The sequence below is a fragment of the Lolium perenne genome, chromosome 3 (genome assembly GCF_019359855.2).
Source record: "Lolium perenne isolate Kyuss_39 chromosome 3, Kyuss_2.0, whole genome shotgun sequence".
Lineage (NCBI taxonomy): Eukaryota > Viridiplantae > Streptophyta > Magnoliopsida > Poales > Poaceae > Lolium > Lolium perenne.
The window spans coordinates 62,122,807-62,266,985 of NC_067246.2; the positions used below are offsets into that span (position 1 = coordinate 62,122,807).

The following is a 144,179-nucleotide window of genomic DNA, read 5'->3' on the forward strand; positions in this document are numbered from 1 at the left end:
CCAAAGATTTCATTCTCTCCCATGCTTGAGCAACATGTTCATTATCTAATTGATTAAAATTCATAATGCTACTTCTCAAAGATATAATCTTAGCAGGAGGATAATATTTACCAATAAAAGCATCTTTACATTTAGTCCATGAATCAATACTATTTTTAGGCAAAGACAGCAACCAATCTTTAGCTCTTCCTCTTAAGGAGAAAGGAAACAATTTCAGTTTTATAATATCACCATCTATATCCTAATAATTTTGCATTTCACAAAGTTCAACAAAATTATTAAGATGGGCAGCAGCATCATCAGTACTAACACCAGAAAATTGCTCTCTCATAACAAGATTCAGTAAAGCAGGGTTAATTTCATAAAATTCTGCTGTAGTAGCAGGTGGAGCAATAGGAGTACATATAAAATCATTATTATTTGTGCTAGTGAAATCACACAACTTAGTATTTTCAGGAGTATTCATTTTAGTAGTAATAAAAGTAAACTAGCAAACAGAATAAAATAAAGTAAAAACAAGTAACTAATTTTTTGTGTTTTTGATATAAAGAAAGCAAACAAAACAGAAAATAAAATAAAGTAAAGCAAGACAATTAACAAAGTAAAGAGATTGGATGTGAGAGACTCCCCTTGCAGCGTGTCTTGATCTCCCCAACAACGGTGCCAGAAAAAGAGTTGCTGTGCGTGTAGGCAACAACTTCCTTGTGATGGTAAAGCACACGTCCGTTGGGAACCCCAAGAGGAAGGTATGATGAGCACAGCAGCAAGTTTTCCCTCAGAAAGAAACCAAGGTTGATCGAACCAGTAGGAGATGAAGGCCATGTGAAGGTTGTTAGTGGAGGAGTGTAGTGCGGCGCAACACCAGTGATTCCGGCGCCAACGTGGAACCTGCACAACACAATCAAAATACTTTGCCCCAACTTAACAGCGAGGTTGTCAATCTCACCGGCTTGCTGAAAACAAAGGATTAAACGTATGGTGTGGAGAATGATGTTTGTTTGCGAAGAACAACAGAGAACAGTGATTGCAGTAGATTGTATTTCAGATGTAAAAGAATGGACCGGGGTCCACAGTTCACTAGTGGTGTCTCTCCAATAAGATAAATATCATGCTGGGTGAACAAATTACAGGTGGGCAATTGACAGAATAGAGATTCATACACATATCATGATGACTACTATGAGATTTAATCAGGGCATTACGACAAAGAACATAGACCGCCATCCAGCATGCATCTATGCCTAAAAAGTCCACCTTCAGGTTAGCATCCGCACCCCCTCCAGTATTAAGTTGCAAACAACAGACAATTGCATTAAGTATGGTGCGTAATGTAATCAACACAAATATCCTTAGACAAAGCATTGATGTTTTATCCCTAGTGGCAATAGCACATCCACAACCTTAGAACTTTCTGTCACTGTCCCAGATTCAATGAAGGCATGAACCCACTATCGAGCATAAATACTCCCTCTTGGAGTCACAAGTATCAACTTGGCCAGAGCCTCTACTAGCAACGGAGAGCATGCAAGAACATAAATAGCACATATATCATAGATGAATAATCAACTTGACATAGTATTCAATATTCATCGGATCCCACCAAACACAACATGTAGTATTACAAATAGATGATCTTGATCATGATAGGCAGCTCACAAGAACTAAACATGATAGCACAAGAGGAGAAGTGTAACATCCCAAAAATTTCAAAAGAAAGAAAAGGAATTTCCATATTTCCAAATTTTGGAACCAACAAAAACTTTTCCTAAATTAAGTTTGATACATAGTGATCTTGCTTAATTATTGTTTTAGTGCCATGATTGCTTGTTATTAGTATTTGAAATGATCTTAAACCCTAAACCTCACCCCTCTCTTCACCACTAAAGTTAAAATAAAATAAAAGGAAATTTAATAAGAAAAAGGCATTTGTGCCTATGACTATTTTTGTAAATCTTTACCCTAAGCTCTTATACTTTGTTTAGAGGTTTGGAAAACCTTCTTACACCTTACCTAGTACTTCTCAAACCAAATCCAAAATGAAACCAAAGAAAATAAATAGAAACTAAAAATGCCATATAGGCATATGAGACTAAAATAGCAAATTTGTGAATTTAAGAATCTTGACCCTAAGACATGTTGTCAATGGTTGGATCACTCCCCTATACCATTTCAACACTCAACAACACCAATTGGGTCAAGCCAAGTCAAATTAAAAATCAAATGCAACCTATGCATAGAGGCATATGTGACACTTAGCCATAATACCCAATTCTTGTTCTATGCCTTTAAACCTTACCCAAATGATGTGAAACCCTCTCTAAACCTAATATAACACTAAATTGACCCTAACCCATGCCCAAGTAAAGCAAGGGGAACAATTTACAAGAATAATGAAATTTGACATATCACCTCTTATGTGTTATGGCCATTTTTGCAAATCTTTGAACTAGACCATTTGGAATGGTTTCAATGGTTTGGATATGTTCCTAAACTAATAAGAATCACTTTGGAGTCAAGAAAAATCAAATCAAAAGAAGAGAAATCAAATAGGGAGAAAATCCCATTTACCCTCACATACACATAAGGCCAATTTTGCAAATCATCACCAAAGGCCACCATTGCTTGATCTTTGGTTTCTAAAATACTTATATATCTTAAACAAACCCAAATGCACCAAAGAAACCAGAATCAAATCCAAATAAATCTCAAAATCATCTCACATATGATCATGGTCATATGTACACTTTTTAACATGTTCCTCACTTTACCCCTCTGGTTTAATTCTTTCCTAATCTAAACTTGGTCAACCATTGACACCTCATCCAAGACCATGTCAAAGTCTACAACTTTCATGTTGACCACAATGGTTAAAGTTGACCAGGTTGACCAGTAGAGTTTTGACAAGTGAGGACTTTGAATCAATATGAAGATGACCTCAAATTTGAAATGTTGTAAATCAGTTCCAAAATGAACACCACCACCACCTTTCTAACATAATAAATATATGTTTGGGATTCACCAAAAAGAAATCCAAAATTCGACCAAAATGTTCATGCGGCCATTTTATCGAACACTTGGCAGGCAAGAATTCTGAAATGCAACCCAACCCTTTGTCCATCGGTCCTTAGCCTAAACCCCTTTCTAATCTTGATCATTGTTGCTCTCTGAGCCTCCCTGCATCAAACCATGTACTTGCCTCATCGTTTAAAGTGGAGAAGAACCCTAAACTATGCCATGTCATGCACACCCGGCCACCTTTGGCATCCCTCTCTCTAGCCACCATCTCAACCTTTCTCCTTGTCCTGGAGCATCTCTGCAGCTCAAGGATCACGCCAGTACCGTGCACTCGATCGCCAACGAACGCCATTGGCCAGAACGCGCACGCCCAAAACCTGCCAGTACATGCCAGCCGGCGTGGTGATCACGCTCTGGAACGCGCCAGGACGCCGTGCGCTCGAGCGCCCTACTCCTCCCCCTGCATCCCTATGCCTGGAACGAGCACCGCCTCCACGCCCTCTAGCCACTAGACATGCTCGAGCGACTGCGGCTGCCTCGTCACCGTCGTCCTCGTCGGAATCTTGCCGCAAGTACTGCCGCACTCGAATCGACCTCCTGAGCGATCCCGTCGTCCTCTCGCTGCGCCCGCTGCACCTAGAGCATCGCCAGGACAACGCCTACACGATGCCGTCCTTCACTTGCCCCTTCGATCGCCAGAAGCGTCGCGCCATGGCCGCTCCTCCACAGCACCCCGCGGCACCCCTCGACCCTATAAATAGAGCCACTCCCAGCACGCTCTCTTCACACCACTCAACTCCCCTCTCACCACTGATCCTCCTCACCACCTTAGCTCGTCCAATTACTGCCGGAGGCGCCTCAATTGCAAGATCGGAGCCGCCGGAGCCAGGACATCGGCGCCGTTGATCCACGCCGCCCCAAGCCTCGCCACTGCTACCAGACGCTCCAGCACCGTCGACAACATCGCCTCGCCACCAGCAGAACCCCGCGGGAACGCCGGTAAGGCCGTCGACCCCCTAGGCTCGCCGCCAGTGAGCTCGTCGCTCGTCGGAGACGACGACGATCACTGACCGTCGGATAGTGTTCTAATCCAACGCCTCTCAGCGCGCGTACCGCTTCGGCGTTTAAATAGTCGCTGACGGGTGGCCCCCACCTCGTCAGGGCGGCCCAAGCGCACCAGTTGCTTGTTGGGCTGCGCTGTACGAATTAAAACCGTTTCGGCCCGTTACCATTTCCCGCCTAGCCCAATAATTCAAATCTAGTTTTATTCATAATGAAATTTGTCCTGCAGATGCTTTAGTAATTTTTGAATAGTTTGAAATCTATCAAACCAAATCTAGCAAGTTTTATACCGTTGGAAAGCTAATGAATTTATCTATCCAATGCCACTGGTCCCATCTCCAAATTCGTGGTAGAATTAAAATACTAAAAATAACAAGTCAGGGACTTTTGCAACTTGAAACTTAATTTAAAATTCAACCCAATTTGATTTAGAGTTGATTCCAATTCTCATAACTCACAATTGATGTTCTTTAATTGTTTATGCCATAATATAGCCAAGTTGTTTGCATGATCATGTACTGGATCAAAATAATGGTTAAATAGCCATTTCTAGTACATTTCAAATTATGGAATTCAAATATTATAAATAGTATGAGAGCTACTCTCTCATTTAAATCTTGATCCTAAGTAATCCAACCAGAGGAAATGACCCTAGGCTAATGAACCTCTGATTGGTGTTACTTAGAGATTTTAATACATTCAAATGGTGGTATTAAATGGTGTGAAGTATAACACTTCATTTAAATTATACTCCCATATAATAGATGTGGAATGTTGACCTTGGTCAACTTATATTTCATACCTTATTATTATTTGTGGAGATTAAATCTTGATAGGATTTAATGTGAGGAAATTATTTTCTCCAAAGACTTAAATAGCAAATCAAATAAATACTTAATGGGAGGAAATTATTTTCTCTTAAATAAAAACAAACCAAGTAATTCACCATGCCATGATGGATGTGATGTTAGAATTAAGTGTGTGAACCCTCTTGTGTGTTTTAGTCTAGCATGCAAGTTTTGTGTGGTGATTGTATCCTCGTATTCGTTTATAGACGCTAGTACCGAAGGCTACGAAGGGGACGACGAGAACATCTACGGAGAAGAAGGAGGAACATTTTGATCCATACACCAACCAAGGCAAGCTAATATTCTTGCAAGATACCCTAAGGCAAAGCTCTACAAGAGCAAGGCCTCATCCCCATTTAATTTATGCTTAACGATCCTATCCCAAGTTTTTACCTTACAAGTTTTTGACTTTGGGTTTATCAAAGCTTACTTTTTGATTCATGATTCACTTGGTTTAGATATAGGGTAGGACAAGAGCATCTAAGTCAGCCTAGAGCAAGACAAGCTAGTTAGCACCCCTCATGACTAGTTGCTAGTGCTAAACAAATAAAATTGACTACTCTAGATGGGAACATATGAAATGAAATAACTTTGAAAACCTTGGAATGATGATTCATTCTATTGAAAGATTTTGAAGGTGAATATGACTTGTGAATGACTTGGTGAATTTTACAAAAAAAAAACTGATGGTTGGGTTCGGATGCAATACCATTCCAATTTACAAGTACCCCCACAATACCTGATTATGGGTAGGGCTCAACTGGAAGTTTATGTGTCTTAGTATGGGTTCCCTCTAAACAAGCGTCATCGGGGTTATGCCAAAAGCTGCCTCCACAACACAAAAGAAACGACGTTAAAGATGAGGTGAATGTCCGGCCCAAGCCCTGTGCAGTTCCCAGGCTGACCGTCTGTCTTCACTGGGAGGCCAAGCTCATGGGGAGAGGTGCCTATACTAGGATATATAAGTGAAAGGTTATGGTTGATGATCCGCGTACTGAGTTACGATTATTCAGGGTTACCCCTGACGGATGTAATCAAAAGTTGTGGCACAAGCGTACAACCTCTGCAGAGTGTAAACCTATTCGAATAGCCGCGTCCACGGTTAAGGACGGTTGGAAAGGCCATACTGTTCCGTCATCAGACCATTTTCAAAAATGTGACATATGACTTGTGATTTTGCAATTGAAAGGTGAATGATGAATTTGGCTTGAATCACAACAGAGTTGTGGGAATGACACTAATGTTCCCACTTGAATCAGTTAGCAAATGAGGAGGCTTTTACTAGATGTTTGTGAATTAAAATTGGCTTTATGCAAATAAACTTAGAGCTTAGCACCCCTTACTAAAATTGATAAGTACTTACCTTAGTATTAGTTTGCGAGTACTTTAAAAGTACTCATGGCTTTGTCCCTGGCTATTCAAATGGCCAGACTTTGAAGGAGAACCGCCGTACAAGGAAGATGGACCGCAGCACGTCTACGACAACTAGGACTACTCCTGACGTCAAGCGTTGGCCTGTGGATTAGTTAGCCACTACTACTTCACTTCCGCTATTTGTGATGTTCGTTGATCAATAGATCAACTACTATTGTAATATTGGATCATGTGATCTACCTTTGTAAGACGATTATGTGTTGTAATAAATGATGACTCTATGATATTCAACTATTATGTCTCGAACAACAATATTCCTGTGATTGCGATGTATGGCATAATAGGCATCTGGACTTAAAAATCCGGGTGTTGACAAGAAGACAACCATCTAGCTACTGCTATGGACCCATAGTCCAAGGATGAACTACTCACGCATCAGTCCGGAGGCGGGCATGGTGATGTAGAGCCCTCCGGTGATGATTCCCCTCTCCGGCAGGGTGCCGGAGGCGATCTCCTGAATCCCCCGAGATGGGATTGACGGCGGCGGCGTCTCTGGAACTTTTTCCGTATCATGGCTCTCGGTACTAGGGTTTTCGCGACGGAGGGATTAAGTAGGCGAAGGGGCAGCGCAGGGGGGTGCCCGAGGGGCCCACACCATATGGCGGCGCGGCCAGGGGTGGGGCCGCGCCGCCCTATGGGGTGGCCGCCTCGTCGCCCCTCTTCGTCTCCTCTTCGGACTTCTGGAAGGCTCCATGGAAAATAAGTCCGTGTGCTTTTGTTTCGTCCAATTCCGAGAATATTTCCTGTGTATGATTTCTGAAACCAAAAACAGCAGAAAACAGGAACTGACGCTTGGGCATCTTGTTAATAGGTTAGTGCCGCAAAATGCATCAAAACATCATCAAGTGTGAACAAAACATGTAGGTATTGTCATAAAACTAGCATGGAACATAAGAAATTATAGATACATTGGAGACGTATCAAACCCCAAGAGGAAGGTATGATGAGTACAGCAGTGACTTCTCCCTCAGTAAGAAACCAAGGTTTATCGAACCAGTAGGAGATGAAGGCCACATGAAGGTTGTTGGTGAAGGAGTGTAGTGCAGCGCAACACCAGTGATTCCGGCGCCAACGTGGAACCTGCACAACACAATCAAACTACTTTTCCCCAACTTAACAGTGAGGTTATCAATCTCACCGGCTTGCTGAACACAAAGGATTAAACGTATGGTGTGGAGAATGATGTTTGCTTGCAGAAAACAAAAGAGAACAATGATTGCAGTAGACTGTATTTCAGATGTAAAAGAATGGACCGGGGTCCACAGTTCACTAGTGGTGTCTCTCCAATAAGATAAATAGCATGTTGGCCGGGTGAACAAATTACAGTTGGGCAATTGACAAATAGAGATGCATATACATATCATGATGACTACTATGAGATTTACTTAGGGCATTACGACAAAGAACATAGACCGTCATCCAGCATGCATCTATGCCTAAAAAGTCCACCTTCAGGTTAGCATCCGCACCCCTTCCAGTATTAAGTTGCAAACAACAGACAATTGCATTAAGTACTGTGCGTAATGTAAACAATACAAATATCCTTAGACAAAGCATTGATGTTTTATCCCTAGTGGCAACAACACATCCACAACCTTAGGGGTTGCTGTCACTCCCCCAGATTCAATGGAGACATGAACCCACTATCTAGCATAAATACTCCCTCTTGGAGTTACAAGTATCAACTTGGCCAGAGCCTCTACTAGCAACGGAGAGCATGCAAGAACATAAATAACATATATGATAGATCAATAATCAACTTGACATAGTATTCCATATTCATCAGATCCCAACAAACACAACATGTAGCATTACAAATAGATGATCCTGATCATGATAGGCAGCTCACAAGATCTAAACATGATAGCACAAGAGGAGAAGACAACCATCTAGCTACTGCTATGGACCCGTAGTCCAAGGATGAACTACTCACGCATCAGTCCGGAGGCGGGCATGGTGATCTAGAGCCCTCCGGTGATGATTCCCCTCTCCGGCAGGGTGCCGGAGGCGATCTTCTGAACCCCCCGAGATGGGGTTGACGGCGGTGGCGTCTCTGGAACTTTTCTCGTATCGTGGCTCTCGGTCCTAGGGTTTTCGCGACGGAAGGAATAATTAGGCGAAGGGGCAGCGTCGAGGGGCGCCCGAGGGGCCCACCCCATAGGGCGGCGTGCCAGGAGGTGGAGCCGCGCCCCCCTATGGTGTGGCCGCCTCGCGTCCCCTCTTCGTCTCCTCTTCGGTGTTCTGGAAGGCTCCGTGGAAAATAGGACCGTGGGCTTTTGTTTCGTCCAATTCCGAGAATATTCGTAAACTAACTTTTCTGAAATAAAAAACAGCAGAAAACAGGAACTGGCACTGCGGCATCTTGTTAATAGGTTAGTCCCGGAAAATGCAGAAAAACATTATAAAGTATGACTAAAACATGTTGGTATTGTCATAAAACTAGCATGGAACATAAGAAATTATAGATACGTTGGAGACGTATCAAGCATCCCCAAGCTTAGTTCCTACTCGCCCTCGAGTAGGTAAACGATAAAAACAATAATTTCTGAAGTGACATGCTACCAACACAATCTTGATCAATACTATTGTAAAGCATATGAGATGAATGAAGTGATTCAAAGCAATGGTATATAGTTTTGCTAACAAAAAGATAATGACTAAACAACTGAATCATATAGCAAAAACTTTTCATGAATAGTACTTTCAAGACAAGCATCAAAAAGTCTTGCATAAGAGTTAACTCATAAAGCAATAGATTCTTAATAAGAGGTTTTGAAGCAACACAAAGGAAGATTTAAGTTTCAGCAATTGCTTTCAACTTTCAACATGTATATCTCATGGATAATTGTCAACACAAAGCAATATAATAAGTGCAATAAGTAAGCATGTAAGAATCAACGCACACAGTTGACACAAGTGTTTGCTTCTAAGATAGAAAGAAGTAGGTAAACCGACTCGACATAAAGTAAAAGAAAGGCCCTTCGCAGAGGGAAGCAGGGATTACTCATGTGCTAGAGCTTTTTATTTTGAAAACATGGAAACAATTGTGTCAACGGTAGTAATAATTCATATGGGTTATGCATAAAACTTCCTATAAGTTGCAAGCCTCATGCATCGAATACTAATAGTGCCCGCACCTTGTCCTAATTAGCTCGGATTTCCATGGATTATCATCACATTACATATGTTTCAACCAAGTGTCACAAAGGGGTACCTCTATGCCACCTGTACAAAGGTCCAAGGAGATAAATCGCATTTGATTTCTCGATTTTGATAGATCTCAACTTGAGGACATCCATACCGGGACAACATAGAAAACAGATAATGGACTCCTCTTTTTAATGCTTTAAGCATTCAACAACAAATAATATTCTCATAAGAGATTCTGAGGATTAATGTCCAAGCTGAAACTTCAACCATGATACATGACTTTGGTTGGCGGCCCAATGTTCTTCTCTAACAATATGCATACTCAAACCATTTAACTCATGTAAAATCTTCCTTACTTCAGACAAGACGAACATGCATAGCAACTCACATGATATTCAACAAAGGTGTGACAAGTTGATGGCGTCCCCAGAAACATGGTTACCGCTCAAAAAGCAACTTATAAGAACTAAGATACATAAACAACATATTCATTACTACAATAGTTTTTTAGGCTACTTTCCCATGAGCTATGTATTGCAAAGACAAGGAATGAATTTTTAAAGGTAGCACGCAAGCAATTTACTTTGGAATGGCAGAAAAATACCACATATAGGTAGTTATGGTGGACACAAATGACATAGGTTTTGGCTCAAGGTTTTTGGATGCACGAGAAGCATTTCCTCTCAGTACAAGGCTTTGGCTAGCAAGGTTGTTTGAAGCAAAAACAAGTATGAACCGGTACAACAAAAACTTACACAAGAACATATTGCAAGCATTATAAGAATCTACACTGTCTTCCTTGTTGTTCAAACACTTTTACCAGAAAATATCTAGACCTTAGAGAGACCAATCATGCAAACCAAATTTCAACAAGGCTCTACGGTAGTTCTCCACTAATAGATTTAAACTACATGATGCAAGAGCTTAAACATGATCTACTTGAGAGCTCAAAACAATTGCCAAGTATCAAATTATTCAAGACAATATGAGGCATTTTCTGTTTCCAACCAAATAACAATAAGTATAAGTGCTGCGGCTTTCAGCTTTCGCCATGAATATGAAAGATAAAATGAAGAACACAAGTGTTCAAATGAAAAAGCGGAGCGTGTCTCTCTCCAACACAAGGATTGCTAGGATCCGAATTTATTCAAACATAAACAAAAATAAAAGCAAACAGACGCTCCAAGTAAAGCACATAAGATGTGACGGAATTAAAATATAGTTTCACTAGAGGTGACCTGATAAGTTTTGATGAAGAAGGGATGCCTTGGGCATCCCCAAGCTTGGACGCTTGAGTCTTCTTGAAATATGTAGGGATGAACCACGGGGGCATCCCCAAGCTTAGACTTTTCACTCTTCTTGATCATATCATATCATCCTCCTCTCTTGATCCTTGAAAACTTCCTCCACACCAAACTCAAAACAATCTCATTAGAGGGTTAGTGCATAATCAAAAATTCACATGTTCAGCAAGGACACAATCATTACCAACACTTCTGGACATTACCCAAGGCTACTGAAATTTAATGGAGCAAAGAAATCCACTCAAACACAGTAAAAGAGGCAATGTGAAATAAAAGAAGAATCTATCAAAATAGAACAGTCCGTAAAGACGAATTTTTTTGAGGCACTTATCTTGCTCATATCAGAAAACTCAAAACTAATGAAAGTTGCGTACATATCTGAGGATCACGCATGAATTTTTTCAGAATTTTTAGATTCTTCTACAGAGAGAAAAGCGCGAATTCGTGACAGCTAAAAATCTGTTTCTGCGCAGAAATCCAAATCTAGTATCAACTTCTATTAGAGACTTTACTTGGCACAAAAATGCAAGAAAATAAAGATACAAAGGTATTGCTACAGTAGTAACAAGCACCTTGACTCAAATATAAAACAAAAATTGCAGAAATAAATAATGGGTTGTCTCCCATAAGCGCTTTTCTTTGATGCCTTTCAGCTAGGCGCAGAAAGTGCAAATCAAGTAATATCAAGAGAAGAAGCATCAACATCATAATTTTTTTAAGAACACAACTTGTCACAAAAGGTATCTTAGATGCTCCATTATCTAAATTTCCCATAGTGGTACTAAGGGTTTTATCAATTTTAAGCTCATAATGATTCTTTGGCTTTGGCATCTTAGCGACATACATGAATTTTTGCTCCTTACCCACATAAGCTTTCTCCTTAAACTTAAGAGAAGAAAAAGTTGAACCCAAGGTTCCCATAGCTTCTTCAAGTTCACCAATCCTATGGGTTTGATTATCATGGATAGCACAAGTTTCTAAGACAGCAATTCTTTCATTAATTCCTTCTAGGGATTTATCAAGTTTATCAGTATTATCAAGTAATATTCCCAATTTAGTCTCAACACTTGGAAGATTTTTCTCTATGGCTTCCAACTTTTTCATGACATCCTCAAGAGAGATTTCAATTTTAGCTTCATTAACAGGTGGTATTCCAACAAGACTCTCAATGATGCAACTAGCTTCTAAAGCAGGAGTACCTAGAAAATTACCCCCCGTAAGAGTATCAAGAACATACCTATTCCAGCTAGAGATACCAACATAAAAGTTCCTAAGGAGGATAATAGTGGAGTGTTTCTTAGTGCACCTATGATGAGCATCACTAATTCTAAACCAAGCATTTTTAAAACTTTCTCCCCCTTGTTGCTTAAACGAACGAACTTCAACTTCAGGATTACTCATTTTAGCAATAATAAAAATAAACAAAGCAAAACCGAATTAAATAAAGTAAAACAAGTAACTTTTTTTTTTGTGTTTTTGATATAAAGAAAGCAAACAAGACAGAAAATAAAATAAATCAAGACAATAAACAAAGTAAAGAGATTGGGTGTGAGAGACTCCCCTTGCAGCGTGTCTTGATCTCCCCGGCAACGGCGCCAAAAAAGGTTGCTGCTGGCGTGGGAGGCAGCTTTTTGTGACGGTAAAGCACACGTCCGTTGGGAACCCCAACAGGAAGGTATGATGAGTACAGCAGTAAGTTTTCCCTCAGTAAGAAACCAAGGTTTATCGAACCAGTAGGAGATGAAGACCACGTGAAGGTTGTTGGTGAAGGAGTGTAGTGCGGCGCAACACCAGTGATTCCGGCCCCAACGTGGAACCTGCACAACACAATCAAACTACTTTGCCCCGACTTAACAGCGAGGTTGTCAATCTCACCGGCTTGCTGAAAACAAAGGATTAAACGTATGGTGTGGAGAATGATGTTTGCTTGCAGAAAACAAAAGAGAACAATGATTGCAGTAGATTGTATTTCAGTTGTAAAAGAATGGACCGGGGTCCACAGTTCACTAGTGGTGTCTCTCCAATAAGATAAATAGCATGTCGGGTGAACAAATTACAGTTGGGCAATTGACAAATAGAGATGCATATACATATCATGATGACTACTATGAGATCTACTTAGGGCATTACTTAGAACATAGACCGCCATCCAGCATGCATCTATGCCTAAAAAGTCCACCTTCAGGTTAGCATCCGCACCCGTTCCAGTATTAAGTTGCAAACAACAGACAATTGCATTAAGTATTGTGCGTAATGTAAACAATATAAATATCCTTAGACAAAGCATTGATGTTTTATCCCTAGTGGCAACAGCACATCCACAACCTTAGGGGTTGCTGTCACTCCCCCAGATTCAATGGAGACATGAACCCACTATCTAGCATAAATACTCCCTCTTGGAGTTACAAGTATCAAATTGGCCAGAGCCTCTACTAGCAACGGAGAGCATGCAAGAACATAAATAACATATATGATAGATCAATAATCAACTTGACATAGTATTCCATATTCATCGGATCCCAACAAACACAACATGTAGCATTACAAATAGATGATCCTGATCATGATAGGCAGCTCACAAGATCTAAACATGATAGCACAAGAGGAGAAGACAACCATCTAGCTACTGCTATGGACCCGTAGTCCAAAGATGAACTACTCACGCATCAGTCCGGAGGCGGGCATGGTGATGTAGAGCCCTCCGGTGATGATTCCCCTCTCCGGCAGGGTGCTGGAGGCGATCTTCTGAACCCCCCGAGATGGGGTTGACGGTGGCGACGTCTCTGGAACTTTTCTCGTATCGTGGCTCTCGGTCCTAGGGTTTTCGCGACGGAAGGAATAAATAGGCGAAGGGGCAGCGTCGGGGGGCGCCCGAGGGGCCCACCCCATAGGGCGGCGCGCCAGGAGGTGGGGCCGCGCCCCCCTATGGTGTGGCCGCCTCGCGTCCCCTCTTCGTCTCCTCTTTGGTGTTCTGAAGGCTCCGTGGAAAATAGGACCGTGGGCTTTTGTTTCGTCCAATTCCGAGAATATTCGTAAACTAACTTTTCTGAAATCAAAAACAGCAGAAAACAGGAACTGGCACTGCGGCATCTTGTTAATAGGTTAGTCCTTGAAAATGCATAAAAACATTATAAAGTATGACTAAAACATGTTGGTATTGTCATAAAACTAGCATGGAACATAAGAAATTATAGGTACGTTGGAGACGTATCAATGACGTCCTTTGGATTTGGCGCAGCGGACGAAGAGGCCTTTAGCGGAACCTCCACTTCCGGTGTAATGGGCATCGTGGCCGGAGACGGCTTGGCCTTCTTCTTGGGATTCATGGGGGGCTTGCTTCCGGAACTTTTGCTGCGCGAACAAGGAAAGGCATAACACTTAGCATATGATGGCTTATAGTAGCAAAAAAGCTTTAGACGGAAAGCAAGCACTTACGAGGATGACAGGAAAAACTGATCAATGTTGGGCTAGCACTGCTTGCTGGTGTCAATTTGTTTGAGGCGTTTCTTCTCCGCCTCAGCTTTCCGGGTAGCCGCAGCGCTTGGCGCTTCGCGGGGCACGCTTGGAAGCTGGGCCGGAGGAAGCACCCTTCTTCCTCTTGGTGGGAGCTGGAGCCTCAGGGGCCTCCGCGTCGGACGTGGCCTCCGGGTCGGTGTTGCCCGCGTGAGGGACCCGGGTTAGAGTTCCGAGATCCTTTCCCTCGAGGGCCTCAAGCTAGTCACATGGCAAATACTTAGACAAATATTGCAAGAACAAGAAGGAACTGATGGTTAAGACAAGAAACATACCGCGATCCCGAAGCCGTTGGTGTGAATGTCAATATTGCACACGTGGATCCGAATATCACGCGGAATCTTGATCAGCACCCGGATCCGCTTGTCCAAGGCGTCGGCGGAGAGGTTATCCTTGGAGGCGCGCATGAGGCCGTCGCGCCCCGTGTACTGGAACATTAGGCGGTCCCGGTGCTGCAGAGAATGGATCCGCTTCGTGAACCAGGACATTGTAAGGTCCTTCCCTGACAAGCCATCCTCCATCAGCTTACAGATCCACCTTACCGCTCGAGTCAATTGAGTAGACTCGGATAGATGAGGGCATTGGGTCCAGGCTGGAGTCTCGCTGGCGGGGCCATCCTTGAAATCCGGCAGCACCTTTGGGCTGGCCGGATCGAAGACGTCCTTCAGGTAGAAGAAGCCTCCGGACCAGTACCGCACAGATTCATGGCGGTCTGTGTGCGGGTAGATGCAGCCGGGGCGGAGCTTCAACGTGATACTTCCGCATGTGGCCAATGAAGAACTTTGCGAGACTTTCTCTCCTTCTTGACGGACAAGTAGTATTGGAAGAGAGAGAGTTCTGGGGTTACCTGGAGGTGGCCTTCGCACAACGTGACATGGTTGCTGATGGCCAAGATGCTGTTGGGTGATATGTTGTGAGGTTGTAGCTCGTACGCCTTCAGGATTTCCGTGAAGAAGTCACTGGGCGGAAACGAGAAGCCTCGATCGATGAGCGCCTTGGTCACCACCCATTCTCCGGCTTCGGGAGCAGGAGTCAGGGAACCCGAAACCGTTCGCCCGAGGTTGCGGAGTTCAGTCTCGGTGGTGAGGCAGGGCCACCATTTTCCTTTGGCTTCGCTGTCGCGCGAACTAGCCTTGGACTTCTTGGCGGCAACTTCTTCCACCTTCTTTTCCATTTGATCGGCTCCGGCAGTTTCTTCCGGATTCGCCGATGTCCCCTCGATATTTTTGCCGGAGTCCTTTGAAGGCTCCAGCTGAACTGGGACGAAGGGAGGAGGGGTGGAGGATATTGGGGTTGCCATGATCGGCTCGGACGTTGATGGAGGCGGAGTTGAAGAAGACATCTATGAAAAAATGCGAGTTAACTAATTTTAGCCGGATCCGTTATTTACACCCTAGTCATCCCTACCAAGAATGGCGAGAAGATGAAGCTCGAAGGACTTACCGGAATGGTTTCCGCGGTGGTCGGAGTTTCCGGCGGTGAGGTTTTCGCTGCGGTGGTTCGCCGGACTTAAGAACAGGATGAACTTGATGAACATCTCACGGCGGCGTTCGGACTCCGGCGATCTTCCGGCGCGCTCCGGTACGACGGAGGAAGAGCTCGGAGGCGGCGCTGGGATGAGAGGTGAAAAGGGGGGTGAATGAGAGATTAGGGTGAACGGTGAGATATTTATAGGCTACGGGAGGAGATTCATGCTCCGCATCCTGTGGTCGGAACGCAAGCGTCGCGCCGTTGGATGGCTGACACGTGTCGAAAACCCTAAGCGGTAAGAATGGCTAAGGATAAGTTACCGCTCAAATTGCCCGAAAATGGCGCCAAGATTGGCGGAACCGTTTGAACTTTTCGAGGTTCCGGGTGACGGTTTGAAAACCACCTACCGTTATCTCAGCAGGGGAGTAACCCGGAGATGCATTGTGAAAATGATATCGATGGATGAAGTCCCGCAGGGTAAAGGTTTTGTCCGGCTTGAAAGCTGGAAAGGAAGAAAAAGTGAAGTTGGAGTTCTTCAAGTTTCCCCATGTAACCGAGAGGATTGTCGGAAGCCACGATGCTTCAGCAAGGCGGAAACAAGAGGTGAATCTCGAAGAACTCTGGGGGCTACTGTTGTGGGTATACTTCATGGGTGTACCATCGACAGTGCCTAGATCCGGCAAGCCCGGGTGGCCCATAGACGGTGATGGTGGCATGAGGCCCATCGGGCGGCCTAGTTGCTGTAGATCAAGATGGATGAAGTCCAGCCCAGGAACAAGGAGCCGGATCCACCGGACCGACGTAAGGAGTCGGATCCGGCCTGGCCCATCAGGGGAAGCCGGATCCGGTACGACATGCAAGGGAAGGCGGATCCTTGATGTGCACGGCAAGATATTGTACCGTAGTTAGGCAACTTGTATTCCGGCTAGGACTCTCCGTGTAAACCCTAGATCCGTGCGCCTTTATAAGCCGGATGCTGGGAGCCCTAGAGGCAGAACCAAAACTCATTGTAACAACGCGAAAGCGCCCTGATAATACCAGACAAGCAGCAGTAGGCCCTGTCTCCAACCAGGTGTTCCGAAGCTGGGTAAATCGCGTACCACCGTCCCGAGGACTCTCCGCCCTATGGCCCCTACTTCTTTTCCCCCTCGTGAGGATCCCTCCTCCGAGGCACCGTCGAATAGGCAACGACATACAGGATGCTTTGTCAAGGAAGGATAAGATCGGAAGCGGCAGATTGGATTTGGAAGAGCCATGCGACTTCGAAGTGCAAAATCTTCATTTGGCTAGCTTTGCGGTACAGGCTTTGGACTTCGGACAGTAGGGCGAGACATGGGCTTCAGGAACAGGCCTTTGTATGCTACATTTGCCTCCAGGAAGAAGACAATGTTGATCACATCATGGTACAGTGCGTTTTTGCCAGTCTGGTTCGGCTGTCTTGCAGAGAGGAATTTCCATGCCCAAAACCCCGATCAACACAGTAGGCTGGAGGCTTGGTGGAGAAGGGCACGGGAGGAGGTTCCGGGCGCTGACAGACGTTTGTTCGACACTATGGTGATCCTGACCTCGTGGATGTTATGGAAGCAAAGGAATGCTCGAGTTTTTGGCAACCAAAGGGATATGCGATCCAACACAGCTGACGGAGAGGATTAAGGAGGAGCTCTGTCTGTGGGAGTTGGCTCATGCCGGAGGGAGTACGCCTGCCTCGAGAGAGTAGGCTTCAGGGTTTAGGAGGAGGGTGAGTGTGTGTGTGTCGGTGTTGTGCCGCCAGGGTTGTTTGCAGCCATGGTTGGCCTCTTGTAAATGTTTTTGCTCTCTTTTATGAAAGTATGGTATGCCCTTGGCATGCTCTCAAAAAGGTAAGCTAAAGCATATTTAGAGCACTACTTATCCAATATTGTAGGCAAGAATTCTGATCTACTTTCAAATGGTGAAGACAGAAGCACTGGTCGAGCAGCACTGTCAGAAACAGCAAGGTGCCACTGCTTGACCGTAGCTTTACATGGTACAATCTTCAAGACCCGCCAATACTTACAAGAATTGACATGGCCTTTGTTAATGCTGCTTGGCCAGTTACCTGCCAAACATTACCTTGCACTCTATCCCGAGAGTCACATCTGACCATGTTTCACTGAAGATTGAGGCGTCAAGTGTCATACTGAAAACAAAAAAAATCAGGCATGAAAATAACTGGACATTCCGGAACGGTTTTACTGAAATTATCACGCATACTTGGAGCCATCTGAAATCAAATCTTTATACAGTGCCATACTTCATTCTGATTTACCAGTTGATAATAATAAGAAAATTTGGAAGATGAAGATACCACTAAAAATAAAAATATTTGGATGGTATCTTCGTCGAGGTGTCATCCTCACCAAAGACAATCTTGTTAAGCGGAATTGGCACGGAAGTACTCGATGTGTTTTTTGTCATCACGATAAAACTATTAAACACATTTTCTTCCAGTGCCAATTCGTGAGATCTATTTGGTCTTTCATCCAAGTAGCGTCTACCCTGTATCCTCCGACTAGTGTGGCCAATGTCTTTGGCAATTGGCTTCATGGTATAGATCCAAGGTTTAAGTTGCTTCTTAGGGTGGGGGCGCTAGCAGTTATCTGGGCGTTTTGGCTGAGTAGAAATGACAAGATTTTTAATGACAAAAATTGCTCCTTATTGCAGGTCATCTACAGATGTACAGGTATTCTCCGTTTGTGGTTGCCTCTTCGGCGCATGGAGAACCGATACCTACTTACGGAGGTCTGTACACGGTTGGAGGCTACGGCGAGGGATACTTTTTCCCTACATGGGTGGCAGCATAGTCTACGGATTGAAGCCCCACCCACACCTTAGGCGTTATATGATTCATCGTTCCGATATGTATTCCGCCTTGTTATTTTTTAGTTTGACATCTTTTTGGACTTAAGACTCATAAACGGCTGTGTGCATCCTGGTTATGCAGAGGCTGGATGTAATTGCTTCTAAAAAATCTGAAATCAAATGAAGAAGCAACTTCTAAAATTTGCCGCAGCCTCAAGGTGTTGCGTAAGAGAATTGGGAGATGGAGGAAAACCCTGAAACCGACGTTTACGCACAAACAAATTTACTCTGGCTTTCTTGGACTGGCTTGAAGAAGGTAGACCATTAACAGAACTGGAGGGGTTCTTCAGCAAAACGGTGAAACAAAAAATAGAGAGGCTGATCCATTCAATTGTTGGTGCAGCAAGACAACGAGGGAAAGACAATAGGTGCATCCTGGGAGACGAAGATACAAAGTTATATCATGCCAGCGCCTCAGCGAGACTAAGAGTGAATCAAATCAAGGCTATTCAGAAAGATGGCATGCCGCACTCACCCAGGAAGCCAAAGAAAAGATCTTGGCATAATACTATAAGGGCATTATGGGGGCTGATGCTAATTCCACTACTATGATTGACCTAGGGCAGCTGTACCCTTTCATGGTTAATTTGGATCAGTTAACTCAACCCTTCACTGAGAAAAAATTTGGCATGCTATCTATATCTCTTATAAAGCAAAACCCTACTAGATGGTTATTTAAGTTGTCTATCTCAACATACAAGCTATCCACATCATTATGTATTAGCCATCCGATTGTCCATGTCATCCTCCACTAACATTCATTAATACTCTACATGCAAGCCACATCATCTATTTTTTAAGCCATCCAATTATCCACATCATCCACTTTTAGCCGCCAACTACATAATCATTTCAAGTTAGTTTTTTTAAGTTAGCCTCTTGACTATTTACGCCAATTGAATCCTACATATTCCTACAAATAGCATCCTATTCCAATCAACTTATATCCTTTTATTTTTTACAAAATAGAGTCATCGGAAAAATTTCTGCTGCACGCACGGGGTATTCTTCTAGTTAAGGATATTCCTAAAGACAAAAGCCCCAGGACGGACGATTTTCGATCAGGTTGTTACCAGCATTTTTGGCAGCTAATTATAGGAGATATGGCCAAATTCTTTAAACAATTCTTTCAAGGAAAGCTTAACCTGGAAGCAATCAACAGATCCTATATGATACTATCACGGAAAAAGGAGAATGACAGCTCCCCAGGTAGCTACATTCCAATATCATTCATAAATTGCACGGTTAAATGGATCAACAAAGTTCTAGCTGCACGCCTTCAACCTGCCATTGAACTTCTAGTCGATGAGGACCAATCTAGTTGTTTTAAGACTACTAGGTGCATCGTTATGTATGCAATGGACCTAGTGCAAACTTGCAGGAAAAGAAAAATGAAAACGATGATTTTGAAATTAGATTTAAGTAAAGTCTTTGACAGGGTTTCTTGGGACGCCCTTTTCTCAATCATGCATGGGTTTTGATGATAAATGGATCATGTGGATGAAGGAGCTGCTCTCCACAGCTAAAACGGCTATCACTTCTAAATGAAATCCCAGGATATTAAGCGAGGGTTGAGACAAGCTGACCCTCTCTCCTCTTTATTGTTCAGTGTGGTCGTTGATGCATGTGCTGCAACAAGGTATAAAACATGCAGCGGCTGATGGCTCGCTTAAACATCATGTTGGAGACTGTCCTAGGAGAGCCCAGAATATTCCAGGGAGTAATAGTATATTAGTGCTGTCCTAAGAGTGCCTGGAGCATTTCAGTGAATGTTGTAGTCTAGGCTAGTGTCCTACCAGATTCTAGAGTATTCCACTGTACTAGTTAACATGTACCTAGTTCAGCTATATATATATGAGGGTGTGGAGGACCTGAAGGGGTCTGCCCAACCAGAAACTATTTTCTCCCAAAAACTACATGGTATCAGAGCTGGAGGCAACGCTGGGTGGCTGTTGGTGGTGAATCGGCGCTCAGCGGCACAAGTGTATGAGCTGGAGCTAGCGCGTGTGCTGGCTGGAAGCAGGAGGAGGAAGGAGAAGCCCAGATGCAGAAGTTCTGCAGGTGAAGTATCAGTTGGTGGATCCCCCGGTAAAGAGAATCGTTAGGAGGAACAACAGCCGAGCACTGTCCTGGAGCGGAGTGGAAGAGGAGAGAAGAGCTGATTGGAGCTAGTGTGTGCGGCTGTGGCTAGGAGAGGAAGCAGAGGGGCATTATCTGGAAGAGGAACCTGAGTGGTAGCTGCAGGTGGTTGCAGGGAATAGGTGTGCACCTGATTTGCATTTCTCTGAGGCGTTGTGATTGTTCAGATCATGGGGGAAAATCAAGGATTGGAGAAGACACTTGAGAAACTGGCCGAGCTTCTCACAGCCAAGGTAGGTGGTGTATTATCATCACATAGTACAGTTTCAGAGCAGACCCAGAAGATTGAACTGCCATCCAATGAGATCAAATTGGAAGGCGTAAAAAACTATTTGAGCTGGTCAAGAAGGGCTTTGCTCATCTTAAGGACTAAAGACTTGGAGAGCTATGTTGAGGGTGAAGCAGCCGAGCCAGGGGACAAGACATCTCCAAAATGGAAGGTGTTGAGTACTACTAATTCGCTGATTGTTGCGTGGCTGTTAAATTCCTTATCCCCAACAATTGCAGCATCTGTGGAGATCCTCTCTAGTGCAGCTGAAGTATGGAAGACCTTAAAGAAATTGTATTCAGGTGAAGGGAATGTAATGTTGATGGCTGAAACAGAGGAGAGACTGAGTGAACTGAGACAAGAGGACAAGTCTGTGATGGAGTATGTCACTGAGCTGCAGCATTTGTGGGCTGATTTAGATCACTATGATCCTCTGGAGCTCCATCATGCAGATTGCATTGCTGCTGCTAGAAAGTGGATTGAACGCAGGCGAGTGATGAAATTTCTGAAAGGCCTAAACTCTGAGTTCGAGGGAAGACGTGCTGCATTGTACCATCAGCCTTCACTTCCCACTCTAGAGGATGCCATAGCAGCGATCGCACAGGAAGAGGTCAGATTGAAGTTGACAAAGAGCAACACAACAACTCCATCTCGTCCAGGCTTCGTTGTAACCCAAAGCTTGGAGACTAGGGACTGCTTCAACTGTGGTGAGAATGGTCATTTGAGCCGAAATTGCACAGCCCCATGCAGGGGAATTCGGGGTAGAGGAAGAGGATATAATAGAGACGGATTAAGCAGAGGCAGAGGCCGAGGCCGAGGATACTCAAGTGGCCCTAGAGCAAATGTGGCATTCTCCGAAGAAGAATCCTCGGGCAAATCCTCGGGCACATCTCATGAAGAGCTAAAGAAGGAAGCAAATGTGACTAATGATGGCGGTTATGGGGACTTCAGCTTCGACAAGTTCGCTCACCTTGCCTACACCGATGAAGGTAATTATGCCCATGCATCTATGATGCGTGCAGTTGACACACGTCCGTTGGGAACCCCAAGAGGAAGGTGTGATGCAGACAGTAGCAAGTTTTCCCTCAGAAAGAAACCAAGGTTTATCGAACCAGGAGGAGCCAAGAAGCACGTTGAAGGTTGATGGCGGCGAAGTATAGTGCGGCGCAACACCAGGGATTCCGGCGCCAACGTGGAACCTGCACAACACAACCAATGTACTTTGCCCCAACGTAACAGTGAGGTTGTCAATCTCACCGGCTTGCTGTGAACAAAGGATTAACCGTATTGTGTGGAAGATGATTGTTTGCGAAGAACAGTAAAGAACAAGTATTGCAGTAGATTGTATTTCAGATGTAAAGAATAGACCAGGGTCCACAGTTCACTAGCGGTGTCTCTCCCATAAGATAAATAGCATGTTGGGTGAACAAATTACAGTTGGGCAATTGACAAATAAAGAAGGCATAACAATGCACATACATATATCATGATGAGTACTATGAGATTTAATCAGGGCATTACGACAAAGTACATAGACCGCCATCCAGCATGCATCTATGCCTAAAAAGTCCACTTTCAGGTTATCATCCGAACCCCTTCCGGTATTAAGTTGCAAGCAACAGACAATTGCATTAAGTATGGAGCCTAATGTAATCAACACAAATATCCTTAGACAAAGCATCGATGTTTTATCCCTAGTGGCAACAGCACATCCACAACCTTAGAACTTTCCTCATCCTTGTCCTGCATTTAATGGAGGCATGAACCCACTATCGAGCATAAATACTCCCTCTTGGAGTCACAAGTATCAACTTGGCCAGAGCCTCTACTAGCAACGGAGAGCATGCAAGAACATAAACAACATATATGATAGTTTGATAATCAACTTGACATAGTATTCAATATCCATCGGATCCCAACAAACACAACATGTAGGATTACAAAGAAACGATCTTGATCATGATAGGCAGCTCACAAGATCGAGCATGATAGCACAATTAGGAGAAGACGACCATCTAGCTACTGCTATGGACCCATGGTCCAGGGGTGAACTACTCACACATCAATCCGGAGGCGATCATGGCGATGAAGAGTCCTCCGGGAGATGATTCCCCTCTCCGGCAGGGTGCCGGAGGCGATCTCCTGAATCCCCCGAGATGGGATTGGCGGCGGCTGCGTCTCTGGAAGGTTTTCTGTATCGTGACTCTCGGTACTGGGGGTTTCGCGACGGAGGCTTTAAGTAGGCGGAAGGGTAGGTCATGGGGCGTCACGAGGGACCCACACAATAGGGCCGCGCGGCCAAGGCCCAGGCCGCGCCGCCCTGGCGTGTCGTCGCCTCGTGGCCCCACTTCGTTTCCTCTTCGGACTTCTGGAAGCTTCGTGGAAAAATAGGCCCCTGGGCGTTGATTTCGTCCAATTCCGAGAATATTTCCTTACTAGGATTTCTGAAACCAAAAATAGCAGAAAATAGCAACTGGCTCTTCGGCATCTCGTCAATAGGTTAGTGCCGGAAAATGCATAAATATGACATATAATGTGTATAAAACTTGTGAGTATCATCATAAAAGTAGCATGGAACATAAGAAATTATAGATACGTTTGAGACGTATCAAGCATCCCCAAGCTTAGTTCCTACTCGCCCTCGAGTAGGTAAACGATAACAAAGATAATTTCTGAAGTGACATGCTATCATAATCTTGATCAATACTATTGTAAAGCACATGAGATGAATGCAGTGATGCGAAGCAATGGTGAAGATAATGAGTAAACAAATGAAACATATAGCAAAGACTTTTCATGAATAGTACTTTCAAGACAAGCATCAATAAGTCTTGCATAAGAGTTAACTCATAAGCAATAAGTTCTTAGTAAAGGCTTTGAAACAACACAAAGGAAGATATAAGTTTCAGCGGTTGCTTTCAACTTTAACATGTATATCTCATGGATAATTGTCAACACAAAGTAATATAACAAGTGCAATAGGTAAACATGTAAGAATCAATGCACACAGTTTACACAAGTGTTTGCTTCTAAGATAGAAAGAATAGGTAAACTGACTCAACAATAAAGTAGAAGATAGGCCGTTCGCAGAGGGAAGCATGGATTACTATTTTTGTCCTAGAGCTTTTTATTTTGAAAACAAGAAACAATTTTGTCAACGGTAGTAATAAATCATATGTGTTATGTATAAGACATCTTATAAGTTGCAAGCCTCATGCATAGTATACTAATAGTGCCCGCACCTTGTCCTAATTAGCTCGGATTAACACGGATTATCATTGCATAACATATGTTTCAACCAAGTGTCACAAAGGGGTACCTCTATGCCGCCTGTACAAGGGTCTAAGGAGAAGGTTCGCATTGGATTTCTCGCTTTTGATCATTCTCAACTTAGACACCCATACCGGGACAACATAGACAACAGATAATGGACTCCTCTTTTTAATGCTTAAGCATTCAACAACAGTTAATATTTCTCATAAGAGATTGAGGTTTTATGTCCAAACTGAAACTTCCACCATGATTCATGGCTTTAGTTAGCGGCCCAATGTTCTTCTCTAACAATATGCATACTCAAACCATTTGATTGTGAAAACCGCCCTTACTTCAGACAAGACGAACATGCATAGCAACTCACATGATATTCAACAAAGGTAAAAGAGTTGATGGCGTCCCCAGAAAACATGGTTACCGCTCAACAAGCAACTTACTAAGAAATAAGACACATAAGTACATATTCTTCACCACAATAGTTTTTAAGCTATTTTGTCCCATGAGCTATATATTGCAAAGGTAAAGAATGGAAATTTTAAAGGTAGCACTCAAGTAATGTACTTTGGAATGGCGGAGAAATACCATGTGGTAGGTAGGTATGGTGGACACAAATGGCATGGATTTTGGCTCAAGGATTTGGATGCACGAGAAGAATCCCTCTCAATACAAGGCTAGGCTAGCAAGGTTGTTTGAAGCAAACTCAAGTATAAAATGGTGCAGCAAGACTCACATATAAACATATTGTAAGCATTATAAGACTTTACATCGTCTCCTTGTTGTTCAAACACCTCAACCAGAAAATATCTAGACTTAAAGAGAACAATCATGCAAACAAAATTTTAACAAGCTCTATGTAGTTATTCATTAATAGGTGCAAGGTACATGATGCAAGAGCTTAAACATGATCTATATGAGCACAACAATTGCCAAGTATCACGTTATTCAAGACATTATACCATTTACCACATGCGGCATTTTCCATTTCCAACCATATAACAATGAATGAGGTAGTTCAACTTTCGCAATGAACATTAAAGATAAAGCTAAGAACACATGTGTTCATACGAAACAGCGGAGCGTAATATCTCCAATATAAAGTATTGTGGGATCCGACTTTATTCAAACAAAACAAAAACTAAAACAAACAGACGCTCCAAGCAAAGCACATAAGATGTGACTGAATAAAAATATAGTTTCATTAGAGGAACCTGATAATGTTGTCGATGAAGAAGGGGATGCCTTGGGCATCCCCAAGCTTAGATGCTTGAGTCTTCTTAAAATATGCAGGGATGAACCACGGGGGCATCCCCAAGCTTAGACTTTTCACTCTTCTTGATCATATTGTATCATCCTCCTCTCTTGACCCTTGAAAACTTCCTCCACACCAAACTCGAAACAAACTCATTAGAGGGTTAGTGCATATTTGAAAATTCACATATTCAGAGGTGACATAATCATTCTTAACACTTCTGGACATTGCACAAAGCTACTGAAAGTTAATGGAACAAAGAAATCCATCGAACATAGCAAAACTGGCAATGCGAAATAAAAGGCAGAATCTGTCAAAACAAAACAGTCCGTAAAGACAAATTTTACAGGGGCACTTAACTTGCTCAGATGAAAATGCTCAAATTGAATGAAAGTTGTGTACATATCTGAGGATCACGCACGTAAATTTGCAGATTTTTCTGAGTTACCTACAGAGAATTCTACCCAGGTTCGTGACAGCAAGAAATCTGTTTCTGCGCAGTAATCCAAATCTAGTATTGACTTTACTATCAAAGACTTTACTTGGCACAACAATGCAATAAAGTAAAGATAAGGAGAGGTTGCTACAGTAGTAACTACTTCCAAGACTCAAATATAAAACAAAGTGCTGTAGTAAAAACATGGGTTGTCTCCCATAAGCGCTTTTCTTTAACGCCTTTCAGCTAGGCGCAGAAAGTGTGAATCAAGTATTATCAAAAGATGAAGCATCAACATCATCATTTTTCTTACAAACACAACTTGTTGCAGAAGGTACCTTAGATGCTCCATTATCCAAATTTCCCATGGTGGTGCTAGGGGTTTTATCAATTTTAGGCCTATAATAATTCTTCGGTTTAGGCACCTTAGAGACATACATGAATTTTTGCTCTTTACCCACATAAGCTTTCTCCTTAAACTTAAGAGAAGAAAAAGTTGAACCTAAGGTTCCCATAGCTTTTTCAAGTTCACTAATCCTATTGGTTTGATTATCATGGACAACACAAGTTTCTAGGACACCAATTCTTTCATCAATTCTTCCCAGGGATTTATCAAGTTTATCAGTATTATCAAGAAGCACTCCCAATTTAGTTTCAATACTTGGAAAAAATTTCTCTATGGCCTCCAACTTTTTCATGACATCCTCAAGAGAGATTTCAATTTTAACTTCATTAACAGGTGGTATTCCAACTAGGCTCTCAATGATGCAACTAGCTTCTAAAGCAGGAGTACCTAGGAAATTACCCCCCGAAAGAGTATCAAGAACATACCTATTCCAGCTAGATATACCAACATAAAAGTTCCTAAGTAGGATAATAGTTGAGTGTTTCTTAGTGCACCTATGATGAGCATCACTAATTCTATACCAAGCATCTTTAAAACTTTCTCCACCTTGTTGCTTAAACGAACGGACTTCAACTTCAGGATTACTCATTTTAGCAGTAGTAAATAAAGCAAACTAGATAAAGTAAATGCAAGTAACTAATTTTTTGTGTTTTTAATATGGAGAGCAAGACAGTAAATAAAGTAAAGCTAGCAACTAATTTTTTTGTGTTTTGTTTAAGTGCAGCAAACAAAGTAGTAAATAAAATAAAGCAAGACAAAAACAAAGTAAAGAGATTGGAAGTGGAGACTCCCCTTGCAGCGTGTCTTGATCTCCCCGGCAACGGCGCCAGAAAAAGAGCTTGATGCGTGCAGTTGACACACGTCCGTTGGGAACCCCAAGAGGAAGGTGTGATGCAGACAGTAGCAAGTTTTCCCTCAGAAAGAAAACAAGGTTTATCGAACCAGGAGGAGCCAAGAAGCACGTTGAAGGTTGATGGCGGCAAAGTATAGTGCGGCGCAACACCAGGGATTCCGGCGCCAACGTGGAACCTGCACAACACAACCAAAGTACTTTGCCCCAACGTAACAGTGAGGTTGTCAATCTCACCGGCTTGCTGTGAATAAAGGATTAACCGTATTGTGTGGAAGATGATTGTTTGCGAAGAACAGTAAAGAACAAGTATTGCAGTAGATTGTATTTCAGATGTAAAGAATAGACCGGGGTCCACAGTTCACTAGCGGTGTCTCTCCCATAAGATAAATAGCATGTTGGGTGAACAAATTACAGTTGGGCAATTGACAAATAAAGAAGGCATAACAATGCACATACATATATCATGATGAGTACTATGAGATTTAATCAGGGCATTACGACAAAGTACATAGACCGCCATCCAGCATGCATCTATGCCTAAAAAGTCCACTTTCAGGTTATCATCCGAACCCCTTCCGGTATTAAGTTGCAAGCAACAGACAATTGCATTAAGTATGGTGCGTAATGTAATCAACACAAATATCCTTAGACAAAGCATCGATGTTTTATCCCTAGTGGCAACAGCACATCCACAACCTTAGAACTTTCTCGTCATCGTCCTGCATTTAATGGAGGCATGAACCCACTATCGAGCATAAATACTCTCTCTTGGAGTCACAAGTATCAACTTGGCCAGAGCCTCTACTAGCAACGGAGAGCATGCAAGAACATAAACAACATATATGATAGATTGATAATCAACTTGACATAGTATTCAATATCCATCGGATCCCAACAAACACAACATGTAGGATTACAAAGAAACGATCTTGATCATGATAGGCAGCTCACAAGATCGAGCATGATAGCACAATTAGGAGAAGACGACCATCTAGCTACTGCTATGGACCCATGGTCCAGGGGTGAACTACTCACACATCAATCCGGAGGCGATCATGGCGATGAAGAGTCCTCCGGGAGATGATTCCCCTCTCCGGCAGGGTGCCGGAGGCGATCTCCTGAATCCCCCGAGATGGGATTGGCGGCGGCTGCGTCTCTGGAAGGTTTTCCGTATCGTGGCTCTCGGTACTGGGGGTTTCGCGACGGAGGCTTTAAGTAGGCGGAAGGGTAGGTCAGGGAGCGTCACGAGGGACCCACACAATAGGGCCGCGCGGCCAAGGCCCAGGCCGCGCCGCCCTGGCGTGTCGTCGCCTCGTGGCCCCACTTCGTTTCCTCTTCGGACTTCTGGAAGCTTCGTGGAAAAATAGGCCCCTGGGCATTGATTTCGTCCAATTCCGAGAATATTTCCTTACTAGGATTTCTGAAACCAAAAACAGCAGAAAACAGCAACTAGCTCTTCGGCATCTCGTCAATAGGTTAGTGCCGGAAAATGCATAAATATGACATATAATGTGTATAAAACATGTGAGTATCATCATAAAAGTAGCATGGAACATAAGAAATTATAGATACGTTTGGGACATATCAATCTACATCTTTGCATAAGTCTTGTTCAAATTGGATATTAGATTCTGGTGCATTGATACGTCTCCAACGTATCTATAATTTCTGATGTTCCATGCTTGTTTTATGACAATACCGACATGTTTTGTTCACACTTTATGTCATTATTATGCGTTTTCCGGAACTAACCTATTGACGAGATGCCGAAAGGCCAGTTGCTGTTTTCTGCTTTTTTTGGTTCCAGAAAGGCTGTTCGGGCAATATTCTCGGAATTGGACGAAATCAACGCCAAACCTCCTATTTTTCCCGGAAGGCTCCAGAACACCGAAGGAGAGTCGGAGGAGAGCCAGGGGGGCCCCACACCATAGGGCCGCGCGGGCCAGGGTCTGGCCGCGCCGGCCTAGGGTGAGGCCACCCTGTCAGCCCTCCTGCGCCGCCTCTTCGCCTATAAAACCCCTTTCGACCTAAAAACGCAGTACCAATTGACGAAACTCCAGAAAGACTCCAGGGGCGCCGCCGCCATCGCGAAACTCCAATTCGGGGGACAGAACTCTGTTCCGGCACCCTGCCGGGACGGGGAATTGCCCCCGGAGCCATCTCCACCGCCATCGCTGCCTCCATGATGAGGAGGGAGTAATCCACCCCCGAGGCTGAGGGCTCCGCTGTAGCTATGTGGTTCATCTCTCTCCCATGTACTTCAATACAATAATCTCATGAGCTGCTTTACATGATTGAGATTCATATGTGTTTTGTATCACTACTATTCTATGTGCTACTCTAGTGATGTTATTAAAGTAGTTTTATTCCTCCTGCACGGTGTAATGGTGACATTGTGTGCATCCGTGTTAGTACTTGGCGTATGCTATGATCATGATCTCTTGTAGATTATGAAGTTAACTATTGCTATGATAGTATTGATGTGATCTATACCTCCTTCATAGTATGATGGTGACAGTGTGCATGCTATGTTAGTTCTTGGTGTAATTGTGTTGATCTATCTTACACTCTAAGGTTATTTAAATATGAACATTGAATATTGTGGAGCTTGTTAACTCCGGCATTGAGGGTTCATGTAATCCTACACAGTTAGCGGTGTTCATCATCCAACAAAAGAGTGTAGAGTAGTCCTATTATGTGATCATTGTTGAGAGTGTCCACTAGTGAAAGCAGGATCCCTAGGCCTTGCTTCCAAGCATCGAATCTCCGTTTGTTTACTGTTTTACTGCGTTACTACTGCTTGTTTACTGTCCTGGGCAAAGCACTTTTCTGGTGCCGTTGCTACTGCTTATTCATACCACCTGTATTTCACTATCTCTTCGCCGAACTAGTGCACCTATTAGGTGTGTTGGGGACACAAGAGACTTCTTACTTTGTGGTTGCAGGGTTTCTTGAGAGGGATATCTTTGACCTCTTCCTCCCTGAGATCGATAAACCTTGGGTGATCCACTTAAGGGAAACTTGCTGCTGTTCTACAAACCTCTGCTCTTGGAGGCCCAACACTGTCTACAAGAATAGAAGCACCCGTAGACATCAAGCACTTTTCTGGCGCCGTTGCCGGGGAGGAAAGGTAAAAGGCACTCATACTTCGGTTCCAGTGTAAGTGCTTTTCTCGGCGCCATTGTGTTTGTGCTCGAAGCTATTTCCTTTAGATCCTGCAATTGCAACTTTTTGTTTCTTGTTTACACTAGTTAGGCATAATGGAATATAACTATGAGCTTCTTAATTTATTTCCTAAGCTAAGACATGAATTGTGTGATGCGAAAATTAAAGAACCTATGGAACCTCATTTGCATGCTAGTAGCAATATTATTGGTATGAACGCAATCACTGCTAATGCTATGAATAAGTCTAAGCTTGGGGAAGCTAGTTTCTGTGATCTTTTTGGCTTCCCATCTTTAGGGGAGAAAACTTGTTCTGATAATGCTTTATCTCCCATATGCGATAACTCTAATAATGCTTGTGATACTTTAAATCACCCAACTGCAAGTACTTCTTTCAAGATACCCATGAAAATTATTGAACGTGTTATGGATAACCGCTATGAAGGGGATGGAACTGTCCATCCTAAAGATCATTTACTGTTTTTGCATGAATTATGCGGGTTATTCAAGTGTGCAGGTATCTCTATGGATGAAGTGAAGAGGAAGCTATTCTCCATTTCGCTGTCTGGTAAAGCGGCGCATTGGTATAAATTGTTGGAGAATAGTCATTCTCTTGGTTGGGAGGAAATTGCATCTCTCTTTTATTCTAAATTTTATCCTCCTCATGAAGTGCATATTGATAGGAATTATATTTATAACTTTTATCCTCGTGATGGAGAGAGTATTTCTCAAGCGTGGGGGAGATTAAAGTCACTAATGCTCAAATGTCCCATTCATGAGCTTCCCCGTAATGTTATTGTTAACAATTTTTATGCGAGGCTTTCAGGACAACACAAGGACTATCTGGATGCCTGTTCGGAGGGATCTTTCACAAGCAAGGAGGTTGAAGCTAGGTGGGATCTTCTTAATCGGATTGAGGACAACGCTGAAGGATGGGAGAACGACAAAGGTAAAGAGTCAGGTATAAATTATGATTATGAATGCATTGAAGCTTTTATGGATACCGATAAATTTCGAAATATGAGTGCTACTTATGGTCTTGACTCTCAAGTTGCTGCAAATCTTTATAAAGCCTTTGCTTCTCATTTTGAATTGCCTAAAAATAATTTTGATAAGTATCATGAACCTTTTAAAGAGGCTTGCATGAAGAATGAATTTGTTGTTAATTATTGCAATAAGCATGCTCAAACTCCTAAGAATGCTATTTCCTATAAGCATGTTAATTTTTGTGGAATACATAGACCTTGTGGAATTAATCAAATCAAAGATGAATATTGTATCCATCATGCCAATGAAAAAACTAGAAAGTGGCTTAGGGCTCTAGATGATCTTGGTAAAAAAGTTTGTGCCCTCTATCCTTTTATTTGTGAAGTTTGCCATGAAGTGGGTCATTTTAATTTTCAATGCTCCTCCAATGATAATTTGAACCCAATGAGTGCTGCAAATTTGTATTGTGATGATGAAATTACTCCTAATCAGCATGATGAACTTACTTTATTTTTGGGGTGTAAAGAACTGTCGAGAAAAATCTCTTTGTTACATATGAGTGATCTTGATATTGATGATGTCCTGCATGGGTGTTTTTCTTATTGCATTGATAATAGCCATACAAATACTTACATACAAAATATTTTAGAAGATGACACCTTGCCAAAATATGATAGGACCGCTATGTGTTTTGAACTAATTAATGGAAAGGAGGAATCCTCCCAAGTTTCTTCTATTGTTTCTAAAAGTAAATCAGGTTATGCGGACAAGCCACCCTTCAAGCCTCTTCCTCCTAAAGAAGGGAACGAGGAGAAGGAAGAGAAGAAGAAGAAGAAGAAGAAGAAGAAGAAGAAGAAGAAGAAGAAGAAGAAGGGAACGAAGAAGAAGAAGAAGGAGAATAAAAAGAAAGAGGTAACGGTGTATCCTCGCGTGAATGAGATAACGCTAGGTAACCGTAAGTATGTTGCTCCTAATAATTATTGTGATAATAAATCTGAATACGATGATCTTCCTATGCCCTTTACATACATTAGCGATCATGATTTGAATGGGCACATTACTTTTGATATTGCAAATCTCTGGGAAACTAATTCTGAAAATGATGATGATAATAATTGCCATAGTGTTAGTGCTATCCATGATTCTTCCCATAATGATATAGAAAGCTCTAAGCTTGGGGAAGAGGTGTTTGAAAATCCTTTTGCTACTGGTCATTATGTTCTTGATACATCTCCTTCTAATAACAATGATGGTATGGTCATAGATAAACCGACTGTGAAAGATAACTATTCTATTTCTTATGATGACACTGTGCCTCCGATCTTTGATGATTATTATAAAGAATGCTATGATATAGGTTATCATTATCCTTATGAAACTTGTCATAGCCACGATTGGATCACCAAAAACAATTCCCTTAATATGCAACTTGTTTACCATGTTCAAATTCTTGATAATAATCTTGCTCCAATTACTATTAATGAGAAGAACTCTTCTTATGCCAAAATTAATGATACTTCTATGCATATGAACCATGATAAGAATGTTTTAAGTGATGGGTATATTATGGATTTCATCAATGATGCTACTGAAAGTTATTATGAGAGAGGGAAATATGGTTATATGCATCTTAATAATATTAAGTTTCCCCTCTTTATGTTGAGAATCTTGAAGTTACTCGTGTTTTATCCTCTTATGCTTGTCACTTTGTTCTTCATGAATTCATTTGTGTACAAGATTCCTCTTCATAGAAAGCATGTTAGACTTAAATGAGTTTTGAATTTGCCTCTTGATGCTCTCTTTTGCTCCAAATACTATTTCTTGCGAGTGGATCATTAAAACTGCTGAGCCCATCTTAATGGCTATAAAGAAAGAACTTCTTGGGAGATAACCCATGTGTTATTTTGCTACAGTACTTTGTGTCAACACCCGGATTTTTAAGTCCGGATGCCTATTATGTCATACATCGCAATCCCAGGAAATTGTTGTTGCGAGGCATAATAGTTAAGTATCACAGTCATCCTTCATTACAAACCATAATGTCTTACAACTTGGAATCACATGATCCATATTACACAAATAGTTGACCTAATGATCAACGAACAAACACAAGTTCATAGCGGAAGCGTAAGATACAAGGACTCTCTAGTCCACAGGCCAACGCTTGACGTTAGAAGCTCCTAGTTGTGGTAGACGTCCTGCTGATCGTCCTCCTCGTACTGCTGCTCGGCTTCATATTCTGGCCATTTGAATAGCCAGGGACAAAGCCGTGAGTACTTTAGGTACTCGCAATCTAATACTAATGTAAGTACTAGTATTGACATAAAGGTGTTCTAAGTTCTAAGTTTATTTGCATAAAGCCAAATTTTATTTCATAAACACTTTTGTAAACAACTCCTCATGTGCTAACGAACTCAAGGGGGAACATTAGTGTCATTCCCACAACTCAGTTGTGATTCAAAGTCAAAGTCACCGTTCAAGTTCAAGTTCAAAAACATCAGTCACAAAGATATAAATTCTGATGACGGAAAACAGAATGGCCTTTCCAATTGTCCATATCCGCGGACGCGGCTATTCGAATAGTTCTACACTCTGCAGAGGTCGCACACTTGTGCCACAACATTTGATTACATCCGTCAGGGATAAAACCCTGAATAATCGTAACTCAGTACGCGGATCATCAACCGTTAACCTTTCACTTACACACCCTAGTATAGGCACCTCTCCCCATGAGCTTGCCCCCCCCCCGGTGAAAACCAACTGTTAACCCGGGAACTGCACAGGGCTTGGCCGTACAATTCACCTTCAATTCACATCATTTCTCAACAACGGAGGCAGCCTCAAGCATAACCCCTATGATGTGTGTTCAGAGGGAACCCATACTAGGACACATAAATTTCCAGCTAAGCCCTACCCATAATCAGGTATTGTGGGGGTACTTACTATTGGTAAGGTATCGCATCCACACAATCATCAGTTTTTAGCCAAAGTCACCAAGTCAACTTCAGTGTCATATTCACCTTCAAAATCTTTCAATGGAAATGACTAATCATTCCAAGGTTTTCACCATCATCTTTTCATCAACACAAGTTCCCATCTAGAGTAGTCATTTTAAATTTAGCACTAGCCACTATGTGTGAGGGGTGCTAAGTATTTGCTTTGCTTCTAGGCTAAGTTTGATACTCTTGTACCAACTCCATACTAATCTAGTACATCATAAATCAACAAGTACTTTGATAAAACAAAAGTAAATAAAGCTTGTAAAGTAAAAACTGGGAAATAGGATCATAAGCATAAAGTAACTGGGTTAATGCCTTGCTCATGGTGAGCTTTGCACTTTGCAAGAGTATTATCTTGCCTTGGTTGGGAAACTGGTCAAAGTGGTCTTCTTCTTCTTGGAAGTAGACCTCCTCCTCCTCCTGGTACTCCTCGGTACTAGCGTCTAAAATACGAATACGGGGTACACAATCATCACACCAAACTAATCTACTAAACTATGTACAAACATGGTTCACACACTTAAACTAGCATCACATTTGACTATTAAGTTGGTGGATGTGTTTTTCTTATTATTTAAGAAAAATAATTTCCTCTCATTATCTTATTAAGATTTAATTTCTCTTATGCATAATATGTGACCTAGGTTGAATCAAGTCAACCTCTTCACACTTATCATTTGGAGAAAAAGATTTAAATGAGGTGAGCACCTCATACCATTTAATTCTAGCATAACAAAGATTTAATATCACCAACCATTCCTATGGGACCTAAATAACCAGAGTCTCCACTTCATTTGGAATTGGTGGTGACAAGATTTAAATGAGGGAAACTCCCACATAAGATTTATTAATAGTTTTGGACAATATCTTTGACTAGAAAATAGCCATAAAGGCATTTAAAACAACTAAACCATGATCATCCAAAGTAAGCATGGCATATTTTTGTAGAAACAATTAGTATAAGTGAAATGTGAACTATTGGAGGTGGGAGTAACTGAAAAGCATTTATGGTTGATTTTTAAGAATTATTATAAGGCAGAAAAGTCCCTGCCTTGTTTATTTTGTCACTTTAATTCTACAAAAGATCTAGGGTTCTATCCAGTGGCATTGTGTAGATAATTTCATAAGGTTTCCAAAAATATAAAGTTTGGAAAATTTGGCCCAGTAGAATTGTCACTATTGAATTTCAAAGTTTGCATCAGATTGTATATTTCATCTAAATTCCAAAATTGAATTCAAACGGTGGGCTTCGCGCGGGAAAAGAACTTGGGCTGCGGAGCGAAAAAGAGTTGGGCCGGCCCACTTCGCGTCCAGCGCGAGCAGGCCGTCTGACGGCGGGTCCCACGCGTCAGCGGGAGTTACTCACCGAACCGGTACGGGGAAGGAGAGGCGTTGGATCAGGCGATGATCTAACGGCCAGGGGTTGTCGTCGTCGACGGCGAGAAGCAGAGGCGAGCGCAGCGGCAGCAGGGGGTCGGAGAGGTCGTCGGAGCTCCGGCGGTCGTCGGAGTGGTGCGCCGCGACGTTGTCGATGACGGTGAAGCGCCTGGAAGCAGCGGCGCGTCCTGGGGCGGCCTCCTTCTCCGGCGAGCTTCGGCTACGGGCGGCGGCAGCGAGCTAGCAATTGCGGCGGTGCGGTGGCTAAAAGATGAAATTGAGGCGGCGAGGAGAACTGTGGTGAGGTGGGGAAGAGATTGGCGTGCTCAGTTTGGGGCGCGGAGTGCTCCTTTTATAGCGGCGAGAGGTGGCAGTGGGGCGGAGCTGGGTTCGCCATGGTCGCCGTCGGTCCAGGGCTGCGAAGAGCCAAGGCGTGGGCGCGTACGGTAGCTGGTGCTCTGGCGAGGATGACGCGCGTGACGGTGATGAAAAAGAGGCACTACAGCGGCGGCGAGCGTGATGGGAGCTTGCAGGTCATGGCGGAAGGGCGTGGATGCTCACGTCGTCTGCGGCGTTCCCGCGGGCCAGGGGCCATGTCCAGGCGTTGCAGACGGTCGTCGTGCGTCGACTGGTGGTGAGTGTGAGGGCGGAGGTGATGCGAGGACGCGGGGCGTCGTCACGCTCTGGGCGTCCAGGGTGAGCGCCATGCGCGCTCTGGCGCGGCATGGGCGAGTCCTGGGCGCGTCTGGGCGCTCATGTTCTGACGCGTGTGAGCTCGGTCTCGGTCAAGGGAGGGCACGAGCTCGTCCAGGGTGGTGAGAGGGAGTCAGTGGGCATGGTGGTGCAGGCTAGAGGTGAAGGGTGAGGGAGATGGCACGGTGAGGCCATGCCATGCCACGGCATGGCATGTTTGAGTTGATTTAATCAAACCCTGGCCAATGCAAGTGGTGGTGATGGTGGGGTGAGGTGAAAGGGAGACTCCAGGGTGCAGAGAGGGCAAGGTTGGACCAAGTCCAAGTAGAAAATGAGGTATGGGCTCAAAATTTTACCCTGCCTGCAATGTGTTCGACAGAATGCCCGCAAGAAAAATATTTTTGAAATTTGAAAATTCTTTTTGGTGGGTTGAAAACATATATTGAATGGAGCATTTTGGTGGTGGTGGTGGTCAAAATGGAAAGGATATGCAAAATCATATTTTGCATATGATCTTGTATATGTGAGAAAGTTCCAACTTTGCTTGCTTCCCATTTGAAATTGGTGATGAGTTTGGGGTGGTGGTTTTGGGCAAAGTTGTAGTGCTTGATGTTGTCTTGGATGAGGTGAAGAGAGTTGACAAAGTTTAGAAGTGGAAAGAAGAAAACCAGGGGCTCAAAGTGGCCATCAGGGTAAAAATGGCACCTGTGACCATATTGCATGTGACTTGGAATTTGAATTTGATTTTGGTTTGAATTGAGTTGGCTTGATTCCAAAGGTGTTAATAAGTGTTTAGTAACCCTTTACAAGTAATGGTGCAAACCAATTTGGCCTAGATTAAGTATTTGCAAAAATGGCATAGGCCTTATGTGAGAGGAAAAATGGATTTTTGGGATTTCTTTTATCTTTCAATTTTAATTGGCTAAGGGTGATCAAGTGATCATTGCTAGGGTTTTAGAGTGAGAGAGAACACATAAGCAAACATCATGGCACTTGCACACTCAAAATAATTAATATGGTGATCTATATGCATAAACCTATATGATGAGAAAAAGTTTTTGTTAACCCTGATTTTTGGGGTTCTTGAATTTCTCCCTTGTTCATTTTATTGAAATTTGGGATGTTACAAACCCTTCCCCCTTACAAAAGATCTCGTCCCGAGATCTAGAGAAAACTAGGTACTAAAGAGATGTGGGTATTCCTTCTTCATATCTTCCTCGCGTTCCCAAGTTGCTTCTTCTTCGGTGTGGTTACTCCATTGTATCTTCAGGAACTTGATACTTCTGGTGCGGGTGGTCCTGAATGCTTCTTCAAGGATGCGAATAGGCACTTCGCGGTAGGTTAGGTCCTTGTTGATATCAATGGCTCTGTGGTCGATGTTCTTAAATACTTCGGTCTTCTCAGGCACTTCTAGACACTTCCGAAGCAGTGAGATGTGAAACACATCGTGTACGGCGGACATCTCTTCCGGTAGTTCCAACTGATATGAGACTTCTCCTCAGCGATCCAGAATCTTGAATGGTCCGACATATCTGGGGGCGAGCTTTCCTTTGAGTTGGAATCTCTGCATTCCTTTGAGGGGTGAGACTTTGAGATACACAAAATCTCCGATCTCGAATGTCATCTCTCGGCGTCTCTTGTCGGCGTAGCTCTTTTGTCTTGATTGGGCGGTCTTGAGGTATTCGCGGATCTTGTGCACCTTCTCTTCGGCTTCGCGGAGAACGTCGGGGCCGAAGACTTGACTATCTCCGATTTCCGACCAGTTCAGAGGGGTACGGCATTTCCTTCCGTACAGGGCTTCAAAGGGGGCCATCTGTAAGCTGGCTTGATAGCTATTGTTGTAGGAGAATTCTGCGTATGGTAGGCAGTCTTCCCATTTGGATCCGTACTCTAGCACACAGGCTCTCAACATATCTTCTAGTATCTGGTTGACTCTCTCAGTCTGTCCGTCAGTCTGTGGGTGGTATGCTGTGCTGAAATTCAGACGGGTTCCTAGTCCTTCATGCACTTTCTGCCAGAATCTTGAGGTGAATTGTGATCCTCTATCTGACACAATTGACTTCGGGGTTCCGTGCAGGCTGACTATTCTGGATATGTATAACTCAGCTAGCTTTGGGCCTTGGTATGTGGTCTTGACGGGGATGAAATGTGCAACCTTGGTTAACCTATCGATGACTACCCAAATGGAGTCATTTCCTCGGCTAGATTTGGGCAATCCTGTGATAAAGTCCATACCGACAGAATCCCATTTCCACTCCGGAATCTGTAAGGGTTGCAACAGTCTCGCGGGTCGTTGATGTTCTGCTTTGACTCGCTGACAGATATCACACTTGGCGATGTAGCTTCCTATCTCTCGCTTCATTCCGTGCCACCAGAATTGTTCCTTCAGGTCTTGGTACATCTTGGTTCCTCCGGGGTGGATTGAATAAAGGGTGTCATGGGCTTCTTGTAGAATGACTTGCTTCAAGTCAGAATCCGATGGTACGCAGAGACGTTCTTTGTACCAAAGAATTCCGGCTTCGTCTACGGTGAATCCTGGTGCCTTTCCTGCAGCTATTTGACTCTTTATTCCGTCAATGCTGGCATTTCCCTTCTGGGCTTCCTTTATCTGGCTCATCAAAGTGGGTTGGAGTTCAATGCTGGCGAGGAATCCTTCGCTCACTAGCTCTAGTCTGAATTGTTCAAACTCTTGGTACAGGCTGGGTTGCTCTATTGCGATCATGGAGTTCAACTGACACGGCAGTCTACTCAAGGCATCCGCTACCACATTGGCCTTGCCGGGGTGGTAGTGAATTTCCATGTCGTAATCCTTGATTAATTCTATCCATCTGCGCTGTCTCATGTTCAGCTCCTTCTGGGTGAAAATGTACTTCAGGCTCTTGTGATCTGAATATATCTCGCATCGATTACCCATGAGGTAATGACGCCAAACCTTCAGGGCTAACACTACCGCTGCTAACTCCAAGTCATGAGTTGGATAGTTCTGTTCATGTTGCTTCAGTTGCCTTGATAGGTAGGATATCACCTTGCCTTCTTGCATCAACACACATCCGAGACCAGTCTTGGATGCATCACAATAGACATCAAATGGCTTGGTGACATCGGGCATGATCAAAATTGGGGCTGTGGTTAATCTGAGCTTGAGTAGCTGAAAGCTTTCTTCACATTTGTCATTCCAGTCAAATTTCCGGTCCTTTTTCAGCAGTTGAGTCATTGGTCTTGCGATGCTTGAGAATCCTTCAACGAATCGGCGGTAATATCCCGCCAATCCGAGAAATGCTCGGACTTCAGTCTGGGTGGTTGGGGCTTTCCATTCCTCAACAGTTTTGATTTTTGCGGGATCTACAGCAATTCCTCCTGCAGACAAGATGTGTCCCAGGAATCCTACTTCTTTCAGCCAAAACTCACATTTGCTAAACTTGGCGTACAACTGATGCTGTCTAAGGGTTTCTAGAACCACTTCCAAATGTTGCTCATGTTCTTCTTCTGATTTGGAGTAGATAAGGATGTCGTCGATGAAGACCACGACAAACTTATCCAGGAATTCCATAAAGATCTTATTCATGAGGTTCATGAAATAAGCGGGGGCATTGGTCAGTCCAAAGGACATGACATTGTACTCATACGAATCCATATCTGAGTGGTAAAGGCGAGTCTTTGGAATATCTCGTTGCTCGGATCTTGATTGATGGTAACTCGTCCTCGATCAATCTTTGAGTAAACTTGGGCACCGGTCAGCTGGTCAAACAGGTCTTCTATCTTTGGCAAGGGATATTTGTTCTTGATGGTGACATCGTTAAGCTTACGATAATCCGTAACCAAACGAGTGGCACCATCCTTTTTATCCACAAACAAAACTGGTGATCTCCAAGGCGACGCACTTGGTCGAATCAGACCTTTGTACAGCATATCATCCAGTTGCTTTTTCAGTTCCATCAACTCTGCGGGGTTCATGCTATAGGCTCTCTGGGCTATAGGTCCTGTTCCAGGGATTAACTCGATGATGAACTCGATATCCCGATCCGGGGGCATACCAGGTAGATCATCCGGAAACACATCAGAGTATCGACAGACGACCCTGATTTGATCCAGAGTTGGCTTGGCTACACTTTGGTTGCGAGGTAAATTTTCTGGGTAGTTTTTCAGATAAGTGTTCTATTATTATTCCGGTGCTACTTGTCATGGTGATGGCCTTCTTGGCGCAGTCTATCAATCCATGATGTTTCGCCATCCAGTCCATACCCAGAACTACTTCCAATCCTTTTGTTCCCAGAACAATCAAGTTTGCATAAAAGTCTATTTCATGGATTCTGATGGGTACATCTTTGCAAAATTTTCTTGCTTTAGTTGTTGATCCAGGTATTTGAACTACCATGACATGTTTCAAGCTGATTGGTTGAATCTTACTAGTGCACACAAAATCTTCTCAGAACGAATCTAATGCGATGCTCTAATCAAACAACACTCTTGCTGGTATTGAGTTAACAGAGAACATACCCAGCACCACGTCAGGTGCTTCCTGGGCTTCCTCAGCATTCATGTGGTAGAGGCGACCTCCGCGGTTGTTCGGGTTGTTGGGGGCGAACTTCTTGCCGGTGGAGACACGGCGTTGCTGCTGAGCTGGTGGTGCGGGGTTGCCTGCGAGCTTGGCGAGCCTCTTGGGACACTCATTGGAGTAATGCCCCACTACACCACACTCATAACAAGTGATGGTGGTCTTGTCCTGCTTGTTCGCGACGGGGATTGCATTGCTCCCGGTCCTTGGTGCGGTGTTGGAGTTGTTGTTGCTGTTGTTGTTGTTGGGGGCTCTTGGCGGAGCACGGTTGAAGTTGTTGTTGGTGTTGTAGTTGCTGTTGTTGTGGTGGCCTCCTGGCCTGGGGTTTCCTCCACTCCGGTTCTGATAAACCGGACGTGACATCTGTGCATTGGGCTTGTTGGTCCTGAAACCTCCTCCTGAGTTGGGGCGATACCTTGGGGCATTGCTAGGCCCACTCTGATTCATCATGCGGCGCTTGCGGTTCTCGCTGGCTTGGTGCAGTTTGCCCTCCATCTGGATGGCAGAGTCAACAAGGGCTTCGAGGTCAGCAAAGGGGATGTTGATCAACACAGTCTGCATCTCATCATGCAGTCCGTTCAGGAACCTTTCCTTCCTCTTCTCAGTAGTGTCGGTCTCATCCGGGGCGTACCTTGACAGTGTGAGAAACTTGTCGCGGTATTCCACCACGGACATCCGGCCTTGCTTCAGTTCACGGAACTCATCTCTCATCTTCTTTATCAGACCCGGGGGCACATGGTACTTGCTGAACTTGAGCTTGAATTCAGTCCAAGTCATGAACTGTCCCGCGTTCATGGCACGGGTGCTGGTCCACCAAGCTCTTGCTGGTCCTGCTAAGTAGTGCGTGGCAAACAGCACTTTCTCATTCTCTTCCACTCCAGCTACTTCTAGATTGTTCTCCATAGTTTGGAGCCAATCATCTGCATCAAGTGGTTCCTCAGTCTTGCTGAAAACTGGTGGGTTGGTGTTCGGAAGTTCTTGAGCTTAGATCCCGGATGATCATGGTGGCCTTGATTGTTGTTGACAAGCTGTTGAAGTGCTGCAATGTTGGCTTGTCTTTCAGCTCTTTCTGCTTCTCTATCTTCCAGCATAACTTGCAACATCTGCATCATAGCATCTTGATTCGTGTTGCGAGTTGGAGGGGCCATCTGAGTATTGAGATTGATCATGAGATAAGAGGGAAATTTTCTATGGCTTGTTTTATGTTTGAGTTCAAAAGCTTAAAACTTGAAGTCTTTTCATGATGACACAAACATACATTCATTCATAACAAACAACACATATTACAAGCTAACACACTAAGGGTTTTAAGAACCCTTCTTCTCCAAGCTACGATACATGGGGCGGGATACAACTCACACCTACGATAGTGCATAAGTGAACTACTCCTCATCTTCATCAACATCGATGGGGGTGTGGTCATCATCTTCATCGTCCAGGAAGTCGTAGTCTTCCCCCTCGGTGTTCTCATCCTCCTCGAAGTCGTTGTCGTCACTCAGGTAGTTGCTTCCTCCCTGAATGTCTTCTCCATCTTCCTCCATCTTCTTCATCTGCTCCTCCTGGGCCTTGACAGTGGCCTCGAGTGCGGCTATCTTTGCGCGGAGGCGGGTGATAGTGGCATCCTTCTTCGCGCGCTGCTGGCGGAGAGTCCTGCGGTCCTTGGCGAGCATCTTGATGCAGTCGCCTTGCTCGATGATGCGGGCGTGGGTCTGGTTGGCGTACTCACGGGAGTGGTCGAGATCCTGCTGAGTGTGGTACAGCATGAAGTCGAGATGCTCCACATGGTGCTTCAGCTCCGGGTGGGATGACATGTCCATGGGCTCTCCAGCAGAGTTACGCCTCGCGAGGTGAGAAAAGCGAGGGTGCTTGAGTGCCTCCCCGCTCATCCCGCACAGGCGTGCGAGTCCCTCCTGAAGTCCGCGAGCAAGTCCGTCCAGCCAGTTGCTCTCCATGAAGGAGAAGAGGATCCTCTCAGAAGTGGGAGGCTCCATCTTGCCCCTCAAGTCAGCGGTGATGATCCACTGCAGCTCGCCTCCTGGCTGGTTCGCGATCTGCGATCCATGGAACTCTGGGTGCGGGCGACCAAGGTGGTCGGACAGGGCGTTGAGGTCGTGCTCGAAGATCAAGCTTCCCCCATTCCCAAGCTGGTAAAACTTCGTGTTCACGGGCTCCATCTGAAAGTAAAGGATTAAGTTAGAGAAGTGAACAAGTGTGGCAAAATTTTAGTTATATTTCTAAGGAAGAGCATGACTTTTTGTTTTTCCAAAGAGCTCAAGGAGAAGACAAAGATTAAAATTTTCAGAAATACTTCATTCCTTTTTGAAACTCAATTTTTCAGAACGTCCATTTCTAACTAGGGTCTCCTAAGGTCAAACAATGGCTCTGATACCAACTTGTCAACACCCGGATTTTTAAGTCCGGATGCCTATTATGTCATACATCGCAATCCCAGGAAATTGTTGTTGCGAGGCATAATAGTTAAGTATCACAGTCATCCTTCATTACAAACCATAATGTCTTACAACTTGGAATCACATGATCCATATTACACAAATAGTTGACCTAATGATCAACGAACAAACACAAGTTCATAGCGGAAGCGTAAGATACAAGGACTCTCTAGTCCACAGGCCAACGCTTGACGTTAGAAGCTCCTAGTTGTGGTAGACGTCCTGCTGATCGTCCTCCTCGTACTGCTGCTCGGCTTCATATTCTGGCCATTTGAATAGCCAGGGACAAAGCCGTGAGTACTTTAGGTACTCGCAATCTAATACTAATGTAAGTACTAGTATTGACATAAAGGTGTTCTAAGTTCTAAGTTTATTTGCATAAAGCCAAATTTTATTTCATAAACACTTTTGTAAACAACTCCTCATGTGCTAACGAACTCAAGGGGGAACATTAGTGTCATTCCCACAACTCAGTTGTGATTCAAAGTCAAAGTCACCGTTCAAGTTCAAGTTCAAAAACATCAGTCACAAAGATATAAATTCTGATGACGGAAAACAGAATGGCCTTTCCAATTGTCCATATCCACGGACGCGGCTATTCGAATAGTTCTACACTCTGCAGAGGTCGCACACTTGTGCCACAACATTTGATTACATCCGTCAGGGATAAAACCCTGAATAATCGTAACTCAGTACGCGGATCATCAACCGTTAACCTTTCACTTACACACCCTAGTATAGGCACCTCTCCCCATGAGCTTGCCCCGGTGAAAACCAATCGTTAACCCGGAATCGCACAGGGCTTGGCCGTACAATTCACCTTCAATTCACATCATTTCTCAACAACGGAGGCAGCCTCAAGCATAACCCCTATGATGTGTGTTCAGAGGGAACCCATACTAGGACACATAAATTTCCAGCTAAGCCCTACCCATAATCAGGTATTGTGGGGGTACTTACTATTGGTAAGGTATCGCATCCACACAATCATCAGTTTTTAGCCAAAGTCACCAAGTCAACTTCAGTGTCATATTCACCTTCAAAATCTTTCAATGGAAATGACTAATCATTCCAAGGTTTTCACCATCATCTTTTCATCAACACAAGTTCCCATCTAGAGTAGTCATTTTAAATTTAGCACTAGCCACTATGTGTGAGGGGTGCTAAGTATTTGCTTTGCTTCTAGGCTAAGTTTGATACTCTTGTACTAACTCCATACTAATCTAGTACATCATAAATCAACAAGTACTTTGATAAAACAAAAGTAAATAAAGCTTGTAAAGTAAAAACTGGGAAATAGGATCATAAGCATAAAGTAATCAAGTTAATGCCTTGCTCATGGTGAGCTTTGCACTTTGCAAGAGTATTATCTTGCCTTGGTTGGGAAACTGGTCAAAGTGGTCTTCTTCTTCTTGGAAGTAGACCTCCTCCTCCTCCTGGTACTCCTCGGTACTAGCGTCTAAAATACGAATACGGGGTACACAATCATCACACCAAACTAATCTACTAAACTATGTACAAACATGGTTCACACACTTAAACTAGCATCACATTTGACTATTAAGTTGGTGGATGTGTTTTTCTTATTATTTAAGAAAAATAATTTCCTCTCATTATCTTATTAAGATTTAATTTCTCTTATGCATAATATGTGACCTAGGTTGAATCAAGTCAACCTCTTCACACTTATCATTTGGAGAAAAAGATTTAAATGAGGTGAGCACCTCATACCATTTAATTCTAGCATAACAAAGATTTAATATCACCAACCATTCCTATGGGACCTAAATAACCAGAGTCTCCACTTCATTTGGAATTGGTGGTGACAAGATTTAAATGAGGGAAACTCCCACATAAGATTTATTAATAGTTTTGGACAATATCTTTGACTAGAAAATAGCCATAAAGGCATTTAAAACAACTAAACCATGATCATCCAAAGTAAGCATGGCATATTTTTGTAGAAACAATTAGTATAAGTGAAATGTGAACTATTGGAGGTGGGAGTAACTGAAAAGCATTTATGGTTGATTTTTAAGAATTATTATAAGGCAGAAAAGTCCCTGCCTTGTTTATTTTGTCACTTTAATTCTACAAAAGATCTAGGGTTCTATCCAGTGGCATTGTGTAGATAATTTCATAAGGTTTCCAAAAATATAAAGTTTGGAAAATTTGGCCCAGTAGAATTGTCACTATTGAATTTCAAAGTTTGCATCAGATTGTATATTTCATCTAAATTCCAAAATTGAATTCAAACGGTGGGCTTCGCGCGGGAAAAGAACTTGGGCTGCGGAGCGAAAAAGAGTTGGGCCGGCCCACTTCGCGTCCAGCGCGAGCAGGCCGTCTGACGGCGGGTCCCACGCGTCAGCGGGAGTTACTCACCAAACCGGTACGGGGAAGGAGAGGCGTTGGATCAGGCGATGATCTAACGGCCAGGGGTTGTCGTCGTCGACGGCGAGAAGCAGAGGCGAGCGCGGCGGCAGCAGGGGGTCGGAGAGGTCGTCGGAGCTCCGGCGGTCGTCGGAGTGGTGCGCCGCGACGTTGTCGACGACGGTGAAGCGCCTGGAAGCAGCGGCGCGTCCTGGGGCGGCCTCCTTCTCCGGCGAGCTTCGGCTACGGGCGGCGGCAGCGAGCTAGCAATTGCGGCGGTGCGGTGGCTAAAAGATGAAATTGAGGCGGCGAGGAGAACTGTGGTGAGGTGGGGAAGAGATTGGCGTGCTCAGTTTGGGGCGCGGAGTGCTCCTTTTATAGCGGCGAGAGGTGGCAGTGGGGCGGAGCTGGGTTCGCCATGGTCGCCGTCGGTCCAGGGCTGCGAAGAGCCAAGGCGTGGGCACGTACGGTAGCTGGTGCTCTGGCGAGGATGACGCGCGTGACGGTGATGAAAAAGAGGCACTACAGCGGCGGCGAGCGTGATGGGAGCTTGCAGGTCATGGCGGAAGGGCGTGGATGCTCACGTCGTCTGCGGCGTTCCCGCGGGCCAGGGGCCATGTCCAGGCGTTGCAGACGGTCGTCGTGCGTCGACTGGTGGTGAGTGTGAGGGCGGAGGTGATGCGAGGACGCGGGGCGTCGTCACGCTCTGGGCGTCCAGGGTGAGCGCCATGCGCGCTCTGGCGCGGCATGGGCGAGTCCTGGGCGCGTCTGGGCGCTCATGTTCTGACGCGTGTGAGCTCGGTCTCGGTCAAGGGAGGGCACGAGCTCGTCCAGGGTGGTGAGAGGGAGTCAGTGGGCATGGTGGTGCAGGCTAGAGGTGAAGGGTGAGGGAGATGGCACGGTGAGGCCATGCCATGCCACGGCATGGCATGTTTGAGTTGATTTAATCAAACCCTGGCCAATGCAAGTGGTGGTGATGGTGGGGTGAGGTGAAAGGGAGACTCCAGGGTGCAGAGAGGGCAAGGTTGGACCAAGTCCAAGTAGAAAATGAGGTATGGGCTCAAAATTTTACCCTGCCTGCAATGTGTTCGACAGAATGCCCGCAAGAAAAATATTTTTGAAATTTGAAAATTCTTTTTGGTGGGTTGAAAACATATATTGAATGGAGCATTTTGGTGGTGGTGGTGGTCAAAATGGAAAGGATATGCAAAATCATATTTTGCATATGATCTTGTATATGTGAGAAAGTTCCAACTTTGCTTGCTTCCCATTTGAAATTGGTGATGAGTTTGGGGTGGTGGTTTTGGGCAAAGTTGTAGTGCTTGATGTTGTCTTGGATGAGGTGAAGAGAGTTGACAAAGTTTAGAAGTGGAAAGAAGAAAACCAGGGGCTCAAAGTGGCCATCAGGGTAAAAATGGCACCTGTGACCATATTGCATGTGACTTGGAATTTGAATTTGATTTTGGTTTGAATTGAGTTGGCTTGATTCCAAAGGTGTTAATAAGTGTTTAGTAACCCTTTACAAGTAATGGTGCAAACCAATTTGGCCTAGATTAAGTATTTGCAAAAATGGCATAGGCCTTATGTGAGAGGAAAAATGGATTTTTGGGATTTCTTTTATCTTTCAATTTTAATTGGCTAAGGGTGATCAAGTGATCATTGCTAGGGTTTTAGAGTGAGAGAGAACACATAAGCAAACATCATGGCACTTGCACACTCAAAATAATTAATATGGTGATCTATATGCATAAACCTATATGATGAGAAAAAGTTTTTGTTAACCCTGATTTTTGGGGTTCTTGAATTTCTCCCTTGTTCATTTTATTGAAATTTGGGATGTTACACTTTGTTTTATATTTGTGTCTTGGAAGTTGTTTACTACTGTAGCAACCTCTCCTTATCTTAGTTTTGTGTTTTGTTGTACCAAGTAAAGTCGTTGATAGTAAGGTTCATACTAGATTTGGATTACTGCGCAGAAACAGATTTCTTTGCTGTCACGAATCTGGGCAAAATTCTCTGTAGGTAACTCAGAAAATTATGCCAATTTACGTGAGTGATCCTCAGATATGTACGCAACTTTCATTCAATTTGAGCATTTTCATTTGAGCAAGTCTGGTGCCTCAATAAAATTCGTCTTTACGGACTGTTCTGTTTTGACAGATTCTGCCTTTTATTTCGCATTGCTTCTTTTGCTATGTGAGATGGATTTCTTTGTTCCATTAACTTCCAGTAGCTTTGAGCAGTGTCCAGAAGTGTTAAGAATGATTGTGTCACCTCTGAACATGTGAATTTTTATTATGCACTAACCCTCTAATGAGTTTGTTTCGAGTTTGGTGTGGAGGAAGTTTTCAAGGGTCAAGAGAGGAGGATGATACAATATGATCAAGAAGAGTGAAAGCTCTAAGCTTGGGGATGCCCCGGTGGTTCATCCCTGCATATTTCAAGAGGACTCAAGCATCTAAGCTTGGGGATGCCCAAGGCATCCCCTCCTTCATCGACAAATTATCAGGTTCCTTCTCTTGAAACTATATTTTTATTCGGTCACATCTTATGTACTTTACTTGGAGCGTCTGTATGTTTCTTGTTTTTGTTTTTGTTTGAATAAATACTTGTGTGGTAGAGAGACACGCTCCTCTGGTTCGTATGAACACATGTGTTCTTAGCTTTTAATGTTCATGGCGAAGGTTGAAACTGCTTCGTTAATTGTTATATGGTTGGAAACGGAAAATGCTACATGTAGTAATTGGTATGATGTCTTGAATAATGTGATACTTGGCAATTGTTGTGCTCTTGTTTAAGCTCTTGTATCATATACTTTGCACCTATTAGTGAATAAATACATAGAGCTTGTTAAAATTTGGATTGCATGAGTGGTTTCTCTAGAGTCTAGATATTTTCTAGTGAGGTGTTTGAACAACAAGGAAGACGATGTATAGTCTTATAATACTTGTAATATGTCTTTTATGTGAGTTTTGCTGTACTAGTTCGTGCTTGTGTTTGCTTCAAACAACCTTGCTAGCCTAAACCTTGTATCGAGAGGGAATACTTCTCATGCATCCAAATCCTTGAGCCAAACAACACTATGCCATTTGTGTCCACCATACCTACCTACTACATGGTATTTCCTGCCATTCCAAAGTAAATTGCTTGAGTGCTACCTTTAAACAATTCAAAATTTATCACCTCTGATTTGTGTCAATGTTTTATAGCTCATGAGGAAATATGTGGTGTTTATCTTTCAATCTTGTTGGGCAACTTTCACCAATGGACTAGTGGCTTCATCCGCTTATCCAATAATTTTGCAAAAAGAGCTGGCAATGGGATTCCCAGACCCAAATTAATTAACAAAAATAGACACTCCTCCATGGTATATGATTGTTGGACGGCACCCGAAGGATTCGGTTAGCCATGGCTTGTGTAAGCAAAGGTTGGGAGGAGTGTCATCATAATAAAACTAAAATAAAAAGGCACTCCTTCATGGTATGAGATTGTTGGCAGGCACCCGAGGATTCGGTTAGCCATGGTTTGTGAAAGAAAGGTTGGAAGGAGTGCCACACAAAAATAAAATAAAATGGGAGCCACTCTTTGAAGGTTTGTCTGGCAAGGGGGTTAGAGTACCCGCTACCATTCGTTGACAACAACATACACCTCTCAAAACTTTATTTTTATGATCTCTTCATGTTTTCAAAATAAAAGCTCTAGCACAAATATAGCGATCAATGCTTCCCTCTGCGAAGGGCCATTCTTTTACTTTTATGTTGAGTCAGTTCACCTATCTCTCTCCACCTCAAGAAGCAAACACTTGTGTGAACTGTGCATTGATTCCTACATATTTGCTTATTGCACTTGTTATATTGCTTTGCATTGACAACTATCCATGAGATATACATGTTACAAGTTGAAAGCAACCGCTGAAACTTAATCTTCCATTGTGTTGCTTCAATACCTTTACTAAGAATTTATTGCTTTATGAGTAACTCTTATGCAAGACTTATTGATGCTTGTCTTGAAAGTACTATTCATGAAAAGTCTTTGCTATATGATTCAATTGTTTACTCATTGCATTTACATTGTTTCGAATCACTGCATTCATCTCATATGCTTTACAATAGTATGATTAAGATTATGTTGGTAGCATGTCACCTCAGAAATTATCTTTTATCGTTTACCTACTCGGGACGAGCAGGAACTAAGCTTGGGGATGCTGATACGTCTCCAACGTATCTATAATTTCTGATGTTCCATGCTTGTTTTATGACAATACCGACATGTTTTGTTCACACTTTATGTCATTATTATGCGTTTTCCGGAACTAACCTATTGACGAGATGCCGAAAGGCCAGTTGCTGTTTTCTGCTGTTTTTGGTTCCAGAAAGGCTGTTCGGGCAATATTCTCAGAATTGGACGAAATCAACGCCAAACCTCCTATTTTTCCCGGAAGGCTCCAGAACACCGAAGGAGAGTCGGAGGAGAGCCAGGGGGCCCCACACCATAGGGCCGCGCGGGCCAGGGTCTGGCCGCGCCGGCCTAGGGTGAGGCCACCCTGTCAGCCCTCCTGCGCCGCCTCTTCGCCTATAAAACCCCTTTCGGCCTAAAAACGCAGTACCAATTGACGAAACTCCAGAAAGACTCCAGGGGCGCCGCCGCCATCGCGAAACTCCAATTCGGGGGACAGAACTCTGTTCCGGCACCCTGCCGGGACGGGGAATTGCCCCCGGAGCCATCTCCACCGCCATCGCTGCCTCCATGATGAGGAGGGAGTAATCCACCCCCGAGGCTGAGGGCTCCGCTGTAGCTATGTGGTTCATCTCTCTCCCATGTACTTCAATACAATAATCTCATGAGCTGCTTTACATGATTGAGATTCATATGTGTTTTGTATCACTACTATTCTATGTGCTACTCTAGTGATGTTATTAAAGTAGTTTTATTCCTCCTGCACGGTGTAATGGTGACAGTGTGTGCATCCGTGTTAGTACTTGGCGTATGCTATGATCATGATCTCTTGTAGATTATGAAGTTAACTATTGCTATGATAGTATTGATGTGATCTATACCTCCTTCATAGTATGATGGTGACAGTGTGCATGCTATGTTAGTTCTTGGTGTAATTGTGTTGATCTATCTTACACTCTAAGGTTATTTAAATATGAACATTGAATATTGTGGAGCTTGTTAACTCCGGCATTGAGGGTTCGTGTAATCCTACACAGTTAGCGGTGTTCATCATCCAACAAAAGAGTGTAGAGTAGTCCTATTATGTGATCATTGTTGAGAGTGTCCACTAGTGAAAGCAGGATCCCTGGGCCTTGCTTCCAAGCATCGAATCTCCGTTTGTTTACTGTTTTACTGCGTTACTACTGCTTGTTTACTGTCCTGGGCAAAGCACTTTTCTGGTGCCGTTGCTACTGCTTATTCATACCACCTGTATTTCACTATCTCTTCGCCGAACTAGTGCACCTATTAGGTGTGTTGGGGACACAAGAGACTTCTTGCTTTGTGGTTGCAGGGTTGCTTGAGAGGGATATCTTTGACCTCTTCCTCCCTGAGATCGATAAACCTTGGGTGATCCACTTAAGGGAAACTTGCTGCTGTTCTACAAACCTCTGCTCTTGGAGGCCCAACACTGTCTACAAGAATAGAAGCACCCGTAGACATCATGCATCAAAGCATGTTACGGGCACATTCAAAGAGTTCGATTCTTACACCCAATATCCACCCTCACATAAAGAAACTATTCAAACTGCCGATGGAACCTCTCAGCCCATCATAGGAGTTGGAACAGTTCAGTGCACTCCCACAATTAAGTTATCTTCTGTCCTTCACGTTCCTGCCTTCCCCGTAAGCCTTATTTCATTGAGTGCCTTGGTTGATGATATAGATTGTCGTGTAATGCTTGACCGCCAGATGTGTTTAATTCAGGAAAGGCTGACTGGAGAGAGGCTTGGGACCGGAACCAGGCATAAGGGACTGTGGTATATGGACCGGGAGGTGACAAACGATGCAGTATGTACTGTACTAGCAGCAACTGCGGGAGAGAAGGAAGCCATGGTGATGCTTCAACATTGTAGAATGGGACATTTGTCTTTTGATAAAATGTATAAGGTTGTGCCTGATGTGATGTGTGGGGTGGATAAAAACAAATTAGTGTGTGATGCTTGTGAGTTTGGGAAACACACTAGAACATCCTATGTGAGTAGGGGACTCCGGAGTATCTCGCCTTTTGTGCTTATTCATTCAGATGTCTGGACATGCCCTGTTATCTCTATCAGTGGAATGAAGTACTTCGTGACATTCATTGACTGTTATTCTCGCATGACATGGGTGTATCTTATGAAGCATAAAAATGAGGTATTTAGATGTTTCCAGGACTTTTATGCTTATGTGAAAAATCAGTTCCATACACAGGTGCAGGTAATTAGGACAGATAATGGGACTGAGTATGTGAATAAAGAGTTTGGTGCATTCTTGTCAGCAGAAGGTATATTGCACCAAACCTCCTGTCCAGATACGCCCCCTCAAAATGGAGTAGCAGAAAGGAAAAACCGTCATATTTTGGAGGTTGCTCGGTCGCTGATGTACACAATGAATGTGCCAAAATTCTTATGGAGTGAGGCGGTGATGACAGCCACATATCTCATCAACCGAATGCCATCAAGGGTGATTGGGATGAAGTCACCATGTGAAATGTTGCTAGGTGAGAACAAGTTTTTAGTTGCTCCTAAAGTATTTGGGTGCACGTGCTTTGTTAGAGATCATAGACCCTTGGTGGGGAAGTTGGACCCACGAGCGGTTAAGTGTATATTTATAGGATACCCATCTGGACAAAAGGGCTACAAGTGTTGGAGTCCTATCGAGCGAAGGACATTTGTGAGCATGGATGTGACATTTAGGGAGTCTGAGCCGTTCTATGGAGAGAAGACCGATCTCAGCTCATTATTTGACATTGACTTTGACTCTCCTAACACAGGTGAGGCTAGTCGAGAGGGGGAGAGTGAGGTGTTAAGGACAAATGAAGATGAACCTTTGAGAGTTATGGTTGATTCAGTCCCATATCCTATGGGTGAGGAGAAATGGAGAAAGCCAAACGAGGAAGAGAACTTGAAAGTGTATACACGGAGAAAATCGCAGCATGAGCAGCAGCAACAACAGGCTCCCACGACAAGTGACACACAGGTGCAGGGGGAGCAACATGCTCCAACAGGTGTTGAAACTGATGAATTGTCTGATGACGCAGGTCCATCTATTACGAGGGATTCAATGGACTTGCCCATTGCCTTAAGAAAAGGAACCCGAGCTGCAGCTAGAAAACCTCTAAATTGGTACCAGGAGGAGCATGACATTGCTAATTATGTATCATATACATCTCTATCTACGAACTACAGGGCCTTCATCGCATCATTGCAATCTATGGTGATCCCAAGAGACTGGAAAGTAGCAAAGCAAGACCCCAAGTGGCGTGAGGCCATGATAGAGGAGTTAAATGCTCTTGAAAGGAATAAAACTTGGGAACTTGTACATCTTCCAGCAGGAAAGAGAGCTGTTGGGTGTAAATGGATCTACACCGTGAAACAAAATCCAGAAGGGAAAATTGAAAGGTACAAGGCAAGACTAGTTGCGAGAGGATATAGTCAGACATATGGGATTGACTATGATGAGACTTTTGCGCCGGTGGCAAAGATGAACACGGTGAGGATCCTAATCTCATGTGCAACTAACTTCGGGTGGCCTTTGCATCAGTTGGATGTCAAGAATGCATTCTTGCATGGAGATTTAAAGGAGGAAGTATACATGGATATCCCACCTGGTTTCTCCACTCCTAGAACATCTGGAAAGGTATGCAGGTTGAGAAAATCTCTATACGGCCTTAAGCAATCTCCACGGGCATGGTTTGATATATTTAGACGAGTTATATGTGCTATGAGATATAAGCAGTGTAATGGGGATCATACGGTATTCTATCGGCACTCAAATAGCAAGATTACAATCCTTGCCGTATATGTTGATGATATCATAATCACCGGAGATGATGAGGTGGAGATATCACGATTGAAAGACAGCCTACGCAAGGAATTTGAGGTAAAGGATCTTGGCCAACTCAAGTACTTTCTTGGCATAGAAATTGCTAGATCCCCCAAAGGGATTGTTCTCTCCCAGCGAAAGTATGTATTGGACTTGCTTAGTGACATAGGCATGCTTGGGTGTCGGGTTGCATCAACACCTATTGATCAAAACCACAAATTATGCGCCGAATCTGGGGAACCAGTGAACAAAGAGAAGTACCAGAAGCTTGTTGGAAGGCTCATCTATCTATGTCACACGAGACCTGATATTTCATATGCTGTGAGTGTAGTGAGCAGATACATGCATGATCCTAGAAGCGGACACTTAGATGCGGTCAACCAAATCCTCCGGTACTTGAAAGGTAGTCCAGGAAAGGGACTATGGTTCAAAAGGAATGGTCATCTAAATGTGGATGGGTATTGTGATGCTGACTGGGCAAGTTGCTTGGATGATAGGAGATCAACATCTGGTTATTGTGTGTTTGTCGGGGGAAATTTAGTGTCATGGCGAAGTAAGAAGCAGCCAGTGGTTTCAAAGTCAACAGCTGAAGCTGAATACAGAGCTATGTCGCAAGGTTTGAGTGAGATGTTATGGGTGAGGAATCTTTTTTCAGAACCTGAAACTGTTGAGGAAAGGCCCTTTAAATTTGTGGTGTGACAACAAGTCGGCAATCAACATCGCAAACAATCCTGTTCAACATGATAGAACCAAGCATGTGGAGATTGATCGCTTCTTCATAAAGGAGAAGTTGGATGACGGTATAATTAAGATAAGTCATGTAACCTCTAGCGAACAAATTGCAGACTATTTAACTAAAGGATTAGGAAATAAAGAGTGTAGTTCAGCTTGTAACAAGATGGGAATGATAGATATCTATCATCCATCTTGAGGGGGAGTGTTGGAGACTATCCTAGGAGAGCCCAGAATATTTCAGGGAGTAATATTATATTAGTGTTATCCTAGGAGTGCCTGGAACATTCCAGTGAATGTTGTAGTCTAGGCTAGTGTCCTACCAGATTCTAGAGTATTCCACTGTACTAGTTAACATGTACCTAGTTCAGCTATATATATATGAGGGTGTGGAGGACCTGAAGGGGTCTGCCCAACCAGAAACTATTTTCTCCCAAAAACTACACATCATGTGCTCGAAGACCAACGGCGTGCCCGGTGTTGCAATAATGTATTTTGAAAGGCCACACTATTTTATTTGCTATTTTCTGTTGGTATTATACCACGGAGTAGTCAAATATAAACATTCACTATCAAAGCAAATATTATATTTTGGAACGGATATAGCAGTAAGTATCACTCTGTTTCTAAAATAGTAAAAAATATTTTTGAGAGGATCACTTTTAAGTACTCCCTTCAATTCATTCTAATTGACTTAACTTTATCTAGATACAAATCGTATGTAGTGAGCAAACGCATCTAGATACATCTGGACGTAGACAAAGTTCTATCAATTGATTTGAAATCTGAGGAAGCAGTAGAATGTTGGAGCCAGGTTTTCACAATACTTTAAGAGCATCTCCACCGGCAGCTCTCAAATAGGCGCGCCGACACGAGTGTATGGGGGACGCCGGCACGCCTTCCTCCGTTTGGGGAAAGGGTTCCCCATACCGGCGGCCCCAATACGGCGGCCCAATAAAAGTTTTTGAACCAAAAAAATAAAACTCACAAACATGAATAAAAATTTGAATTTAAGGTTTTCGAATACAAGTCTAGGTCAACAGCTGGCCACCAAATCTCCGTCATTCATAGTCTGGCTGCCAAAAAACAGGTTGGGATTCAAGACCAAATGATCATAGGTACGGCGTCAACGGCGGCTGCACCTCGACGACGTCCTCCTCGTCGGCGATCACCTGCGGCACCTCGTTCACCGGGATGCGCTCAGTGGACGCATGCTGAGGCATGGAACTGGCGCAACCATGTTCATCGATGTCGTTGTCGGCATGTACGACGGTGCATGCATGTGGGTCGATGGTGTCGATGCTACCATGGACGCCGCCGTAGCTTGCGCCACCATCACCTCCTTGCCGATGCGCTCGCGGTACATCGTGTGCCACGCCCTCGCCAATGGATCTATGCTCACCATGTACGCCATCAAGATCTTGGATTCTTGAGTCATCTTGGCCAATGATAGTTGCGTCGTTTCATTCATGGATTTCATGACGCCGGCTTGAGCTTCCATCTTGGCCGCCTCCACCTTCTCCCTCTCCAGCCCAATCTTCACATCTTGCTTCTCCAACATTGCCTTCCACATGGCGGCGGCCCTATCCGCAGCCTCCTTTGTTCTCGATGGAGAAGGCGGACACCATCTTCTCGATGGCGGCTAATACCGGCGCCACATTCCTCTCGGCCTTGGCTTTCTTGTTGCCAATGTTGCGCCCGGCGGAGGCAGCTACAACCGGTCCATCTTCACCGATGCAGTCCTTGCCATTGAGAGTGTGGCGGATGGCGTCCCACTTCTCGCAACCCTCAAGCTTCTTGAATCAATGCATGAAGAGGAAGTCCTTGTCACCATTTCGACTCTTGTACATGGCGAGGGCGTCCATCATCTAGCAAATGCATGAATACAATGCCAAGACATGAACACGCTATCCAATGCTACATGATCATATGGACATGGAAGAGACATACCGAATCCACCATCATTTACCGCTCTCGGCGCGGTTCTTCACCTTCTCATAGTAGCCATGAAACTTGTTTTAATGGTGAGACATTGTTGACTCATTCTGGATCATGTGGATGGTGGCGTACTCACCAAAATTATTCCTCTCATTGAATTGATCATAGATGTGTTTGTAAGATTGGCGCCGGTGATGGGGCAGAAGCTCACCTGCTTCCACGCGTTGACAAGGCACTTATCCTCTAGGGACTTACTCTTTGTGATCATGCCGTTGTCGGTGTCGATTAGCTCCGCCTCGCTTGCTCGTCGCATCCTCCTCGACTGCCTCGCCGTCCTCCTTGCCTCCTTCCTCATAGTTGTCGCCCTCTTCTTTGTAGTCATCGTCCTCGATGACGGGTTCATACCCGCGGCCACAACGGATCATACCACTCAAGATGTAGGTGCCATTTCACCTATGCAAAACAACCAAATGCCTCATCTTTTGCTCTAGGAGCTCTATTATATCTATTATATGTGCACATGCCATGATTCAAGGGAAAACTCACGTCGTCGTCCTCCATGGTGGCGCCAGACGTGATGCCGAATACATGGTGGGCGCTCTCGCTGTCGAACAGGTTGCGGGGGAGACCGGTGACATCGGTCACGTGGCTGGCGCTGCTTCCAGGGGCGCGGCGCAGATCCGCCGCCTCCTCGGCTTTTTTCGCATCACTGGCGAGGCGGCGCCGTCTGCGATCTAACGTCAAGATGGAGCAGCGCCGCTTCTCATCGTCCCACTCCTCCTGCGACATGGTCGGTGGCTTCTCCTTCGGTGCCACCGTGTGCGGTTTCACATGCGCCTTCGCTAGCTATGCCAGAGCATTTATCTTCGATGGAATGGCGGCGACGAGGGTTTTGCGTCGCGGGAGATGGAGCGGTGGGCGGGAAGGGGGAGATTTAGGGAAACTTGAAGGGTTTGGGGTCGTGCGGATGAAATGTGGAGCCCACGCGCGAAATTCAACGTGGCGCGAGGCGCTTGATCTGCGCCTTCTCTGTAGGGACCGGCATGGGGTTGTCGTTATTTTTATTGGGCTCTAAATCTGGCGGCGCTTTTTGAGACGCGATGTGAGTCTAAATCGAGCCGCTGATCCAGAGACTATTGGGGGTGGCTGTTGAACACACTTTGTATGACACGTTGTATTACCGTTAGTCCTATCTAGTCTAGCAGTAGTGCTCCTTGATGACCCACAAGTATAGGGGATCGCAACAGTCTTCGAGGGAAGTAAAACCCAATTTATTGATTCGACACAAGGGGAGACAAAGAACACTTGGAAGCCTTAACAGCGGAGTTGTCAATTCAGCTGCACCTGGAAACAGACTTGCTCGCAAGAGTTTATCAGTAGTAACAGTTTTATGGCAGTAGCAGTAGTGAAATAACAGTAGCAGAGTAACAGAGACAACAGTAGTGATTTTAGTAAACAGTAGGATTAAAATACTGTAGGCACGGGGACGGATGAACGGGCGTTGCATGGATGAGAGAAACTCATGTAACAATCATAGCAGGGCATTTGCAAATAATAATAAAACGGTGTCCAAGTACAAAGCAATCAATAGGCATGTGTTCCATATATAGTCGTGCGTGCTCGCAATGAGAAACTTGCACAACATCTTTTGTCCTACCAGCCGGTGGCAGCCGGGCCTCAAGGGAAACTACTGGATATTAAGGTACTCCTTTTAATAGAGTACCGGAGCAAAGCATTAACACTCCGTGAACACATGTGATCCTCACATCACTACCATCCCCTCCGGTTGTCCCAATTCTTGTCACTTCGGGGCCATTGGTTCCGGACAGCGACATGTGTATACAACTTATAGGTAAGACCATAAACAATGAATATCTTGATGAAACAATAACATGTTCAGATCTGAGATCATGGCACTCGGGCCCTAGTGACAAGCATTAAGCATAACAAGTTGCAACAATATCATCAAAGTACCAATTACGGACACTAGGCACTATGCCCTAACAATCTTATGCTATTACATGACCAATCTCATCCAATCCCTACCATCCCCTTCGGCCTACAGCGGGGGAATTACTCACACATGGATGGGGGAAACACGGATGGTTGATGTAGAGGCGTTGGCGGTGATGGCGGCGATGATCTCCTCCAATTCCCCGTCCCGGCGGAGTGCCAGAACGGAGACTTCTGGCTCCCGCGACGGAGTTTCGCGATGTGGCGGCGTTCTGGAGGGTTTCTGGCGACTTCAACTTCTCCCCGTGCGTTTTTAGGTCGAGGCCGATAAATAGTCCGAAGGAGGGCGTCGGAGGCCGGCCGAGGGGGCCACACCACATGGCCGTGCGGGCCCCCCCTGGGCCGCGCCGCCCTATGGTGTGGGGCCCTCGGGCCTCCACCTGACTTGTCCTTCTGGCTCCGTCAGTTTCTCGGGAAAATAGGGCCTTCTGCATAAATTCCGAGGATTTTCCCGAAAGTTGGATTTCTGCACAAAAACGAGACACCAGAATAGTTCTGCTGAAAACAGCGTTAGTCCGTGTTAGTTGTATCCAAAATACACAAATTAGAGGCAAAACAATAGCAAAAGTGTTCGGGAAAGTAGATACGTTTTGGACGTATCAACTCCCCCCAAGCTTAGCTTATTGCTTGTCCTCAAGCAATTCAGTTAACAACTGAGCGATAAAAGAACTTTCACGAACACATTTGCTCATATGATGTATATATTCTCATGCTATGGCTAATACTTAAGCAGTTCATAATGAGATACATGCAAATAAGATCATCTAACAGCTATGTCAATCATGGAGAGGTACCAACAATTAATAATAAGCATCATGAATCATGTATATAAGCAAGATTGCAATGCTCATAAGAGAGTATGATAAAGTGGTATCTCGCTTGCCTGTATTTGATTGGCAAAACATAAATGCCCGGGCACCTCTGGAGTTCATAGAAAGACTAGAAGTAGTGATTGTCAAAGATAAAAGCATCAAAGTTATACCACAATCAATCATATTTTGAGACAAGCATATTATACTAAGAATGACAGTTGTGCTCTCAAGATAGTGCTCAAAGAAATAATGGAGACACAACATAGAAGTAAAAGATTGACCCTTCGCAGAGGGAAGCAGGGATTAACATGCGCTAGAGCTTTTCATTTTTATAAAGACAGGAGTAAAATTATTTTGAGAGGTGTTTGTTGTTGTCAACGAATGGTAATGGGTACACTAACTACCTCGCCAACCGGACTTCCAAGAGCGGCTCCCATGAATTATTTGCATATTTATGTGGCACTCCTTCCAACCTTTCTTACACAAACCATGGCTAACCGAATCCTCGGGTGCCTACCAACAATCTCATACCATGAAGGAGTGCCTTTTTATTTTAGTTTTATTATGATGATGACACTCCCCCAACCTTTGCTTACACAAGCCATGGCTAACTGAATCCTTCGGGTGCCGTCCAACAATCACAAACCATGGAGGAGTGTCTATTTAGGTTAATTAATTTGGGACTGGGAATCCCGTTGCCAGCTCTTTTTGCAAAATTATTGGATAAGCGGATGTGCCACTAGTCCATATGAGAGTCCGTCAAAAGTAAATGACAAGGTTGAAAGCTAAACACCACATACTTCCTCATGAGCTATGAAACATAAACACAAATTGAGAAGCATTTTGAAGGTTTTAAAGGTAGCGCATGAGAATTTACTTGGAATGGTTTGAAATGCCATGCATAGGTATTTATGGTGGACACTCTGGAATAACTTGGTTTTCATGTGTTTGGAAGCACGAGCAGCGTTCCCGCTCAGTACAAGTGAGGGCTAGCAATAGACTAGGGAGCGACAAATCAAGAGAGCAGTAACTGTCATAATCATGCTTGCGGCAAAATAAATTAACGGAGGCATAAAAGTGATACAAGAACTCTGAAGCAATATAGATCATCGAGGCTTAATTGACTTTTTGTTCAGTCATATGCATGCGTGAGCATGTGCCAAGTCGATATAAATGAATTATTCATAGGAGGATACCACAATGCCATACCTACTTATGAATAAAACAATGCAAGCAAACATCCATGACATGCTACTCATATTAATAAATTGGAGCTAAACATGAGAGATCATAAACTACTAGACTTTCCCAAATAACATATACCTCACATGAACCAACTAAGCATGCTCACATGGATGAGTATATGTACAAAATGAAAACAAATAGAGTTCATACCAGCCTCTCACCACAATCCAATTGTCGTAGATCGTCATTATTGCCTTTTACTTGTGTAGCTTGGATAATATAAAAATGAAAACCACGCTCCAGCCACCGAGGACCATTGAACTCAAGATGAACTTTACAAACCAAAGAAGAACAGCAAATATTTTTGGTGTTTTCGAATTTGAGAACAAGAACAAAAGGAAACAAACAAACAAACAAAGCAAAATCTTTTTGGGTTTTCTTATAGCAAACTGGCAATAGCAAATAAAGCGAAACAAATGCAAGAAACCAAAGAAAACAAATGATGAAGAGAAACAACAGAAATATTTTTGGTCTTTTTGTGTTTTAAGAAAGAAACAAAGCAAGAACAAGAAAATAAAAACTAGAAGAAACACAGAAAAGCGAGATGGCAGAAATCTGCCAAAACCTGACAGCAGTACAGAAATCGATTTTTACAAAAATCTTATGTTGCTCAGATCGAAAAGTGTTCAACTAATGAAAGTTAGATAACAACCTGGGGAACCTGCACAAAAATTGGCAGCTCAAAATAACGTTCTTTATGTGCGCACGAATTTTTCTAGTAACAGTCCAGAATCTATTTTCAGGCAGCACTTCCCCAAATATCATCTCCCTCTCATTAGAAAACCACTCAAAGAGACTAAACAAGTATGTATAAGTATCCAGCAACCATAATATGCAAAGAATGAGTGATGCCGGTATACCTCCCCCAAGCTTAGGCTTTTGGCCTAAGTGGAGTTCAATCCCATCGAGACCATGAGGTAGTATCTCCGTAGTACGACGAAGATGGATCATATTTCGGGCATGTGCTAGAAGAAGCACCCGGATACGTGATGGTGTAGTCGTGGGAGGCCTCGGCGTCCTCGGAGTCATGCTGCTGGTGGAAGTCTTGTATCTTCATATGTTGATCCACCTCCTCCTTAGTGCAAGACCATGATTGCCTGTCAATACTGAACAAACCTGGTTGGGGGAGAGGGATTTCCTTCTCATCCCCGTCAGCAAACAACATTCTATAGACCATATTATCTAAAGTAGAATCAGCGGTAACAAAATGATGACTCTTCATAGCAGCAATATCGAGTCTCCTAGGGATCAATGGCACATCATTAGGATCAAGAGGAAGTCTTAAATATGTTAAAACGCGCAGTGCAATAGTTCCTCCAAAAATAGGCCCCCTATTAGACAGGCGGCGAGCAATAAGAGAACCAAGGTGATAAGATGTCCGACCAGTAAGTGCAATATTCAAGAAAGCAAGATGGTAACTAGAAATATTGCTAGTGTTCTCCCTACCAAGAATGCTAGTAGCAATATAATATGCAAAATACATAATGGCGGGGAGTTGAATGTTCCTTATCTTGCCACGCTGAATGGTGCGACAATCATCATCGGTGATCCCTCGGTAGAGCTCCAACAAGTCCCGGGGGTTGTCATCAATCCTACTTGCTGTACCTACAGGGGCAATATCCAATGCACGACAAAAATCTTCCAATTCCATAGTAACAGGATTACCATAGATCTTGAATGCAACTGTCGGCTCGTATTGCATGTTGTTGAACCTGAAGCTCTCGACGAAAATTTTGGTGAGCATATAGTATTGCTCCCTTTCGTCTTCCACGTAGGTGGTTAAGCCCGCCCTATTGACAAGGGTGAAGAAATCATCCAATATCCCTGCATTTCTCAGAAAATCATAGCATGGAAAATATGAAGCATTAGGAGCCCCGTTGTCCTCTTCGGGCGCGAAGCTAGGCGCGATGATATCCTCATTGTACGATCGCCTAAGCCGGGTGGCAGCCCTAGAAGGCCTCCCGGTGCTGGTTGTTCCTTTCTTGAACAACTCTCCAAAGTTGAACTTCTTCATCTCTTCTCTGAAATTTTCAACAAGTGATATAAAATTTGATTTGGTGCCATATAATCAAGGGGAACTACTATAGGAACATGCTAGAGTACTAATCATGCATCAAAACTAGTTTATACAACTTAGAACAAGCATGCAAGCTCACTAAACATGTTACCTACAGCAGCAAAATATTCAAGATATACTCAACCAAACAAAATTCTATTTGGATAATCGGAGGAGTCACATACCGAAGAGCAAATGTGCCAAATCTCAGACAGAAATCTGGGCTGAGCAAAGAGATCGAGAAATCTGGAGTTCTTGAGCAAAAACGCGAGTGAGAGAAAGCTAGTTCGAGTTTTTTCGGGAGAGAGAAGATGCTGGGAGAAAGAGATGAAGTAGTGGGGCAAGGAGGGGCCCACACCACAGGGTGGCGCGCCCCCCTCCTTGGCCGCGCTGGCCTGTGGTGTGGCACCCTGGGGTGCCCCACAGGTCATCCTCTGGTGCTCCCAGGTGCCTCTTCGAAAAATAGGACCAACGGTATAATTTTTGTGAATTTTTGAAAACTTTGAAAAATGCACATTTCTGGGTATTTATTTTATTATTACTGGCCAGGAATTTTTTTGAAATCTCTAATTAACTAAGGAACTTTGCAAATTAAAAGTGCTACAGCAACTAGAGCAAGTGGAAGAAGAAAGAGATGTTGTTTACCTCCTCTATGCATATAAAAAATATTTGTTAACAAGGTTGATCAAGTCTTTCCACCAAATAAATTTTACATAGCATAAGAAGAAATAAACCTCAAATCAATCATGTTACCTTGAATTGTATTGATATGGATCCAATCACGAGAGTTTGATATTCTTCTTTAGGCTCATATATAGGACAATCAATAGTTCCAACTTTGATAGTTCTCACATTAGAAATAGTATTGACTCCACATACTTTATCAATCTTCTTGGGGAAATATACGGTATGCTCCTTATCATCAACATTAAAAGTAACCTTCCCTTTATTGCAATCAATAACAGCCCCTGCGGTGTTAAGAAAAGGTCTCCCAAGAATAATAGACATATTATCATCTTCAGGCATTTCCAACACAACAAAATCAGTTAATATCAAGCAGTTATTAGTAACTTGAACAGGAACATCCTCACATATACCAACAGGAATAGCAGTAGATTTATCAGCCATTTGCAAAGATATATCAGTAGGTATCAACTTATCTAAGTAAAGTCTCTTATAAAGAGAAAAAGGCATAACACTAACACCGGCTCCCAAGTCACATAGAGCAGTTTTAACATAATTATTCTTGATAGAACAAGGAATAGTAGGTATACCTGGGTCGCCCAACTTCTTTGGAACTTTGCCATTGAAAGAGTAATTAGCAAGCATAGTGGAAATTTCCTCATTGGGGATTTTCCTTTTGTTAGTAACAATATCCTTCATATACTTTGAATAAGGAGGCAATTTAATAGCATCAGTCAAAGGGATTTGCAAAAATAAAGGTTTCATCCAATCACAAAATTTATTATAGTGTTCTTCTTCCTTTGATTTTAGTTTCTTAGCAGGAAAGGGCATTTGCTTTTGCACCCAAGGTTCTCTTTCATTACCATGTTTCTCAGCAATAAAATCTTCTTTAGTGTACTTTTTATTTTTAGCATGCTTTTCAGGTTCTTCTTCAACCTCTTCTTTATCAGGAGTATCATTCTTATCATTATCTTTATCATGTTCATTACCACTTTCAGTTTCAGCATCAGAAATAGAAATACTATTAGGATCATCAGCAGGTTCAGAGGATTCTACAACATTTTTATGTTTCTTCTTCTTTTTCTTCTTAGAAGGGGCACTAGGTTCAATGCGTTGAGAATCTTGTTCAATTCTTTTGGGATGCCCTTCAGGATATAGAGGATCCTGGGTAGAGACACCACCTCTAGTTGTTACTTCATAAGCATGTTTCTCTTTAGAATTATTCCCCAACAAGTCATTTTGCACTTTAGTGAGTTGATCAATTTGAGTTTGAACCATATGAAAATGTTTAACAAGCATCTTAACATCATTGGAGGTTCTCTCTACAATACCATGCAATTCACTAATAGCTCGAGAATTTTCCATTAAATGATTCTCTACTCTCATATTAAAATTTTCTTGCTTAACAATATAATTATCAAACTCATCTAAGCATTGTGCAGGAGGTTTCGAATACGGAATATCTTCCCTAGTAAAGCGTTGAAGGGAGTTTACCTCAATCATGGATGAAGGGGGAATTATCTCACATATATCTTCTATGGGAGGGAGATTCTTCACATCTTCAGATTTAATACCTTTCTCCTTGAGAGACTTCTTGGCTTCCCTCATATCTTCATCATTTAATTTAATCATACCCCTCTTCTTCAATATTGGCGTTGAAGTTGGTTCAGGCGTAGTCCAGTCATCATGATTCCGGCCTATTTTAGCCAATAATTCTTCAAATATTGCCCTGGAGTTCTTTTCCTGAAAACACAACCAGCACAACTATCCAGGTATGCCCTAGACTCAATGGTTAGTCCGCTATAAAATATATCAAGTAAATCATGCTTTTCCAAATCATGGTCAGGCCGAGCTCTAATAAGAGAGCAAAATCTCGCCCAAGCCTCAGGCAATTTCTCTCCATCTTCCTGGTTAAAATTATAGATTCTCTGCAAAGCAATATGTTGAGCACTAGCAGGAAAGTATTTACGGAAGAAAACATCAAGCAATTCTTTTGGACTTTTAATAGAATTAGGTGGCAAACTATTATACCAAGTTTTAGCGTCATCCTTTAATGAGAACGGAAAGATTTTAGCAACAAAGTAAGTACGCATCTTGACATCATCAGAAAACAAGCTACTTAGAGTAGATAACTCAATCATGTGTTCAACAGCACTTTCTTTTTCAGTACCACAAAAGGGTGTTTTCTCAACAATAGCTATATGAGATAGATCAAGAGAAAAATTATAATCTTTATCCTTAATGTTTATAGGAGATGTGGCAAATTTAGGATCAGGAGACAGTTTATATCTAACAGCATGTTCTGCAAGCAACTTTTTAATTTTTCTTGCATCAGTAGTAGCATTGCATTTTTCAATAAAATCATCATTAAGCTCCACATAATCTTCATCAGGATCATCACTAGAATAATCAAGTTCAGGTGAATTAACAGGTGTAGTAGCATTAGGAGTTTCAGTATTTTCAATTTGTCTAGACCTAGCAATCGTAGCATCTAGAAAGGATCCCAAAGAACCACTATCATCAAGCACAGTAGAAATATTATCAATATTATGAGAGTTTTCAGATTCAGCAGAAGTACCCGCATGTGAAGCATGTGGCGGTGAAACAAGTTTATCAATCACAGATGGTGAATCAAGTGTAGCAGAGGTACTCAGAATTGTACCTTTTCTTGTAGTGGATGGCAATATGGCGATTTTAGAATCGCGAGGTTTACCCATGATGGAGAATTTGCAGCAAACAATATCAATCCAAGTGAACTTCCAAATAAAGCTATGCTCCCCGGCAACGGCGTCAGAAAATAGTCTTGATGACCCATAAGTATAGGGGATCGCAACAGTCTTCGAGGGAAGTAAAACCCAATTTATTGATTCGACACAAGGGGAGACAAAGAACACTTGGAAGCCTTAACAGCGGAGTTGTCAATTCAGCTGCACCTGGAAACAGACTTGCTCGCAAGAGTTTATCAGTAGTAACAGTTTTATGGCAGTAGCAGTAGTGAAATAACAGTAGCAGAGTAACAGAGACAGCAGTAGTGATTTTAGTAAACAGCATGATTAAAATACTGTAGGCACGGGGACGGATGAACGGGCGTTGCATGGATGAGAGAAACTCATGTAACAATCATAGCAGGGCATTTGCAAATAATAATAAAACGGTGTCCAAGTACAAAGCAATCAATAGGCATGTGTTCCATATATAGTCGTGCGTGCTCGCAATGAGAAACTTGCACAACATCTTTTGTCCTACCAGCCGGTGGCAGCCGGGCCTCAAGGGAAACTACTGGATATTAAGGTACTCCTTTTAATAGAGTACCGGAGCAAAGCATTAACACTCCGTGAACACATGTGATCCTCACATCACTACCATCCCCTCTGGTTGTCCCAATTCTTGTCACTTCGGGGCCATTGGTTCCGGACAGCGACATGTGTATACAACTTATAGGTAAGACCATAAACAATGAATATCTTGATGAAACAATAACATGTTCAGATCTGAGATCATGGCACTCGGGCCCTAGTGACAAGCATTAAGCATAACAAGTTGCAACAATATCATCAAAGTACCAATTACGGACACTAGGCACTATGCCCTAGCAATCTTATGCTATTACATGACCAATCTCATCCAATCCCTACCATCCCCTTCGGCCTACAGCGGGGGAATTACTCACACATGGATGGGGTAAACATGGCTGGTTGATGTAGAGGCGTTGGTGGTGATGGCGGCGATGATCTCCTCCAATTCCCCGTCCCGGCGGAGTGCCAGAACGGAGACTTCTGGCTCCCGCGACGGAGTTTCGCGATGTGGCGGCGTTCTGGAGGGTTTCTGGCGACTTCGACTTCTCCCCGTGCGTTTTTAGGTCGAGGCCGATAAATAGTCCGAAGGAGGGCGTCGGAGGCCGGCCGAGGGGGCCACACCACATGGCCGCGCGGCCCCCCCTGGGCCGCGCCGCCCTATGGTGTGGGGCCCTCGGGCCTCCACCTGACTTGTCCTTCTGGCTCCGTCAGTTTTCTGGGAAAATAGGGCCTTCTGCATAAATTCCGAGGATTTTCCCGAAAGTTGGATTTCTGCACAAAAACGAGACACCAGAACAGTTCTGCTGAAAACAGCGTTAGTCCGTGTTAGTTGTATCCAAAATACACAAATTAGAGGCAAAACAATAGCAAAAGTGTTCGGGAAAGTAGATACGTTTTGGACGTATCACTCCTCCTTTGTAGGATCACACGATCGCACTCTCCCCCCATATATGTAATCTTCCCACTCATGCAATACAATTCAGTTAGACTTTCTCATTACAGTTTGGTATCAGAGCCTTGCACTCCCTCTCTCCTCCCCTCCACCTCCATGGCCGATTCTTCTCCCTCAGCCTCGGCAACGGTGGCGGCCACCACCAGCACCTCAATCCCCAACCTCGATACAGATCCTCGCACCCCTCTCCCACAACGACACCCCATGCCTCGGGCGCCTCCTACCCCACACATCTCAGATCGTCTCCACTTCGACGGGGTCTCCGACTCCCTTCCCATGATCCCAAGCTCTGATCCGCTGCCCACCCTTACGTTCCCCTCCCAGATCCCACACACCCCTTACTCCCACCCCGTTCTCGGCGTCAATATCCACACCTATGTCAAGTTTCAGGTCACCGCCGGCGGCGTCAACTTCTCCAAGTGGAGGCAGCTCCTCAAGCTCCTCCTCACCATGTACGGCGTGATGGACCACGTCACCGAGGGTGCCACGCCTCGCAATCCCGACGATGCCTGGCTCGCCGTCGACATCCACCCCCGCCTCTGGTTCGTGGCCACTTTGACAGACGCTCTCTATCGTCTTGTCCAAGGCGACGTCACGGCTTGCTCGATCTGGACTCGACTACATCGCTTCTTCCTCGCCGATCAAACCTCGCGGTACCTCTTCCTCAGCAAAGCTTTCCGCAGCACTCCACGAGGTGATATGCCCATCTCCACCTATGCAAGCAAACTGCAGTCCATTGCAGAAGATCTGGACGCCATCGGGCGCCCTGTTGATGATCGGGATCTCGCCTCCCAATTCATCGACGGGCTCGGCATCCGCAAATTTACTCGTGATAACTATGTCTCCATTGAATTTGATCCGTTTGGTTTTTCCGTGAAGGACCTAGCCAACAAGACACTCCTCCATCGCTCCAATAGTGCCGGTGACCTCTACCCATTCTTCGGTTCCACAGCTCCCTCCCAAGCGGCGTTCATCACCTCATCTGGCGATCTTTGGCACCAAAGACTCGGACATCCAAGCAAAGCATCCTTAGCTCATTTACCTTTAGATTTTCTCCAATGTAACAAAATCTCACCTAGTAGCTCCCCTCTATGTGAGGCATGCCAACTAGGGCATCAACCTCGCCTTCCCTTTCCCAACTCTACCTCTCGAACATCAGTTGCCTTTCAACTTATTCATTGTGATTTGTGGACATCACATGTTCTTAGTTTTTCTGGATATAAATATTATTTGGTTGTGCTTGATGATCACACTCACTACTCATGGACTTTCCCACTACGAAACAAATCTGACACATGTGCCACCCTACAACGCTTCTTTACGTTTGTCCAAACTCAATTTCATATAACCATTCAATGCATGCAATGTGACAACGGTGGCGAATTTATCACTACGTCCCTCCTCGATTTTTTCTCCACCCATGGCATCTCTTTCCGTCTCTCTTGTCCACATACATCCCCACAGAATGGCAAGGCTGAGCGTCTTCTTCGCACAACAAATGACATCATACGTACCCTTCTCCTCCATGCCAAACTCCCCCCACCCTTTTGGGTGGAAGCCCTCCACACCGCCACCCACCTACTAAATCTCCGCCCATCTCGAACCATCAACAACCTCACGCCACACTACCTCCTTTTAGGAACTCACCCTAACTACGACCACCTTCGCGTTTTTGGATGCTTGTGCTATCCCAATTTATTCGCCACAGCCGACCACAAACTCTCGCCACGTTCCACACGCTGTGTCTTCCTTGGTTAGCCCCGAGAGCACAAGGGCTATCGCTGCCTTGATTTGTCATCGCGCCGAATTATCATATCTCGTCATGTTATTTTCGATGAATCCACTTTTCCGTATTTTTCTGTTGACCGCAGCTCCACAGCCACAGAAGATCCCGCCCCACCTGCCACTGATCCTCCTCGTACCGTTATCCCCATCGGGATCGGGGCGCGATCCACCTCGGCCGCGCCAACGCCACCCGCACCCACTCCTATCGCGCCACCTCGCCTCGCTGGCCCACCGCGCACTCCGGCTCCCGCCTCGCCGCGGCCCACTAGCCCCACAGCATCTCCACCTGGCCCCCACCCGCACCAATCCCCATCCACGCGCCCACCCTCGTCTGCTGCGCCGTCAGCGACAAGATCTCCCTCGTCTGCAGCGCCGCCAGAGACATCCCCTGCTCCTCCCGATCTGTCGGCTACCTCCCGCTCCACAACAACCACCAACGCCCCACACTGTCCTTCTCCCGCCAAAATCAAAAGCGGTACATCCACCCGAGAATCCACACCCCATGGTCACCCGCAGCAAGTCCGGTTATTTCATGCCCAAACAGCACTTTGGTCTCGCCTCTTCCGCCACTAAAATTTCTCCCATTCCTGCCACATACGGCTCCGCTCTAAAAGACCCAAATTGGTACAATGCTATGCTTGATGAGTTTAATGCCCTAATGCGGAATGACACATGGTCTCTAGTTTCTCGTCCTGCAGGTGTTAATGTGGCGACTGGCAAATGGATTTTTCGCCATAAATTTAATCCTGATGGCTCTCTCTCTCTCTCTCTCTCTCTCTCTCTCTCTCTCTCTCTCTCTCGGTATAAGGCAAGATGGGTGGTTCGCGGATTTACACAGCAGCATGGTGTTGACTACACTGAAACCTTCAGTCCAGTTGTGAAGCCAGCCACCATTCGCGTTGTGCTTAGTATTGCCACCACTCAATCCTGGCCAATACATCAAATGGATGTCAAGAATGCTTTTCTCCATGGTAAACTTCAAGAGGCAGTCTATTGTGAGCAGCCCTCTGGATTTCTTGACTCTACTCATCCATCACATGTGTGTCACCTCCGCAAGTCCCTTTATGGACTCAAACAAGCGCCAAGGACATGGTTTCATCGCTTGACCACCTTCATCACCTCCATTGGTTTTTGCGCTTCCAAGAGTGACTCCTCTCTGTTCATTCTTCAGAATGGCCCCTCCACTGCATATTTGCTCTTGTATGTAGATGATATCATCCTCACCGCCAACACCACCACTCTCCTCAACACCATCATCACATCTCTTAGCCATGAGTTCTCTATGAGTGACCTCGGTGATATACATCACTTCCTTGGCATTAATGTGCATCGCACCCATGATGGCCTCTTTCTCTCACAGCAGCAATATGCACTTGAGATCTTGGAGCGCGCCAATATGCTAAATTGCAATCCCATTGCCACCCCCATAGACACCAACGCAAAAGTTTTAGCTCATGATGGCCCGGCAATCAGCGATCCCACACTTTACAGGAGTCTACCAGGGGCGCTCCAATACCTTACCTTGACTCGCCCGGAGATATCATATGCAGTTCAGCAGGTATGCCTTTTTATGCATGACCCGCGGGAGACTCACCTGAATTTGGTCAAGCGCATCCTGAGGTACATCAAAGGGACCACACACTTGGGTTTGCAGCTGCATCGGTCTTCCTCCAATGAGCTTATTGCATACTCCGATGCCGATTGGGCAGGGTGCCCGGACACCCGCAAGTCTACCTCTGGATTTTGTGTCTTCTATGGCACCAACCTCGTGTCTTGGTCCTCTCGCCGCCAACACACTGTCTCCAGATCCAAATACAAGCCGAGTGCACAGTGGCCATGCGAACTGCATTGCCGAGTCATGGTGGTTGCGTCAGTTGCTTCATGAACTTCATCATCCTCCCACTCGAGCCACAATTGTCTATTGTGACAATATCAGCGCCATGTACATGTCTTCAAACCCAATACATCATCAGAGGACGAAACACATCGAGATAGACCTGCATTTCATCCGTGACAAGGTGGCTCTCGGCGAAGCACGGGTTCTTCATGTACCAACAAGCTCGCAATTTGCTGACATATTCACCAAGGGGCTGCCAACAAGTGTGTTCCAGGAATTTCGTTTCAGTCTTAACGTCGCCGACAGCGTCGTTCCGACTGCGGGGGGCTGTTGAACACACTTTGTATGACACGTTGTATTACCGTTAGTCCTATCTAGTCTAGCAGTAGTGCTCCTCCTTTGTAGGATCACACGATCGCACTCTCCCCCCATATATGTAATCTTCCCACTCAAGCAATACAATTCAGTTACTACCTCCGTTTTGGTTTAACAGGCGCTCACGCAGTTTAAGACAAACTTTGACCATTGATTTGGTCAATAAAATATAACTTTTATATCTACAAAATATATATCGTTAGATTCATATGTAAAAAAGCTTTGCAATGGTATAATTTTTGTGCCATATATTTCATATTTTACTGACTAAAATAATGGTCAAAACAATTTCTTAAATTACGTGCGCGCCTGTTAATCTGAGACGGAGGGAGTAGACTTTGTCATTACAATTGTGGCTGTTGGGGCCGTTGGTGGAGATGGTGTAAAATTCAGTTTTTGATAGGTGTTGAAGCGGAACATGGGTGGTTGCCGTTGGACTTGGACCGGTGGGCTCGCGGGCGGGCCACACCTTCTCGCACACACCACCTTCGCCATTAAAGCCAGCTCCAGAGTTCGCCAGGCCGGAACGGTCACCACGGACTTGAGCAGCGGACGCGAGATCCGGGAAGAAAGCTGCGACGCGCCCTCAGAGGTGACAGGCGCCATCAAAGAGCGAGCATTGACTCCGGCAACCTGCCCAGTGCCCACCCGACGCGAGCTCAGGCGCTCAGCTCGCCGCTCCCAAATCCAACCAAAACCTAGCAACAACCAGTCCCCAGATCCATCAGCGAGGCAGCCGATGGACAGTGACGGCGGTCCGCCGCTCAAGCCTCCTGACGCTGCAGCGCCACCCAGCGGCAGCGAACAACAACAGCAGCAGGGCCAGGAGGACGGCAAGCATCCGCCACCCTCGCTGCCGGACGACGCCCTCGCCAACATCTTCGGCCGCCTCGCGCCGCGCTGCGTCGCCGCGTCCCGCTGCGTCTGCAGGCCCTGGCGCGCCGCCATCGACGCCCGCCGCCTCCTGCGCGCGGACCTGCTCCCGCTCACCCTCCGCGGCATCTTCCTCCACTTCCACACGCACAAGTTCCCGGCCTTCTTCGCCCGCCCCGGCGGCGCCCCCGCGCTCACCGGCAGGCTCAGCTTCCTGCCCTACGCCAGCCCCGCCGCCTGCGCGTGGCGCGTCGGCGAGACCTACCGCACCCGGGAGAAATACGCCATCAAGGACCACTGCAACGGCCTCCTGCTCATCGACACCTACGTCGTCAACCCCGCCACGCGCCGCTGGGATGCGCTGCCCCCAGGCCCGCCCGGCCGCGTCCAGTTCTTCGTCAGCACCGACCAAGACCTTCTTGAAGATGCCACTCCAGTCCCGGAAGCCATCAACACCTACCTGCTCTTCGATCCCACCGTGTCACCGCACTACCAGGTGCTCCGGATCTGCTCCTTGAGCAGAATGGGTTCCATGGATGTTCTAGGCTACGACGATGCTCAGTGCCCGGCATCCTCCTGCACCCTGAATGTCCTCTCGTCAAGCACAGGTTGCTGGGAGGAGAGGCGTTTCGTCAGAGAAGGCGGCACGGCAGGGACCGTCGCCGAGGTGCAGGCTCGGCCGCGGTCCGGCGCCGCGTCTACTCACGAGGAGCCCTCTACGTGCATTGCGAGTCCCATTTCGTTCTCAGGTGCCTACCTACTTCTTCCCATCGATTCAGTCAATCCCAATGCGTAAATATATCTTGCAATGCTCAAATAAAAAAGCACTAGTACCTAGTAGTAGTTCTGTAAAACGAGAAACTAGTAACACCTTCTGGCTGGTTCCCCAATTCGCAGGATATCCTTGTCTAGCAATACATATCGCGTAATCAGACCACCGCCGGGCTACGCCGATAACAGATACCCACATCCTTATCTGCAAAGATCGCAAAACGGGGTCTACTTTCTGTCGCTTGATAACTATCTGCTCCGGGTTTGGATCCTTACGGAATCATCATCATGTGGTCAAATGGAGTGGGTGCTGAAGCACGACATTGACCTCGAGCCCGTGTTCGCACCTTGGTGTCCTCCACAACCTCGTGCGCCCTGGATGCTAAAAGGGATCAACCACAACCCGTTCTGCATCCATTTTCCTGAAGCCAACAAAGATGATATGGTTCAAGACAAGTATGAGTGGAGCTCTGACAGTGATGATGTTCTTGAAAATGGTGATGATGTTGTTGTCAATGAAGGCGCGATCGAAGAGTGCAGCTCAAAGGACAACAAGAAAGCAATTCTTCAAGAGAAATGTGAATCCAACTCCAGTGATGACTTGTCTGAAGAGCGTTGCTGGAATGAAGAAGTATGCGAGCTTGACATGCTCGGGCTTCACCCATTCAAAGAGGTTCTCTTCCTCTCCGACTTAGCCTCCAAAGGACTAGCTTATCATTTGAACACCTCCAAGATTGAATGGTTAGGTGCCATATACCCAGAAAAATATCACCGTTCTGGTGGTTACAGGGATGAAGTGGACAGGGTCAAGTATGCTTTTGCATACACACCATGTTGGATGGAAGACTTCCCTTCAAACAATTAGTCTATCAGTTGACCACCAACATTAGCATATATTCGTATCATACCATTGGTGCAGCAGATGAAATGGGTGCCATGTGATGTTCAAGTCCTCTTTGCTATCTGTACTGAGAATTGCTTCCTACTGGAAAATATTATTATTATGTCTGTTATGTTTATTTCTTCTGGAATGTTTTATTCTTTGGTGGCCACTACTTACTATTTAATTGTCTTCTTGGTTATTTCCTTCATCTGGATCATGTGAGTCGTAGGTATATGCACTTCTCTGTTTGAGCCAAGCTACCAGAAATGAATTGCTTGTATACAGTAGGTTACAAACATTCCCAACCTAGCTTGAATATAAATTAAGGTACACCACTTTTTCTGATATTTATTTCTCGCTCTATGATTGATCCAAGGTACTCATAAAAGTTTATTAGATTCCTGCTCTAATATGTATTGTTCATGTGGTTGATAGTTAACTAGACATTTCAGAATAAATCGCACTGATTATTTATTTGTCAGGCTGCTGATCATAGATATTTTAATTTATCATCATCATTCAGTAAGATAAAGTAAAGGTATAACTATAGCTTTTGCTTCCTAGTCATCGCTATGTGCATGGAAATACATTCTTATGCCACTTGCCTCTTCGGCTCTTCGTGGGCTGATACTGCCAGTATTTTCAAGATGTTGCATCTGTCTATGCAAAGATGATCTAACATTCATACTTGAGGAATCTTTGAGTTTAAATAGAGTTAAACAGGATGTCATAATTCTTTTAGGAAATACAAACGAGCTCAAATGATTCAAATTTATTTCTCTGTTGTTGACTGGTGAATGTACCATGATTGAGCTGAAAGCAAGTACTGAGCTGGTCTGGCGATGGTAAAATTATTAGGAAGAAAGATCAAAGTACAATGCCAGGCTGCCCCACAATTTGGTCCTGCTATTTGTGACAAGAAAATGCAGCCATATTCATAGAATTGGTGAACCAATGTCACTCTCTTCCTTACAAAATAGATCATCTTTCTCCACAAGTCCACATGCCAAGGCTGCTGAAATTGTGGTTGTATGGCATGGTACCCGTAATGAGTTCACATCGATCATTTTCGGTTTACTCTGGCTTCTGATTAATTAAGAGTTCATGAATTTTTACCTCATAATGCACATGATGTTATTTTTATTATATTCGGAGCACAATTTCTTCTGAGCTGTGTATTCCTTTTACATATGCAGTATCCAGTTTATCTGAGTAAACTCATGGACCAAACAAAATCACCTTCAGGTGCAGAATTACTCTGTTGCATCCCAGCATACCAACAGTAGACATTCCGATTCTTCTTTTCCTTTGATGTCTTTTCTTCTGATACGTGATATGCGTGGTTAGTATTGCTAAAAACGGGACGATGTTTTTGAGCGGTGAAAAAGGAGAAGTTGTGGCGCCTTGATTGTGCAGACTGCTGAAGCCAATTCTTGAACAATCCTGGATACAGATCGAGATGTTACAGAAGATGGCGGAACTCATAAAACTCATGTCTTGAGGGACTGGAGACATGGCAATGTCCAAAATGCTCAGTCACTTGCTCTTCGCGATGGAATTCAGTTAGCGAAGCGGGATGCTGTGCTTAAAATCGACTCCCAGGTGCTCATAAACTTTGCAGATGAGTTAGCGAGGCAGGCTAGATCCTCTCCAGGTCTCTGGCTGGACGAACCTCCAGAATTTCTTAGGCCTCGGCTTCTAAAGGACCTTACTATTGTTGATTATTAAAGGCTATTGTGGCTGTAAAAAAGAAGAAGCTTATGGAGAGCCATACATCCAGAGGGACCTGGATTAATGGGATAAAATGGAGAGGCTCAACAGCGATTGGAGGACCAAACATTTTATCCCTCGATCAGGAAGATAATTTTAGTGCATACACTTTTTTGAAATATTATTCAAAATGACTGTATTCGGTGTTAACAACGAGAATTCTAAAAATCAGAATTCTTTTCTTGCACTGCCTTTTTCTTTGGTTTCTGTCATAGGATTTAAATTCTAATGGTTCTCCTTATATTGGGGCATAGCCTAGTGGTTGGGGTCGCAGTGGCGCACCCCAACGACCAGACTTCAAATCCTGTCAGGAATGAATTTCTGGAATTCTCACGCCGAGGTCCCGCTTCTACTATATCATTTAGTGTCTAGTTCCTCCTAGCACTAATTAATCTTTTTTAAACCGTCAATAAAGTTAGAGGAAGGATTTCCTAGGAATCAAGTTAGATCCTAAAGAAAAATGGATTCACCCCAACATTCTAACCCTAACGAATGGTTTGTCTTTGGTGTTTATGATCTACAGGTTCTGCATATACTGATGACTAGGAAAAATACTTGAAAATGGTGGCCATAAGGTGTGCAAATCAACATATGTTTTCTTGTAGTGGTGGTGCTGGCGGTGTCTAGGTAGTACTTTAGATTCTCGGCTTTGGTTTAGTCTAGGACTTGGTATTTTGTAACTAGGGTTTCCATCTATCATGTAAAAAAAAAGGGTTTCCATCTATAGTTTTATTTTATTTTGATTTCCCATATAAATGACTTTGTAAAGACTGTATTATGATTGGAAATAAAATTCTATTCCATAAAAATTGGTTTCATAATTTTATGAATTTAATTCTATTAGTTATGGTTATTTGAAATTGGAATTCACGTTTGAATTATTCAACTACCAGTTTTGAACTCAAATCAATTATTGTGTTAGATGTATATGTGTGTTAATTATCTTGTTAATGACTTAGCCCCTTAGAAACTACAGAGTTCATATTCAATTCCTTGGGTTTACTTAGTCAATCCAACTCTAGAATTCAAATTTGAACCACTTTGCACTTCAATTTGAAAAGTTCAAAATTACACACATTTTATGAATGCATGAGATGCAATGCACAAATAACACATCTACCCATTTGCCGTTGTCCTATTCTTGGGTGTTACACCTTGATAACGATAGTGCCATGAGGGGGTTCTCGCGGCTAGGGTTTATGGTGGAGATATACGACGGGATGCTCGAGACGGTGAACTCGGAGATTTACCCAGGTTACTTCCCCTCGATGGAGGACCGCTAGTTCTTGCTAGAAATTCCCTGTACCATGACAAACTACATATTACAAAGAGGTATTGTATCGCTCCCTAAAGGCGTTCACTATGCCGGCTTAGAATGGCGCCAAGACAAAGGGTAATGATGGAGGTAAAAATCTAACCGACTACGAAGTCCTAGACTATGTCGGCAAGTAGCCGTATGTTGAGTTACAAGTCTTTCTTCTTCCCGAGCCTTCTGGAAACCGGCCTGGGTCTTCTTTACTCGGATGGGCCTCCATCTTCTAGCAACACGAGCTTTCCAGGTTAAAGCCCCTTCCATGGTATACCATATTCGCATAACCCCGACAGGGCAGGTCTTCGCTCCCTCATCGCACAGTGCCGGGCGCAACTGAAAGGCCGGGCCTGGGCACCAAATAGGCCAGAATGGTAGCGCCTCCTTCAGCGCGAAATGGAGGCGGAGATCGCCTGCTTTGTTGGCCCCTACGGGCGCCAACTGATGAGAAGTTAGCCAAATGCTCGCCCAACATGGTTACGGCCGTCTCCTGCGTAGCGTCTTGTTTTACATATACCGGCTTTCCCTGCACTGACGAGGTCAACATCGCACTCGAGCTTGTTGGGATCTTCGCCGCGCCAATGCTTATTAGTGTTGTACCTGTCGCCACGACACACCGATGCAATCTTCATGTCAACCCTGTCGCGCGGTTCTTCAGTGCTGGTACTCCTTCGCCCGATGAAGGAGAAGGCAGCGAAGGAGGGCTCATCCTTCGCTGCCGCGCGAGCGCATTTACCCTCGGTGCCCTAAGGAGAAGCTCGTCCTCCCCCCGTCGCCGATGAAGATGGAGAATGCCTAGTGGGAGCTCGAGCTGGTGCTCCATGGACGTATCGCGTGCATGACGACCCTGAAGACGCATTGGGCTAGCGGTGCTACTGGGCCGCTACTTCAACGACGTCCCGCTGGCGAGAGATTGATTCGATGAATGGTAGTGGTCGATGGAAACAGGGCCGGCTCTAGGATTTCAAAGGCCCCGGGGCGAACTCGATTAATGGGCCCAATGAAAAAAAAATCGATTGCATATATGTATGGATAATTTTTGTGAATTAATTAACACCGATATTTTTTCGATAGCTACAAAATCTGATAAATTTTCTCATCTTCGTCCGAGACCATGTATCATAGAAGCTACAACGAATAAAAATGAGAAATGGCGTGCAAATAGACCTCCAAGCCTAAGTAATCATGAGAAACGAGAATTTGGTGCATTTTTTGACGCAACAAGTCTGTCTCCTCCACAAAAACGTAAAAACTAAACTGAGGCAGCTGCAGCCTGCCATTATTGTAAAAAGAAACTAAGAACAAACGTTCACAGATTTATAATGTGTATGAGCACGAAAAGCTAGAGTAGGCCAGCATGGCCTTGGTGAGTTTACCTTCGAGATTTTACCATTTGATCTTGATCGCTCCCCAATTCCGTACTCTGGTGCCTCCAGCTCAGACTAATTGTGACTATGTGATTAGCGAAATAGAGATTTTAAGGGATGAGGCGAGGGAGGCGAGGTGGCAGACGAGGACCTCTGTGTGTGATTGGATCGAGGGAAAGGAAACGTCAATAACTGCGATCAAGGGGAAGCTATTTTCACCTGGGCCTAGCTGTGCGCATCAAGAAAATGGGCCTTTTTCTTTCCTTCTAGTATTCCCTATACATAGTACGTAGCAGATATGGGCCCCTGTAATGCCTGGGCCCCGGGCCGTCGCACCTCTTGCCCTGGGCCAGAGCCGGCCCTGGATGGAAAGTGGGAACATCGTCAACCTCATGGAGGAGACGCCAGCTTCAGCACCAAATGCCGAGACAGAGGACGAGGACGCCAGCTTCAACAAGGCATGCATGGGCGACAACGACGGCAACGATGACGCGGACAACCTCGACTACAACGCCTTTTGTCAATAGTTAGGTTATATGTGTGTGTGTATATATATTAAGTTCAAATTCCGAGAACTATGTATAAATTCGAATGAACTTTTGCATCTTTTCAAGTTATTGTAGTTTTTAAAAATCCAAAAAAAATGGGGCCTGGCTGTATTGGATTCGCCGGTGTGGGACAACGATCCTAAGGAGCCAATGTCGGTGCTCTCAATAGAGCGCTATATCGACGTTGCTGCCGTCTACTGTAAGAAGAGGGCCGAGAGAGATGCTCTAACGATGATCAATTCTTGCTTGATTTTCTGAACACCTGCCATTCGCCTAAGAAATAGATAAATGCTAAATGCCCGTCTACCTCCTACACGACTACACCTACACATGATGGTCGTGAACCTCACTCGTGATCCATATGGTTGGAATGGGATAAAAAGGAAGATTAAACAGGACCAAATTTAATCAGATTAATTTCTCTTGCCGTTTCCAAAATGATTTTTTCCGTTACTACTCCTACGTACAATGCATATTTCCGGTGGCCGGTGGTAAGGCACAAATCAATCGCCTCCATATACCGCTCGTATGCGATCCACCAAGATTGCAAGTAATCACTCATGATTTTGTAGAACCGCCTTAATTACTGCTTAAAAAATTGTCAGTTTCAGCCAAAAAGCAGTAGAAACCTGGGGCATGCGCGCATGATCTCCTGCTCTCCGGTAAAAAAAAAAATCCAATTCTAGGGTGCTACACTGTGATTAGTGTCACGAGGGATTCTCACGGCTAGGATTTATGGTGGAGACTAGCACAAATGCCCGTGCGTTGCTACGGGAAAAAAAATCATGTACATAATTTGTTTTGATTATTTAATTGGTGCATATACAAACATTGGCTAAGAGGGAACCATTCTTGAGCCTGGGATACTCCAAGGCACATCTGCCGGCATCATCAAGGCTGGTGAGGTTGTCGCATACATCAGATGGAGTCGTCGAAGTGAAGCCCCATGGAATTATGAAGTTATTTCCAGAACGGGAACATTTTTCATCAAAAGAATTTGTATTCGTAATTTTAGTTTGGTCATAAGCATCTTATTGATCACTTGGTTAGGTCCAGCATCATCTAGCTCAAGGTGACGATCAGCTGCAACAGTAAGTAACAAAACCAGTCTAAAATCTCGCACTCGCCTCCCGCACCTACATGTGAAAATTGATCCAGTGTCAGTATATCACAATATTTCTCTTTGATACACGCATCCCACCAATAACGTGAAATAACTTCAAAAGATCGCATGTATCCAAACAATCTGAAATTTTTCTTGTATAATAAACATAAAAGTAGACCTATTTTACAAGGCAATTTACAAACGGGCATGCAATGGATTTGTTACCCATTCTCAGAATCAGACTTGATTTCTGCACACAAGAGATCCACATCAAGCAATCTCCCCCTGATAGATTACCGCCAGGAGGTAGCTCGGCATAGGCCGTTTTCCACCTCCTCCTGGTCGCCACCACCTGCCGTCCGAAGCCACCAATGCATTAAACAACATCCATCAGGCCCAAACAATCCCAAGAAATAAATCAAGAAGGAACTTGCGGTCAAGTAGAGAATTACCTGGAGGAGGCGGGCATGCATGATGTTCTCGCGGGCTTCCGACGACTCGTGCCGTATTTTGAGCACCTCCAGGTGCACACGGTCTGTGGCGAGCTTCTAAACCAGTTTGATAAATTACCGGTCAAACTCCAACATAAAATACAGAACAAATGCCACCATTTTGACCTACTTAAAGGTTGGACAGCAATTCATAGCTAGAAAAGGAATAGATGTTTATTTGTTCTACACCTTTATATCTTCTAGGTAGTATCTGGTCGCACAAGAACTCAACTGATTTTATTACCTTGCGTGCTAGACTTAAATCCACAAGTCTTCTAGCAATCTTTTGTCATCTTGACCTCAGGAGTTGTCCACACGACAACCGGTGTTTATTTAAAATTAACTATAGCAGAAGTAAACTCAAGCTGAAAAAGGGACGTGAGTACATGGTCAGTTAGAGATAAATGTTATACGGAGTACTAAACAGTCCCTAAGATTCCATATACAGATGATAGCTTAAACTATGACTGAAGGTGTAATCTTGCATCACGCTGTTTCATGGAAATTGCTCTTATAAGATTATACAAGAACTATGCTACTGAACTTTGTTGAGGAATTCATATCAGAGCAACTAACCATGACTAACATATAGATAGCATAATACCAAAGAGTGTATTATATACCCCATTATAATTAGGAAACATCAACTCTGGAGTGGGTATACTTGGAGCTGAAATCATGGATGTCGAAGGCCATCCTCTGGAACTGCCCAATGTCCGTCCTGTTCGAGACAGCTGGCTTATCCTAGGTTGCACGTCGTTGGTCAGGTCCACATTGTTTAGGGCCAAGCTGTATAGAATGCTAACAAACTGAAAGACAGTCGAAGAGGGTCCATGGTGAGATGTGCATCGTGCAAAGTAGATCTCCTGCAAAGATGATTTACCGAAATGTGCCCATCACAAGCGACCTGGATTATGAACACGACATCCAGAACTCATCAGGAACTCAACATACCATGCACACAACAACAAATATTTTCAGAAAGATCACCGCAGTTTTGCTTTGTGCAGTGTAAGAAGTACATAACATAATCTTCGAAGTTGTCATCAAGCAGGATATTGCCCAGCATGCCCTTGAACACGCACCCAAACCACCCTCCCCGAGGAGTCGCGCGAGAACCCGCTGATGAAAACCTAAAATCCAAGTAATAGTAAACCCAAAATCCAGTGCTCCCAATTTTTGCCCAACCAGCATGAATCCTAGATTCCGATCTGGGAGGAAGAATGAGCGTACCAGAAACAGGAGGTCCGTCTCGTGGCCGCGTGGATGAGTGGAACTCGTGGTATTCAGAATTGTGATAAGGCCAATTAAGAGAACACTTCTTCGCTCATGTTCATTAGTTTCAGTTTTACACATGACATGTACATGGTCAGCAGTTCGATAAATCATAAACTGCAGTTCTCTCTTTGCTTAGCATGTCATTAAGATCTAAACTATTTAGAAACATGAATACCAGTCTATTGCGAGTACTGTCCATCAACCTTTGCTTATTGCGATTACTGAAAATGATGATATGACAGAAACTATGGAAAGCTGATGTATATCTGATTATATATTCAGCTATCTATTCTGAAGTCCGGGCCAACAAACGAGTGCCTACGTTTTGGTCAGAAACAAAAATAGGAACCTATCACCGAATCAAATAGAAGAAGTTCATTTCTTGATAGAAAAGTTAGACGCTGCATGAAGGAAAGACCATCCATTTTGCTATTTTCTATATTCTGCATAACGAGTTGCAGACACTAAACATCTAGTTTAGAAGAAAAAAAGACAAAAAGGGTCCAAATCTGGCGGTGCACGATGTTTCTATGTTAGAAGGGGATAATATGACCATGTTGCACTTTCAAGTTTTCTGGATGTCTCAGGGCTTCATTTTTCGAAATTGCTTCAGATTTAACTACTCCAACAGAAGCACTGGGTTGTGGACTCACACCTTCCTGCTGCAAGATGTGTAGAAAATTATTGTGCATGTGATTTTTAATCTTAATTTCACGAAGCCCATGGAGAGAATCTTAATTCATCTCAATATCATAATGAATAAATACCATCTGCTAGAAGATAAATACCATCGCTATGAGAGATTTACCTAAGGTGGAGATGGTGGCGTTCTGCGAGTGCCAGAACCAGAGCTCACATGCCTGCTATTTCTGGCTGCTCAAACTTCATGGCTGTGTTTTCCCTCGTACATCATGATAACAGATCCAATCTACAATACATGTGTAATACCATATTCTCTGAATATAATAAATAACTTAGTGCAAAAATTTCAGAAAAATAATGCAAATATTAAAAGAAGATAGAATCATGAGCATGAGTTTACTATATATCTAAAAGTCCATATATGTGTACGCGACATTCAAGCAGATATTAAGGAGACAGAGCTTAACTGTCTTACGGTCTTACCAGCATTTTACGAAAGGAACTCTACACAGCCTGCATATGCAACAATCAAGCAGATTCTCACCTTTCTGATTTCAAACATATCTTTACTGGAGACTGCTTTCATATGCATGTTCCGTTTCTCTTGGTTTTGTGCACCCAACTGTCATCTTGGCATCGTGCATAAAAGATTTTTCAATACAGAGCTCTCTAGCAGCATCTAAACACTCTAGCATTTCCGTGCTCTATTCCAAACAGCTCGACATCACCACACCATAACTGTTATCCGTGTGTTCTGCTTTACCACTCCCTGAAATCTAAAGTTAGTGTCAGCTTCGTGCACATAGATGGTGAGCAAACCTTCTGGTAATTTGCAATCAAAAGTTCATCATCTCAGCTGCAAGGAATGGTTACAAGGGTTGAATTAGTGGCAGTACTTGACAAGATGAATGGCAAGAAGGAAGCATGAAGGTTCAAATGCGTGTGTGGATTTTTTTTCCAAGATTTCTACTGTGAGATGCAAAATTGATCATGTGTAACAAAAACATCTATTGTGATCACATCACGGAAAATAGTATGTCGGGCAACAAACCAACACGTAAGTAAAGCATATTCAACCAGCCGCGGATCGTAGGAAATATTCTATGTTTTATTTATTAATCCGCTAACCCTGCTCAAAACGGCAAAACCTCAGCGAGAAAAGAGCCCAGTAGTGGTTCATACTTTTGAAGTTGAGCCCAGAAGATTTTAAAAGGTATTCGAAATGACTCCTATTGATTTTGACTGTAGACACCATTTGTCATGCTATTTCAACAATGCTCTTGGACCAATTTGACATGTCATAAAGTACATTTGTAAACCCGTTCCATGGAGAATAACAGAGCAAGCGAACATTGTAAGATAAACTTTTTTTCTGTACTAACTCAGTACCTCAGATCTCGACTGACAATGAAGTAGGCTTTTCTGAATAATATGCAGATTAGACAGAGCATTGTACAGGATATCTTCTAAGATGAGCAACTACTGTACTAATCAGAGTGTTTCTCACCTGGCAGAGTGAAGCTGGGGACGTAGTTGGGTAGAGGGAGATCAGAGCTTGACTCTAGTGGCCCTGAAAGAGGTGTGGATAGTGGTCACAGACGGTGGCGATGAGGCAGGTTTCTGCTCCCCTCCTTTCCATGACCGAGCTCCTCATGTCCTTCTGGCGAGCTAATCCCGTCCCTGCGACCTAGCTCCTCACAGACCATGTGGCTGACCTCCTCCCAGTCCCCATGGCCGAGCTCCTCGCATCCCCATCCATCTCTCCAATCTCTACTACCCAATCTCCACCTAGAGTACCAGTGCGCGGTCGAGCGGCGTGGGATTGGTGATGGCGCCATCGAGAGCGGCATCGGGAGGCGGCGTGGAAGGATGCGGCGGCGGTGCGAACCCTAGGCAACGGCGGCTCTGGTTCGTACGATAGAGAGGAAGGTGAGGGGAGTGGGGTTCGAAACCAAACGACAGACGGTCAGCCACTACCAGTCGGGCGGCCCATGTTGCCTGGCCCAGTCGGGTGGACGACGAAGGGACGATCAAACTGAGGGAGAAGGGGAAACAGGTTCGTTCTTTTTAAGTAGTAGAGATAGAGATATACAACGGGATGCTCGGGGCTGTATAAGTCGGTGGAGGATTGTTATGTCCTGCTAGAATTCACAATACCAGCACAAAGTACAGTACTGTCTCTCGCCCTAAAGACGTATGATAGCCGGCTTCACCACCCAAGTGGCCACGCAGGCTTGCCAGGTTAAGCCCCTACCGTGGTATACCATATTCGACATAACCCCAACAGTGTGGAGCTCCGCTCCCTCATCCACAGTGCCGGGTGCAGCTCTGCTGTCGGCACATTTGAACGACTTGGCTTGGATGCCGAATAACCAAGAGTGGTTGCACGTCCTCCAACGCGACTGGGAGGCAGAGATCACCTGATTCATCGAACCCTACGCCGTCCAGCACAACCATATCAACCCAACATGGCTACGACCATCTCCTGTGTAGTGTCGTGTTCCCCGCACACCGGTGATACGTCTCCAACGTATCCATAATTTCTGATGTTCCATGCTTGTTTTATGACAATACTTACATGTTTTGCTTGCACTTTATGATGATTTCATGCGTTTTCCGGAACTAACCTATTAACAAGATGCCACAGTGCCAGTTCCTGTTTTCTGCTGTTTTTGGTTCCAGAAAGGCTGTTCGGGCAATATTCTCGGAATTGGACGAAATCAACGCCAAACATCTTATTTTTCCCGGAAGCATCCAGAACACCGAAGGGGAGTCGGAGAGGGGCCAGAGGGCCACCAGACCATAAGGCGGCGCGGCCTAGCCTAGGCCCGCGCCAGCCTATGGTGAGGAGCCCCCAGGCGCCCCCTTGCGCCGCCTCTTCGCCTATATAACCCCTTCCGACCTAAAAACGCAGTACCAATTGACGAAACTCCAGAAAGACACCAGGGGCGCCGCCGCCATCGCGAAACTCCAATTCGGGGGACAGAAGTCTCTGTTCCGGCACCCTGCCGGGACGGGGAAGTGCCCCCGGAAGCCATCTCCATCAACGCCACCGCCTCCATCATGCTCCGTGAGTAGTTCCCCCATGGACTACGGGTTCTAGCAGTAGCTAGTTGGTACTCTCTATCCCATGTACTTCAATACAATGATCTCATGAGCTGCCTTACATGATTGAGATTCATCTGATGTAATCGGTGTTGTGTTTGTTGGGATCTGATGGATGATACATTATGATTAGTCTATCTATAAAGTTTGTGAAGTTATTGTTGCTGCAATCTTGTTATGCTTAATGCTTGTCACTAGGGCCCGAGTGGCATGATCTTAGATTTGAGCTTTATAATTATTGCTTAGATTGTATCTACAAGTTGTATGCACATGTCACTGTCCGGAACCAAAGGCCCCGAAGTGACAGAAATCGGGACAACCGGAGGGGATGGCGGTGATGTGAGGGACACATGTTTTCACGGAGTGTTAATGCTTTGCTCCGGTACTCTATTAAAAGGAGTACCTTAATATCCAGTAGTTTCCCTTGAGGCCCGGCTGCCACCGGCTGGTAGGACAAAAGATGTTGTGCAAGTTTCTCATTGCGAGCACGTACGACTATAATTGGAAAACATGCCTACATAATTAATAATCTGGATGTGCTATCTTAATGCTTTGATTCCTATCAATTGCCCAACTGTAATTTGTTCACCCAACACTTGTCACTTATTGGAGAGTTACCACTAGTGTAGATCGCTGGGAACCCCGGTCCATCTCTCATCATCATATATTCGTTCTATATGTCATTGGAAGTAGTATCAACTATTTTCTGGTGCCATTGCTCTCATATTGCTATTACTGCTGCTGTGTTACTATTACTATTGCTCTCATATTACTGCTACTTTCACATCACCCCTGTTGCTAGTGCTTTTCCAGGTGCAGCTGAATTGACAACTCAGTTGTTAAGGCTTATAAGTATTCTTTACCTCCCCTTGTGTCGAATCAATAAATTTGGGTTTTACTTCCCTCGAAGACTATCACGATCCCCTATACTTGTGGGTCATCAAGACTGTTTTCTGGCGCCGTTGCCGGGGAGGCATAGCTCTACTCATAAGTTCACCTGGGGAGTACACTCTACCTCTCTCTCTGTTTTATTTTATTTTGTTTTTCTTAGTTTACTTTTGTCTAGTTTATTTGTGCTTAGTCTATTTCTGTCTAGTATTACTTTGCTTAGTTTCTTTTTGTCTTGTTTTATTTTCCTCATATACCCAAAAATCCATAAAAATTTGAAAAATCGAAAAATTAAAAACTGCTGTTATGGGAGAACCTACAACCTACTTGGAACTTATAGAATGTTATAATAACTAGATGACCGGTTGCGCTATCGCGCAAATAGCAGCTGCTAACCATGTGTTTTCAGTGTAAGAAATGTCTAAATCAGTGCAACCGAAAACATATTAATAATATGTCAATAGATGCTAATATACATGATTTTCATGTCTTACTTGCTATATACATATCAAATATGAGGCTTATTAAGTATCCTCTAAATTACCCGTTGCGGTACCGCGCAAATAAAATAATTAGTACATGAACCACTAACCATGTGCTTTTAGAGCAAGAAATGCCTAAGTAAGTGCAAATGAAAGCGTTTAATATGCGAATGGATGCTCACATTAGGATGGCAATTTAACAGCTAATTTATTTACATGCTTAAATCTATATTTTTGTTGCACCAAAAACAGTACCATAGTAACTGAAGTTGTTCTCACACCGAAACAAAAAATGTCCCCGGAGATGTTCTCAAAACAGAAACAAAAATATGTTACTGAAGCCGCGCAAATATTGTTGACAGTCACCATGGTGCATTCACTATATGATGCATAGCTTGTGCATTATTCTTCACACTCGACTCCAACTCTTCTATCTCGATGTCCACTGCCTTCAAAGCTTCACTCAAAGCTGCCATCTTCGCCTTAGGGGCTTTCATCTCCTTCGCGGCATGGTCCTTCTCGAGCTTGACCTCTTCATACGCCTCGCGCTCCACCGACGGTTTATCAGTAGTGATGCCATCGGAATCTACAATGTCTGGATCTGGGGATCCCATGTCATCATCGACACCGCCCACTGCTGAGCTGATGTCTTTGGTGAAAGTTTGTACTTCAACAACATTACTAATAAAAAAAACAGTACCGAATAGCCAACCAGAGCTGAATAACTTTTTCCACATGGAAATCAAAAAGTCATTGCATCCATCAAGATTATAGGTATAGTACTGTGCCGTGGTTACCATAGAATTGACTACTTCTGCATCTCTTCCTTTAAATTAATCTTTGATTAAAATCTTAACCCATAAAGGCTTAAACACTACACCAGAACAATGCAGTGTGCTTGAGTTTCTATTATACCTGCAGACCACCAGCAATAATGATTTTAATATTCTTGTAAGTTCACGAGTATGGGTAAATAAGTCAATGCCAGTGGATGAGAAATTTTGAAGGATCGTCCTGATGTACTAAAATACCCAAAATTGAATAAAATCAAAGTTCCTCGAAAAACAATAAGAACTCATGAATGAAAAGCTGTATGCCCGCAAATATCAACCAGAAAACAGATCATTTTGGTGCATAGCAGTGGCTAAATATAAAGATGCAGAAATAAATTGGAACTCGAGTAACCCATGATATACTAAATAGGCATGCTACAGCCTATCACAAGCAAAGTATTCAAGAACGATTCTTGTTCTACTAAAATATCGGTTAGTAGGTTTATATGCTGATAAGATACAGCAAGAACTTGACCTGCCTGCAAAATGTAAGATCACCAATACTTACATATTCATTACTATAGTTCAGATAGTGAAAAAATGCCATACTGTGTTACAGTTGAAGCCTCAATCTTAAAATGCTTCAAGGGTATGGAATTAGGAAGGACTTAGGAAGGTGTACAAAGATAGCTACAGGAAAGTGACAAGTGAAAATAACAAAACCACTGCTTCGAGTGATTACACAGAGCAACCTACAGGCTAACACAAATAGTTTGACCTTGTTCAGCACAATCCATAATCCGGAACGCAGCGGGGATTTGTAGGTACAAATAACCTACATACTAACACAAATAATCTAAGATCCCCTGTGCAGCTACCGATTCAGGCTCCGCATTTGTAGGTATAGGAGGATTGGCAGTCTATATTCACAAGGGAGACATGTTTACAAGAAGCCTACACACCCTATATAATCATCTCCATTGGAAATCATGGCAACATTACTTGTCACGGAAGTATATGGCGAAAAAACTGACCTCATCTTGAAACAACCGCGCTGAAGGCCCTGGTTATGGAGCACCATTGATCCACTGCTTTGAGACGAAAGAATGTTATGGAAAAGACAACAAAAGCAGAAAACGGTATATGTTGCTTACTGGTCAGAGTGAAAGAAAAATACTATCCGCATATATGTACTAATGAGTGAATTCCAAGCATAAATAAAATAGCTTGAAGAGTTCTATATATAAACAGATGAAGCCCATGCTTTGAGTGTTTGGTTGGGTAGAAGAAGAATCAGCGGGCAATAGCAGTATGCAAGCAATCTTCCTTCAGTATTTTGCTCAGAATAAACAGCGGGAACTAAAAGAATTGAAATAACAAAAAAGAACATTTCCAAGTTTGGCTCCATATTCTTACCTTGAAAGAGTATTCCGATAATTAGTAAATCTGCATATGTCAATGCAGCTTCCTAAAAAGTCCTCTAGCAATGCTTGAGCGGCCAAATCACTACACAAAAAGAGAAAGAGAGGGTACATATTAGTTTTATTACACATCATAGTGTAGCAATAAGTTCAAATGTGAGTACATCATCCATAATAAAGGCTAGTGATAAGCACATGAAGAAATTTAGTATAGGTTCACCTGATAGCCAAAGCAGCATGTAGAGCCTAGTCAAAAAGAACACCAAACTATAACCTAATTAAGATAAATTATAGTTCTGAAATACACAACGGTTTCTGAATATGTATGTTTGAATCAAACACATCCAAACATATATCTTAGGTTGTAGAACTGCAAGGCTACACATATGGCGAAAAAACTGACCTCATCTTGAAACAACCGCGCTGAAGGCCCTGGTTATGGAGCACCATTGATCCACTGCTTTGAGACGAAAGAATGTTATGGAAAAGACAACAAAAGCAGAAAACGGTATATGTTGCTTACTGGTCAGAGTGAAAGAAAAATACTATCCGCATATATGTACTAATGAGTGAATTCCAAGCATAAATAAAATAGCTTGAAGAGTTCTATATATAAACAGTGAAGCCCATGCTGAGTGTTTGGTTGGGTAGAAGAAGAATCAGCGGGCAATAGCAGTATGCAAGCAATATTCCTTCAGTATTTTGCTCAGAATAAACATCGGGAACTAAAAGAAGTTGAATTGTATGAAAAGCAAGAGGCAGAGACGAGATCATCAGCGAGATACGTGAGATACATCATTCATGCCGATGCTCATCCCTATGGCTAAGCAACATCTAGTAGCACATAGCAGCATTGCAAGTAGCAGGCAGGCTTGGCAGCAGCAGATCTAGCAGCACACAACCAAGATTGATAGTTAGCACTCCACTCGTATCCATGATGACCTAATAAGATCCGTCACTCCATTATAGTTTACATCCTAAACACGATAGCACCAAAATAGCTCATAGTAACCCGGTGAATTCCAAATCAGCGTGCATTTACAGATATGACAAACTGTTGCAGGCATGGGAGAGTTCACAAGCTAATACAACATGTAAGTTCCTACTTCTGAAAAGTTTCACTAAAGTATTTGCGAAGAGATGTTCAGAACTCTTAAATTCCAGTAGTTTCATCAACGGCATAGTATGTGTGGTCAATGCGTAAGCGTTTCACACATTGGCTAACCTGGAAATGTGATTACATCATTGTTTTGGCCTTTAGCTCACGTTACATGTAAGAGCAACACATGAAGTACTTCCTTAGTTCGTTTTATATGCCTATTAGTCTTCCAACATTGCTCAAAATTATTATAAGGTATGCACGCATAGTTAATGCAAGCATACCAACCTCGCAAATTATTGTGTCATATTTCCAGAGAACATATTAGAAAGGGTTCATTTCCGTTTGGTGAATTTTTCAATCTTAGAGCTTTCTTAATCTATGAGCCTGGTTAATATAGGTCTTATAAATATGAATGGATGGAGAAAGTAGATCGCAAACAATATCCACAAGATTGACTAATACGTCAACTAAAGAAAAGATAGGAATTCACCCCATCATGCCCTCGTATCTTCTTGGTCGACGTAGAAATGCCAGCGTCATGCTTGGACCTCTTCTTTATGGAACCATTGTTCATGAGAGAGTCCGGCGTTGGTGATGCAGCCTCATGCTCATTTGATGAGCTAGCTGCTGTTAACTTGCTTCGCTTCCTTTTGTATTTGGAAACCCAATTTCCATCTGCTGCACTATCACATAGAGAGCTCCTCTCCTTCATCGTCGGATTACGGCGTCACATGCTGCCAGCAACAGAGTAATGCATTTCTTTGTTAGCAGCTCAAAAATGCAAAGTAGACAACTGTTGATTGAATATACTACGCTCTGTGTGTGTGGTCGGTCATCTAAGGTCTTATGGATTGCAATACTAATCTGAAGTGGGACTCGAAGGAGCTCAATCAAGCACGGAAGATGAAGTCCTAGAACAAGCGAGGACTTGAGGCAAGCTGTAGCCCAAATCAACAAACAAGAACACGAGTAGTAGCAGCAAAAAAATTAAGGGCAGACCAAGATTAAGGGGAGACCAGGAGAGGAAGCATGAGAGTACCTGCCTGACGGAGAACTGGGGGACGGGACCGTGCCCCCCGCAGGTGGCGAGCAGACGCCCGGCGAGCTCCTGCGGCTCGTCACTCTGCTCTGCGCCGCCAACCACGGAGGGGAGATGGCTCAAGGACGGGAAGGCGTCCGCGACCTCTGCGGCCAAGACTCCACCGTGGGTCGTCGGCTGGAGGATTCATCTCCTCCGCCTCTGCATCATCTCCGCCAGGCAACACAGCCAAATCCCCCTCCGGTGTGTCGTCTCCCTGTGACCAGCAGCGACCTACCGCTGCCGATGCGGGTTGGTTCTCGGGGTCGGAGACGAGGAGGCGCGACGCCGGCAAGGTGGAGAGATCGTCGCCGCCGCCAGCCCATCACTGCTCCCTCAACCCGCGATGCATCGCGTGCCTCGCATCCAGAGCCGGGATGGCCGCCACCTCCACGCTGCGCCCCAGCCTCCTTTTCTTCACCTAGGGAGGCCGGCGCAGCTCTGCCTCCCTCCTCCTCCCGCACGCCGTCGTCGCCGCCACACACGGGCAAACAAGGAGAACGAGGGTTGGGGGATTTTTGCACCACCGGGTCGATCTAGGGTTTTCACCCACCACCACGCACACAGAATCATTGTTATCAACACAAAGGCAGAAAATAGCATGCATTGGAAACAGATACGCAAAGATGAATAATAATAATCCTGAATTCTTTCCAGCGGACGCATGCCAAATCAAAGTTCTGGGCGGACGCACCAGCTCCATGTGAGATCCAGCTGTCACATAAATGGTAGGCTAGCTGATATTACGTTTTGTTATTTAAAAAGCTGTAACTTTAAAATCGTGCGGCGAAATTACAATCCGTTTTCACTTCTAGAATCCCTACGACGAGAGCTTTAAAACTAGACCACATTTTCATATGTTTTGACGAATTTTTATAAACAGCAACTTTGATGTGCGACAGAGCAACTTTGTTGTGTAGCAAAACAACTTTCGTGTGCGGAAAAGCAACTTTTGTGTGCAACGAACATGTACATTTTTTGGTTCATGAAAGCACAATTTTGGTGCTCGACAACAATTTTGGTGTCCATTGGAGCAATTTCAATGTCTTTGGATGAGTGGTGCCCAGCGACATAACTTTGGTGCCAACATAGCAACTTTGGTGCCGGGACACAACTTTGGTGCCAACACAGGGAACTATCATGCGCGACCGAGCAACTTTGGCGCCGACCGAGCAATTTTAGTATCCTGTGAGCAACTTTGGTACTTGACAGAGCAAATTTGGTTTGTGACGGCCCAATTTTAGCGTCCATCGAAGCAACTTTGGTGCCCACTGAATAATTTTTGATGGACGGCTGAGCAACTTTGGCATCCAGCGATGCAACTTTCGTTGTGAATGTAGATTTACGCTGTGCAGCAAAGTTGCTTCGCCCCACACTAAAGTTGCATCGTCTCGCATTATAATTGCTTTGTCGCACGTAGAAGTTGCTTTAGAAAAAACTTTATCAAAATACATAGAAATGAGATCTAGTTTGGAAGAGCTCACCGCAAGAAATTCAAAAGTGAAAGCGGATCCTAATTTCGACATCTGGTGCAAAAGTTATATGATTTTGAATATTTGAAAAGGAAAATTAATGTGCATGCAGTCATTATTGTGCATGTGCTATAATTACTGGATGTGTCACCATAAATAGCAGGCGTTCACACTGACAAAGCTAGCATGTTTCCTTTTTAAGTTGCCCGCTCAGATTCTCTAACGGGCATGCGGCCGCTCCCTAGACGCTCCCAATAATAATAAAGGCTCATAGTAGGATGGACATAATCTATTGGACGCACAAATAATACAGGGCAAATAGATAAGCCAACAGGCACACAAAATAGTTAATTAATCAAATCATCAACGCATTTTAATTACTTCCATATGTGGCCAATTGGTAGACATACTGCTGGTACATGCGCGGGAGCTAACAGTGAAGTAAAGAGTCAAAATAAACCGGAACTAAGCATCATATTTCCCTTCTTAGATTTCATGTGCACCAAGAGAAGTGAAACCTTATTATTTGGACAATGGACTACTAACTTGCTCCGCAAAATCATTTCAATCAAACATCCAAAATTTGTAGGTTGTGTGTTTTTCCTAAGCATACTGAAATCTTACTCGGCAGTCAGCATATGATGCATTCTGTAGACAGATAGATTTCCCATTTAAAACATGCTAAGTCAAGTTTGAATTATTTTCTGCCAGCAAGATTACATAGAGGTAGCTATCAATACAAATTTATTAGAAACCACTCGCTGCATCAATGGTAACTGAAGAACCATACAATGAGGTACTGATATGGAGTGGACATATTAGGCTACCAACAAATAGCACACAGATTCTGGTTAAGCTTGGGAGTTTGATGCAAGAACATTGGTTATATTCCTTACACATAAATCATCCTAAAACCACAAGGTCAGAGAGTAAACCACTGAGGGTTGTAAATATAACCCATCTTAGATATTTGTATTTAACCTTTGCGAGTCTCCATCACTAATATACGAGGCACAAGCTCAATGAGGATCAAACTGCACATCCTTTGAGAGCTCACACACAAGCTAGCTAGGTGGATGGTGGAACCTGCACACAACAAAGCTAGCATCAAGGGATCTCCAGTTAGCTAGCTCTGATTAAGTAGTACTCGTGAAGCAAACAAGCGTACATGGGCATTGTCTTTGACACAAGAGCAATCAACAGCCGCCACCAAGCTAACCCCTTGCATTCTTTTAACAACTGGTAGAAAAGATCCACTAAGCTAACCTGAAATCTATAATGATTTATGCGAGACACTCATCGATCTTAAATAATAGGTATTACTTTGCAAGTTGTACAAATTTGGGAGAAATGGTTTAAAATCCACTATTCACAATCCAAAGCACCAAATGTATTTACGAAGAAACAAATTATCCAAATCTTCAGGTCTAGTACATTGCTTTGGCTATTTTTGTAACAAAAGCTTCAGCCGATGAGAAATCGGAACAAATGAACCGCCTGGATATTGGCACTTCTAAACAGCTAACATGATGTGATAATTTAGGAGCGGATATTGGCAGGTTACAAAGCATCACCTGGTTGCAATATGAACCACTTCACAGCTTGAGCACAAGGAGCTTGTCGAGTAGACCTTCCATTTCTTTGAAATCTGCACCAAACGATCCAATTTTGTCATGACAATGACATAAGCACCTCAAAAGAATTTTCTCTTTAAGCCTGAAAAGATTAGCCACAAAGTACGCTATCTAGAAGAAAAATAAGAACAAGGTTTAAATCTCATGACTGACTCGTGGCGCGTACAATATCTGGAGAAAATACCTGTCCAATGTTGTAGGGGAATGAGTAGAATAGAGTTATTGCAAGATCTACATTGTACTCTGAAAGTTTGCTCGAGTCCCCTTTTCCACAGCTCAACTGCGGTAGTGGATTCTAGAAGACCAATCTGGTGTACGAGATAGAAGAATGAGTGTCATCTTGATGGCCTCGTGCGTTGAATATTCATAATATTAAGATAAGGATGTCAAAGCCCTAAAGCTAATCTTCTTATATGTACAAGAGCCAGTAAGATGGTCCTGCATGTACAACCATAGTTTGTTAAATATGAGTATATGAGACCCATGCTACTGAAGTCAAGGGACCATGGGCAATTTACTTTCAAGATGATCCGACTCCAAAATCTATATATAAGGCATCGGGAGCAGCCTGAGAACCTAAGAAACGAAAAGCAAAAAGGTGCAACTTGGATTCGTGGAAACCATACCAACAATAATGGTGGGGTCAAGAAATCGAAGGGGAAGTAGGTACTCACCAATAGTTTTGGGCGTTTTTCTGGTTTTCTTGCTTCCCATGGCCTCAATCCCGCCGCATGGCCTCCTCCTCCTCCCGTTGAGGTGGGGACACCCGGCCTCCTTCCTCAATTCATGGCATACTTCCCCGCTCTGCAGCAGGCTGCCAATTCTGGTCAGATTCAAGGGGAACCATAAACTCAATTCATGGCATGTAGGTATGAAATTAAAAACATGAATAAGCAGAGATGATTACCAGAAGTAGTAACTCAACCACTAGATCCACACATAGACAGAGAGAGAAAGTGAGAGAGGGAATTGGAAGAAGGAAGATGCATTTAGAGGAAGAGGAGGGCCTTACTCGTGGAGCAATCTGCCGGCGCCGAATCCACAGACCGAGCCGGTGAGGCTGCTCCTCCCTCGTCGCCACCTTGCTCGCCTCCTCCCCACCGACGGTCACATCTGCTTTCCCGAGAGCCAAATACGTGAGAGAGGAGAGGACAAGATGAGATGGAGAGAGCCATGCACCATCTGTCGTCTCCTCGAGTGGGCCTCCGCAGCAGCTCCCTGCCATCACGGGTGCTTCCGTCCGCGCGAGGAGGCAAATTGAGAGGAGGCTGCTGAAGCTTCAGTTCACGACCTCGGCCAGCCGCGCCTCCTCCTTAGCGTCCACCGAGGCCATCACCTCCGCTGCTGCCTCGACCTCAACCTCTTGCTGCTTCACGCGGCCTCCGGCGCCGCCGCCACGACCCTCGTCCCACTCCTCTGGGTGAGGAGGCCGGCCACCAACCAAGTCGCCCTCCTGCTCCCACCGCATCTAGGCGACGGAGGAGCGGCATGGAGCTCTCCACCACGAGGACCACCGCCGCATCCTCCTCTCCCGAAGCAGCCGCCGCCGTTGTACCCGCATACGCGGCCAGGAGGGCGAGACAGCGCGAGCTCGACCTCTGAGCCGGCCAGCCGCCGCCTCAATCCCCTCGCCGCCCGCGCAGATGGCCTCCTCCGGATCTGAGCCGGCCAGCCGCCGCCTCAATCCCCTCGCCACCCGCGCAGATGGCCTCCTCCGGACGCCGCTCTCGCCCGCCGCTCTCCCTCCGTGCCGCCGAGCTCGAAAAATCGGGAGGAGGGGAGCGGGGATTGGAGGAGAAGAGTAGGCGGATTGGGGAGGAGGGAGACTCCTGGTTGGCTAGGGTTTCACCATTTTTGGTTTTCTCGCGGACGCGAGCACGGACGCTCGCTGTCTCAGACGAGCGGCCCCAAGAACGCACGGGCCCAGGCGTCATGCACTCAGAATGAGCAGCAAAAGGTGGAAAAAAAACTACCACATCCGACGGCTGTGGTGAAAAGTGGGATTGTGGCTGGTGAAACGAACGAACTAGATTGATTTGCCCCTCTCAGACCCCCTAGATGGCTGGGTAGTCTTGCAACATTTATAGGAGAAATTATAGAGAATCAAGAACTGGTAAAGTAATGAGTGCTATGATGGAAAAATTAAATACAATTGCTAAAATCTTGCTTAAACGCCATGATATAAACTGTTGCTCTCGACAGGATACTAAACATCTTAAATTTCAATGTGGCTTTAGTGAGGAATTTTTAATTAAAAACTATAATCGGAATTGCTATATTCATTATGGGTTCGAAGAGGTAGAACAATTTGTCGTATTTATGGGAGCTTCTGAGATCGAATCCTTCATGGTTGAGAATTATGAAACTTGTGTTGTTTGTAAGGACCTTAAAGATTATGTCTCTTCTATCCTTAATTGTTGCATATAATGCTTCAGTGATAATCCTTATATCATTGACTATAAAGAGAGACTCATTAATGCACAAAAATGCACTCACAATTTGCAGGAACCTGTGGAAGAAGAAACTGATGAACCTGAAAGCTCATTGGATGAAAAAGAGGAGGAAATTGATGAACCTGAAAGCTCATTGGATGAAAATGAAGAGGAGAGCGATGAACAAAAGGAGGAAGAATGGATTAGCTACCCATGCCAACCTTCTAATGAGAGTAACTCTTCATCTCTTACACTATTTGATTGTCCTCCATGCTTACCGAAAGAGGTTGAATGTTATGTTCCTGTGGATTCTCTTGAAATTTTCCCTATGAGTAAAACTTGTGAGAATAATTACGCTACTGTTATCTATGATAATCCATGCTACTTTGATAAATCTTATGATAATGCTTTATTTGTGCCTGATGTCGAAATGCATGGTACTAAAGAATTTTGCTTGGCAAATGTTTATGATAAAGCTCTAGATGATGGTCCTATGTTACTTGATAATATTAATTGTACTACTAATGAAAATGGGATTGGAGAATTCTTGACTTATTCTGTGAGTCCCATATCTCTTGAGATTGATCAATCATCATGTTATGTTATTGATAAAAGTGAGTTTGAAAGTTTTAATCCCGCTATTCTTGAACTCGATAAAAATTATATGTTTGGAAATCATGAAAAGTATGCTGCATGTGCTAGTTATATTGTTGAGTTTGTTCATGAAGCTACTGAAAACTATTATGAGAGAGGGAAATATGGTTGTAGAAATTTGCATGGTACTAAAACACCTCTCTATGTGCTCAAAATTTTGAAGTTGCACTTATTTTATCTTCCTATGCTTGTTACTTTGCTCTTCATGAACTTGTTTATTTACAAGATTCATTTTCATAGGAAGCATGTTAGGCTTAAATTTGTTTTGAATTTGCTTTTTAATGCTCTCTTTTGCTTCAACTCTTATTTCTTGCGAGTGCATCATTAAAACTGCTGAGTCCATCTTAATGGCTATAAAGAAAGAACTTCTTGGGAGATAACCCATGTGTTATTTTGCTACAGTACTTTGTTTTATATTTGTGTCTTGGAAGTTGTTTACTACTGTAGCAACCTCTCCTTATCTTAGTTTTGTATTTTGTTGTGCCAAGTGAAGCCTCTAATCGAAGGTTGATGCTAGATTTGGATTTCTGCGCAGAAACAGATTTCTATCTGTCACGAATCTGGGCTGTTTTCTCTGTAGATAACTCAGAAAAATATGCCAATTTACGTGCGTGTTCCTCAGATATGTACGCAACTTTCATTAGTTTTGAGTTTTCTGATTTGAGCAACGGAAGTATTTATTTAAAATTCGTCTTTACTGGTTGTTCTGTTTTGGCAGATTCTGTCTCTGTTTTTTGCATTGTCTCTTGTGGACTTTAAGCGAGGTTTTCTAGACGTGGAGAGCTGTAGCTAATGTTTTATTGAGTACTTGCAATGTGTCACTACAGGACTAAAAGTGGATTCAAGTTTTTTTGAGTACTAACCCCTCTAATGAAGTTTATGAGAAGTTTGGTGTGAAGGAAGTTTTCAAGGGTCAAGAGAGGAGGATGATATATAATCAAGAAGAGAGAAAAGTCTAAGCTTGGGGATGCCCCCGTGGTTCATCCCTGCATATTTCAAGAAGACTCAACCGTCTAAGCTTGGGGATGCCCAAGGCATCCCCTTCTTCATCAACTTATCAGGTTTCTTCTATTGAAACTATATTTTTATTCGGTCACATCATATGTTCTTTACTTGGAGCGTCTGTGTGCTTTTATTTTTGTTTTTGTTTGAATAAATTCGGATCCTAGCAATCCTTTTTTGGGAGAGATACACGCTCCGCTTTTTCATATGAACACTTGTTCTTCGTTTTACTTTTAATGTTCAATGGTAAAAGTTGGAAGCTACAATACTTATGGTTATTTGGTTGGAAACAGAAAATGCCTCATAATGTCTTGGATAATTTGACACTTGGCAATTGTTTTGAGATCTCAAGTAGATCATGATTAAGTTTTTTCATGTAGTTTAAACCTATTAGTGGAGAACTACCGTAGAGCTTGTTAAAATTGGTTTGCATGATTGGTCTCTCTTAAAGTCTAGATATTTTCTGGTAAAAGTGTTTGAGTAACAAGGAAGACAGTGTAGAGTATTATAATGCTTGCAATATGTTCTTATGTGAGTTTTGCTGTACCAGTTCATACTTGTGTTTGCTTCAAACAACCTTGCTAGCCTAAGCCTTGTACTGAGAGGAAATGCTTCTCGTGCATCCAAAACCTTGAGCCAAAACCTATGCCATTTGTGTCCACCATACCTACCTACTATGTGGTATTTCCTGCCATTCCAAAGTAAATTTCTTGTGTGCTACCTTTAAACAATTCAAAATGCTTCTCAATTTGTGTCAATGTTTTATAGCTCATGAGGAAGTATGTGGTGTTTTGTCTTTCAATCTTGTTGGGCAACTTTCACCAATGGACTAGTGGCTTCATCCGCTTATCCAATAATTTTGCAAAAAGAGCTGGCAATGGGATTCCCAGTCCCAAATTAATTAAACTAAATAGACACTCCTCCATGGTATGTGATTGTTGGACGGCACCCGAAGGATTCGGTTAGCCATGGCTTGAGAAAGCAAAGGTGGGGAGGAGTGTCATCATAATAAAACTAAAATAAAAAGGCACTCCTTCATGGTATGAGATTGTTGGCAGGCACCCGAGGATTCGGTTAGCCATGGTTTGTGAAAAAAAGGTTGGAAGGAGTGCCACCCAAAAATAAAAATAATTCATGGGAGCCGCTCTTTGAAGGTTTGTCTAGCAAGGGGGTTAGAGTGCCCACTACCATTCGTTGACAACAACAAACACCTCTCAAAACTTTACTTTTATGCTCTCTTTATATTTTCAAAACCAAAGCTCTAGCACAAATATAGCAATCAATGCTTCCCTCTGCGAAGGGCCATTCTTTTACTTTATGTTGAGTCAGTTTACCTACTTCCTTCCACCTTAGAAGCAAACACTTGTGTTAACTGTGCATTGATTCTTACATACTTGCATATTTGCATTCATCATATTACTTTGTGTTGACAATTATCCATGAGATATGCATGTTGAAAGTTGAAAGCAACCGCTGAAACTTATATCTTCCTTTGTGTTGCTTCGATGCCTTTACTTTGAATTTATTGCTTTATGAGTCAACTCTTGTGCAAGACTTTTGATACTTGTCTTGAAAGTACTCTTCATGAAAAGTTTTGCTATATGTTATCCATTTGTTAGCAACTATAGATTATTGCCTTGAGTCACTTCATTCATTTCATATGCTTTGTAATAGTATGATCAAGGTTATGTAAGTAGCATGTCACTACAGAAATTATTATTTTTATCGTTTACCTGCTCGGGACGAGCAGGAACTAAGCTTGGGGATGCTGATACGTCTCCAACGTATCCATAATTTCTGATGTTCCATGCTTGTTTTATGACAATACTTACATGTTTTGCTTGCACTTTATGATGATTTCATGCGTTTTACGGAACTAACCTATTAACAAGATGCCACAGTGTCAGTTCCTGTTTTCTGCTGTTTTTGGTTCCAGAAAGGCTGTTCGAGCAATATTCTCGGAATTGGACGAAATCAACGCCAAACATCTTATTTTTCCCGGAAGCATCCAGAACACCAAAGGGGAGTCGGAGAGGGGCCAGAGGGCCACCAGACCATAAGGCGGCGCGGCCTGGCCTGGGCCCGTGCCAGCCTATGGTGAGGAGCCCCCAGGCGCCCCCTTGCGCCGCCTCTTCGCCTATATAACCCCTTCCGACCTAAAAACGCAGTACTAATTGACGAAACTCCAGAAAGACTCCAGGGGCGCCGCCGCCATCGCGAAACTCCAATTCGGGGGACAGAAGTCTCTGTTCCGGCACCCTGCCGGGACGGGGAAGTGCCCCCGGAAGCCATCTCCATCAACGCCACCGCCTCCATCATGCTCCGTGAGTAGTTCCCCCATGGACTACGGGTTCTAGCAGTAGCTAGTTGGTACTCTCTATCCCATGTACTTCAATACAATGATCTCATGAGCTGCCTTACATGATTGAGATTCATCTGATGTAATCGGTGTTGTGTTTGTTGGGATCCGATGGATGATACATTATGATTAGTCTATCTATAAAGTTTGTGAAGTTATTGTTGCTGCAATCTTGTTATGCTTAATGCTTGTCACTAGGGCCCGAGTGGCATGATCTTAGATTTGAGCTTTATAATTATTGCTTAGATTGTATCTACAAGTTGTATGCACATGTCACTGACCGGAACCAAAGGCCCCGAAGTGACAGAAATCGGGACAACCGGAGGGGATGGCGGTGATGTGAGGGACACATGTTTTCATGGAGTGTTAATGATTTGCTCCGGTACTCTATTAAAAGGAGTACCTTAATATCCAGTAGTTTCCCTTGAGGCCCGGCTGCCACCGGCTGGTAGGACAAAAGATGTTGTGCAAGTTTCTCATTGCGAGCACGTACGACTATAATTGGAAAACATGCCTACATAATTAATAATCTGGATGTTCTATCTTAATGCTTTGATTCCTATCAATTGCCCAACTGTAATTTGTTCACCCAACACTTGTCACTTATTGGAGAGTTACCACTAGTGTAGATCGCTGGGAACCCCGGTCCATCTCTCATCATCATATATTCGTTCTATATGTCATTGGAAGTAGTATCAACTATTTTCTGGTGCCATTACTCTCATATTGCTATTACTGTTGCTGTGTTACTATTACTATTGCTCTCATATTACTGCTACTTTCACATCACCCCTGTTGCTAGTGCTTTTCCAGGTGCAGCTGAATTGACAACTCAGTTGTTAAGGCTTATAAGTATTCTTTACCTCCCCTTGTGTCGAATCAATAAATTTGGGTTTTACTTCCCTCGAAGACTATCACGATCCCCTATACTTGTGGGTCATCAACCGGCCTTCCCCGTGTTGACGAGGTCAATATCGCACTCGAGCTTGTCAGGATCTTCTCTGCGCTCGGCGCCATACCTATCACCACGGTGCACAGACGACAACATCATTTGCAGGCACCCACGTTGCACGGTACTCCTTTGCCCGAAGAAGGAGATCCCTCCTTCGCTTCCGCGCGAGTGCATTTATCTCGGATGCCCTAAGAAGGAGAAACTCCTCCTCCCCCCTCCCGCCACCGAAGAAGGAGAAAGCCTAGTGGGAGCTCGAGCTAGCGCTCCATTGGCGTATCGCGTGCCGATGTCCTTGAAGACGGCCGGGGGATGCGGGCCGCTCCTTCAACGACGACCTGCCAGCCGGAGATCGGTTCACAAAATGGTGGTCAGCGATGGATTGTGGGTACATCGTCAACCTCGTGGAGGACACGCGCTTGCTCCGACGCCAAATGCCTATTGAGACGAAGGACGAGGACGTAAGCTTCAAGAAGGTATGGGGTGACGACAACAGTGGAGGGATGGCGCGGACAGCCTCAGCTACAGCGCCTTCTTGCAGTAGTTAGGTTTTATATAATTATATTTTAAGTTCAAATTCCACAAATTTGAATGAACTTCTTCCGTATTGGGTTCACCGGTGTGGGACGGCGTCCGTAAGGAGCCAGTGCCGCTGCTCTCAACACTATCGGCGATGCCACCAACTACTATATGAAGTGGGCCGACGGAGATGCTCTAAGGATGATCAATTCTTGCTTGATTTTCTAAACACATTCCATTCGCCCCAAGAAAGAGTATATGCTAAATGCCCGTCTACCTCCTACACGGCTACACTGGGGAGGATGGTCGTGAGCCTCACTCGTGATCCATGGATGGAATGGGATAAAAAAGGAAGATTAAGCAGGACCAAATTTAATCAGATTAATTTCTTGCCGTTTACAAAATGATTTTTTCCGTTACTAATACTACCATTTTTCCAGTATACCACCAATCAATCAATCAATCACCTCCATATATGCGATCCACCAAGATTACAAGTAATCACTCACGATTTTGTAGCACCGCCTTGATTACCGCCTAAAAATCTCTTCAGTTTCAGCCCAAAAGCATCATGATCTCCTGCTCTCCTGTGAAATATACACTTGATTACGCGTAATGCAGCTCGCTGGCAATGAAATCCTGACTTACCACATTCGTCTCCCCCATTAACCGAGTACCATTTTTTTAACACACGACCTCCCCTATTAATACGACCGCTGCACTGCAGTACCAGCATCAAGGCGCCATTAGCAAGCGATCGACCACCAGAGATACTCTTCCTTGGGAACTGAGTTGTGACACACAATGGCGGGTACGACGGTATCTCGCGCTCTCCTCCTGCTCGTCGGCGTCGTCCTCACGGCGCAGCTGTGCGGGTGCACGGCGTACGTCGGTCGCGGCGAGGGGTTCAGCGTGGAGTTCATCCACCGGGACGATGTCAGGTCGCCGTACCACGACCCGTCCCTCACCGCGCACGAACGCTTGCTCGGCGCCGTCCGGCGGTCCACGGCCCGCGCCGCGGTGCTCGCGCCCTCCCACGTCCGCGGCGATGACGACGCCCCCGCCCCTTCCACCGACGGCGCCGTGAGCGAGGTCACCTCCAAGCCTTTCGAGTACCTGATGGCAGTCACCGTCGGCACGCCGTCCACCAGGATGCTCGCCATCGCCGACACCGGCAGCGACCTCATCTGGCTCAACTGCACCGACGACACCGGTAAGGACGCGCCGCCGCCGACCGGCGTGTTCTACCCGGCTAACTCGACGACGTTCGGCCTCGTGGACTGCGATTCCGGCGCGTGCGGCGCACTCAACGACGCCTCCTGCACCCAATCCAACCATTGCAAGTACCTCTACTCCTACGGAGACGGCTCCCAGACCAGCGGCCTCCTGTCCACGGAGACCTTCACCTTCGACGACGGCGTAGCGAGGCATAGCGACGAGGCCGCCTCGTTGCGGGTGGCCAACGTCAACTTCGGCTGCTCCACTCAAAACGCCGGCACGTTCCCGGCGGACGGCCTCGTCGGCCTCGGCGGCGGCGAGCTCTCCCTCGTCACGCAGCTCGGCAACGACACCTCCATCGGCAGGAAGTTCTCCTACTGCCTCGTCCCCTACGGCGTCAACGCCTCATCAGCGCTCAACTTCGGCGCCCGCGCTGACGTGACGGAGCCGGGCGCGGCCACCACGCGGCTTGTCCGCTCCGAGATCGACACCTACTACACCGTCAAGCTCGAGTCAATCAAGATAGGAAACTCCTCCTTCAAGCCGCACGGGTCCTCCCGCATCATCGTCGACTCCGGCACGACGCTGACGTACCTCGACAAGGAGGTTCTTGACACGCTGGTGAAGGATCTGACCAAGCGGATCAAGCTCCCCAAGGCGGAATCGCCGGAGAAGCTGCTGCAGCTGTGCTTCGACATCAGCCATGTGCGTGAGGGGCAGGTCGAGGCGTCGCTACCGGACGTGACGCTGCAGCTGGGCGGCGGCGCGGCGGTGACGCTCAAGGCGGAGAACTCGTTCGTGGTGGTGCAGGAGGGGACGATGTGCTTGGCGATGGCCGCGGCGTCGGAGCGGAACCCGGTGTCCATCCTTGGGAATATCGCGCAGCAGAACATGCACGTCGGGTACGACCTCGACAAGCGCACCGTGACCTTCGCCCCTGCCGACTGCGCGAGATCCTACGCCTCCGCTCCTGCACCGTCGCCTTCGCCAAAGCCGCAGTAGAGGATAAATATCTGAATATCTGATCACCATTAGTTGTTCAAGATGGTGTAAATGAATATAAACGTGTTTCTTCCATCGTTCTTTGCATTAATCCAAGTGAAAAAAATACTCCGTCCATTTCATATTAGTTATCGCCAATACAAAATGAACAACAACTAAAACAAGAAAACATGTGAATATGTAAATACACCAAGTGTCGTTGAACCCGGCCTCCGGAGGTCAGTCAGCGCAACGGTGTCCGAGATAGAGCCCCCTCAAAAGCCTGCTGATGGACGAACACCTGGTCACTAGGCCTACGAGATAAACTAACGTGTGGGCTCTTTTGTGATTTCTGTAATTCACTTCGGGCTAGCCTTTTCGAGTATTCTCTTTTTGACATGAGCCTTTTTCAAGTTAATAGAATAGAATGGGGAAAGTTGCACAAAGGGCATGTTTTTCTGAGACAAAACGAATTGTCAAAACAAGATCCTCCCCTCCTTTCAAGATCATAACGTGATTACGAATTTGAAGATTTAACTTTTGCCATAGTTTTAAGAAACTACTTCCCCGAGGGTGACTAATAGAAGAATACGTTGATGATGAGTGGTCCGATGTTTGCCGGCTGTAAAATGGTCTGGAACATGCCAAACATTGGCTTTGCCGACTGTCGTAAAGAAATCACACAACAGAGATTGAGAACTCGGTAAAAGCTAGGAAAAAACATGACAAACATTTGAACTCGGCAAAATCTGGAAAAAACACAGGGCAAAGAACCGGACACGGCAAACTAGAAAAATCACACGGCATAGAAATGAGGCACGTGGCCACGTCGCCCGCGGTTCACTGCGTCGTCACTACCACAAATTTGTCGAGTGTCACGTAAAAGGTTATGCCGACTGTTTTAGCAAAAACACTCGGGAAAGAATCTCCCAAAATTTTCCTATCTTTCCACTCGCGCCGGTGAACCTGAGTGAGTTTTCCCTCCATTTTTTTTTGCCGAGAGTGTATGTTGGAATACACTCGGCAAACACCCTTTCCATTTTCCTTCCACCTTTTTGTGTGTCGAAAGTTCTTCCCGCCCTTTCCTTCATGTCTTCATTTCGCGCCATCTTTTGGCCTATATATAGCCCAGCTCTAAGACTTAAAATTCACAACTAACTCAGCAATGTCTTTTCTCCCCTCTTAGTTATTTATGTTCGTCGTGTACGAATCATACAGATGAGGCTAAGGGAAGGTGATATCCAACATGCATGGCCTTCGTGGGCCACCGTTGGTTATATCCAGTATCAAGAAGGACCTTTGTTAGATCCCACTCATTGTTCTTTGGAGCTCCTAATAAGTAACAAAGCGATTTCTTAGGTGGTCCTAGTTATTTTTTGCACAAAGAATCAAATGAAATCACCTAAGGAATTTCTAACAATACAATTGTATTTTATTACGCAGTTCTTTGGCCACCATATTTATTCCTCACTCGGAATACATAGCTAATGTAGAAATTTCATAGGTGGTCCCAGTTGCTTTTTGTTTGAAGAATCAATTGGAATCACCTAAGGAATTTCGTAGGTGGTCTCAGGTGGCTGTCTCTTCGCTATGCCAATCTGATCGTCAAGTACCTATATCTTTACTGAGGTAGTAGAAAATACATATAAGAAACAATATGCCATCTTTCAAGACGAAAACACAAGATAAGGCTGGTGCCAACGCGGGCTAGAGGCGGGGCGGTAGCGGCGGCGACGGGGCGAGAGAGGGGCGAGAGAGGGGCGAGACGAGAGTGGCGGGCGACGGCGGGGGTGCCCGGCGCTATCGCCCGCTCCCGCCCGGCTGCCGCCTGCGTTGGCGGCGAGAGAGAGGCGAGAGAGGGGCGGGAGAGAGGCGCCAGCGTTGGCGGCGCGGGGCGAGAGTGAGGCGGGCGAGAGGGCGGGCGAGAGCGGGCGAGAGGCGGGCGTTAGGCGGGCGATAGGCGGGCGAGAGGCGGGCGGCAGTGTGTAACGGCTAGCTGAGGTGGCGCAATCTGATTCGTCCACCTCAGCTAGCCGTTGGGGTTCAAAGAATCCTGAAAAATGCCAAAACCCCCTATAAATACCCCCCCAAATGGTTTCACTCATTCCACACCTCACTTCATCAGCTCCACTCTCCATTTCCACTCCTCTCAACGCCATGTCTTCGTCTAGCAGCAGTTCGAGCGACGGAATGGAGGGTGATATGATCGAGCAGTTCCAGGAGGAGTATGAGGAGGAGATGCTCAACGAGGAGGTGGTGCCAAGACGTCGACACCGCCGAGAGTTCATCAGGCGTGATCGTCTGGGTGCCCACGATCGGCTCTTCGAGGACTACTTCGCCGACGACTGCAACTATCCTCCTGGCCGGTGAAGGCATCATTGATTGTTACGGGGAGACGTTTTGCCGTCGCCCAACTGTGGAGGATACTCAGCGGCTATTAGCGAAAGCCGAGGAGCGTGGCTTTCCGGGCATGTTAGGGAGCATCGATTGCATGCATTGGCAGTGGAGGAACTGCCCAGTGGCTCATGCTGGTCAATTCACAAGGGCAGACATCAAACACCCTACCATAATCTTAGAAGCCGTGGCGTCGTATGATCGTTGGATCTGGCATGCCTTTTTTGGAGTGGCCGGGTCCAACAACGACATCAATGTACTCAACCAGTCGCCGTTGTTCACTGATGTGCTTAGGGGAGAAGCACCCGTAGTGAACTTCACGGTGAATGGACACGAGTACCACTATGGTTACTACCTTGCCGACGGCATCTACCCCTCCTGGCTGGTGTTCATGAAAGGTGTTACTCTTCCACAAAGTGAAAAGCATCGAGTGTTCACTGCTGCTCAATCATCTTGGCGCAAAGATGTCGAGTGTGCATTTGGAGTGCTGAAGGCTAGGTTCAACATTCTAGCAGTTCCGGGACGCTCCTACTCGAGGCGTACTCTTGGGTTGATCATGCGTGCATGTGTCATTCTGCACAACATGATCATCGACGATGACCGTGGTACAAAATTGGACAACATCTATGAGACAGTTGCTTCAAATGTCGGCCCTGCAAATCTGCAATACACCACCATGCACCACCAAGCCTAGCAGTCAGGATTCAGATGGACACCGAAATGAGGGAGTCACCGATGTATACACAGCTCCAGCATGATTTGATTGAGCATGTGTGGGCTAATTCCTAGATTATGTAATTTTTTCAAATTTTTATGTAATCTTTTCAAATTTTTATGTAATTTTTTTTATGATGTAATCGGTAACAATTTTAGTTCAATAAAATAATGTCCTTGCATTATTTATATTGTTGTAATGTTAAAAAGAAATGCTGATGTTGAAGAGAGAGAAAAGCTGACGTGGAGGAGAGAGAAGTAAAGCTGTCACTATAGCATGTGCATTGGCACCGTGGGGTGAGAGTGGGGTGAGAGTGAGGGAAAAAGCTAACGTGGCGGGTGAGAGTGTAGTGGTGCATTGGCACCAGCCTAATAGTTTTTTGGCTGTGAGAAACAATACCAAGTCGCCTTTGTCGTGTGTAAGAATTTGGCAAGGGCTTTGCTGGTCTCAAAAGCCTTTGTTGAGTCTTTGGACCACTCGGCAAAGGTGGTTTCTCCCGTAGTGATTAGCTGACCTTTTGAAGAAACATGCATTCTTTACTTTTTGTCAGGTATACAGAATCCTTCAAGAGAGAGGACACATGTAGCGAGTGGGTGTTGGTACTAAAAAATGATATTCCGTTCATCCCAATGCAAGGCGCCTAAGGATTACTAAAAAGTCAGCGTTTTCTAAATTTGACTAAGTTTATACACAAAAATATGAATAATTATAATACTATATCAATGCCAATAGATACACCATAAAGTATATTTTCTTAATATTTTCATTCAATATCGCAGATGTAGATATTTTTTTCCTAACTATTCAGTCAAAGTTAGTAAGATTTGAATTTTGAATTTTAACTTTTGCAATAGTATAGGAAGGGGTATCACTAGAAATTTGTACCTTACCATTATCTCTATCCGAAAATGCAACGGTGCTTCTAAAATGGGGTGCGGTGGAAATCCCTACCGTTCACATGCATAGAGATGATTATCTGTGGGGTCCATCAGCTTGCCCATTCATTGCAAACGATTCTCTTCTTAAAATACACTATTAATTCTAAAATGAGTATAACTTTCGCATAATAAATACAAATGAGATTTTGTTTGCATATTGACTTCCTCGGGATGAACTCTTTGAAATGAGTCTAGTATTTAATTTTTTTAAATGGATTTTGTGAACTACATCTATAGAGTCCTCTATTGTTTGGATTGTAGTCTGTATGCCATGTTCATGTAATCCTGCGAAAAGTACTGATGGATTTATAAAGTCCTTGTCAATTTGTTCCTATGTTACATGTTGTATTATCAAAAATACTGTTGCTTTTACACACATGTCAGCTGTAGATTCCTTTTCACGCTGGGCCATGTTGGAACAAATCTCGAGGAACACGACTAATAACAACGGTTGGTAGAGCATCTCAGTCGCGTCCCCCAAACCGTCCCCGAAACGGCGCCGGATTGAGCGTTTGGGGACGTGTTTTGTTCGTGCCGCGTTTGGGAGACGTCTCTCCCCAGTCGCGTCCCCCAAACAAAATTTCGGAAATTTTAAACTTGAGCGAGATTCGATTAAATTCATCCAAACTTGGTACATATTACATAGATTCGAACGAGATTCGACTAAATTTAAACTAAACATAATCTAGAAGTACTTGCGGCAGTCGGAGGCGTCGAAGTACTGGTGGAAGTTGTACATGTCGTCGGTGACGACTGATGACCCACAAGTATAGGGGGTGTATCGTAGTACTTTCGATAAATAAGAGTGTCGAACCCAACGAGGAGCAGAAGGTGCTGACAAGCAGTTTCGATGAAGGATTCACTGTAAATACTCACAGACAAGTTTTCAGGAGGTTTTGATATAGCAGATAAATAAAATACAAGTAAGCAAAATGCGAGAATAATAATTGCAGCAAGTGGCCCAATCCTTTTTAGCACAAAGGATAAGCCGGTTTGTTTAATCTTTATTGTTTTGATAAGTGTTGTGTGGGTGAACCTATGCTAATGCATCGCCCTTCCTAGGACTAATACATACTTGTGATTAAACCTCTTACAAGCATCCGCAAATACACGAAAGTAATTAAGATAAATCTAACCACAGCCTTAAACTCTGAGATCCTGCTATCCCTCATGCATCGATATACCAACGGGGGTTCAGGTTGCTGTCACTCCGGCAATCCCACAATTAGCAAACGAATACAAGATGCATTCCCCTAGGCCCATAAAGGTGAAGTATCATGTAGTCGACGTTCACATGACACCACTAGAAGAATAACACCATAACTTAAATATCAAACCATTAAATATTACTCAACATAGTTCACTACTAACATTTAGACTTCACCCATGTCCTCAAGAACTAAACGAACTACTCACAAGACATCATATGGAACATGATCAGAAGTGATATGATGATGGATAACAATCTCAACATAAACCTTGATTCAATGGTTTCACTCAATAGCATCAATAATAAGGAGTAATCAACACCGGGAGAGTTTCCCCTATGAAATAATGAAGATTAAACCCTAGATGTTACAGCGGAGACGAGATGCAGCGGTGGAGATGACGGTGTCGGTGGTGGAGATGATGATGATCCCAATGAAGTCCAGCTCGATGATGGTGACGATGGCGACGATTTCCCCCCTCCGGGAGGGAATTTCCCCAGCAGATTTCGGCCTGCCGGAGAGCTCTTTTCTCTCTGGTGTTTTCCGCCCCGAGGAGGCGGCTATGACTATCCTCGATGTTCTCCCGCACCTTAGGGATTCTGGGAGATGAAGTACGCGAAAGGGCGATGGCCGAGGGGGTCGTGGGCCCCCTCCCCACGTGGCGGCGCGCCAGCCCTGGTGGCCGCGCCGGCCTATGGGGAGGGCCCATGGCGGCCCTCCTCGGCCTCCCCTTTTGGTTGGCTCCGTCATCTGGAAAAATAGGAGCTTCGGTATATTTTCCGTCAATTATTGATCTTCAGAAATATTGTATCCTGACGGTGCTTTTTCCAGCAGAATTCTGACTCCGGTGAGTAATGCTCCAATAATCATGAAACATGCAAAATAGGTGAAATAACATAAGTATCATCTCTAAATATGAAATATATCAATGAATAACAGTAAATTATGATATAAAATAGTGATGCAAAATGGACGTATCAACTCCCCCCAAGCTTAGACCTCACTTGTCCCCAAGCGAAACTGAACTCAGTAAACAAGACCACATGTTTATGGAGTGAAGAGTCGATAAATAAAATACGGACAAGAAGCATCACATTTATTAATTCACACAAGACATTCTAGTAAACAGCTTCCTCAAATAACTCAACTTGAGACAAGTAAAGGGAAATCACAAATAAAGGTGCATAGGAAATCATAATTGGTGATGGCAAACTTCGTCCTTGGTCAAAGAACAATTAACAGATTGTACTTATCTTTCGAGCAGAGCCTTTATATTAGAGCTTATATGGCAGATCTCACATGCTCAATCATAACAATCTCCTCATAATCATTGATAACCTTCAAAGTCATATTCATTCAGATAAAATTTGTACTAAACAAGGAAGAATAAAAGACATAATTAAATAGATCACAATATAAATGGTTGGATCACAACAACTCAATTACTTGCTTGAGATAGAGGGAAATAGGTTTACTGACTCAACATAAAGTAAAAGATAGGCCCTTCGCAGAGGGAAGCAGGGATTAAATCATGTGCTAGAGCTTTTCAAGTTTTGAAATCATATAGAGAGCATAAAAAATAAAGTTTTGAGAGGTGTTTGTTGTTGTCAACGAATGGTAGTGGGCACTCTAACCCCCTTGTCAAACAGACTTTCAAAGAGCGGCTCCCATGAAGGACGTTATATTTACCAGCAAGGTAGATCATCCCTCTTCTCTTTTGTTTACACATGTACTTTAGTTTTATTTATGGATGACACTCCTCCCAACCTTTTTCTTTCACAAGCCATGGCTAACCGAATCCTCGGGTGCCTTCCAACATTTCACATACCATGGAGGAGTGTCTATTTGCAAAATTAAGTTGCTTACTGATGAATCAGGGCAAAACATGTGAAGAGAATTATTAATGAAAGTTAATTAATTGGGGCTTGGAACCCCGTTGCCAGCTCTTTTTGCAAAATTATTGGATAAGGGGATGTGCCACTAGTCCATTGGTGAAAGTCTGCCCAACAAGATTGAAAGATAAAACACCACATACTTCCTCATGAGCTATAAAACATTGACACAAATAAGAGATAATAACTTTTGAATTGTTTAAAGGTAGCACATGAAGTATTTACTTGGAATGGCAGAAAAATACCACATAGTAGGTAGTTATGGTGGACACAAATGGCATGGGTTTGGTTTAAGGTTTTGGATGCACGAGAAGCATTCCCTCTCAGTACAGGTCTTTGGCTAGCAAGGTTGGTTAGCAAGCATAAGAGTTGAGGGAAACAAACAAATATACATGTGATAGAAACAATCATGCATCTTTCTTGTAAGCACAAACAATTTTAGCTTCAGAATACTAAGCTCATTAGCTAACAAGAAAGAAAGATAATGAAATAATATATCTATATGTATTTCCCTCTTTTCTACTTAAGCTTCAAAGTATTGTTGCTATTGACCAATGCTAAGTTTGCCAAAGCCAAATAGATTTACTTGATGCTCCCAAAGTGATACCAATAATAACAACAAGATCAATCATATAACAGAAATTGCAAACTAAAATAAGGTGTGCAAAACGTAAATGATAAAACTTCTCATTAATATTCCATAACGATAACTCACACCAAGGGATACATACATAACCAAATAAAAGAGAGATACTTCCACACTGCAACCATCTTATATGATAACTTCCCTACTCATGATATGACACTACTTGATAGTAAAAAAGGTAAAAGATAGCGATGATGTGATACCGTGGCACTCCCCCCAAGCTTGGAACAAACCAAGGGGGCGCCAATACCAATGATGAATTACTCCTTCGGTGGTGGTGGTGGTGAATTCTTCCCGTCATCAAACTTCCAAGGAAGAGGCTCTCCATCAACAAACGACGTCTTGGTCTCAGGAATCCTGAAACTGGCAGCATAGCTTATGTGTTTAAACCTGTTTTCATACTCACAGTTTTGATTCTGAACATCATAAAGTTGCGCTTGTAGTTTGTTGGTAGTATTGTGAAGTGAGAGGATATCGTCCCATAGCTTTGTAGTCTCCTTCTCGTGTTCATCAATAAGTTCGGACACAATCTTGTGGAAGATGTCCACTTCACGTTCAGCCATCTTCTTGTAGGTGAAGACCTCTTGTTCTAGCTTCTCCATCCTGTCCTCCAAGCTTCCTTCTCCTTTAGGGCCCCGGACATCTTCTATCTGCAACTCTCCATCTACGAGCAGCAATTCCTTGGGATGCATCTTCAGCTTGTTCATATACGGGTTGACGATGTTCTCAAAGAAGCTGTCCTTCGGAGTTCCCGACGAAGACATGGTGGCTCTAGATCTGAAAACAATATCTGGCAGAAAACAGCTCGAAACAAAACACGACGAGAAGATGATATACGGACCTCAGGGGATCCGGGGGATTATATAACAAAAAATTTCACGACAAAAGGAAAGTACCAGATCGAATTCGAGTGGGAGAGGGACTCTGAGGAGCCGTCCCCATATGGCGGCGCGGCCAGGGTGGGGCCCGCGCCACCACGTGGGGACGCGCCCTCGTGCGTCTCCTCCGCTCCGATTCAATCTCGTAATTTTTCATATTTTCTAAAAATAGCAAAAACATTGTTCGGAAAGTTAAACGCAGACTTTTTACTACCAAAGCTGTAACCTATTCAAAGTCGAACTCTGCAGAACTATCAATTTGATTTTTGATGAAAGTTTCCGGAGTCACCACTCGAATAACATCAACATCTTCATTATAAGAATCTCCAGAAATATAATGTTTGAGTCTTTGTCCATTCACCACTTGTGTGGCATCACCTTTCAGCGAAGCAATTTTTATTGCCCCTGAACGATACACCTCCACAATGACATATGGTCCTTCCCATTTTGAGAGTAATTTCCCTGCAAAAAATCTGAGACGAGACCGATACAATAGGACTTTATCGCCAACATTAAATTATCTTTTAATAATTCTTCTATCATGCCATTTCTTAACTTTCTCCTTAAAAAGTTTAGCATTTTCATAAGCTTCACTTATCCACTCATCTAGAGAACTCAATTGTAGCAACCTTTTCTTACCGGCAAGTTTAAAATCTTTATTAAGTTCTCTTACAGCCCAATAAGCTTTGTGCTCTAGCTCTAAAGGTAAATGACAAGCTTTTCCATAAACCATTTTATAAGGAGACATACCCATATGATTTTTATAAGCAGTTCTATAAGCCCACAACGCTTCCTTCAACTTACTAGCCCAATTTTTCCTAGATTTATTGACAGTCTTTTGCAAGATAGATTTAATTTCTCTATTTGATAATTCTACTTGCCCACTAGTTTGGGGATGATAAGCTGAAACAATTCTATGATTAATACCATATTTAGCAAGAGTTTTTCTAAAACCACCATGAATAAAATGAGAACCTCCATCAGTCATAAGATATCTAGGTACTCCAAACCTAGGAAAAATAACATCTCAAAGCATTCTTAAAGAGGTCTCACCATCAGCACTTTTTGTGGGTATGGCTTCCACCCATTTAGTAACATAATCAACAGCAACAAGTATATGAGTGTTACCTTCTGAAGAAGGGAAAGGACCCATGAAGTCAAATCCCCAACAATCAAATGGTTCAATAACAAGAGTATAATTCATAGGCATTTCATTGCGTCTAGAGATATTACCAACTCTTTTACATTCATCACAAGATAAAATAAACTTTCTTGCATCTTTAAAGAGAGTTGGCCAATAAAAACCTGACTGTAGAACCTTTTGTGCGGTTCTATCTCCGGCGTGATGTCCTCCATAAACACTACCATGACACTTACTCAATATCTCTTGTTGTTCATATTCGGGGACACATCTTCGCATAACACCATCCACTCCTTCTTTATATAAGTGTGGGTCATCCCAAAAATAATGCCTCAAGTCATAAAAGAATTTCCTCCTTTGCTGAGCTGAAAAGGTTGGAGGCAAGAACTTGGAAACAATAAAGTTAGCATAATCAGCATACCAAGGACTATCTCGCAAGCTGACCTTTATTGCAGCCAATTGTTCATTTGAAAAACTATCATTAACAGGAACAGGATCATAAGCAATATTTTCCAATCTAGACAAATTATCAGCAACAGGATTATCAGCACCTTTCCTATCTACAATATGTAAATCAAATTCTTGCAAAAGAAGCACCCATCTAATAAGCCTTGGCTTAGCATCTTTCTTTTCCATAAGGTACCTAACTGCAGCATGATCAGTATGAATTGTGACTTTTGAATCAACAATATAAGGTCTAAACTTGTCACAAGCAAAAATTACGACTAATAATTCTTTTTCAATTGCAGCATAATTTCTTTGAGCAGCATCAAGAGTTTTACTAGCATAATGAACAACATTCAATTTTTTATCTACTCGTTGTCCAAGAACAGCACCTACAGCAAAATCACTAGCATCACACATAATTTCAAAAGGTAAATTCCAATCACGAGGTTCAACTACAGGAGCAGTTGTTAAGGCTTTCTTTAGAGTTTCAAAAGCTTCCTTAAAATCATCATAAAAAACAAAAGGTACATCTTTTTGAAGAAGATTAGTAAGAGGCTTTGAAATTTTAGAGAAATCTTTAATAAATCTCCTATAAAAACCAGCATGACCAAGAATACTACGAATACCTTTAACATCCCTAGGATAGGGCATCTTCTCAATTGCTTCAACTTTAGCTCTATCAACTTCAATACCTCTCTCAGAAATTTTATGTCCCAATACAATTCCTTCATTAACCATAAAGTGGCATTTCTCCCAATTAAGAACAAGGTTAGTTTCTTCACATCTCTGCATAACTTTATCAAGGTTTCGCAAACAATTATCAAAAGAATTCCCATAGACAGAAAAATCATCCATGAATACCTCTACAATCTTTTCACAAAAGCCATGAAAAATAGCAGACATGCATCTTTAAAAAGTAGCAGGAGCATTACATAAACCAAAAGGCATACGCCTATAAGCATAAGTTCCATAGGGACAAGTGAAAGTGGTTTTCTCTTGATCTTTAGCTCTAACAGCAATTTGTGAAAACCCAGAATAACCATCAAGAAAGCAGAAATGAGTATTTTTAGACAATCTTTCTAGCATTTGATCAATAAAAGGTAAAGGGTAATGATCTTTCTTAGTAACTTTATTAACCTTTTGAAAATCAATGCACATTCTATACCCTACAACTACTCTTTGAGGGTTGAGCTCGTCATTATCATTAGGTACAACAGTTATTCCGCCTTTCTTAGGAACACAATGCACAGGACTAACCCATCTACTATTAGCAATAGGATATATAATACCAGCTTCAAGAAGTTTTAATACCTCATTCCTTACCACATCCTTCATCTTAGGAATTAGACGACACTGATGTTCAACAACAGGCTTTGCATCATCTTCCATGTTGATGGCATGTGTCAACACCCGGATTTTTAAGTCCGGATGCCTATTATGTCATACATCGCAATCCCAGGAAATTGTTGTTGCGAGGCATAATAGTTAAGTATCACAGTCATCATTCATTACAAACCATAATGTCTTACAAATTGGAATCACATGATCCATATTACACAAATAGTTGATCTAATGATCAACGAACAAACACAAGTTCATAGCGGAAGCGTAAGATACAAGGACTCTCTAGTCCACAGGCCAATGCTTGACGTTAGAAGCTCCTAGTTGTGGTAGACGTCCTGCTGATCGTCATCCTCGTATTGCTACTCGGCTTCATATTCTGGCCATTTGAATAGCCAGGGACAAAGCCGTGAGTACTTTAAGTACTCGCAATCTAATACTAAAGTAAGTACTGACATTACTAGTGAGAGTGTTCTAAGCTCTAAGTTTATTTGCATAAAGCCAATTTTAGTTGATAAACCTTTTCATAAACAACTCCTCATGTGCTAACTAACTCAAGTGGGAACATTAGTGTCATTCCCACAACTCTGTTGTGATGTAAATTCAAGTCACCGTTCAAGTTCAAGTTCAAAAACACCCGTCACAAAGATGTAAATTCTGATGACGGAAACAGTATGGCCTTTCCAATTGTCCAACTCCGCGGACGCCGCTATTCGAATAGCACTACACTCTGCAGAGGTTGCACACTTGTGCCAAAACATATGATTACAACCGTCAGGGATAAAACCACTGAATAATCGTAACTCGATGCGCGGATCATCAACCGTTAACCTTTCACTTACACACCCTAGTATAGGCACCTCTCCCCATGAGCTTGGCCTCCCGGTGAAAACCAACTGTTAACCCGGGAACTGCACAGGGCTTGGCCATACAATTCACCTCAATTCACATCATTTCTCAACAACGGAGGCAGCCTCAAGCGTAACCCCTATGACGTGTGTTCAGAGGGAACCCATACTAAGACACATAAATTTCCAGCTAAGCCTTACCCATAATCAGGTATTGTGGGGGTACTTAATATTGGTAAGGTATCGCATCCAACTCAATCATCATTTTTAGTCATTTCCCCCAAGTCAAGTTCATGTCACATTCACCTTCAAAATCTTTCAATGGAAATGATTCATCATTCCAAGGTTTTCAACATCATCATTTCATAAACACATGTTCCCATCTAGAGTAGTCATTTTTAATTTAGCACTAGCATCTAGGTATGAGGGGTGCTAAGTACTTTGCTTTGCTTCTAGGCTAACCTTGATACTCTTGTACTAATCCAATACTAATCAAGTGAATCATAAATCAAAAGTACTTTGATAAAGCAAAAGTAAATAAAGCTTGTAAAGTAAAACTGGGAAATAGGATCATAAGCATAAAGTAAATGGGGTAATGCCTTGCTCATGGTGAGCTTTGCACTTTGCAAGAGTATTATCTTGCCTTGGTTGGGGAATTGGTCAAAGTGGTCTTCTTCTCCTTGGAAGTAGACCTCCTCCTCCTCCTGGTACTCCTCGGTACTAGCGTCTAAAATACGAATACGGAGTACACAATCATCATACCAAACTAATTTACTAAACTAGGCACACTCATGAGCTACACACTTTAAACTAGCATCACACACTAATATTGGGTGTATGGATGTGTCATTTTTATCATTTAAGAAAAATAATTTCCTCTCATACTAATCTTAAATGTTACTTTGAATTATTCAGAGAAATAATTTCCTCTCATTATCTTATTAAGATTTAATTTCTCTTATGCATAATATGTGACCTAGGTTGACCCAAGTCAACCTCTTCACACTTATCATTTTGAGAAACTGATTTAAATGAGGTGAGCACCTCATACTATTTAGTTTTAGCATAGCAAAGATTTAATATCACCAACAATTCCTATGAGACCTAATTGACCAGAGTCTCTACTTCATTTGGAATTGGTGGTGACAAGATTTAAATGAGAGAAACTCTCTCATAAGATTTCTTAATAGTTTTGGACAATATCTTTGACTAGAAATAGCCATAAAGTCATTTAAATCAACTAAGCCATGATCATTCAAAGTAAGCATGGCATATTTTTGTAGAAACAATTAGTATAAGTGAAATGTGAATTATTGGAGGTGGAATTAACTGAAAAGCATTTATGGTTGATTTTTAAGAATTATTATAAGGCAGAAAAGTCCCTGCCTTGTTTATTTTGTCACTTTATTTCTACAATAGATCTAGGGTTCTAACCAGTGGCATTGTGTAGATAATTTCCTAAGGTTTCCAAAAATATCAAGTTTGTAGAATTTGGCCGAGTAGATTTGTCCCTATTGAATTTTAAACTTGGCATCAGATTGCATATTTCATCTATTCTGGAAAATTTGAGTTCGAACTAGTGGGCTCGCGCGGGAAACTAGCTGGGCTGCAGAGAGAAAAAGGATTTGGGCCGGCCCACTTCGCGTCCAGCGTGAGCAGGCCATCTGACTGCAGGTCCCACGCGTCAGTGGGTCATAACGACCGAAGCGGTACGCGCATGTCTGCGCCGTAGGCTTAGGCGAGGATCGGACGGACGACGAGCGTCGTCGTCTCCGACGAGAGATGGCTACTGGCGCGGTGACGGTGGGGGGTCGGAGGCTCACCGGCGGCGTGGCGATGGTCGGAGAGGGGTTGCAGAGAGGTTGTCGACGACGGTGAAGCAGATGGAAGCAGTTGCGACGCCTGAGGTGCACTGCAACAGCGGCGGCCTTCTCAGCACCTCCGCGGGCAGCGAGCTCCAAATTCCGGCGATGCAGTGGTGAATGTGGAGAAGGGAGAGGCTAGGGAGGCTCAGTGGTGAGTGGGAAGACTGATGGTGTGGTGAATTTGAAGAAGGGAGAGCTCCTTTTATAGCGGCGAGAGGTGGCTGTGGGGCGGAGCTAGGGTCGCCGGCGTCGTCATCGGTCCAGGGCTGCGAAGGGGCAAGGAGTGGGCGCGTACGATTGCTGGCGTCCTGGCGAAGCTGACGCGCGTGATGGTGGTGAAGACGAGGGTCTACAGCGGCGGTGAGCTTGACGGGAGCTTGCAGGCCATGGCGGACAGTCGTTGACGCGGTCGTCGTCTGCGGCGTTCCCGTGGTCAAGTGGACGTGTCCAGGCGGTCCAGTGACTCGTCGCGCGTCGACTGGCGCTGAGAGCGAAGGCGGAGGTGACGCGAGGCGGTGGGCGTCGTCACGCTCTGGCGCGTCCAGGGCTGGCGCCATGCGCGCTCTGGCGCGTGCATGGGCATGCCTGGGCGTGTCTGGGCACGATGGTTTCTAGCCGTTGCGGTAAAAAATTTTGACGAGGCAGGGTCTGGTCGTGATCAGGTGAGTGAGAGGAAGGTGATGGACATGGTGGGTCGGGCCAGAGATGGCCAGAGGTGAGAGTGGCATGGTGGTGGCATGCCATGCCACGACATGGCCAGATTTTGATGATTTGATCACCCAAGGCTTAGTGCAAGTGGTGCTACTGGTGCTGAGGGGTGAGAGGGGGTGCCAGGGCATCTGAGGAGGGCCAGAGCTTGGACTTGGTCCTCTCCAAAACCAGCATGGGCTCAATTTGATTCCATGCCTGCAAGGTGTTTGAGCAAATGGCCGCAAGAAAATAATTTTTGAATTTTGAAAATCTTTTTGGTGGGTTGTAAACATATTTCAAAAGGAGTAGAATGGTGGTGGTTTGGTTCAATTTGGAGTTGGTTTGCAAAATCCCAAAATGCATATGATCTTGCATATGCAACTTTGTTCCAACTTTGCTTGCTTGTCATTTGAATTTGAGAAGGAATTTGGGTGGGTGGTTTTGGGCAAAGTTGAAGTCTTTGATGTTGTCTTGGATGAGGTGCAAAGAGTTGACAAAGTGTAGAAGTGAAAAGTTAAGAACCAGGGGCTCAAAGTGGGCATCAGGTTAAAAATGGCACATATGACCATAATCATATGTGAGCTCAATTTTGATTCAAAATTGATTTGAATTGAGTTTGATTGATTCCAAAAGTGTTAATAAGTGTTTAGCATCCATTTACAACTAATGGTGCAAACCAAAATGGCCTAGATCAAAGATTTGTAAAAATGGCATAGGCCATATGTGGGTGTGAAGTTGATTTTTAGAATTTCTTTTCTATTTTATTTTTATTTGACTTTGGATGACCAAGTGATCATTGCTAGGGTTTTAGAATGAGAGTAACACATAAACAAGCATCATGGCAAAAGCACACTCAAATAAATTAATAAGGTGAGCTAAATGCATAGTCCTATATGATGAGAAAAAGTTTTTGTTGGCTCTGATTTTTGGATTCTTGAATTCTCTCTCTTGTTCTTTTTATTGAAACTTGGGATGTTACAAACCCTTCCCCCTTACAAAAGATCTCGTCCCGAGATCTAGAGAAAACTAGGTACTAAAGAGATCTGGGTATTCCTTCTTCATGTCCTCCTTGCGTTCCCAAGTTGCTTCTTCTTCGGTGTGATTACTCCATTGTATCTTCAGGAACTTGATACTTCTGGTGCGGGTGGTCCTGAATGCTTCTTCAATGATGCGAATCGGCACTTCGCGGTAGGTTAGATCCTTGTTGATATCAATGGCTCTGTGGTCGATGTTCTTGAATACTTCGGTCTTCTCCGGCACTTCTAGGCACTTCCGAAGCAGTGAGATGTGAAACACATTGTGTACGGCGGACATCTCTTCCGGTAGTTCCAGTTGATATGAAACTTCTCCTCGGCGACTCAGAATCTTGAATGGTCCGACATATCTGGGGGCGAGCTTTCCTTTGAGTTGGAATCTCTGCATTCCTTTGAGGGGTGAGACTTTGAGATACACAAAATCTCCGATCTCGAATGTCATCTCTCGGCATCTCTTGTCGGCGTAGCTCTTCTGTCTTGACTGGGCGGTCTTGAGGTACTCGCGGATCTTGTGTACCTTTTCTTCGGCTTCGCGGAGAACATCGGGGCCGAAGACTTGACTATCTCCGACTTCCGACCAGTTCAGAGGGGTACGGCATTTCCTTCCGTACAGGGCTTCAAAGGGGGCCATCTGTAAGCTGGCTTGGTAACTGTTGTTGTAGGAGAATTCTGCATATGGTAGGCAGTCTTCCCATTTGGATCCGTACTCTAGCACACAGGCTCTCAACATATCTTCCAGTATCTGGTTGACTCTCTCGGTCTGTCCGTCAGTCTGCGGGTGATAAGCTGTGCTGAAATTCAGACGGGTTCCTAGTCCTTCATGCACTTTCTGCCAGAATCTTGAGGTGAATTGTGATCCTCTATCTGACACAATTGACTTCGGGGTTCCGTGCAGGTTGACTATTCTGGAGATGTATAACTCAGCTAGCTTTGGGCCTTGGTATGTGGTCTTGACAGGGATGAAATGTGCAACCTTGGTCAACCTATCGATGACTACCCAAATGGAGTCATTTCCTCGGCTAGATTTGGGCAATCCTGTGATAAAGTCCATACCGACAGAATCCCATTTCCACTCCGGAATCTGTAAGGGTTGCAACAGTCCTGCGGGGCGTTGATGTTCTGCCTTGACTCGTTGACAGATATCACACTTGGCGATGTAGCTTCCTATCTCTCGCTTCATTCCGTGCCACCAGAATTGTTCCTTCAGGTCTTGGTACATCTTGGTTCCTCCGGGATGAATGGAATACAGTGTATCGTGAGCTTCCTTCAGAATGACTTGCTTCAACTCTGAATCTGACGGTACACACAGGCGTTCGTTGTACCAAAGAACTCCTTCTTCATCTACGGTGAATCCTGGTGCCTTTCCGGCGGCTATCTGGTTCTTGATTCCGTCAATGCTGGCATTTCTCTTCTGGGCTTCCTTTATCTGGCTCATCAAAGTGGGTTGGAGCTCAATGCTGGCGAGGAATCCTTCACTCACTAGCTCTAGTCTGAATTGTTCAAACTCTTGGTACAGGCTTGGTTGCTCTATTGCGATCATGGAGTTTAACTGACACGGCAGTCTGCTCAAAGCATCCGCTACCACATTGGCCTTGCCGGGGTGGTAGTGAATTTCCATGTCGTAATCTTTGATTAACTCAATCCATCTGCGCTGTCTCATGTTCAGCTCTTTCTGGGTGAAAATGTACTTCAGGCTCTTGTGATCTGAATATATCTCGCATCGATTACCCATGAGGTAATGACGCCAAACCTTCAGGGCTAACACTACGGCTGCTAACTCCAAGTCATGAGTTGGATAGTTCTGTTCATGTTGCTTCAGTTGCCTTGATAGGTAGGATATCACTTTGCCTCCTTGCATCAACACACATCCAAGACCAGTCTTGGATGCATCGCAATAGACATCAAATGGATTGGTGACATCGGGCATGATCAATATTGGGGCGGTGGTTAATCTGAGTTTGAGTAGCTGAAAGCTTTCTTCACATTTGTCATTCCAGTCAAATTTCCGGTCCTTCTTCAGCAGTTGAGTCATTGGTCTTGCGATGCTTGAAAATCCTTCAACGAATCGGCGGTAATATCCCGCTAATCCCAGAAATGCTCGGACTTCAGTCTGGGTGGTTGGGGCTTTCCATTCCTCAACGGTTTTGATTTTTGCGGGATCTCTGACAATTCCTCCTGCAGACAAGATGTGTCCCAGGAATCCTACTTCTTTCAACCAAAACTCACATTTGCTAAACTTGGCGTACAACTTGTGCTGCCTCAAGGTTTCTAGGACCACTTCCAAATGTTGCTCATGTTCTTCTTCTGATTTGGAGTAGATAAGGATGTCGTCGATGAAGACAACGACAAACTTATCCAGGAATTCCATAAAGATCTTATTCATGAGATTCATGAAGTAAGCGGGGGCATTGGTCAGTCCAAAGGACATGACATTGTACTCATACAGTCCATATCTGGTGGTAAAGGCAGTCTTGGGGATATCCGTTGCTCGGATCTTCAGTTGATGGTAACCTGTCCTCAGATCAATCTTTGAGAATACTTGGGCACCGGTTAGCTGGTCAAACAGGTCTTCTATCTTTGGCAAGGGATATTTGTTCTTGATGGTGACATCGTTAAGCTTACAATAATCCGTAACCAAACGAGTGGCACCGTCCTTTTTATCCACAAACAAAACTGGTGATCTCCAAGGCGACGCACTTGGTCGAATCAGACCTTTGTACAGCATATCATCCAGTTGCTTCTTTAGTTCCACTAACTCTGCGGGGTTCATGCTATAGGCTCTCTGGGCTATAGGTCCTGTTCCAGGGATTAACTCGATGATAAACTCGATATCCCGATCCGGGGGCATACCAGGTAGATCATCCGGAAACACATCAGGGTATCGACAAACGACCCTGATTTGATCCAGAGTTGGCCTAGCTACACTTTGGTTGCAGGTGAAATTTCTGGGTAGCTTTTCAGACAAGTGTTCTATTATTATTCCGGTGCTACTAGTCATGGTGATGGCCTTCTTGGCGCAGTCTATCAATCCATGATGTTTCGCCATCCAATCCATACCCAGGACTACTTCCAATCCTTTTGTTCCCAGAACAATCAAGTTTGCATAAAAGTCTATTTCATGGATTCTGATGGGTACATCTTTGCAAAATTTTCTAGCTTTAGTTGTTGATCCAGGTATTTGAACTATCATGACATGTTTCAAGATGATTGGTTGAATCTTACTAGTGCACACAAAATCCTCTGTAACAAACGAATGCGATGCTCCAGAATCAAACAGCACTCTTGCTGGTATTGAGTTAACAGAGAACATACCCAGCACCACGTCAGGTGCTTCCTGGGCTTCCTCGGCGTTCATGTGGTAGAGGCGACCTCCGCGGTTGTTCGGGTTGTTGGGTGCGAACTTCTTGCCGGTGGAGACACGGCGTTGCTGCTGAGCTGGTGGTGCGGGGTTGCCTGCGAGCTTGGCGAGCCTCTTGGGACACTCATTGGAGTAATGCCCCACTACACCACACTCATAGCAAGTGATGGTGGTCTTGTCCTGCTTGTTCGCGACGGGGATTGCATTGCTCCCGGTCCTTGGTGCGGTGTTTGTGTTGTGGTTGTTGTTGTTGTTGTTGTTGTTGGGGGCTCTTGGCGGAGTGCGGTTGTAGTTGTTATTGTTGTTGTAGTTGTTGTTGTTGTTGTAGTGGCCTCCTGGCTTCGAGTTTCCTCCACTGCGGTTCTGATAACCGGGGCGCGAGTTCTGCATTGGTGGCTTGTTGTTTCTCGGAGTGAAACCTCCGCTTGAGCTAGGGCGATATTTCTGGGGGTGGCTTGATCCACTTTGATTCATCATGCGGCGCTTGCGGTTCTCGCTGGCTTGGTGCAGTTTGCCCTCCATTTGGATGGCGGAGTCAACAAGGGCTTCGAGGTCGGCGAAGGGGATGTTGATCAACACAGTCTGCATCTCATCATGCAGTCCGTTCAGGAACCTTTCCTTCCTCTTCTCAGTAGTGTCGGTCTCATCCGGGGCGTACCTTGATAGTGTGAGAAACTTGTCGCGGTATTCCACCACGGACATCCGGCCTTGCTTCAGTTCACGGAACTCATCTCTCATCTTCTTTATCAGACCCGGGGGCACATGGTACTTGCTGAACTTGAGCTTGAAATCAGTGCAAGTCATAAACTGTCCCGCGTTCATGGCACGGGTGCTTGTCCACCAAGCTCTTGCTGGTCCTGCTAAGTAGTGCGTGGCAAACAGCACTTTCTCATTCTCTTCAACTCCAGCTACTTCTAGATTGTTCTCCATAGTTTGGAGCCAATCATCTGCATCAAGTGGTTCCTCAGTCTTGCTGAAAACTGGCGGGTTGGTATTCTGGAAGTTCTTGAGCTTGGATCCTGGATGATCATGGTGGCCTTGATTGTTGTTGGCAAGCTGTTGAAGTGCTGCAAGGTTGGCTTGCCTTTCGGCTCTTTCGGCTTCTCTACCTTCCAGCATAGTTTGCAACATCTGCATCATTGCTTCTTGAGTCGCGTTGCGAACCGGAGGGGCCATCTGAGCATTGAGATAGATCATGAGATAAGAGGGAAATTCTCTATGGCTTGTTTTATTTTTAAGTTCAAAAGCTTAAAACTTGAAGTCTTTTCATGATGACACAAACATACATTCATTCATAACAAACAACACATATTACAAGCTAACACACTAAGGGTTTTGAGAACCCTTCTTCTCCAAGCTACGATACATGGGGCGGGATACAACTCACACCTACGATAGTGCATAAGCGAACTACTCCTCATCCTCATCAACATCTATGGCAACATGGTCATCTTCTCCAGCGTCGAGGAACTCGTAGTCTTCCTCCTCGGTGTTCTCATCTTTCTCAAAGTCGTCGTCGTCACTCAGGAAGGCACTTCCTCCCTGAATGTCATCTCCATCTTCTTCCATCTTCTTCATCTGTTCCTCCTGGTCCTTGACAGTGGCCTCAAGCGTAGCTATCTTTGCGCGGAGGCGGGTGATGGTGGCATCCTTCTTTGCCCGCTGCTGGCGGAGAGTCTTGCGGTCGTTGTTGAGGAGCTTGATGGCTTCACCTTGCTTGATGATGTGGGCGTGAGTCTGGTTGGCGTACTCACGCGCGTGGTCGAGGTCCTGCTGAGTGTGGTACAGGATGAAGTCCAGGTGCTCCACATGGTGCTTCAGCTCCGGGTGGGGAGACATGTCCATGGGCTCTCCAGCGGAGTTACGCCTCGCGAGGTGAGAAAAGCGAGGGCTCCTGAGTGCCTCCCCGCTCATCCCGCACAAGCGTGCGAGTGCCTCCTGAAGTGCGCGGGCGAGTCCGTCCAGCCAGTTGCTCTCCCTGAAGGAGAAGAGGATCCTCTCAGAAGTGGGAGTCTCCATCTTGCCCCTCAAGTCAGCGGTGATGATCCACTGCAACTCGCCTCCTGGCTGGTCATTGACCTGCACTCCATGGAACTCCGGGTGCGGCCGACCAAGGTGGTCGGAAAGGGCGTTGAGGTCGTGCTCAAAGACCAAGCTTCCCCCGTTCCCGAGCTGGTAAAACTTCGTGTTCATGGGCTCCATCTGAAAGTGAAGGATTAAGTTAGAGAAGTGAACAAGTGTGGCAAAATTTTAGTGATCTTTCTAAGGAAGAGCATGACTTCTTATTTTTCCAAAGAGCACAAAGAGAAGACAAAGACTAAGTTTTTCAGAAATACTTCATTCATTATTTTGAAACTAATCTTTCAGAACGTCCATTTCTAACTAGGGTTTCCTAAGGTCAAACAATGGCTCTGATACCAACTTGTCAACACCCGGATTTTTAAGTCCGGATGCCTATTATGTCATACATCGCAATCCCAGGAAATTGTTGTTGCGAGGCATAATAGTTAAGTATCACAGTCATCATTCATTACAAACCATAATGTCTTACAAATTGGAATCACATGATCCATATTACACAAATAGTTGATCTAATGATCAACGAACAAACACAAGTTCATAGCGGAAGCGTAAGATACAAGGACTCTCTAGTCCACAGGCCAACGCTTGACGTTAGAAGTGTTATCACCAGATTTTGGCCAAATCAGGAAGTGGGCCGTGGGAGAGATGGGCTTGGAAGATCACATGTTGGAAGATCTCTGAAGCGGCCTTGCGCGAAGAGTTTGGGCTAGACTGCCCGTGTATCTTTAATTATGGTAGATTATATCTTAGATTGAAAGTTAGAGTTTTACCCGTGCACGGTTAGGTGCACGCCTAAATTAGAAAGTCCCCTGGACTATAAATATGTATCTAGGGTTTATGGAATAAACAACAACCAATGTTCAACCAACCAAATCAATCTCGGCGCATCGCCAACTCCTTCATCTCGAGGGTTTCTACCGGTAAGCAACATGCTGCCTAGATCGCATCTTGCGATCTAGGCAGCACAAGCTCCACGTTGTTCATGCGTTGCTCGTACTGAAGCCTTGTTGATGGCGAGCAACGTAGTTATCATAGATGTGTTAGGGTTAGCATAGTTCTTCGTGTAAACATGCTATCATAGTGCAACCCTTGCATATCTAGCCGCCCTCACACCTATCTCAGGTGTGGGGGCGGCACCCCGCTTGGTCGTTATTTAGTAGATCTGATCCGTTACGATTTCTCCTTGTTCATCAAGGATTAGTTTAATATCTGCAATAGTTAGGCCTTACAAGGGGCTGGAGGATCCAGCGGCACGTAGGGTGTCGTTCGTTAGTCCTAGACAGGATGTTCCGGGGATCAACCTCGTGTTGGTTTTTAGGCCTTGTCTAGGATCGACTTACGATCACCGTGCGTGGCCGCGAGGCCCAATCCTGAGTAGGATGTTCCGATTATGCGGTGAAAACCCTAAATCATCGTAGATCTAATTAGCTTTATCTTGATCAAGCAGGACCACCATATATTCGTGCACCCCGTACGAATCATGGGTGGATCGGCTCCTTGAGCCGATTCACAGGATAACCTGAGAGCCGATCGAGGCTCGTATTTAATGTTTACGTGTATGCCATGCAGGAAACTAAGCGAGGCATCTCCATCACCTTCCTGACCAGGTATAGGTCAGGTGGCACGCCCTTGCAATCAGCATCGGACGTGTGACCAGAAGGCTTTGCGGGCCGTCGCTCGGAGGGACCTCGGCCAGCCGCAGCCCTAGGTTGTTCCCGGCTCTACGGTGTTGCCCGTCGCTGCCCGCCGGTGGGTTTCTGACGACAACACATTCTGGCACGCCCGGTGGGACAAGCTTCTACATCGACCACATCGCCATCTACATCTGAGATGGCGGACGGCACGCCAGTCACGTACGAGGACCTGACCGATGAGCTCAAGAAGAAGTATGACGAGATTAAGGTCATCCTCGAGGCCGACCTCATCGGCTCTTTCCACAGAACCCGTTCCCATGGCATCAGGTGGAAGGGGTTCTCGCCTAATGGTGCACTAGATGGGATAGACCTCTCTGCCCCATCGGAAGAACGCACCAGGTCCCTGCGGCAGGAGATCAACTACCTGGTGGCTCACTCGCTACACCGCCACTCTGAGAACCTGGTCAACACGTTGGAGCGTGTCGCTCTTCGCGTGATCCAGGAGATCATGAGGCACCAGTACTCGCCGTCAGGACCAGCTCTCGGGACGCATCAAGGAGAGTTGCCACTCCAGTCCCGTCCACCGCTGCCATATGCGTTGGCAGCACCAGAAGTGCCGGCTTCACCGGCATTCGTCGTCTACAAGATCGGTGGTGACCCTGGTGACTACCAGTTCTTGCCTGAGGCGCCTAAGGAGATCCCTCACGGGTACACGTGCACGTATGTGCCAGATTGTGGTAACTGGGCACTCTCAAACCAGGCCACAGCATCAGGGACTCCTGGGAAAATGGGAGGGACATCAACGACAGAGCTTGAGAAGCAGACGTGGCTAACTAGGTACGCCACCCCGACGAACCTCCAGAGCTCAGCTCCTGCAGTTGGCTCAGAGCTGGAAAAGCAAACATGGTTGGCTAAGTACGCCACCCCGGCGAATCTTCAGAGTTCAACTCCTGCAGCCAGCACAGCGGATCAGATCAGTACCATACTGAGAGACCAGTTCGGCATGGTGCCGAAAAGGAGGGCAATCGGCTATTCCAAGCCGTATCCCGACGACTACGAGATGATCCCGCTACCACCCAAATATCGGCTCCCTGATTTCTCCAAATTCAGTGGATCGGATGGTTCCAGCTCCATCGAGCACGTGGGCCGATATTTGGCACAACTAGGACCGGCTTCAGTGTCGGATCAACTACGCGTGAGGTTCTTTTCACAGTCCCTCACGGGATCGGCTTTCGGATGGTACACCTCGTTGCCACCAGACTCGATCCGGACTTGGAAGCAGTTGGAAGAGCAGTTCCATACGCAGTACCATTCAGAGGCTTCCGAGTCCAGCATTGCCGATCTAGCACAATTGCGTCAGAAGCGCGGGGAAACGGTGACAGAATACATCCAGCGCTTCAGGAATCTTAGGAACCGATGTTATTCGGTTCGTTTAACTGAAAAGGAAGCAGTCGAGTTGGCAGTAGCAGGCCTCACAACACCGCTCAAGGACATGGCCTCCCAAGCAGACTATCCCTCACTGGCGCACATGGTTCAGAAACTGTCGGCATACGAACAGCGCCACCCGGACCTGTACCAGGACAAATTCAAGCGTGCAGTAGTCCTGGTCAGTGCAGAGGAAGACGAAGTTTCTGCGGGAGACCAAGAGGTAGCAGTGGCTGAATGGGCTCGGGGAGGAACCCCCGTGTCCTGCAAATGGGTGAAGCCACCAGGCCCGCCCAGGGGATTTGATTTTGACGTGACCAAGACTGAGCAAATCTTCGACCTCCTGCTCAAGGAGAAGCAGTTGACGATTCCTGAAGGTCTCAAATTCCCCACGGTGCAAGAGCTGAACGGAAAGCCATACTGCAAATGGCATAACTCGCTCTCCCATGCCACCAACGACTGCAGGGTGTGGCGTCAGCACATCCAAGCGGCGATAGAGAAGGGACGACTGATTTTCAACCAGTACGCCATGAAGGTCGACACCCAGCCCTTCCCCGCCATTAACATGGTAGGATGCACTTACCCTGAAGGTTGCCAGCCAGGATCCTCGTTCAGCATCAACATGGTAGGACCTGGGCACCACTCTGGCAAAGATGGAGACGAGGGCAGCTGCTCTCGTAGCAAGGACACAGAGGAAGCCGCTCCACGCGATCGGCTCCGTCATGATGGCAAGCGCTATGTCACGGAGGGAGAAGTGAAGAACATCAGATATCAGCGACCCCTCTCTGATCACCTCCTCAACAAGTATGTGAGTCAGTATGATCGACGCCGACGATCCAGTGATGATGATGAAAGAGATCTTCTGGCTAGAGAAGCCAGAAGACATCGTCGGCACGATCACGATGAGGAGGAGCACGAGCGCCGTGCCAAAGAAGAATCAAGGGAGCAAGATGACAACGACAGGCACTGGGACTGCCCCTTCTTCAGACACTGCTGGGATTCAGGAATGAGCCGATTGCCCACAATCGGCAATTGCCCAGAATGCAACCACAAGAAGAAGGAGGCAGCCAACGTGTCCGTGTTCAGGCGCTTAGGGCCTCTCCGCCACGAGCAAACGCGGCGAGTCCCCTCGGTGGGCGCATCTCGAGGATTCAGAAGACGAGGGACAAGAAGAAGGAGACAGGTACCACCGGCCAAGGTGGTGCCCTGATGGACTCAGCCGTTCACAAAAGCGCAGGGTTCAGCGTTTGCGCGGTCTGGAGGAAGCCGAAAGGGTATACTTGCATATGTTAAGGAAGGCACGACCTGATCTGGCTGCGAAAGTTCAGCGAACCCTGGACGAAGAGGGTCGTCCACGAAAAATGGAGTGGCGCCCCAAGCAAAGGAAAGCCGATGATGAAACATCGGCTGGCACAAACATGGTGTTCATCCTCCCCTCGGAGTTCAGTGCTCCAGGATTAGACGAGGCACCTGTGGCACAACTTGACTGCGGCCCACGGCCGGTTATCTTTGAAAAGCCACGAGAAAGAAGCTACAGACATCTGAAGGCCCTGTACTTGCGAGGTTACATCGATGGGAGGCCTGTAAATAAGATGCTGGTGGACACTGGAGCGGCAGTCAACATCATGCCATACTCTATGCTACGTCGGTTGGGACGCTCTAGCTCAGATCTAATCAAGACCAACGTGACATTGAGCGATTTCAATGGCCAAGCATCTGACGCACAAGGTGTTCTGAACGTGGATCTGACCGTAGGAAGGAAAACTATCCCTGCAACGTTCTTCATCGTCAATAGCGCGAGCACTTATGCTGTTCTGCTGGGAAGGGATTGGATCCATGCCAACTGCTGCATTCCCTCCACGATGCACCAATGCATAATACAGTGGGATGGAGATGAGGTGGAGGTCGTCCAGGCCGACGACTCAGCCGAAATTTCGACGGCTGGCATGAATGCATGGGAAGCAGCAGGCCAAGAACCCCTCTCAGGTATTAATTTGGACGACTGTGAGCGCATCGACGTGACGAAGGGGAGGGTTAAGCTGGTTTTGTCCACTGGCCTGACCGTGTAGCTGAAGCAACGCAATGAGCAAACGCGGCGAGACTGATCCTTGTGATCGGCCCCAAAAATTGTGAAGGAGCATTACAGAACCTTCAGTCAGCGCTCCAATCAATATGGAGGCCGATTCCAGCAATCGGCCAAAATTATACTAATCACATGTTCTGCCTGTATGCAACGTCAATCTACTGGGCGGCGGCCACGTCAACAGATGAAAGTCAGCACGAATCCTTGCGGAGCCGACGTGCAAGTGCAGTGCCCTAGCTAACCATAAAAGCCGATATCTGCAGTCACCTGGCAGATTCGGCTCGGGGGGCATATAGCCAGATGAACATGTGCAGCAAACATGTGTACAATGAAACATTAGGGGCCGATTAGAGAAAAATCGGCCAGTAAAAAAAAATATTTTATAACAGACAGCCGATGCGCAGCCATCGACTCTAGTACGACCAAGACCCACTGGCTATGTGCTCAAAGTTCACGGCAACATCGACGTTCAGTGGAATAAAGCTGATCAACGAGCTGTGCATCGTCGCCGGCATTCTCGCCTTGATTAAGGCTCGGGGGGCAGCTAACTTGGCAGATGTTCTGTTTTGGGAGCCGATTGGAGTCGCATCGACTGACCCTGCATCGTGATCCTCTCTGAAAGCAGTTCAGGTGTTGCAAAGGTACGGAGAGGAACCGAAAAAGGAGGCCGTCAGCTGTACAGGTTTTGGACCGTCCTGTCGCTGCAAGAAAAGGAAAGGGACTCGATTCTCAAAATAGCCGATGAGTAGTCATCGGCTAAGGGGTTGCGAGAAATCATGATCAGATATCAAATCGTAGCCTGAATTGCTTGACTGGCGGTCTAATCGATACTTGAGTCCCGCTTCACGGGCGTCCGAAGGGAAGGGATCCGATACATTGCTATCGGTTTTTTGTATGACTAGCGGAAGGGGTAAAATTGGATTAATTGGAAGAACGATTTCATTAATTCAAAGGAGCAGCTTTACAAGAAAGAGCCGATGGCTCTCAAAAGGAGGATCTGGTGCCTAGTGCCCTGCTACCACTAGTCCTATTCTGCTAGGCGTCACTGTCCTCATCATCGCCGTCGTCGAGGTCGTCGGCGCTGCTCCCGGGAAGCTCCTCGTCGCTGCTACCCCAGCCCTTGGCCGGAGGTTCGTCTTCCTCGTCATCATCATCATCCTCGCTGTCCGCCCAAGTGCGGAAGCGCTTCGTCGGCGGGTACCCAGCGGAAGAGGAGGAATCATCTTCCTCCTCCTCCTCTTCTCCTTCCTCGTCGTCATCATCGTCCTCGCTGTCCGCCCACATGCGGGAGCGTTTCTTCGGCGGGAGCCTGGCGGAGGGGGAGACCTTGGGCTTCTCTACTTTTCCTTCTTTCTTCTCCTTGTCAGAGGAGAGGGGGTTCACCCCGGAGTGGAGGTCGTCCTCTTTCTTGTTCTTCGGCAACGATTGGAGGGGGAGGCTTGAGGGGGAGGAGGAGGATGAAGACATCGTTACAGGGGAAGAGGGTTTTTTGGTGCCGATGGCTGGAACAGAGGAAAGGGATGAAGAGAGCTAATCGATCGGCACAGTTAAATAATGAGAAGCCTGGTGAAAATTTAATGCCATTGCAGTTTCCGAGGAAGTGATGCCAAAGCTATCGAATTTTGCAGAGAAGCTGGAAAGACAGGGCATCATGATGAAGGATACTGCGACAGGTCTGCTCTGCCATGACATGACCCTTCGAAGGAAAAACAGAGTGGTTTTGAAATTATCATTGCCAAAACCAGGGGGGCATGTGTTATCACCAGATTTTGGCCAAATCAGGAAGTGGGCCGTGGGAGAGATGGGCTTGGAAGATCACATGTTGGAAGATCTCTGAAGCGGCCTTGCGCGAAGAGTTTGGGCTAGACTGCCCGTGTATCTTTAATTATGGTAGATTATATCTTAGATTGAAAGTTAGAGTTTTACCCGTGCACGGTTAGGTGCACGCCTAAATTAGAAAGTCCCCTGGACTATAAATATGTATCTAGGGTTTATGGAATAAACAACAACCAACGTTCAACCAACCAAATCAATCTCGGCGCATCGCCAACTCCTTCATCTCGAGGGTTTCTACCGGTAAGCAACATGCTGCCTAGATCGCATCTTGCGATCTAGGCAGCACAAGCTCCACGTTGTTCATGCATTGCTCGTACTGAAGCCTTGTTGATGGCGAGCAACGTAGTTATCATAGATGTGTTAGGGTTAGCATAGTTCTTCGTGTAAACATGCTATCGTAGTGCAACCCTTGCATATCTAGCCGCCCTCACACCTATCTCAGGTGTGGGGGCGGCACCCCGCTTGGTCGTTATTTAGTAGATCTGATCCGTTACGATTGCTCCTTGTTCATCAAGGATTAGTTTAATATCTGCAATAGTTAGGCCTTACAAGGGGCTGGAGGATCCAGCGGCACGTAGGGTGTCGTTCGTTAGTCCTAGACAGGATGTTCCGGGGATCAACCTCGTGTTGGTTTTTAAGCCTTGTCTAGGATCGACTTACGATCACCGTGCGTGGCCGCGAGGCCCAATCCTGAGTAGGATGTTCTGATTATGCGGTGAAATACCTAAATCGTCGTAGATCTAATTAGCTTTATCTTGATCAAGCAGGACCACCATATATTCGTGCACCCCGTACGAATCATGGGTGGATCGGCTCCTTGAGCCGATTCACAGGATAACCTGAGAGCCGATCGAGGCTCGTATTTAATGTTTACGTGTATGCCATGCAGGAAACTAAGCGAGGCATCTCCATCACCTTCCTGACCAGGTATAGGTCAGGTGGCACGCCCTTGCAATCAACATCGGACGTGTGACCAGAAGGCTTTGCGGGCCGTCGCTCGGAGGGACCTCGGCCAGCCGCAGCCCTAGGTTGTTCCCGGCTCTACGGTGTTGCCCGTCGCTGCCCGCCGGTGGGTTTCTGACGACAACAAGAAGCTCCTAGTTGTGGTAGACGTCCTGCTGATCGTCATCCTCGTATTGCTGCTCGGCTTCATATTCTGGCCATTTGAATAGCCAGGGACAAAGCCGTGAGTACTTTAAGTACTCGCAATCTAATACTAAAGTAAGTACTGACATTACTAGTGAGAGTGTTCTAAGCTCTAAGTTTATTTGCATAAAGCCAATTTTAGTTGATAAACCTTTTCATAAACAACTCCTCATGTGCTAACTAACTCAAGTGGGAACATTAGTGTCATTCCCACAACTCTGTTGTGATGTAAATTCAAGTCACCGTTCAAGTTCAAGTTCAAAAACGCCCGTCACAAAGATGTAAATTCTGATGACGGAAACAGTATGGCCTTTCCAATTGTCCATATCCGCGGACGCGGCTATTCGAATAGTTCTACACTCTGCAGAGGTTGCACACTTGTGCCACAACATTTGATTACATCCGTCAGGGATAAAACCCTGAATAATCGTAACTCAGTATGCGGATCATCAACCGTTAACCTTTCACTTACACACCCTAGTATAGGCACCTCTCCCCATGAGCTTGGCCTCCCGGTGAAAACCAACTGTTAACCCGGGAACTGCACAGGGCTTGGCCGTACAATTCACCTCAATTCACATCATTTCTCAACAACGGAGGCAGCCTCAAGCGTAACCCCTATGACGTGTGTTCAGAGGGAACCCATACTAAGACACATAAATTTCCAGCTAAGCCTTACCCATAATCAGGTATTGTGGGGGTACTTAATATTGGTAAGGTATCGCATCCAACTCAATCATCAGTTTTAGTCATTTCCCCCAAGTCAAGTTCATGTCACATTCACCTTCAAAATCTTTCAATGGAAATGATTCATCATTCCAAGGTTTTCAACATCATCATTTCATAAACACATGTTCCCATCTAGAGTAGTCATTTTTAATTTAGCACTAGCATCTAGGTATGAGGGGTGCTAAGTACTTTGCTTTGCTTATAGGCTAACCTTGATACTCTTGTACTAATCCAATACTAATCAAGTGAATCATAAATCAAAAGTACTTTGATAAAGCAAAAGTAAATAAAGCTTGTAAAGTAAAACTGGGAAATAGGATCATAAGCATAAAGTAAATGGGGTAATGCCTTGCTCATGGTGAGCTTTGCACTTTGCAAGAGTATTATCTTGCCTTGGTTGGGGAATTGGTCAAAGTGGTCTTCTTCTCCTTGGAAGTAGACCTCCTCCTCCTCCTGGTACTCCTCGGTACTAGCGTCTAAAATACGAATACGGAGTACACAATCATCATACCAAACTAATTTACTAAACTAGGCACACTCATGAGCTACACACTTTAAACTAGCATCACACACTAATATTGGGTGTATGGATGTGTCATTTTTATCATTTAAGAAAAATAATTTCCTCTCATACTAATCTTAAATGTTACTTTGAATTATTCAGAGAAATAATTTCCTCTCATTATCTTATTAAGATTTAATTTCTCTTATGCATAATATGTGACCTAGGTTGACCCAAGTCAACCTCTTCACACTTATCATTTTGAGAAACTGATTTAAATGAGGTGAGCACCTCATACTATTTAGTTTTAGCATAGCAAAGATTTAATATCACCAACAATTCCTATGAGACCTAATTGACCAGAGTCTCTACTTCATTTGGAATTGGTGGTGACAAGATTTAAATGAGAGAAACTCTCTCATAAGATTTCTTAATAGTTTTGGACAATATCTTTGACTAGAAATAGCCATAAAGTCATTTAAATCAACTAAGCCATGATCATTCAAAGTAAGCATGGCATATTTTTGTAGAAACAATTAGTATAAGTGAAATGTGAATTATTGGAGGTGGAATTAACTGAAAAGCATTTATGGTTGATTTTTAAGAACTATTATAAGGCAAAAAAGTCCCTGCCTTGTTTATTTTGTCATTTTATTTCTACAATAGATCTAGGGTTCTAACCAGTGGCATTGTGTAGATAATTTCCTAAGGTTTCCAAAAATATCAAGTTTGTAAAATTTGGCCGAGTAGATTTGTCCCTATTGAATTTTAAACTTGGCATCAGATTGCATATTTCATCTATTCTGGAAAATTTGAATTCGAACTAGTGGGCTCGCGCGGGAAACTAGCTGGGCTGCAGAGAGAAAAAGGATTTGGGCCGGCCCACTTCGCGTCCAGCGCGAGCAGGCCGTCTGACTGCAGGTCCCACGCGTCAGTGGGTCATAACGACCGAAGCGGTACGCGCATGTCTGCGCCGTAGGATTAGGCGAGGATCGGACGGACGACGAGCGTCGTCGTCTCCGACGAGAGATGGCTACTGGCGCGGCGACGGTGGGGGGTCGGAGGCTCACCGGCGGCGTGGCGATGGTCGGAGAGGGGTTGCAGAGAGGTTGTCGACGACGGTGAAGCAGATGGAAGCAGTTGCGACGCCTGAGGTGCACTGCAACGGCGGCGGCCTTCTCAGCACCTCCGCGGGCAGCGAGCTCCAAATTCCGGCGATGCAGTGGTGAATGTGGAGAAGGGAGAGGCTAGGGAGGCTCAGTGGTGAGTGGGAAGACTGATGGTGTGGCGAATTTGAAGAAGGGAGAGCTCCTTTTATAGCGGTGAGAGGTGGCTGTGGGGCGGAGCTAGGGTCGCCGGCGTCGTCGTCGGTCCAGGGCTGCGAAGGGGCAAGGAGTGGGCGCATACGATTGCTGGCGTCCTGGCGAAGCTGACGCGCGTGATGGTGGTGAAGACGAGGGTCTACAGCGGCGGTGAGCTTGACGGGAGCTTGCAGGCCATGGCGGACAGTCGTTGACGCGGTCATCGTCTGCGGCGTTCCCGCGGTCAAGTGGACGTGTCCAGGCGGTCCAGTGACTCATCGCGCGTCGACTGGCGCTGAGAGCGAAGGCGGAGGTGACGCGAGGCGGTGGGCGTCGTCACGCTCTGGCGCGTCCAGGGCTGGCGCCATGCGCGCTCTGGCGCGTGCATGGGCATGCCTGGGCGTGTCTGGGCATGATGGTTTCTAGCCGTTGCGGTAAAAAAATTTGACGAGGCAGGGTCTGCTCGTGATCAGGTGAGTGAGAGGAAGGTGATGGACATGGTGGTTCGGGCCAGAGATGGCCAGAGGTGAGAGTGGCATGGTGGTGGCATGCCATGCCACGGCATGGCCAGATTTTGATGATTTGATCACCCAAGGCTTAGTGCAAGTGGTGCTACTGGTGCTGAGGGGTGAGAGGGGGTGCCAGGGCATCTGAGGAGGGCCAGAGCTTGGACTTGGTCCTCTCCAAAACCAGCATGGGCTCAATTTGATTCCATGCCTGCAAGGTGTTTGAGCAAATGGCCGCAAGAAAATAATTTTTGAATTTTGAAAATCTTTTTGGTGGGTTGTAAACATATTTCAAAAGGAGTAGAATGGTGGTGGTTTGGTTCAATTTGGAGTTGGTTTGCAAAATCCCAAAATGCATATGATCTTGCATATGCAACTTTGTTCCAACTTTGCTTGCTTGTCATTTGAATTTGAGAAGGAATTTCGGTGGGTGGTTTTGGGCAAAGTTGAAGTCTTTGATGTTGTCTTGGATGAGGTGCAAAGAGTTGACAAAGTGTAGAAGTGAAAAGTTAAGAACCAGGGGCTCAAAGTGGGCATCAGGTTAAAAATGGCACATATGACCATAATCATATGTGAGCTCAATTTTGATTCAAAATTGATTTGAATTGAGTTTGATTGATTCCAAAAGTGTTAATAAGTGTTTAGCATCCATTTACAACTAATGGTGCAAACCAAAATGGCCTAGATCAAAGATTTGTAAAAATGGCATAGGCCATATGTGGGTGTGAAGTTGATTTTTAGAATTTCTTTTCTATTTTATTTTTATTTGACTTTGGATGACCAAGTGATCATTGCTAGGGTTTTAGAATGAGAGTAACACATAAACAAGCATCATGGCAAAAGCACACTCAAATAAATTAATAAGGTGAGCTAAATGCATAGTCCTATATGATGAGAAAAAGTTTTTGTTGGCTCTGATTTTTGGATTCTTGAATTCTCTCTCTTGTTCTTTTTATTGAAACTTGGGATGTTACAGCATGTTGGCAAATAGAGGGAGAAATCCCCTTCAAGTCATCAAGAATGTAGCCAATAGCTCCTCGGTGTTTCTTCAATATTTCCAATAATCTTTCTTCCTCAAAATCTGAAAGCTTAGAACTAATAATAACATGATATGTTTTCTTATCATCAATATAAGCATACTTAAGATTATCAGGCAGCGGTTTCAAATCAAAAATAGGTCTTCTTTTGGCGGTGGTGTTGTACCTAGATCTTCAACCGGTAAGTCATGTTTAAGAATGGGTTGACGAAGAAAAATTTCATCAAGCTCATTCCTTTCTTCCCTAAAGACGTCACTCTCATGATCCTCCAAATGTTGCTGCAAAGGATTATTAGGAGCAAGAGCAATAGATGCAAGTTGTTCAATTCTAAAATCATCATTAGGCAATTCAGCTTCATAAGGAACTTTGGCAAATTTAGAGAAATTAAACTCATAAGATTCACCAGCAAATTTAGTCACAATTTTCTCTTTCTTGCAATCTATAATAGCTCCACAAGTATTTAGAAAAGGTCTACCAAAAATGATAGCACAAGTCTTACTAGCGGCAGAACCAAGTACCAAAAAGTCAGCAGGATATTTAATCTTACCACATAGAACTTCCACATCTCAAACAATACCAATAGGAGAGATAGTTTCTCCATTAGCTAGCCGAATAACCACATCAATATCTTCAAGTTCACAAGAACCAATTTCATGCATGATTTCCCTGTAAAGCTCATAAGGAATGGCACTAGTACTTGCACCAATATCGCATAAACCATAATAACAATGATCACCAATTCTAACAGAGAGCATAGGAACACTGGCTTTCCTAGACTTACTAGGATGTGAAACAATATTAGAAGCATCTTCACAGAAAATAATGTGACCATCTTCTACATTTTCAGTCACAAGGTCTTTAACTATTGTAACAGCAGGTTCAACATTTATTTGTTCCTCAGGTTCTATAGGTTTCTTTGCACTTTTGTTAACCACACTAGTTATAACAGAATACTCCTTCATTTTAGCAGGAAAAGGAAATTTTTCAATATAAGCTTCAGGAAGAATTTGATCAACAGTTTTAACTTCAATACATTTACCTATAGGTGAATCAGTTTTATCTTTGTAAGGTTCATGATACTTATTAAAACTCTTCCTAGGAAATTCAAAATGAGAGGCAAAAGCTTTATAAAAATTTGCAACAACTTGAGAGTCAAGACCATAAGTAGCACTCATATTTCAAAATTTATCAGTATCCATAAAAGTTTCAATGCATTCATAATCATAATTTATACCTGACTCTCTACCTTTGTTGTTCTCCCATCCTTCAGTATTCTCCTGAATCCGATCAAGAAGGTCCCATTTAAACTCTTCTTTGTTGCACGTGAATGATCCAGAGCAAGAAGTATCCAGCAAGGTTTTATCTTGAAAAGAAAGTCTTGCATAGAAATTATCAATGTTGATATTACCAGGAAGCTCATGAATGGGGCATTTGAGCATTAAAGACTTCAATCTCCCCCATGCTTGAGCAATACTCTCTCCATCATGAGGCCAGAAATTATATATGCGATTTCGGTCTTTGTGAATTTCACTTGGAAGATAGAATTTAGAATAAAATAGAGGCACAATATCCTTCCAATCAAGAGAATTCCATTCTTCAGCAATTTATACCAATGTGCCTCTTTACCAGACAACGACATAGAGAATAGTTTCTTCCTAACTTCATCCATAGAAATACCTGCACACTTGAATAACCCGCATAATTCATGTAAAAATAGTAAATGATCTCCAGGATGGACAGTTCCATCCCCTTCATAGCGGTTATCCACAACACGTTCAATAATTTTCATAGGTATTTTATATGGAATCTCTTTCTCACATGGCGCCTCATCCACTACCTTTGCAGTAGTAGTAGATTTTCCAAATAGGAATTCAAGAGAAGATCTCTCCATAATGAATTATAGCAGCAGGCAGAAATAAAAACAGCACGTACAGTAAAAGTTTTCCTTACCAATTCCACTTACCAATAGCGCTTCACTCCCCGACAACGGCGTCAGAAAATAGTCTTGATGACCTGATACGTCTCCGACGTATCGATAATTTCTTATGTTCCATGCCACATTATTGATGATATCTACATGTTTTATGCATACTTTATGTCATATTTATGCATTTTTCGGCACTAACCTATTAACAAGATGCCGAAGAGCCAGTTGTTGTTTTCTGCTGTTTTTGGTTTCAGAAATCCTAGTAAGGAAATATTCTCGGAATTGGACGAAATCAATGCCCAGGGGCCTATTTTCACACGAAGCTTCCAGAAGACCGAAGATGATACGAAGTGGGGCCACGAGGTGGCCAAACAGTAGGGCGGCGCGGCCTGGCCCTTGGCCGCGCCGGCCTGTTGTCTGGGGCCCTCGTGTGGCCCCCGGACCTATCTCCTCCGCCTACTTAAAGCCTTCGTCGCGAAACCCCCAGTACCGAGAGCCACGATACGGAAAACCTTCAAGAGACGCTGCCGCCAATCCCATCTCGGGGGATTCAGGAGATCGCCTCCGGCACCCTGCCGGAGAGGGGAATCATCTCCCGGAGGACTCTTCACCGCCATGGTCGCCTCCGGAGTGATGAGTGAGCAGTTCACCCCTGGACTATGGGTCCATAGCAGTAGCTAGATGGTCGTCTTCTCCTAATTGTGCTTCATTGTCGGATCTTGTGAGCTGCCTAACATGATCAAGGTCATCTATCTGTAATGCTATATGTTGTGTTTGTTGGGATCTGATGGATAGAGAATACTATGCTATGTTGATTATCAATCTATTATCTATGTGTTGTTTATGATCTTGCATGCTCTCCGTTATTAGTAGAGGCTCTGGCCAAGTTTTTACTCTTAACTCCAAGAGGGAGTATTTATGCTCGATAGTGGGTTCATGCCTCCAGTAAATGCAGGACGATGTGAGAAAGTTCTAAGGTTGTGGATGTGATGTTGCCACTAGGGATAAAACATCGATGCTATGTCCGAGGATGTAGTTATTGATTACATTACGCACCATACTTAATGCAATTGTCTGTTGTTTGCAACTTAATACTGGAAGGGGTTCGAATGATAACCTGAAGGTGGACTTTTTAGGCATAGATGCATGCTGGATAGCAGTCTATGTACTTTGTCGTAATGCCCAATTAAATCTCACAATACTCATCATATCATGTATGTGCATTGTCATGCCCTCTCTATTTGTCAATTGCCCAACTGTAATTTGTTCACCCAACATGCTATTTATCTTATGGGAGAGACACCTCTAGTGAACTGTGGACCCCGGTCCATTCTTTTAATCGAATACAATCTACTGCAATACTTGTTCTACTGTTTTCTGCAAACAATCATCATCCACACTATACATCTAATCCTTTATTACAGCAAGCCGGTGAGATTGACAACCTCACTGTTTCGTTGGGGCAAAGTACTTTGGTTGTGTTGTGCAGGTTCCACGTTGGCGCCGGAATCCCTGGTGTTGCGCCGCACTACATCTCGCCGCCATCTTGGCTCCTACTGGTTCGATAAACCTTGGTTTCTTACTGAGGGAAAACTTGCCGCTGTACGCATCACACCTTCCTCTTGGGGTTCCCAACGGACGCGTGCTGTACGCGTATCAAGCTCTTTTTCTGGCGCCGTTGCCGGGGAGATCAAGACACGCTGCAAGGGGAGTCTCCACATTCCAATCTCTTTACTTTGTTTTTGTCTTGCTTTATTTTATTTACTACTTTGTTTGCTGCACTAAATCAAAATACAAAAAAATTAGTTGCTAGTTTTACTTTATTTGCTATCTTGTTTGCCATACTAAAAGCACAAAAAAATTAGTTACTTGCATTTACTTTATCTAGTTTGCTTTATTTACTATTGCTAAAATGGGTACTCCTGAAAATACTAAGTTGTGTGACTTCACAACCACAAATAATAATGATTTCTTATGCACACCTATTGCTCCACCTGCTACTACAACGGAATTCTTTGAAATTAAACCTGCTTTACTAAATCTTGTTATGCGAGAGCAATTTTCTGGTGTTAGTTCTGATGATGTTGCTGCACCTCCTACTATTAATGGTAAAATAATTGGTGTTGGCAATGTTTCCACTTCTAATGCAAAGCGCGAAAAACTGCCTGAAACTGCTAAAACTGCTGAAACTGCCTGTGATAAAACTGCTGAAATTTTTTCCAACATTGGGGACAATGATCCCATTGCTTTAGATTATAATGGTTTGGATTTTGATGATTGCCATATCTCTGAAGTTATAAAGTTCTTACAAAAACTTGCTAAGAGTCCTCATGCTAGTGCTATAAATTTGGTTTTCACGAAACATATTACAAATGCTCTCATAAAAACTAGAGAAGAGAAACTAGAACGCAAAACTTCTATTCCTAGGAAGCTAGAGGATGGTTGGGAGCCCATCATTAAGATGAAGGTCAATGAATTTGATTGTAATGCTTTATGTGATCTTGGTGCAAGTATTTCCGTTATGCCTAAGAAAATCTATAACATGCTTGACTTGCCACCATTGAAAAATTGTTATTTGGATGTTAATCTTGCCGATAATTCTACAAAGAAACCGTTGGGGAGAGTTGATAATGTTCGCATTACCGTTAACAATAACCTTGTCCCCGTTGATTTTGTTGTCTTGGATATTGAATGCAATGCATCTTGTCCCATTATATTGGGAAGACCTTTTCTTCGAACTGTTGGTGCTATCATTGATATGAAGGAAGGTAATATTAAATATCAATTTCCTCTCAAGAAAGGTATGGAACACTTCCCTAGAAAGAGAATGAAGTTACCTTTTGATTCTATCATTAGAACAAGTTATGATGTTGACACTTCGTCTCTTGATAATACTTGATATACACTTTCTGCGCCTAGCTGAAAGGCGTTAAAGAAAAACGCTTATGGGAGACAACCCATGTTTTTACTACAGTACTTTTATTTTATATTTGAGTCTTGGAAGTTGTTAATACTGTAGCAACCTCTTCTTATCTTAGTTTTGTGCATCGTTGTGCCAAGTAAAGTCTTTGATAGTAAGGTTCATACTAGATTTGGATTACTGCGCAGAAACAGATTTCTTTGCTGTCACGAATCTGGGACTAATTCTCTGTAGGTAACTCAGAAAATTATGCCAATTTACGTGAGAGATCCTCAGATATGTACGCAACTTTCATTCAATTTGAGCATTTTCATTTGAGAAAGTCTGGTGCCTCAATAAAATTGGTCTTTACGAACTGTTTTGTTTTGACAGATTCTGCCTTTTATTTCGCATTGCCTGTTTTGCTATGCTTGATGGATTTTTCGATTCCATTAACTTTCAGTAGCTTTGTGCAATGTCCAGAAGTGTTAAGAATGATTGTGTCACCTCTGAACATGTAAATTTTGATTGTGCACTAGCCCTCTAATGAGTTATTTTGAGTTTGGTGTGGAGGAAGTTTTCAAGGATCAAGAGAGGGAGATGATACAATATGATCAAGGAGAGTGAAAGCTCTAAGCTTGGGGATGCCCCGGTGGTTCACCCCTGCATATTTCAAGAAGACTCAAGCGTCTAAGCTTGGGGATGCCCAAGGCATCCCCTTCTTCATCGACAACATTATCAGGTTCCTCTAGTGAAACTATATTTTTATTCCATCACATCTTATGCACTTTGCTTGGAGCGTCGGTTTGTTTTTGTTTTTGTTTTGTTTGAATAAAATGGATCCTAGCATTCATTGTGTGGGAGAGAGACACGCTCCGCTGTTGCATATGGACAAATATGTCCTTAGGCTTTACTCATAGTGTTCATGG

General features: G+C 44.4%; 4 protein-coding genes and 1 long non-coding RNA gene across 10 annotated transcripts; 3 read left to right on the forward strand and 2 right to left on the reverse strand.

Moving 5' to 3' along the window:
* Positions 1 to 20,985: 20,985 nt before the first annotated feature.
* On the forward strand, positions 20,986 to 54,616 carry LOC139837898 (uncharacterized). The gene is made up of 4 exons (XM_071827207.1): positions 20,986 to 22,072; positions 52,137 to 52,246; positions 52,304 to 52,376; positions 52,866 to 54,616. Exons 1-4 carry the CDS (start codon positions 20,986 to 20,988, stop codon positions 54,614 to 54,616), a joined length of 3,021 nt encoding a protein of 1,006 aa, XP_071683308.1.
* A 17,444-nt stretch (positions 54,617 to 72,060) lies between these two features.
* Positions 72,061 to 74,305, forward strand: LOC127341701 (uncharacterized). Its single transcript, XM_051367629.1, has 2 exons — positions 72,061 to 73,264; positions 73,413 to 74,305. The coding sequence occupies exons 1-2, from the start codon at positions 72,061 to 72,063 to the stop codon at positions 73,442 to 73,444; spliced, it is 1,236 nt and encodes a 411-aa protein (XP_051223589.1). The 3' UTR covers positions 73,445 to 74,305.
* Positions 74,306 to 79,932: 5,627 nt separating this feature from the next.
* On the reverse strand, positions 79,933 to 84,671 carry LOC127341700 (uncharacterized). 4 transcript variants are annotated; one of them, XR_007875765.2, is made up of 7 exons: positions 84,187 to 84,671; positions 83,224 to 83,535; positions 81,383 to 82,965; positions 81,004 to 81,124; positions 80,721 to 80,816; positions 80,494 to 80,620; positions 79,933 to 80,299 (listed from the first exon to the last, which is right to left on the reverse strand). It is a non-coding gene; the product is annotated as an uncharacterized lncRNA (long non-coding RNA). The 4 variants fall into 4 exon arrangements; XR_007875766.2 differs by lacking the exon at positions 79,933 to 80,299 and having other exon boundaries at positions 80,336 to 80,620; positions 81,383 to 81,892; positions 81,993 to 82,965; XR_011754943.1 differs by lacking the exon at positions 79,933 to 80,299 and having other exon boundaries at positions 80,336 to 80,620; positions 83,224 to 83,448.
* A 2,678-nt stretch (positions 84,672 to 87,349) lies between these two features.
* Positions 87,350 to 92,116, reverse strand: LOC127341699 (uncharacterized). Of its 3 annotated transcripts, none has more exons than XM_071827968.1 (6): positions 91,490 to 92,116; positions 90,941 to 91,184; positions 89,752 to 89,805; positions 89,344 to 89,433; positions 88,962 to 89,015; positions 87,350 to 88,069 (listed from the first exon to the last, which is right to left on the reverse strand). In XM_071827968.1, the coding sequence occupies exons 2-6, from the start codon at positions 90,988 to 90,990 to the stop codon at positions 87,988 to 87,990; spliced, it is 330 nt and encodes a 109-aa protein (XP_071684069.1). In that variant the 5' UTR covers positions 90,991 to 91,184; positions 91,490 to 92,116; the 3' UTR covers positions 87,350 to 87,987. The 3 variants fall into 3 exon arrangements, 2 of the variants coding, with proteins under 2 accessions (XP_071684069.1, XP_071684070.1); XM_071827969.1 differs by having other exon boundaries at positions 87,350 to 87,788; positions 91,490 to 92,115; XR_011754944.1 differs by lacking the exons at positions 87,350 to 88,069; positions 89,752 to 89,805; positions 90,941 to 91,184; positions 91,490 to 92,116 and adding an exon at positions 89,569 to 89,745 and having other exon boundaries at positions 88,735 to 89,015.
* An 11,185-nt stretch (positions 92,117 to 103,301) lies between these two features.
* On the forward strand, positions 103,302 to 104,844 carry LOC127338249 (aspartic proteinase CDR1-like). The gene has a single exon (XM_051364448.1). It carries the CDS (start codon positions 103,354 to 103,356, stop codon positions 104,767 to 104,769), a length of 1,416 nt encoding a protein of 471 aa, XP_051220408.1. The 5' UTR covers positions 103,302 to 103,353; the 3' UTR covers positions 104,770 to 104,844.
* Positions 104,845 to 144,179: the final 39,335 nt, after the last annotated feature.

Bases quoted from the DNA above. Each gene is read 5' to 3' on its own strand.
- LOC139837898 (XM_071827207.1), top strand. From the start codon at position 20,986: ATGGGGGAAAATCAAGGATTGGAGAAGACACTTGAGAAACTGGCCGAG. The intron at 52,247-52,303 runs GTATTTAGATGT...TTCCATACACAG, and splicing joins TTATGAAGCATAAAAATGAG to GTGCAGGTAATTAGGACAGA. The intron at 52,377-52,865 runs GTATATTGCACC...CTCCTAACACAG, and splicing joins TGCATTCTTGTCAGCAGAAG to GTGAGGCTAGTCGAGAGGGG.
- LOC127338249 (XM_051364448.1), top strand. From the start codon at position 103,354: ATGGCGGGTACGACGGTATCTCGCGCTCTCCTCCTGCTCGTCGGCGTC.
- LOC127341699 (XM_071827968.1), bottom strand. From the start codon at position 90,990: ATGACGCTGGCATTTCTACGTCGACCAAGAAGATACGAGGGCATGATG. The intron at 89,016-89,343 runs GTAAGAATATGG...GTCTCAAAGCAG, and splicing joins TATCGGAATACTCTTTCAAG to TGGATCAATGGTGCTCCATA. The intron at 88,070-88,961 runs GTCAGTTTTTTC...GGTGGTCTGCAG, and splicing joins CGCGGTTGTTTCAAGATGAG to GTATAATAGAAACTCAAGCA.
- LOC127341701 (XM_051367629.1), top strand. From the start codon at position 72,061: ATGGGTGGTTGCCGTTGGACTTGGACCGGTGGGCTCGCGGGCGGGCCA. The intron at 73,265-73,412 runs GTGCCTACCTAC...CCCAATTCGCAG, and splicing joins GAGTCCCATTTCGTTCTCAG to GATATCCTTGTCTAGCAATA.